This window comes from Bubalus kerabau, chromosome 5, assembly GCF_029407905.1.
Source record: "Bubalus kerabau isolate K-KA32 ecotype Philippines breed swamp buffalo chromosome 5, PCC_UOA_SB_1v2, whole genome shotgun sequence".
NCBI classification, from domain to species: domain Eukaryota; kingdom Metazoa; phylum Chordata; class Mammalia; order Artiodactyla; family Bovidae; genus Bubalus; species Bubalus kerabau.
In genome coordinates, this window is record NC_073628.1 from 63377791 (window position 1) to 63521969 (window position 144179).

Consider the following 144179-nt stretch of genomic DNA (forward strand, 5'->3'; position numbering starts at 1 on the left):
AATCGCTTCATGATGACATCATCTCCTCATAACTAGCAGAAAACCTCTTGTAAAGTAAGCACTTGAATGCATTGAACTCTCCATTCATCAAAATCTTATGTATTACGTTCTCCCACTACCTCTTTGGAGCAGTCTCTCAGATATCTAAGTATTTTCTCCCAGGCTGAAGTCCTCATTTTGCCCCAGATGAAATTTAACTTGCAACTCTCATGTTGTGCAACATTTTTTAGTCAACAAAGACTAACAGGAATTGGAGTTGTGGATTTCCCTTATCCTGAGGTCTGTAAGGCTCTGGTAAAACTCTAGTGTCTAAGGCTTTGGAAATATAATTTCCCATGAGACCATTATTGTTAAGAAGACAAGATGCTCTAGTGTATTTCAGAATGAAGAATGCCTTCTCCTTCCTGACAGAAGTGGAAACATGAAACATGAGGAAATTTTTCTGAGATCTTTCCTGTGAGAACCTGGTAGGGCTTCTGGAAGTAAAAAAAAATCACAAATGTGTGTGTGGAGCCGGGGGAGGGAGGGGGAGCATTTTGACTGACTTCTCCTTACAGGGTTTCACTCTCAAATCTGTCCACACTGAGGATCACACAGTTTCATTAGGTACAGTGTAAGTGTTCCCATCCTGGAGCTAGTTCCTGCAGAGGATTTTCCTCCTGGGCTTCTGCTCTGATAAACTGTTACTTCCATATCCAACTGTCTATCTCTCCAATTTGGGGTTAGCAGTTTTCTCTGCTGCCTAAATTTTCTGCTAAAAAAGGAAAAAATATATATTTTTACTTTGTTCTTTTGAGGATGAGAGTGATGGCTTCCAAACTTCTTACATTGTGGTTTGGAAGCTTCAAGTGCTTCCCCTTTGCTTTAAAACCAAATCAAAACAAAACCCAACAAACAGTAAATTTCTTTGGCTCCATATTCACTCCAAACGTGCAATTTTCTACTTACTTCTTCATTTTATTCATTTTCTTCTGCCTGTAGTTATCTGCAACCATATGGCTTCAATCCTCATCCTAAAGTTCAACTGTTATTGCCAAGGTCACATTTTCCTAATTGCTAAACCTCCTACTAAGGTATTTTAAGTCTTGAATTAGTCAACTCCTCATTCTCTCATCTCATCCTCTGCTGGTTCCTTTTCCTTTTGCCCTCAACCTTTCCCAGGATCAGGGTCTGTTCTAATGAGTCAGGTCTTCACATCAGGTACCTAAATATTGGAGTTCCAGCTTCAGATGGATAGATAGCATCACTGACTCAATGGACATGAGTTGGAGCAAATTGCAGGAAATAGTGAAGAACAGGGAAGCATGGTGTGCTACAGTCCATGGGGTCACAAAGAGTCAGACACAACTTAGCAACTAAATAACAACAACAAATCAGTCAACTTTCATATATAGCATTTCAAAATATGGACTATTTTCTTGAAATACACTTTCCTTGGTTTCCCAAATATTATTTATTTTACATTTTATTTGCCTTTTCTCAATCCCTCTTATCAGTTCTTGGTTTTAGTTTGGTTATCTCATAATTTGGCACCAGCACTGGATGTTTTGTTCTAAGATTTTTCTCTTTTTATTTTACACATTTGCTATAGGTGACCTCCACACCCTCCTAAAGAATTATTTACTAAAATTTCTTCATCAAAATCACAGATCAATTCCTCCACTTGTGTTTCTTAACTCAGAGAACCATTTGCCTTAGTTGAAAATATAAAATTTATTCATTCTTTTTAAGTGCCATAAAATTTGCATATATAAATAAAAGCAATGAAAATAGATATTTTATAAATATTTTATTTAAAATATATATTGTATATATATTCTATATTTTATTATATATATATCTCATAGGTGCAGTTTCTCATCATTGATGCAATACACATAAAATATACAAAAAGCTATCATATATTTTATTCAAATTGTTGATTGTTAAATTCACTTAAATACTTCAGATCCTCCAAATAATATGCATCTATGGGCATAAATGCCATTTCTTTCTGTATATGTATTATGTAACAGAATGTACTGTCAATAACTTACATTAGTAATAACCTATGGACACAAAGAATAGAACAGAAAAAGGTAAACTTTAGAGAAAAGTAATAAAAAAGCTATACAAATGAATCTTGCAACGGTAAGTCAAAGCTCTACTATAATAAATCATAAGCTATGCACATGCTCTTCATGATACAGACTTACAAGTAAAGCCCAAATTTGGCTTTGCAGAAACAACTGAAATATTAAAATCTAGTTTCTTTTTTCTACAGGGAAAAAATCCTTTTATACATCTGAAAGATGTTTTTACCCAGAATACAAAATGGGACCTGAGTGTAACATGAAACCTGATGGATTTGACAGACTTTTATCAACAAAATTTGCATTCTTTCTTAAAAAAAAAAAAGTGTGATAATATTTTCCTACAGGTTATCTTTGAATTCCTCCTAGTTTGAAATAATCTGACAGAGAGACTTAACAACAGAAACAAAGTCCCCAGTAAAATAAAATATTTCATCTTGAAAATATTTGTTGGAAGTGTAAATTATAAAAGTAATCATGTAATTACCTTTGTTTATCCTTCTAGCAAGCCTGATGGTTTAATTTTTCCTTGTATCATTATGTCTACCTGAATGTTTTTCTTTCCCCCTCTTCATTCTAACTCAATAAAAAGAAAATTTGAAGGTTTATAATAGGTTTTTTTTTTTCTAAAAGAGTTTATCAACACCAGATCCTGTGAGTCAAATCCTCCATATGATGATGCCATATTTTCTCAGGAAGCACACAAACTCTTTTAAACTATATTACAGTGTTTAATATTACCTTGAAGACATTTTGAGTAGAACAGTTGGGTTTTCATGGTGAATGGGGATAGAGAACATTGAAATCTTTCCTGCAGTAAATGCAGAATCCATTTTTAGAAGTCCACTGTCAGTGGTAGGGAAAATAGATTCAGGAAGAAGTTATTGAAATCAGGATGTTAGGAAGAGACTTTTGAAATCACAGCAGTTTAATTGGGAAACATTTAGAAATATTCTTAAAGGTCAAGAGGGAGGGGACATATGTACACCAATGGCTGATTCATGTTGATGTTTGACAGAAAACAAAATTCTGTAAAGAAATTATCCTTCAATTAAAAAAAATGACATGTGAAAAATTTTTTTTAAAAAATTCATAAAGGATAGTAATGTGGAGACTTTACAAAGTAGAATTTGGATGTGCAAGAAGGAAAGCAATCAAGAATAATACATGGCCTCTTTTCTAGCTGGAAACATAGAGTGAGTTAAAGAGACCTAAAGGAAGATTCGAGCTGTGCCAGTTTCAGTGAAGTTAAAAGCAATTTAATTTAACTTATGTGGCTTAATATAAAAAAAAAATTAAAAAACAGACAGAATATCTAAAAACACATTTCTCCAAAGAAGACATATAGATGGCCAAGAGGCACATGAAAAGATGCTCAATATTGCTAGCTGTTAGAGGAAAGCAAGGCAAAACTATAATGAGGTATCACCTCACAGCAATAAGAATAGCCATCATCAAAAAGCTACAAACAGTAAATACTGAAGAAGGTGTAGAGAAAAGGAAACTGCCCTACACTGTTGATGGAAATGTAAATTGGTACTGCCACTATAGAGAACAGCATGGAGATTCCTTAATAAACTAAACATAGAACTACCATATGATTCTGCAGCCCCACTCCTGTGCATATATCTGGAGAAAAACAGTTTTAAAGAATACATGTACCCCAAAGATCACTGCAGAAATATTTACAACAGCCAAGACATGGGAACAACCTAATGTCCATCAGCCTATGACTGGATAAAGAAGATGTGGTATATACATACAATGGAACATTACTTAGCCATTAAAAAGGATGAAATAATGCATTTTCAGCAACATGGATGTATCTGGAGATCATCATATTAAATGAAGTAAGTCAGACAGAGAAAGACAAATATCATATATGACTTACATGTAGAATCTAAAAAATGATACAAATGAATTTGTTTACAAAACATAAACAGACTCACAGACTTAGAAAACAAACTTATTGTTACCAGGAGGGATAGATTGGGAATTTGGACTTAACATGTACACAATGTGTGTTAGTCACTTAGTTGTGGCCGACTCTGCTTCCTCATGGACTGTAGCCTGCCAGGCTCCTCTGTCTATGGAATTCTCCAGGCAAGAATACTGGAGTGGGTTGCCACTTCCTTCTCCAGGGGATCTTCCTGACCCAGGGATTGAGCCCGGGTCTTCTGCACTGCAGGCATTTTCCTCATGATCTGAGCTATAGGGAAATTCCATGTACACAATGCTATATTTAAAATAGATAACCAACAAGGACCTATTGTATAGCACATGGAACTCTGCTCAATACTCTGTCATAACATTAAAGAATTTGTCATAACATATTAATATATATGTATAAATGAATCACTTTGCTATATACCTAAACCTAACACATTATTCATCAACTGCCCTTTAATATAAAATAAAATAAAAATTCTAAAAAAATCCTTAATTTTGTGCAACTGAAACCTGACCTAGTAGAAAATTTCTCAGAAGATATTTAAAAATCCAAGCAAACAAAATATAAAGGTGAATTCATGTGACAAAAAAATACCTATTTTGAGGAATATAGGTAAATGTTATGAAATGGATCAGATGGCTAGAATGGCAACTTATAAAACCTAGCAACTTTGGTGGACTTATGGAATACACCCCAGTATTTATCACAAGGATGTAGGTGTGTGTAGTGTGACCTGAGAGGTCTAAAAGTTGCTGTAACAGCTTGGTTTTCCCAAATATTCAGTGGCATGCTTCTAAGTTCAACAAAGCTTCATCTGGGCATTGTGAAATCGCAAATTTCATGGAGCTACCCAAAGCTGAAGTCAGCAAATTAACTGATTAATAAGTGTGGTTATGGGAAAATCATTTAAAATAAAATTACCCTGAAATTTATTTTGAGTAGGCCAACCAAGACTTTCTCAGTAGACCAATAGAAAACTCTGATTTATGTTTTATTTTATGTATATAATGAGCAATTTTTATTAGATATGATTATATGTTAATTAATATAATTATTTTATGTTATACTTCACTGATAGCCTAAGAAAATTAACTATTGTGTAACCATGGCTTCAATGAATTAATGAAACATTTTATTTCAAATGTATATTGTAAAAATTTTCATTACCATTTTCAAAAGATGTTATTTTTCCAAAACATTTGGCTACTAATATTTGAGTACTATCAAAATGGCATCCATAAATTATTTTATTTTTAATTAGATTTTTATATTTATTGGCCTTCCCTTGTGGCTCAGCCACTAAAGAATCTGCCTGCCATGCAGGAGACCTGGGTTTGATCCCTGTGTTGGGAAGATCCCCTGGAGAAGGGAAAGGCTACCCATTCAAGTATTCTGGCCTGAACTGTATAGTCCATGGACTGTATAATCCATGGGGTCATGAATAGTTGGACACGACTGAGTGTGTCTTTTAATTTTAATTAGATTTTTATATTTATTACCTAAGCTTTATAATGAAAGTATTTGTATCCTCTTTCCCTATGAATTAGTCTGTTTACAAAGAGATACTTCTCTTCCATAGATTGCTTTAATATATTTTTAAATCTGTGCCTTACCTTTAAAAAAAAAAGTGCTTATTAAAGAAAGACGTGAGACAGTATGTTTAACCACACAAATATAAAGTCCAAATCACTGAACATCAGCAAGCTGTCATTCCAGAGAATAATAAATAAACAAGTGAAACTCCTAAAGTAATAAAAATGTCACATGTCATTAAGTTTGATGGAAGTGTAAATAAGAAGTACACCCGATCAATTTCTATTCTAGTCTTAAACCTCATTATTGTTTATTAATGCATCAAATCAACTTGTTTGCATGCAACTCATGAGGTACTGACAATTTGAAAATACCTTAAAGGACTGGGCCTATAGGTCTGGGGCTGTTATTGAAATAATTTTCTTGTTATATATTAGCATAACTGATAAAATATTCAGAGGATTTTTGGTGATCTGACTCTATTGATATTTCAGCCTACTAAAGTTGAAGATGTGGCTTTTGTAGGACCAGGCCTGTGCTTCAGTAATTTATGTGCAGCAATCCAAATGGGATTTCACAAATCACTGGAAAGCCAGAAGGTTATTCCAGCCTTATACTGTGAATGGCTTAAGAATTTCACCTTTTCAAATAAGTAAAAAAAGCAAGGCTTGCCAACCCTTGAATATGTTTAATGGTCCAGAGTGAATAATCTATAAGAAGGATATTTCACACCTTTTCTTTTTTTTTTTTTTAAGTAAACTTTGAGGTTGTTGAGGGGGAAAAAAAAGAGGGACACAAATTTCTAGGAGAACATGCTGCTGATGATGCTGCTAAGTCACTTCAGTCGTGTCCGACTCTGTGTGACCCCATAAATGGCAGCCCACCAGGCTCCTCCATCTCTGGGATTCTCCAGGTAAGAATATTGGAGTGGGTTTCCATTTCCTTCTCTGCTAGGAGAACACAAGAGATCTCTTTTCCAAGAAAATGACATTTATACTGGATACTAAAATACAGCTGAACAGTTTATTTTAATTATAATTCAATATTTTCCCCTAATTGATTAATTTATATGTTTTTCATAGTATAAATGAGTTTATGAATTTCCATTTTTTATTACTCAGGAGATGGTCACTCATGGAGCATGAATGCAGATTCTGGGAGTGGATTAAATGTTTCTAAAATCTGGGCTTCACAGTGATGACACCCTGTTAGGGGCAGGAACTTCTGGAAAATAGTAAGAGAACAAAGGGGTTCTGCATAGGAGGAAAGACCAGATGTCAGAAAGGTGGCAAGAGTCACCTGTGGGTCATATTGAACAAATCCCTTCAATAAAAACTATAGCATACATCTTCAGCAAATTCATATCCAAAGTGGGGTTATATTTCCTAGCCAACAGAGGATAGAGTTTCATATCTGGATCTGTTGAGATGTAGACTCAAAAAGAGCCAAGTGATAAGCACATTTTTTCTGAAACTTTGGAAAGAGTAAAAGCCTCTTTATACTGAGAAATCATTGGCTTGGCACAAGTTTATCTAATTATGAGGGAGCATGAGACTTCTAAATCACATGTTACAAAATGATTTGCCTTCTTTGACATATGGGCTTCCTGATGGCTCAGACAGTAAAAAAAATCTGCCTGCAATGCAAAAGACCTAGGATCAATCCCTGGGTCAGGAAGATCCCCTGGAGAAGGGAGTGGTAACCCACTCCAGTATTCTTGCTTGGAGAATTTCATGGACAGAGCAGACTGGCAGGCTATAGGCCATGAGGTTGCAAAGAGTTGGACATAACTGAGAGACTAACACCTTCTTTCCTTTTCTTATCATATAAAGTTGTTATCACTGAAGTGATATCAGCAGTGAATCAACAGTGAATTTCTTCATGGACTTCCAAACCACTAGACTCAATCTAACCACAGCCTAAGAACTTGGGAGCAGATGATCAGATAGAAAGTCAATTTTAAACAGTGTAATGTGTCTTAATGAGAGAGAGCAAGTCTTTATAAAGTAAATTTTCTCTTGGAATTGCATTGTAGACAAAATTACTAAAGCTAGAACTTTAAGAAATTGTAATTCTTTCTGGAAGAGAAAAGAGGTAATAATATCATGAGTTAGTTAATTCAAAATACATCATTAAGCACTTGGTATGTGCCAGCTTCTCTTGCACATGCTAGGAATATATTGCTGAATGAAACTGACAAAAATCCCTATCTGTCTACATGGACCTAATATTAACATGGGAGGAAACAAATAAAAAGTGACACCCCCGAAGCTGAGTGATCTAGGTTTCTAATAAGAGCATCTTACATCTAACATGTTTCTAAGAAGAGCATCTAACATCTACCATGTTAAATGATGCTGTGGCTCAAGTAAGATTAAAAGAGTGACATCACCATTCTTAGCTTTACAATGGTCATGGTGACCACAGAAAGACAATTTTCAGAGGAGTATTTAAAAAATTCTCAAGACTTAAGAAAGAAGAAAAAAGTTGGGTGATGGATAGACTAGGCAAATCTTTAGGAGCATTGCTGCAAGAGAGAGCAGATAAATAAATCAAAAGCTTGAGGGTCAATGGGGGTTAAAAAAAGTATTTTTCTTGCAATAAGAGAGAAAATACATTATTTGTATTCTGATTCATATGGTCAAATAGAGAAGGAAAAATGGTAAAGGAAAAGGGGAGACCTACTTGAGAAATATACTTGACTTGGTATCACAGGATAATATACATTTATAAGTAAAAGGGTTTGTCATGCACATGAGCAGGAACAGTTCAACTATAGTAGTAAGAGGAAAGATAGGTGGGTAATTTGGAAAGATGGCTAAAGGAAATGCTCTTTTAGTTGTGTCTATCATCTCCTTGAAGTAGAAAGTCAGGTCATCCTTTGAGAGAGATGATTGGGGAGTGATGTCACAAAGTTTAGAAAAGAAGAGAACACTATGATAATCAATTAGAAGAGTGGCAGAGGCAATGGATTAGAGGAATAAACCCTGGTTGCCTTGCCATACCAGTGATCTTGTGATGTTCCCTTGAGCTCAGTTGCTCAGTCATTTCAGACTTTTTGAGAACCCATGGACTGCACCATGCCAGGTTTCCCTGTCCATCCCCAACTCCCAGAGCTTACTTAGACTCATGTCCATTGAGTCGGTGATGACATCCAACCATCTCATCCTCTGTCGTCCCCTTCTCCTCCTGCCTTCAATCTTTCCCAGCATCAGGGTCTTTTCCAATGAGTCAGTTCTTCGCATCAGGTGGCCAAGTATTGGAGTTTCAGCATCAGTCCTTCCAATGAATATTCAGGACTGATTTCTTTTAGGATGGAGTGGTTGAATCTCCTTGCAATCCAAGGGACTCTAAAGAGTCTTCTCCAACACCACAGTTCAAAAGCATCAATTCTTTGGGGCTCAGCTTTCTTTCTAGTCCAACTCTCATATCCATACATGACCACTGGAAAAACCATAGATATAAAGTAATGTCTCTGCTTTTTAATATGCTGTCTAGGTTGGTCATAGCTTTTCTTGCAAGGTGCAAGGGTCTTATAATTTCATGGCTGCAATCACAATCTGCAGTGATTTTGGAGCCCCCCAAAATAAAGTCTCTCACTGTTTCCATTGTTTCCCCATCTATTTGCTATGAAGTGATGCGACCAGATGCCATGATCTTAGCTTTCTGAATGTTGAGTTCTCAGCCAACTTTTTCACTTTCCTCTTTCACTTTCATCAAGATGCTCTTTAGTTCTTCTTTTCTTTCTGCCATAAGGGTGGTGCCATCTGCATATCTGAGGTTATTGAGATTTCTCCCGGCAATCTTGATTCCAGCTTGTGCTTCATCCAGCCCGGCATTTTGTATGATGTACTTGGCTATAAGTTAAATAAGCAGGATGACAATACACACCCTTGATGTACTCCTTTCCTGTTTTGGAATCAGTATGCTGTTCTATGTCCAGTTCTAACTGTTGCTTCCTGACCTTCATACAGATTTCTCAGGAGGCAGATCAGGTGGTCTGTTATTCCCATCTCTTGAAGAATTTTCCACAGTTTGTTGTGATCCACACAGTCAAAGGCTTTGGCAGAGTCTATAAAGCAGAAGTAGATGTTTTTCAGGAACTCTGTTGCTTTTTTTTTTTTTTTTTTTTTTGATCCATCAGATGTTTGCAATTTGATCTCTGGCTTACAAGATGTCAGAGTAGAAGGAAGTGAGCTCATCTCCTCCTGCGAGAACTCCAACATGACAACTTGGTGCTGCATAACCATCAACAGGAGAATGTTGGATCCCACCAAAAAAAGATACCCCATGTCCACAGGCAAAGGGGAAGCCCCAGCAAGATGGTAGGAAGGGTGAAATTGCATTTAGAACCATAGCCCATATCCGCCAGTGATGCTTGGAGGGCTAAAGCAAACCTTGTGTCCACTAGGACCCAGAAACTGAGCCAGAACTGTGCTTCATTGTCCTCTGGAGGTACAAGTCAGCAGTGACCTGCAGCAGGAGCAGGGGCTCAGGGTGCAGCAGACCTGGGTATGGCATAAGCCCTCTTGGAGGAGGTCACCATTAAGCCTACCATAGAGCCACCAGAACTTACACAAGACTGGGAAACAGACTCTTGGAGGGCACACACACACACACAAAACCTGTGCGCACCAGGACCCAGAAGAAAGGACAGGTGACCCCACAAGAGCCTGACCCAAACTTGCCTGTGAGTATCCAGGAGTCTCCAGTGAAGGTGTTGATCAGTTGTGGCCTGCTGCAGGGTCATGAGCACTGAGTACAGCAGTGCACATATGGGACCTTTTGAAGAAGGTCACCATTATCTTCATTACCTCCACTATACTTTGGCTTTCAGTCAAACAACAGGGAGGGAACACAGCTCTGCCTATCAGAACAAGATCCAGTTTTCCCCTCAGTCAGTCTATCCCATCAGGAAGATTCCATAAGCCTGTTATTCTTATATATCAGATGGAAGACAGAATGAAAACCACAATCACAAAAAACTAACCAAATTGATCACATGGACCACAGCCTTGTCTAACTCAGTGGAACTATGAGCCATGCTGTGTAGGGCCACCCAAGACAGATGGGTCATGGTGGAGAGTTCTGACAAAATGTGGTCCATTGGAGAAGGTAATGACAAACCACTTCAGTAGTCTTGCCTTGAGAACCCCATGAACAGTATGTTCATTGTGACGTATTTAAACAGAAAGAACTCTGATTTAAAAAAAAAAAAAAAAAAAAATATATATATATATATATATATATATTAGCCACACAGCTGCATGGACACAGTTTGTGGGTTAGGCAGAATACTGGATTTATCCAAATTTGCTATTTGGTTAAGGGCATGCACACTTGAATGGATTTTACTTAATGTGTGGCTATCCGTCAAGCAAGAGTTGAGTTTCTGTTAAGAGCAAAGAAACCAGAGACATTTGTGGGAAGTAGAGAAAGGATTTTGAGTAGTGGTTACTATACAATGCTGAAATGTTGCCAACTAACCAGGAACTGGAGGATGAGAAGTGAATGAGTTTAATGGTATGATAGGAATTATATATGATCTCAAATCTGTAAATTAGGGTAGAATTTGTGACAGCATCTAAGTGAGTATATGGTAATTTAGATAGAAGCCAATGTATCATTAGTCTTAGGATCTTTTGTTAACAGGAATATAAAAACATACTTATTCCATGGATCATAGAGGCAATATGTCAGTCATCCAAGCAATTTTCAAAACTGGCCTAGCTACAACTAGTCAATTCAGGAGTGGCTAATTATAAATATTTCTGGAAAAGCAACACAAAAGACATGATTCTGCCATCTAACCCTCATCTCTCCCTTCCCACAATGGTTGCCCTTAGTGAAGAAGAAATTTAAAGTAGAAGAAGAATTAATTTTCTCTACCCTTAGTTATCATGGCACATGCTTAAGGGGATATGTATGCTGGAAAAACAAGTTTAATATGATGACTAAAGGTGATGCAGGTGCCAGTGAGTCACATGAGGATAGAAATAGTCCAGATTCTCCTTTCAAGAAATGTCATCCAGACAAAATTTGGAATTCAGATTGAATAAGCTTTTTAATACATTATTTTTCATATAAGAATGTGAGTTACCATAAAAATAACTCAGTGTTATCACTTGTCCATGTCAAGAAGATCATATATATACAGGGTAGATTCCAGAAAAGATCAAGGGAATAATTGCAATTTACTGAGTATAGAATTTGGTTTTGCTGCAGCAAGAACAACAGCAATGCTTTTACAGGTGATGCCACTGACATCAAGAAAGAAAACAAATTTATAGGGTCACATAGTAAATAGATGAGTCTGAATTCAATCTCATCTTGTAGAGTTTGCCCTCTTGAGTTACTAAGGAAGGAAATATTAACCTGGTCCCTCAGAATGTACTGTCTAGTTAAGGAAGGATTGAAGTGCAGAGTGAATCTGACCTCTCGAGTATAAAGGTGCACGAGTATTGACTTCACTCCTTCAGAAGTCACAGGTTCTGGGGAGGGATGATAACAAGGTCAGGCTCCCACCTGAAGATGCTGCTGTGCAGCCAGATAGGAGTCTCAGACACTTTAAAGGGCCTATCTAGGAAGATGAAAGAATTACAACAGACATTTTAAACTCAGATTTCATTCTGATTGCCAAGCAACCTTTAATAATGATACTGCTTTGTGTATTTGACCCTGCACATTTCATACCTACTCAAATATTTCTAAATGCTTCTTGTGATGCAGAACAAGTACTTAGTTGTTTTGTTAATATATGAGATCAAATGATAGGCATCAGTGCTCCAGAAAAAGGGCTAGAGCATTTCAATTTATGAAAGATTCAAGGTCAAGACAAGACACGATCTCAAAGAAGGAAATGAGGGAAGAGAAAGTTTTTCCTAATTCTTAGAGGAAAATGATCCAATTTTTAGGGGGATAAAAGATAAGCAGGATGAATGAACTTTAACATTGAAGTGTTTGGATTATATTAATAAAAAAAATAGTGTAGATTTTTTTTCTTACTTCCTGCTCCTTGCATATGCAGTAGAGCACAATTCCTACTAAAATTCCAACAGTATTCTTTGTACATGTATCTAATTTAGTTATTTATTTAAAAAAAAATCAAGGAAACCAAAACAATTTTGAAAAAGTTGAAAGAATTATACTATCTAATTTTAAGACAAAAATCAATAACTTCAGATATGCAGATGACACCAACCTTATGGCAGAAAGTGAAGAGGAACTCAAAAGCCTCTTGATGAAAGTGAAGGTGGAGAGTGAAAAAGTTGGCTTAAAGCTCAACATTCAGAAAACGAAGATCATGGCATCAGGTCCCATCACTTCATGGGAAATAGATGGGGAAACAGGGGAAACAGTGTCAGACTTTATTTTTCTGGGCTCCAAAATCACGGCAGATGGTGACTGTAGCCATGAAATTAAAAGACGCTTACTCCTTGGAAGGAAAGTTATGACCAACCTAGATAGCATATTGAAAAGCAGAGACATTACTTTGCCAACAAAGGTTCGTCTAGTCAAGGCTATGGTTTTTCCTGTAGTCATGTATGGATATGAGAGTTGGACTGTGAAGAAGGCTGAGCGCCGGAGAATTGATGCTTTTGAACTGTGGTGTTGGAGAAGACTCTTGAGAGTCCCTTGGACTACAAGGAGATCCAACCAGTCCATTCTGAAGATCAGCCCTGGGATTTCTTTGGAAGGAATGATGCTAAAGTTGAAAGTCCAGTACTTTGGCCACCTCATGTGAAGAGTTGACTCATTGGGAAAGACCCTGATGCTGGGAGGGATTGGGGGCAGGAGGAGAAGGGGATGACAGAGGATGAGATGGCTGGATGGCATTGCTGACTTGATGGACATGAGTCTGAGTGAACTCCGTGAGTTGGTGATGGACAGGGAAGCCTGGCATGCTGTGATTCAAGGGGTCGCAAAGAGTCGGACACGACTGAGCGACTGATCTGATCTGATCTGATAGCTAAGTTAAAAAAAAAAAAAAAAAAAGAAAATGTACTATTGGTAGGGTTAAGGACACATGGATTAAAGGAACAGAATCAAGAAGCCAGAAACTGACCCACCCAGAAACAGTCAGCTAATTTTTCACAAGTGTGTCAAAGCAAAAAGTGGAATAGGAATGATCTTATCAACAAATGATATTGGATAATTACAAACTCAACCTAAATTTCACATCTTATTCAAAGCTTACTCAACAAAGACTGCAAGACTACACAGTATTAGAATGACAGTCTCTTCAACAAATGGTCCTGGGAAAACTGTATAGCTACATGTAAATGAAATTAGATCATTGTTTAACATGATACACAAAAATAAGCTCAAAATAAATCGAATACCCAAATGTGAGATGAGACACTGTAAACCTAGAGGAAAATATAGGCAGACCACTCTCTGCCATAAATCATACCAAGATCTTTTTCGTCTCCCAGAAAAAAATGGAAATAAAAACAAAAATAAACAAATGGGACCTTCTTAAACTTAAAATCTTGTGCACAGCAAAGGAAACAATAAACAAAACAAAAGGCACCTCCAGATTGGGAGAAAATATTTGCAAATGATGTGACCAACAAAGGATTAGTCTCCAAAATATACAAACAGCTCATGAAGCTCAATATCATCAAAACAAACAGCCCAATCCAAAAATGGGCAGAAGATCTAAACAGACATTTCTCCAAAGATGTACAGATGGCCAAAAGGCACATGATGAAAGGTGTTCAACATCACTAATCACTAACTATAAGAGAAATGCAAATCAAAACTACAGTGAGATATCACCTCATAGCAGTCAAAATGGCTATCATCAAAAAATCCACAAACAATAAATGTTAGAGAGGGTGGGAAGAGAACAGAACCTTCCTACATTGTTAATAGGAATGGAAATTGGTACAGCCACTGTGGAGAACAGTATGGAGACTCTTTAACAAACTAAAACTAGAACTACCATATTACCAAACAGTCCTGCTCCTGGGCATATAACTGAAAGAAAACATGGTCCCAAAGTAAGCATGCACCCCAACATTTATTGCAACACTGTTTACAATAGCCAAGACATGGAAAAACCTAAATTGATCAACAGAGGAATAGATAAAGATGTGGTACATATATTCAATGGAACATTACACAGTCATCAAAAAAGAATGAAATAATGTCATTTGCAGCAACATAGATGAAACTAGAGACTGTCATAATGAGTGAAGTAAGTCAGAGAAGGAGAACTATCTTATGACATCCTTTATATAGAGAATCTAAAAAGACATGATACAAATGAACTTATTTACAAAAGAGAAACAGACTCAGACTTAGAGAAAAGACTTCTGATTGCCAGGGGGGAAAAGGGGGGCAGAAGGGATAGTTAGGGAGTTTGGGATGGACAGGTACACACTGTTGTGTGTAAAATGGATACCAAACAAGGAACTACATATAGCACAGGGAACACTGCTCATTGTCATGTGGCAGCCTGGATGGGAGGGGAGTTTGGGGGAGAATGCATACATGTATGTGTATGACTGAGCTAATTTGCTTTCTATCTAAAACTATCACAACATTGCTAATAAGCTATTTGTTATTGTTATTGTTTAGTTGCTACATCATACCCAGGTTTTTGTGACCCTACGGACTGTAGCCCACCAGGCTCCTCTGTCCGTGCGGTTTCCCAGACAAGAGTATCCTAAAGTGGGTTGCCATTTCCTTCTCTAAGGAATCTTCCTGAACCAGGATCAAGCCCATGTCTCCTGCATTGGCAGGTGATTCTTTACCACTGAGTCACCCGGAAAGCCCATGCAAAATAAAAAGTCTAATAAAAAATAAGTTAAAAGAAAAGCAAAAAAAAAAAAAAAAAAAAAAGCTTAACCAAATGCATAGTAGACTTAAATGTAAAACAAAACAAAAATTTATAAGTGTAAGAAAAAAAAACATTGGTACCTAAGGTAAAATTAAAAAACAAACAAAAAGCACTTCTTACTCAAGACCCCAAAAGCATCACCCAAAAAATTTTAAAATATATAAACTAACTTGCTTAATAATAAAAGGTTTTGTTCTTCATAAAGAATATGTTAAGTAGATTAAAGACAATGCAAACTGAGGCAAATTATTTGCAAATCACATATGACCAATGATTTAGTTTCATAGTATGCAAGTAGCTTTGTATTAATAGGAATTGCTTAAAAATATAGATCAATCAATAGAGATCAATTTAAGGAGAGTTGACACTTACTAGTTTAATATTCCAATTCACAAACATGTTATATCTCTCCATTTACTTAGATTTTCTTGGATTTTTTTCACTAGGTATTAATATTTTTTAACATTCAGCTACTATAGATGTTTGGATATACTTATCCCTGCATACTTCATTTTTTAGGGTGAGTGATGACTAAAGTTGCTTTGTTTTCAAATTTGGTTTTCCCTTGTATATTTCAGTACATAGAAAAAAACTGCTTTTAGTTATTGACTATGTGTCCTGAAACCTTGCCTAACTTACTTATTTGTCAAGGATTCTAGAATTATTTTTGGTAGATTCCTTGGTATTTTCTATGTAAATAACTCTGTCTTCTGCAACTAGTAGAGCCTCTGGATAATGGTGAAAGGGTAGAGTGAAAAAGTTTGTTTGAAACTCAGCATTCAAAAAACTAAAATGGTGACAATGGGTCACATCAATGCATGGCAAATAGAAGGGGAAAAAGTAAAACCAGTGACAGATTTTCTCTTCTTGGGCTCTAAAATCACTGTGGATGGTGACTGAAGCCATTAAATTAAAAGATGCTTGCTTCTTGGAAGGAAAGTTATGGCAAAATAATATGCTAGATAGCATATTAAAAAGCAGAGATATCACTTTACTGACAAAAGTCCATATAGTCAAAGTGATGATTTTTCCAGTAGTCATGTACAGATGTGAGAAATGGATCATGAAAAAAGGCTGAGCACTGAAGAATTTATGTTTTTGAATTGTGGTGTTGGAGAAGACGATTCAGAGTCCTTTGGACTGCAAGGAGATCAAACCAGTCCGTCCTAAAGGAAATCAATCCTGAATATTCTTTGGAAGGACTGATGCTGAAGCTGAAACTCCAATACTTTGACCAACTGATGCAAAGAGCTGACTCATTAGAAAAGCCCCTGATGCTGGGAAAAATTGAAGGCAGGAGGAGAAGGGGATGACAGAGGATGAGATGGTTGTATGGCATCATTGACTCAAGGGATGTGAATTTGAACAAGCTCCAGAAGATGGTGAAAGGCAGGGAAGTCTGGAATGCTGCAGTCTATGGGGTCACAGGGTCAGATATGACTGAGTTACTGAACAACAATGCATACTTAGGAAGAGGAATCAAACTAAAGAGACTATATTAAATATTATCCTCATGATTACTCAAAATAGTAAGATAATAGCTACATTATCAAATTTTGGTTTTTAAATAAAGTTTTGCACAACCCTCCTAAAATTCTTAATTCTCATTTTAACATAGTATGTTGTCTTCCTTCTCTCTTTCAGTTCTTTTTTCTCTATATATCCAGAATGTTCAAGCTGCTCCCTCAACTCCTAGCACCATCATCCACTTGATAAAACAGGCTGAAACAGCACAATTCCCTAATGATAAATAAAGACCAGGTAAGGAGCAGTCTTTAATTTGTATGTAATCATTAAGATAATATAATAATAGAGGAACCAGGCTCTAAAGGAGGGCATATTTAAGTAAGAACATAAAATCATTTGGCTTTTTGTTTTTGCTGTTCATTCATGCTGCATGCTCAGTCGCCAAGTCATGTCTCACGTTTTGAGACCCCATGGACTGTAGCTCTCCAGGCTCCTCTGTCCATGGGATTTTCCAGGTAAGAACCCTGGAGTGGGTAGCCATCTCCTTCTCCACTGGTGTTCATTCACATCAGCTTTATTTTTAGCCAAGAAGTAGTCTGAAGTTAATTCTGTCATTTTTCCAGAAAAGCAGTTTCCCTTCCAAATTCAGTTTCTATAGTGCTTTAGGCAAAGGTCAGTGATTACATCTCTTCCAATCCATTGTAACATACAGTCTACTGTAATAATGTATTTCTAATGTAAATATCATTACCATTTAAATAATTATATACTTTTAATTTTCACAACAATTTTTGGTCATTGATGTTATGTTGAATTGGCAAAACTCAGCAGTTTTATCTGGGCAATATATACTGTATCTCAAAGATTAGGAAACATTAAGCTAGAAGAAAGCTCAACATATCACCTTAACCAGCTCTGGTATTTGAGGCAGCAGAAGAGAACATTGTAGATGATTACCTAAATTTACACCATCCTGTTGTTGTTGTCACTAAACATGTCTAACTCTTTGTAACCACATGGTCTACAGCAAGCCAGGCCTCCCTGTCCATTATTTCCCAGAGTTTGCTGAACTTCATATCCATTGAGTTGGTAATGCCATCCAACCATCTCATCCTCTGTTATTCCCTTCTACTCCTGCCTTCAATCTTTGCCAGTATCAGGGTCTTTTTCAATGAGTTGGCTCTTCACATCAGGTGTCTGAAGAATCTGTTTGGTCTTTGATGCTTAGGGACATTTATCCTTTGATAGGTCTTTCTTTTTATTTTCTTGTTTTTTGTTGTGTTTTTTATTTTGTGAAGAATGTGGGCCTAATATTATTCTTCAATAATATTCTTCAGTCAGCGGAGACTGGTCCATGAATAGATATAGTCCAACACAGTAAATGAGATATAAGAAACTTTTCTCCATACTAAAATAATAAATAGTGCTAGGGTCTGAATATTTATGTACCCCCAAAATTCACAGGCTAAAATCTTACCCTTTAAGGTCATAGAATTAGGAGGCAAAGTCTTTGGAAAATGATTAGCACATTTCGATGATGTCCTTATCAGAAAGCTCAGGAGAGCTTCAGTTCCCCTCTTTCCATGTCAAAACACAGCAGGAAGCTGCCATACTTGTATGAACCAGAAAGTTGATTTTATCAAATCTCTCCGTCTTTGTTCTTGGACTTCCAACTTCGAGAACTATGAGAAATAAGTTTCTGTTGTTTATAATTCACCCAGTTTACAATATTTTGTTACAGCAGTCTAAATGCACCAAGACAAACAGTCTTAAAAACCATGAATGAAAAACTTGGGCCTATCTCAACCCAATAAATATCCCATAATTATGAGTAGAATTAGAGCATAAAGCCAGTGTTGTAGATGACAACATAAAACTACGAGAAGAGCTCGAAAATGAAACACTGACCAGTCACAGCTTCAGTCATCACTCTAGACTGTTCCTCTTCTGAATCAAAGTAAACCTATTTTTTAAGATAATTTTTTGTTGTTTTTGGATCCATTTAGTTAACACAATTCTAACCGATACAGAAGCTAACAAATTTAGACAAGATACAGCATGGAATAACTTGAGAACACATGCCAGTACATAAAAATGTGACAGATTAGAACTACCAAATCTTCAAATTTATAGTATTATTGATATTTGTGAAATGCTGTCTCTAGGATAAAAAAAAGAGGAGGCTACACATGCTGAGGAATAACTGAAAATTTGAACATGACAGGATTTGGTGAAAAGCAGAAGACAATATTTGGATGAGAAATGAAGGGCTATAAGATTTTAGGAGTGGATGAAGAACATATCAAGTATTGAAAGAACAGTTGAAGAAAATGTAAAGACAGAAAATAATCATGAGGAATTTCTCCTCACACTAAGATTGTAGGTACTGATAGAATGTACTATATACTTTAGAATACATTGCATATTTTCCCCAAAATCATAAATAATGTGGATATAATCCAAATATTACAATCATATTTTATTTGTATTCCATGTTTATATGCAATATATTAATAGAATTGTCCTCAGGTCTTACTTTTGGATATATAAACTATGTATCCATTTTGTGCTCTCTGATTCAAACAAAAAATTTTGAGGTTGTTAAAATTTAATTCTGACATAATGAAAACCACAATCACAGAAAACTAATCAAACTGATCACAAGGCTGGACCTCAGCCTTGTCTAACTCAATGAAACTATGAGACATGCTCTGTAGGGCGACCCAAGACAGACAGGTCATGGTGGAGAGTTCTGAAATAACATGATCCACTGGAGAAGGGAATGGCAAACCACTTCAGTATTCTTTCCTTGAGAACCCCACGAAGTGTATGAAATGGCAAAAAGATAGGATACTGAAAGATGAACTCCCTAGGTCAGTAGGTGCCCAATATGCTACTAGAGATCAGTGGAGAAATAACTCCAGAAAGAATGAAGAGATGGAGCCAAAGCAAAACAACACCCAGTTGTGGATGTGACTGGTGATGGAAGTAAAGTCCAGTGCTGTAAAGAACAATATTGCATAGAAACCTGGAATGTTAGGTCCATGAATCAAGGTATGTTGAAAGTGGTCAAACAGGAGATGGCAAGAGTAGACATTGACATTTAAGGAACCAGTGAACTAAAATGGACTGGGATGGGTCAATTTAACTCAGGTGATCATTATATCTACTACTGTGGGCAAAAATCCCTTAGAAGAAATGAAGTAGCCCTCATAGTCAACAAAAGAGTCTGAAATGCAGTACTTGGATGCAGTCTCAGAAATGACAGAATGATCACTGTTTCTAAGGCAAACCATTCATATAACAGTAATCCAAGTCTATGCTCCAACCAGTAATGCTGAAAGAGCTGAATTTGAATGGTTCTATGAAGACCTACAAGACCTTCTAAAACTAACACACACACACACACACACACACAAATGTCTTGTTCATTATAGGGGACTCAAATGAAAAAGTAGGAAGTCAAGAGATACCTGGAGTAACAGACAAATTTGGCCTTGGAGAACAAAATGAAACAGGGCAAATACTAACAGAGTATTGCCAAGAGAATGATCTGGTTATAGTAAACATGCTCTTCCAACATCACGAGAGAAGATTCTACACATGGACATCACCTGAGGGTCAATACTGAAATCAGATTGATCATATTCTTTGCAGCCAAAGGTGGAGAAGCTCTATATAGTCAGCAAAAAAAAAAAAAAAAAAGACCAGGGGCTGACTGTGGCTCAGATCATGAACTCCTTATTGCAAAATACAGACTGCAATTGAAGAAAGTAGGGAAAACCACTAGACCATTAAGATATGACCTCATCAAATCCCTTATGATTATACAGTGGAAGTGACAGATTCAAAGGATTAGATCTCATAGACAGAGCGCCTGAAGAACTATGGATGGAGTTTCAGATATTGTACCAGATGCGGTGATCGAGACCATCTCCAAGGGAGTGAAAAATGTAAAAAGGCAAAATGGTTGTCTGAGGAGGCCTTAAAATAACTGAGAAAAGAAGAAAAGTGAAGGCAAGGAGAAAAGGAAAGACATACCTATTTGAGAGCAGAGTTCCAAAGAATAGCAAGGAGAGGTTACAAAAAAAAAAAAAAAAAAAAAAAGCCTTCCTCAGTGATCAATGCAAAGAAATAAAGAAAAAACTAGAATGGGAAAGACTAAAGATCTCTTCGAGAAAATTAGAGATAGCAAGGGAACATTTCATGCAAAGACGGGCACAATAAAGGACAGAAACAGTATGGAAATGACAGAAGCAGAAGATATTAAGAAATGGTGGCAAGAATAGAGAAGAACTATACAAAAAATATCTTAATGACCCAGACAACCATGATGGAGTGATCACTCATCTACAATCAGACATCCTGGAATGCAAAGTCAAGTGGGCCTTAGGAAGCATCAGTACAAACAAAGCTAGTGGAGGTGATGGAATTCCAGTTGAACTATTTCAAATCCTAAAAGATGATGTTGTGAAGAGTTCTGCACTCAATATGCCAGCAAATTTGGAAAACTCAGGAGTGGCCACAGAGCTGGAAAAGGTCAGTTTTCATTTCAGTCCTGAAGAAAGTAAATGCCAAAGAATGTGCCAAACTACCGCACAATTGCACTCATCTCACATGCTATCAAAGTAATGCTCAAAATTCTCTAAGTCAGGCTTCAACAGTACATGAACTGTGCACTTCCAGATGTTCAAGATGGATTTACAAAAGGCAGAAGAACCAGATGTCAAATTGCCAACATCTTCTGGATCACAGACAAAGCAAGAGAGTTCCAGAAAATCATCTATTTCTGCTTTATTGACTATACCAAAGCCTTTGTTGGGTAGATCACAACAAACTGTGGAAAATTCTCCAAGAAACGGGAATATCAGACCACCTTACCTGCCTCCTGAGAAATCTATATGCAGCTCAAGAAGCAACAGATAGAACTGATCATGGAACAACAGACTGGTTCCTAATCGGGAAAGGAGTATATCAAGGCTGTATATTGTCAACGTGCTTATCTAAATAATATGCAGATTATGTCATGTGAAGTGCCAGGCTAGAGGAAGTACAAGCTGGAATCAAGATTGCCAGGAGAAATATCAATAACCTCAGATATGCAGATGTCACCACTGTTATGACAGAAAGTGAAGAAGAACTAAAGAGCCTCTTGATGAAAGTGAAAGAGGAGAGTGAAAAAGTTGGTTTAAAACTCAGTATTTAGAAAACTAAATCATGGCATCTGGTCCCATCACTTCATGGCAAATAGATGGGGAAACAATGGAAACAGTGAAAGCCTTTATTTTATTTATTTATTTATTTGGCTCCAAAACCACTGCTAATGGTGACTGCAGCCATCAAATTAAAGACGCTTGCTCCTTGAAAGAAAAGTTATGACCAACCTCGACAACTTATTAAAAAGCAGAGACATTACTTTGCCAAGAAATGTCTGTCTAGTCGAAGCTATGGTTTTTACCATAGTCATGTATGGATGAGAGAGTTAGACCATAAAGAAGGCAAAAAAAATTGATGCTTTTGAACTGTGTTGTTGAAGACTTTTGGAAGTCTCTTGGACTGCAAGGACATCCAACCAGTCCATCCTAAAGGAAATCAGTCCTGAATATTCATTGGAAGGACTGATGCTGAAGCTGAAGTTCCAATTCTTTGGCCACCTGATGCAAAGAACTGACTCTTTGGAAAAGACACTGCTGCTGGGAAAGATTGAAGGCAGGAAGAGAAGCGGATAACAGAGGATAAGAATGTTGGATGGCATTACCAACTCAATGGACATGAGTCTGAGAAAGCTCCAGGAGTTGGTGATGGACAGGGAAACCTGTGCGCTGCCATCCATTATGATGCAAATAGTCAGACATGACTGAGTGAACTGAACTAAAATTTAATTATTTCTAATGAAAAGGACAGTCATGTATGTTTTTAAATAATTTTAACAGTTTTTAATGAAAGCTGTTGACAAGATGACTTTATTCCTGCATCTTCTCAATTGTTTCTTCCTTATATTTGTCCTTTTCTTTTCCTTCTTGGTCAGATTTAGCTTTCTCTTCCAGGATCTTTATGCAGTCTTTGTCTGGTTTTAGTCTAGTGTTAACCACCTTGCTGGGGTGAATGCCCACATAGAGAGTTGTACCATTAGCCTTCTCCTGCTGCATTTCTTCAGTGTAGTTGACACATTTCTTCCTGTAAACCTGGACTGCTTTGCTAATTTTCTGCCCTTTGTAGTGCCCTCCTACAACTTGTACTTTCTGAACTTCATTATCCTTTTAGATGGGCAAGAATTGAACCTTGTACTTCTGTATCAGCTCTTTAGAAAGAGGAGAAGACATAATTTTCCTGTGAATGTGGGAAGGCACATTGAAATGTGTTTTTTGGTTCTTGCTTAGGTCAGAAATCACAAAGGGATTTGACTCTTCTGACCATTTGAATCTATGAAATGGAGCATGAACAGAGTAAACCCCCTTCAAAATGAATGAAATCGGGCCCTATATCTAGAACCCAGAAAATGCACAGAACTTGGGTCCAAAAAATCTTCCAATGGCCAGTGAGGCCTGAAAGTTTTACCAAGAAAGTACCCCAAAACCATTCTTTAAGAAACTACTCTGCCCAGACTAGACTCCATTGCCACAGACTTCCCTCCCCTTCAGCTCAGCTCAGATTTCCAAGTGTCAAAACCCTCTTACCTCTGGCTGGTGGTGCTAGGAGAAAGGCCAAGACCATCCTGGCCCCTCCGTGGCTACCAAAACAGTACTGGGGAACTGGGGTCAAGAGGCAACATGGCCTGAATGGATGGCTGTGGATTGTATGCCTTGTCGCAGCAAATTCTTACCTGCTGGCCAGCCAGTCATGTACTTTTTTATTCTCACATACATGGTTCAAAATATAGAATATCCACAAGAAATAGAATGAAAATCACCAGGAATAATTATAAGATAAAGGTATTATTCTTAATTTTAAGTTATTATAAGAAATGTAGTGATAAAATGTTTTATTTTTCATTATATGTCTTTTTGTCCTCTTATACACATTCAATATTGTATTTTACTCCTGTGCTATCTTCAGTCATTTAAAGGGGAAATTTAACTGAAATTATACCAAAGATCTTAAAATGAAAATCCAAAAGTAAAAATGAATCATTTTTTTTCTTAAACAAATGGAAAGAAAGACAGAATCACACATATGATAACACACAGTAATGAGCTCTCATGCTCTCACTTTGTGTCAATGACCAAAGCTGCCACTCAATTGTGCCTCCTCAGACACATAATTGCAGTAATTCTCTAGCAAATCCTGATGAGGAAGTTATCTTTATCCAGAGCTCTAGTGAGCATGTCGTGTTAAAATTAAAGCAGACAATGACCTTTATGTCTCAGTTCTCATTTCTCCAATAATTACCATTCTGAATCTGCACTTCAAGTAACAGATAAACAAGGTTAATTTAGGAAAACATAAAGACTCTTTCTGAAGTATTCTTTTTTCTCTGATAATAACTGTCTAGAGGACAAGCATGCATGCTCAGTCACTCAGTTGTGTCTGACTCTTTGCAAATTCAGGGACTGTAGTCTCCCAGGAACCTCTGTCCATGGGATTATCCAGTCAAGAATACTGGAGTGGATTGCTATTTCCTCCTCCAGGGAATCTTCCCCATCCATGGATCGAACTTGAGTCTCCTGTGTCTCCTGTATTGGCAGGGAGATTCTTTACCACTGTGCTACCTGGGAAGCTCTACTATCTATACAATTCTCATTCTTTTTACACCCACTAGCAATGGTCCACTTTTGATTCTCTCTCAATGATAGTTTCTTTTAATATAAACTTAATTTTATTTGTACCTCTGTGCCTTTTCTCATGCCATTGCCTATAAGGACGTTTCAATAATCCAAGTTATCACCTTTAAAGTACTCTATTAATCAGTATTGCTTTAAATATCATGTTATGTAAAGTGTTGATCTGTGGTTCCATAGAATCCTGTACATATATCTATCTGTATTGCTCACAATATTATATGGAAATCAATCTCTTTGTGTGTTTTCCCCCTACATTTGAATTTCATAATAATAGACATTGCAAACTATTACATTCTGTATTTTTTATATTTTGTCCTCAACAGTCTGGCTACCTTAGGAAAATTGCAAGAAATAAATTGGTATATTTGAAAATAATCCTGGAAAGATAAACAAGAAAATAAAACTGGGACTTAGAATTTCAAATTATGGAATTCCTCAGATGTTAATAGCCAGGACATGGAAGCAACCTAGATGTCCATGAGCAGATGAATGGATAAGAAAGCTGTGGTACATATACACAATGGAGTATTACTCAGCCATTAAAAAGAATACATTTGAATCAGTTCTAATGAGGTGGATGAAACTGGAGCCTATTATACAGAGTGAAGTAAGCCAGAAAGAAAAACACCAATACAGTATACTAATGCATATATATGGAATTTAGAAAGATGGTAACAATAACCCTGTGTACGAGACAGCAAAAGAGACACAGATGTATAGAACAGTCTTTCAGACTCTGTGGGAGAGGGAGAGGGTGGGAAGATTTGGGAGAATGGCATTGAAACATGTATATTATCATATATGAAATGAGTCACCAGTCCAGGTTCGACGCACAATACTGGATGCTTGGGGCTGGTGCAGTGGGATGACCCAGAGGGATGGTATGGGGAGGGAGGAGGGAGGAGGGTTCAGGATGGGGAACACGTGTATACCTGTGGTGGATTCATGTTGATGTATGGCAAAACCAATACAATATTGTAAAGTTAAAAAATAAAATAAAATAAATTAAAAAAAAGTGAACATCCTCTTTTCTTATACCTATTTCTTTCTTTTAATTATCTAGACTTTGGTATAGAATGTGAAGCAAAGTAAACTTTATGAAAATTCAGTTATATGTTGAACAAACCTATGCTCAAGTGAAAATGTGAGATTATAAATATATTGTTCCAGAAACAATTTAAATGTACCCTAATTGTTCACTTAGGCACTGTTTACAATAACCAGAACATGAAAGCAGCAAAAATGGCCATTGACAGATGAATGGATAAAGATGTACATGTTATATATGATGGCATATTACTAAGCCATAAAAAAGAACAAAATAGTGTCATTTGCAGTGACATGGAGGGATCTAGAGATTATCCTACTGAGTGAAATAAGTCAGACAGAGAAAAGTAAATGTCATATGATATCACATATATGTAGAATCTAGAAATATGGTACAAATGAACTTATTTACAAAACAGAAAGAGATTCACAGGTGTAGAAAGCAAATATGATTACCAAGGGCTAAAGGAAGAAGGAGGGATAAACTGGGAGATTGGGATTGACATGCACACACTACTATATATAAAACTGACAACTAATAAGAACCTACTCTATAGTACAGGGAACTCTGTTCAATACTCGGTAATGATCTATATGGGAAAAGTTATCTTAAAAAGTGGATCTATATATATAGAGTTAGATCTATATATATAGACTTAAAAAGTGGATCTATATATATAGATTATATATATAGACATATATATATAGTCTATATATATAGACATATATAGAAATATGTCTAAGTAAAATAATTCTCTAGGAATACATTAGAAAATGAAGACTGCAAAATAAACCTGATAACACACATATACAAACACACACACACACACACACACACACACACACACACACCTCACATAAATATTAGAGAATGTATTAGAGCTTCATTCAAATAATATTAGATTTATTTCTAATGTAAAAATATGCTAGCAGTTTGTGTTTGATGTGAGTTAATATGGAGGAGTAGGTAGTTCCAAAGGGGTTGTCCGTCTACAAACACAATCAAAGTGAATGAAAACTGTCAGATTTACTTTTTTTTTAAAACTCTTAATGAAAAAAAAAAGAAGTCAAAGGCTTATTTTTGTTGTTTAGTCACTAAGTAATGTCTGACTCTTTTGCAACCCTGTGGACTATAGCTCACCAGGGTCCTCTGTCCATGAGATTTCCCAGGCAAGAATACTGGAATGGGTTGCCATTTCCTTCTCCAGGGGATCTTTCCGTCTGAAGGATCAAACCTGCCTCTCCAAATGGAGGCAGATTCTTTACCACTGAGCCACCAGGGAAGCAACAAAGACGTATAGCAGCCAAGTTGGGGAGTTTTGAAGTACTTGCCTTTGTCCTACCTCTCTCCTGTCTCCAAGATGGTCTTAAAATGACAACCAGTATTCCAGTTTGGCATTCTGGTCCCTTGCTCTGGAGGAAGGAAAGCTGATCTTGTTCTCAAATAGTTATTTTTATCTGTTTTAGTCTAACACTTACTTGTAGGAATGGTGAAAGCACTCGCCTCTGCTTCACCTGATCAAGAACTTTCTCAGGGCAGAAAAGTGGCTATACAGAGGGTATTTCTCAAAAACCATGGAAGGCAAGTAAAGAACCCACTGCTGCCTAGAGCACATGATTGCAATTTGAGGGACAATAAAAGGCTGCCAAAGCCTGAGAGGAAAATCTGTGGAGAAACGGTCTTTGAAGAATTATAGAATTGAAAATGTCACGTGAGTATTGGGGAATAGAGGAGGCCAAGTGCATAGGAAAGCCAAGTGCAAACCCAGGGGAAGGTTTTTGTTAAAAACAAAAACAAAAGAACCTGGGAAGACCCTAAACTTTTAGCTCAGGCTCTGCACAAACAGGAAATGAAGACTAAGCAAGGTCTGTAACTGGCCATCTAAGTGTTAAAGGAGTGTTGCAACACAGAGCCAATCTGCAAAGACTAAGAGAATTTGGGTGTTTTTTTTTTTGTTCTAAACATTCAAAGGCATCTGTCAAATCAGAAGATAAAAGAAGAGAGACTGCAGGCCACACATATCAATGAATAGATTCTTTACAATCATAGACTAGAACACTCACTAAAAATTCAACCAATTACAAAGCAGAAAAAGCAAGAACAAAAAATTTTAAGGTGGCAGAAGAATCTAATCTCCAGAATTCACAAGTCATACTATTTACAGTGTTCATGTTTCAACAACAAAAAAATAATGAAGCATGTAAAAAAAAAAAAAAAAAAGTATGCCCCACACATAGGAAATTTAACCAAAATTGTCTCTGTGGGAAGCATAGACATTGGATTTACTAGAAACGGACTCTAAGACTCTACTGTGTTACAGTCACAGACGTAAATGGAACTATGCACATAGCTAAAGGATATCATGCAATTAATGCCACAGGAATCATATGACATCAATAAAGACACAGAAACTATAAAAAACGAACTGAACCAAAATTCTGCAGCTGTAAAGAATAAAATGTACAAAATGGTGGCATAGGTTTTTCTCTCTACAAAGTAATAATAAACAAAAAGTATCAGAATTTTTTAACTCTTGAAAAAAGTCAAAGGCTTAGAGTAATCAAATAAATATCAAATCAAGAAGGAAACTTAAAAATAATTGGAGCACTTTGAAATATTATTTAGTAAAATAAATAAAAACCACTAGAGAATTTCAACAGGAGATTTAAGTAACACAAAAATTTTTATATAAGAGAGATCAATTGAAGCTATCCAGTCATAAGAGCAGAAACAAAAACTAAAAGAGATTTAAAAAAAAAGAAAGAAAGAAAAAGGTGAGATGTATGGAGAAAAACACACATACACACACATACACACAGAGCAATAAAAGGCCTGTAAGACATCATCAAATTTACTGATATATGAGAAGTAGGAGTCTCAGTGGGAGAGGAGAAACTGACAGAGTATGTGAAGATACAATAGCTGAAAACTTCCCAAATGTGATGGAAGACATGATTTTACACAAAAAGGATATGTGATGATTTCCAAGAAAAATGAATAAAACAGTATCCACAATGAGATACATGATAATTGAACTGTCTAAAGAAAAAGAGAGCACCCTGAAATCAAAAGAAGAGAAGCTAGTTATTATTAAAAAATTTGTTGCCAACATTAAGTGTAAATTTCTTAGCAAAAATTACGGAGCCAAGAAAGTTGTGGGGTGGCATTCCTAAACTGTGGAAAACTAACAATAACAACAAAATAACTGAATGAATTCCACATCTGATAAAAAAAATTTAAAAATCAACAAGAAATTAAAACAGTTTATAGCATATGGAACTATACTCAATATCTTGCAATAACTTGTGAAAAATAATCTGAAAAAGAATATATATAGGCTTCCTTGGTAGCTCAGACAGTAAAGCGTCTGCAGGAGCCCTGGGTTCGATCCCTGGGTCAGGAAGATCCTCTGGAGAAGGAAACAGCAATCCAATCCGGTAATCATGCCTGGAAAATCCCATGGACCGAGGAGCCTGGTGGGCTACAATCCATGGGGTCACAAATGAGTCAGACACAACTGAGCGACTTCACTTCACTTCATATATAATATATATATATATCAGTTCGATTCAGTCATTCAGTTATGTCTGACTCTGTGTGACTCCATGGACTGCAGCAGAGCAGGATTCCCTGTGCAACACCAACTCCCGGAGCTTGCTCAAACTCATGCCCATATAGTTGGTGATGCCATCCAATCATCTCATCCTCTGTCACTCCCTTCTCCTCCTGCCTTCAAACTTTCCCAGAATCAGGGTCTTTTCCAGAGTCAGCTCTTCTCATCAGGTAACCAAAGTATTGTAGATTCACCTTCAGCATCAATCCTTCCAAAGAATATTCAGGACTGATTTACTTTAGAATTAACTAACTTGATCTCTTTGCAGTCCAAGGGACTCTTAAGAGTCGTCTCCAACATCACAGTTCAAAGCATCAGTTCTTCGGTATTCAGCTTTTGTTATGGTCCAACTTGCACACCCATACGTGATTACTGGAAAAACCATAGCTTTGACTAGATGGACCTTTGTTGGCAAAGTAATGTCTCTATTTTTTAATAGGCTGTCTAGGTTGGTCATAGCTTTTCTTCCAAGGAGCAAGAAGGAATCTTTTTAATTTCATGGTTTTAGTCACCATCTGCAGTGATTTTGGAGCCCAAGAAAATAAAGTCTGTCACTGTTTCCCCATCTATTTGCCATAAAATGATGGGACTGGATGCTATAATTTTTGTTTTTTGACTGTTGAGTTTTAAGCCAGCTTTTCCACTCTCCTCTTTCACTTTCATCAAGGGGCTCTTTAGTTCTTCACTTTCTGTCATAAGGGTGGTGTCATATCTGCATATCTGAGGTTACTGATATTTCTCCCAGCAATCTTGATTTCAGCTTGTGCTACATCCAGCCCAGCATTTCACATGATGCACTCTGTGTATAGTTAAATATGTGGGGTGACATACTTTTTTCCCAATTTTGAACCAGTCTGCTGCTCTATGTCCAGTTCTAACTGTTGCTTCTTGACCTGGATACAGATTTCTTAGGAGGCAGGCAAGGTGGTCTGGTATTCCTATCTCTTGAAGAATTTTCCACAGTTTGTTGTGATCCATGCAGTCAAAGGCTTTGGCAGAGTCAATAAAGCAGAAATAAATGTTTTTCTGGAACTCTCTTGCTTTGTCTATGATCTAACAGATGTTGGCGATTTGATTTCTGGTTCCTCTGCCTTTTCTAAATCCAGCTTGAATATCTGGGATTTCTCAGTTCATGAACTGTTGAAGCCTTGATTGGAGAATTTTGAACACTAGTTTCCTAGCTTGTGAGATGAGTGCAATTGTGCAGTAGTTTGAACATTCTTTGGCATTGCCTGTCTTTGGGGTTGGAATGAAAACTGACCTTTTCCAGTCCTGTGGCCACTGCTGAGTTTTCCAAATTTGCTGGCATATTGAGTGCAGCCCTTTCACAGAATCATCTTTTAGGACTTCAAATGGCTCAGCTCAAATTCTATCACCTCCACTAGCCACTTCTTAAGGCCCAGCTAACTTCTGACTTCAGGATGTCTGGCTGTAGGTGAGTGATCACACCATCATGGTTATCTGGGTCATTAAGATCTTTTTGTATAGTCCTTCTATGTTCTTGCCACCTCTTCTTGATATTTTCTGCTTCTATTAGGTCCATACCGTTTCTGTCCTTTATTGTGCCCATCTTTGTATGAAATGTTCCCTTGGTATCTCTGATTTTCTTGAGAGATCTCTACTCTTTCCCATTCTATTTTTTCCCTCTATTTCTTTGCATTGATCACTGAGGAACTGATCTTTCTTCTCTCTCCTTGCTGTTCTTTGAAACTCCACATTCAGATGGGTATATCTTTTTATCCTTTACCTTTACCCTCTCTTCTTTTCTCCACTTTTTGTAAGCCCTCCTCAGACATCACTTCAATTAAAAAAAAAAAAAATTCCAGATAACAAAAGTTTAAAGAATTAGTTGTTTGTAGACCTATCATGGTGGGCTGCTGTCTATGGGGTTGCACAGAGTTGGACACGACTGAAGCGACTTAGCAGCAGCAGCAGCAGCAGCAGACCTATCATACAAGAATGCAAAAGGGAGCCTTTAGGGTATAAATACAAGTACACTTTATGGTAACTTGAAGCCATACAAAGAAGTAAAGAATACTGGCAGAGAAAATTACATAACTAAGTCAAAATCAATCATTATAATACTTCTTGTTTAAAATCTCTCCACTTGTACCTATATGATTTAAAGGACCAATGGATAAAATAGATATAAACTTATTTTAATGGGTATATAATGTATAAATATGTAATTCATGATGACAAAAAAAAGTCAAGAATCATGCATTTGTATAAGAGTTCAGTTTTCATATACCAGTGAAGCTAGGGTGCTATTAAACCCAATAATTTATTATAAATGTAAGAGGATAATTGTAATCTCTAACATAGCTGCTAGAAAATAATTTTAATATATATATGAAAGGAAATGAAAAACAAAATTGTACACTATACAAATAAACACAAAAGGAGAAAATAATTAAGGAATTGGAAAGCAACAAATTATATGATATATATAGAAAACCAATAGCAAAATGGCAGAAGCATTTCCATATCAGTGATTAAATGTAAAGGATAAAAATCTCCAATATAAGGCAGAGACTATTGAAATGGGTTAAAAAACAAAATAAGCATGGCCTGACTATTTTCTGTGTTCAAATGACCCATATTTTATTTAAAGACACAAAATAAATGGAAAGTGAAAGGTTGAAAAACAATATTACATACAAATAGTTACTAAATGAGAGCCAGACAGGCTATACCAGTATCATAAGAAGTAGAATTTAAGTCAAATAATATTACAAGGGACAAAGAAGGACATCATACATTTATAAAGGTGTCAATTTATCAAAAATATATGACAAGTGTATATGTATCTAATAACAAAAAGATACTCAAGAATTGCAACTTTTGAGTTTTGAATTTTGAAATTCCCTTCAGTCAATACTTTATATTTTATCCATATCAATTGTTTGAAAATATAAATATTTTTTGTGTGATAAAAATAAACATTTTTTTCTGTTACATTTCTTAGTATTTTAAATACAAGCAAACCAAATGAAATAAAAGTGCTGTGGCTGAACATTTTGTAGAGAGTGTGCCCAAAACAAAAATTTATATGCTGAAGCCCTGTCTCCCATTATGATTGTATTTGGACATAATGCCTTGAAGGTAGTAATTAAATGAAAGAGGTCAAAGGGTGGAGCTCCTAATCTAATAGCATTGGTGTCATATAAGAAGAGGGAAAGAGACATCACGAGCACACACTGAGCAAAGGCTATATGTCAATACAGTAAAAAGTGTCTTTAAGCCAAGGGGAGAAGTTGTATCAGAAATCAATATTGCCAGCACCTCGATCTTAGATTTCCAGCTTCCAGAATTATGAGAAAATACATTTCTCTTGTGTAAGTCAGTCTGTGGCATTTGTATGCATTTTTTCCTTAGTCCTGGTATGGATAATATGTATATCTTTATGGTTAATATGTATGCCATATATAAATTCCTTATTAATATAATTAAAAACTTTTAAGAGGTTGGTTGGTTGATTTAATCAAGTGAAATTTTGTGTAAATTTTTTTCATGAAAGTTTCAATCCAAATGTATAGCTTTAACTTATTGGAATTATGAACAGTATTAACATCAAATTTATTCTATTTTAAAGAAAACATGAATATAGGTCATAATTCTCTTATAGCCATCTGAAATTTGCTTGCTAATATTTTGTAAGACAATATCTATATTCATAAATATGACTTAGCTTAATTATTTTAGAGTTATTCAGCTTAGAATTAAGATTGTTTAAAATCAATGCTGCAAAGACCAACACGGCATAGGTACCTGAAATGTTAGGTCCATGAATCAAGGTATATTGGAAGTGGTCAAACTGGAGATGGTGAGAGTAATATCAACATTTTAGGAATCAGTGAAGTAAAATGCACTGGAAGGACAAATTTAGTTGAGATAACAATTATATCTATTACAGTGGGCAAGAATCCCTTAGAAGAAATGGAGTAGCCCTCATAGTCAACAAAAGAGTTCAAAGTGCAGAACTTGGGTGCAATCACAAAAATTACAGAATGATCTCTGTTCGGTTCCAAAGCAAACCATTAAATATCACACTAATCCAAGTCTATGGCAAAACCATAAATGCCAAAGAAGCTGAAGTTGAACGGTTCTATGATGACCTGCAAGATCTTCTATAACTAAAACCAAAAATAAGATGTCCTTTTCATCTTTGGGGCCTGGAATGCAAAAGTAGAAATATAAGGCATACCTGGTGTAACAGGCATGTTTGGCCTTGGAGTACAAAATGAAGCAGGTCAAAGGCTAACAGAATTTTGCCAAGACAATGCACTGGTCACAGCACACCCTCTTCACACAACATAAGAGACAACTCTACACATGGACATCACCAGATGGTCAATAACGAAATCAGATTGATTATATTCTTTGCAGTCAAAGATGGAGAAGCTCTATGCTGTCAGCAAAAACAAGACCAGGGGCTGACTCTGACTCAAATCATGAACTCCTTACTGCAAATTTCAGACTTAAATTGAAGAAAGTAGGGGAAAACACTAGATTATTCATGTATGACCTAAATCAAATCCCTTGGAGATAACACAGTGGAAGTGACAAACAGATTCAAGGGATTAGATCTGATAGACAGAGAGCCTGAAGACCTATGGATGGAGGTTCAGGACATTGTACAGGAGGCAGTGATTAAGACAATCCACAAGAAAAAGAAATGCAAAAAGGCAAAATGGTTGTCTGAGGAGGCCTTAAAAAATATCTGACAAAAGAGAATCTAAAGGCAAAGGAGAAAAGTAAAGATATACCCATCTGAATGAAGAGTTCCAAAGAATAAGGAGAGATAGGAAAGACTTCCTCAGTGATCAATGCAAAGAAATAGAGGGAAACAATAGAATGGGAAAGACTAGAGATCTTTTCAAGAAAATTAGAGTTACAAAGGGAACATTTCATGCAAAGATGGGCACAATAAAGGATAGAAACAGTATGGACCTAACAGAAGCAGAAGATATTAAGAAGAGGTGGCAAGAATGCACAGAAATACTATACAAAACATATCCTCTTGACCCAGATAACCATGATGATGTTATCACTCACCTAGAGCCAGACATCCTGGAATGCAAAGTCAAGTGGGCCTCCAGAAACATCACTATGAACAAAGCTAGTGGCGGTTATGGAATTCAAGCTAAGCTGTTTCAAATCCTAGAAGATGGTGCTGTTAAAGTGCTGCACTCAATATGCCAGAAAATTTGAAAAACTCAGCAGTGACAAGACTGGAAAAGGTGAGGTTTCATTCCAGTCCCAAAGAAAGGCAATGTCAAAGAATGTTCAAACTACCGCACAATCGCACTAATCTCACATGGTAGCAAAGTAATGTCAAAATTCTCCAAGCTAGGCTTTAATATTTCATAAACTGAGATTTTCCAAATGTTCAAGCTGGACTTAGAAAAGCAGAAAAACCAGAGATCAAATTTCTAACATCCACTGGACCATAGAGAAAGCAATAGAGTTCCAGAAAAACATCTACTTCTGCTTTATTGGCTACACCAAAGCCTTTGACTGCGTGGATCAAAACAAACTGTGGGAAACTCTTCAAGAGATGGGAAAATCAGACCACCTTACCTGCCTCCTGAGAAATCTGTATGCACGTCAAGAAGCAACAGGTAGAACCGAACATGGAAAAACAACCTGGTTCCAAATTGGGAAAGGAGTATGTCAATGATGTATATTGTCACCCTGCTCATTTAACTTATATGAAGATTACATCATGTGAAATGCCAGGCTGGATGAAGCACAAGCTGGAATCAAGATTGTCCGTAGAAATATCAATAACCTTAGATATGCAGATGACATCGCCCTTATGGCAGAAAGCAAAGAACTAAAGAATCTCTTGATGAAAGTGAAAAATGAGGGAAAAAGCTGGTTTAAAACTCAACATTCAAAAAAGAAGATCATGTCATCTGGTCCTATTACATCATGAAAAATAGATGGGGAAACATTGGAAACTGTGACAGACTTTATTTTCTTGGGCTCCGAAGTCACTACAGATGGTGACTAAAGCCATGAAATTAAAAGACGCTTGCTCCTTGGAAGAAAACCTATGGCCAACCTAGATAGCATATTAAAAAGCAGAGACATTACTTTGCCAACAAAGGTCCATCTAGTCAATGCTATGTTTTTTCTAGTAGTCAGGTATGGATGTGAGAGTTGGACCATTAAAAAAGCTGAGCACCAAAAAATTGATGCTTTTAAACTGTCATGTTGGAGAAGACTCTTGGGAGTCCCTTGGACTGCAAGGAGATCAAACGAGTCAACCCTAAAGAAAATTAGTCCAGAATATTCATTGGGACTGATGCTGAAGCTGAAACTCCAATACTTTGGCCACCTGATGCAAAGAACTGACTGTATGGAAAAGACCCTGATGTTGGGAAAGATTGAAGGCAGGAGGAGTAGGGGATGACAGAGGATGAAATGGTTGGATGACATCACTGACTCTATGGACATGAGTTTGAGCAAGCTCCAAGTGTTGGTAATGGACAGGAAAGCCTGGCATGCTGAAGTCCACTGGGTCCCAAAGGGTTGGACACAGCTGAGTGACTGAACTGAACTGAAACTTAATGCAGCCTATATTTTTCCATGATGTGTCTGCTTTATAAAATGAAAATTGTTATTTATCATAGAAATAAGGAAGAGTCCATAAACTTAATTTGAATTTTACTAACTTTTAGAAACCATTTTTTGGTGCTTTTATTTTATTAATTTTTGATTTGATGACTATTTACTCTGACTATTGAGTCATTAAGTTATCTGTACTTAATTGGATTAATTTTATGAAATTCTGGCTCTGCTTGAGTATAATTTCTTATAAGGCTTTCAAATTCATTGACTCACCATCACACATCTAGTCATACACATACAAACACATGCACACCCACAGTTGCACACATACATTTTAGCTATTCCATTTTAGTTATTCTTTTTCTCTTTTCAATGTTGTATAGATTTATCAGTAATCATTTCATCTTTTTTAAAGCTATTGGTTCCTGAATTATTTAATCCATTTTACAGATTTTATTTGCTTTCTTTTTGTGTATTAATTTCCATCTATAATTTAACTACATTTCTTTTATTTATATGAAGCAAATTATTAGTTAACTTAAAAAAATTTGTGGACTATTTAACAAACTAGGTCTCTTCATCTCTAACTGAGCATAGCTTTAGGTTTCAATTTTGATTTAAACATTATTTGTTATATATTTTGTACATTTCTTTTATTACCTTATTATTGTGTCTTATATTTTATACTTCTAGTATTAAATTGTTAGATTTTTATTTATGTATGTATGTTGTGTATTTGCTAGGCATTAATGTAACTGACAAGTGATATTACTTGAGCAATATATTTTATAGGAACTTTCTTCAAGTTTTCTCACTAACCCAAAATATAAAATTATTTAAACACACTCATAGATACTGACATTACCCACATGTATTTTATGTCTAGTATTGTTTGCTATTTTGGTAGCTAAATGTTGGAAATAGATGCCAGGGGCCCATTTATTTTCTGGAGACCGTTTCTAGGCATCACAGTAACAGAGGTTGAAACAATCTTAGGTGTTTAGGGTCTCTGGCACCTAGAGCTCTTGGTTTGTATGTATTATTTCCAAAAGTTAATGTGAATTAAAGAAAAGACCCTTTTTCTACATTAATGCTATGAACTCTTGGTACCAACCACAGGCACCAAAAAAAAAAAAAAAAAAAAGTCTTTATTTTCTATATCCTGGACTTCTTCCAAGTACATTTACACTTTCACAAAACTTCTAGAATACAATAAATATCAGTGAATATAGCAAATTTTTTAAAATGTGCCTCTAGAAACAATCTAGTATATGAACAGGTATTTCGACCTTAAAAGTCAACTCGCATCCCCCAAATCAGCTCAAAATCATATGATAAGTTATAAGAATTTAGGTTATATGAGACTTTAATCATCTCCTACTTTTTAGATTTTCCTATAGAGTTAAGTCTAATATCAGTCAATCAGTTTGAACTATGCAGAATCAGTCATTTTATCAAATCAGAAGAGTCTAGACTTGCAAGCTTAATTTTGTATATCACTGACCAAATGAGAGACCATAAAGTAACTTAGGGCCATACCATTTAAGATATTTACTACTATACCACAGTTACATATTTTCATGTTAAAGAATGAAAAGGGTTAAGTAAGTCCCAGGCATGTTCTCTGATGGGTAGTAAACTAAAATTAAGACCACCTTGAAAAGAGTCCAAGTCTTTAAACCACCATCTTTTAAAGTTTTTTTTTTTTAATTTTATTTTATTTTTAAACTTTACATAATTGTATTAGTTTTGCCAAATATCAAAATGAATCCACCACAGGTATACATGTGTTCCCCATCCTGAATCCTCCACCCTCCTCCCTCCCCATTCCATCCCTCTGGGTCATCCCAGTGCACCAGCCCCAAGCATCCAGTATCCTGCATCGAACCTGGACTGGCTACTCGTTTATCAACACCAAGGAGAAGACCGGATTGTGTCAGTTTTATGTTCTACAAGTAGAGTACATTCCAATATGTCTCACAGCAAATTTTGAGAAGGGCTGCACAGAGTTCAAGTTGTAAACCAAAATCTTACATCTGTATCTTTTAATAATCATGGATTAACTGTAATGAGGAAAGATTGCCTACTTAAACCACTAGATAGATTTTCTTAATCTTTGAATGTTAATCACATTTCAACCATTACCTTTTCTTTTACCCAGACTACATCCAAGATAACTTTGGCTAATTTTTTTCCTTTACTAGGTTTCAGTATTTTATAATAAACAGTCAAGGAAGGCTTAAATGAATACCTGAAATTAGCAGCAGGAACTAGAGAAGGGGTAGAATGCTTCCAAAGTCTACCATGTATCATCTTACACGACACCACTTGGTTAGGAACTTACACAAGAGCAAGATTTTCAATACTTTTAAAATATTGATGTATTTTACAAAAGGAGTTATTATAAAAAGTCAGTAATTGAGAAGGCATAACACTAGTTTCAGAATTAGGGAATAAAACAGTGGTCAAAACACTTAAATATGTCAACACATTAACCATTTAATATTTTGCATAATTTCATTTTTCTACATATTATCTAATTTTTGTTTTCTCATTGACAACAAGTCAAACTCATGTAGAGTTATGTAAAACATCCACATGCATTTCCTTCCCTTTACATAAAATTTTATTGTGATGTTGGCTTGTTCTATTTGGTACCTGGTGAGTCTAAATTACTTTTATTTTTAATTGCAGTTTTGGACTTTGGCGTCTTCTTTAAAATTTTGATCTAAATAACTTTTAAATAATTCTTTTCATTTCTTTTTTGATTTTTGTCACCTTGACAATATTTGAACCAAAGAAAAATCACAAAGCATGCAAAATAAAGAAATATCATCAGATATTAAATTAAGAATTATAGCAGATAATATAAAAAACTTTTAAAATGCTCTAATAAAAATAATGAAATACTTTATCTCAAAATGATAATACATTTACAGTGAAACTCTTTCAATTACAATACTAACAGAAGAAAAATAAGATGACTGTGTTGCTTTTTATTCTCAAGTACCATAATCACAAGTTGTGAGGAAAAAAAAGCTAATAGTTTAAACAGTCAACATACATTACACAAATGTGAAGTAAGAACTGAGTCTCAAGTGTGATGGGAATTCATAAAACCAAAATATAACACAACAAACTTCCAAACCAGAAGTTACATTTAGCACTGCAAACCTATACGTGTGTGCATTTGTTTGCAACAACATATATATTTTTCCTTAACACATTTCTGCATACTTTTCCTACTAGTAATAGAAAACTTTCCTAATATTATACAGAAGATGTGTGTCAAAGTCAACATATAGAATTTTTTCAATGAATTTTAAAAAAATATAGCTGAGTATATTTCAGCCTATTTCAGTCCCATGAAAAGACTTATAGTCATTTCAAGACAATGCATTCATTAATATTTTTGGCTTTTTAAGAAAATCTAAGTCATCTTCTAGAATACTGATTATACTATAATGTCCATACCATACTAAATCCCACACACAAATATGCACACATAACAATACAAGACTCCAAGACTTTGAAGGTCATTCCCTTACAAATATTAAATTTAATATCTTTATGTATCAGTTTTGAGGTTTTTTTAATTCTTGTTATCCTTATCATGATAAAGTAAAACACTATTTTACTATCCGTGTATAGATAAAAATGAAGGGATGCATGAGTCATTTTGGTAAACACTGACAATTTGATAGACTATAGGTCCAAAAATATGAAAATATTTGCCACTTTGAAAATAATAAATTTGCCAAATTATCCACTTACCAATTTGATTTCACAGGATGTTAGAGAACAACAGTATTTTTTTCATGAATTAGTCTGAAAAAAATGAAAGGAATATGTATAAACCAAAAAGAAAGATACTGGCCCACTGGGATTCTAAAAATAACATAGCAGGTATTTCCTGATGAACACCAGCAAACTGCTCCTGAAAATTCAGATTTATATATAAAAATATTAATTAGAATACTTTCTGTAAAGTAGGTAATTTTAACACTGACACCAAATCTCCAATCTGTTTCCCCAAAATACAACTAAAATAGCAAAGAGGCAAACAGACACACGTATATCCAAAAAGCAGTCTACAGTGCTTTCTCTAGTATCAATATGCTCTTAACAAGTGCTTTGTGTATTTATTACATTTTTCTCTTAATTTTTACCTTCTCCACAAGTTTATTCAGCACATTTGAGTCTTGTGATACTCACTATACACAGACAGAAGTATGGATTAAATATAGGAGGCAAGGTGGAGATACATTCTGATACACACAGTTGCAAAAATCATGACACAGAGTATGATACTGTGATGCTTTTCTTAAAGTCAACAACATCCAAGACAGACAAACCTTTGAGAATACACAATTAGTTTCTCAAATAGCTCCATACAATTATCGGTTGTTATCAACAGAATTTAGAATACGATTTTAGAGTTTTTGTCCATATATAGTTAATATTAATATGTCATTAATACAATGAGACAAAATATAAATGCTTTCATGTAAGCATTAGTCAGAAACACTGAACTGAGAGGCATGTATGGTTTATGATATACTGTTGGGGCTTCCTGGGTGGCTTAGCTGGTAAAGAATCCGCCTGCAATACAGGAGACCCCAGTTTGAATCCTGTGTTGGGAAGTTCCCATGGTGAAGGGATAGACTACCCACTCCAGTATTCTTGGGCTTCCCTAGTAGTTCAGAAAATAAAGAATGTGCCTGCAATGTGGGAGACCTGGGTTCAATCCCTGGATTGGGAAGATCCCTTGGAGGAAAACATGGCTACCCACTCCAATATTCTTGCCTGGAGAATCCCCATGGACAGTGGAGCCTGGTGGCTACAGTTCGTGGGTTACAAAGAGTTAGACATGCTTGCACGTGATATACTGTTACAAAAATTCAAACATTAGTCCACTGGATTAAATATTAAAACAGAAGGAAATTTTGGTCTACTGTTATATCTGCTCAAGAATTTGGAACTAACAGTGCATACATACACCACATCAAGAAAACAAAATAATAGAATAGAAAATTAAAGCCTTGCTAGAGGACAAAAAAGTCAACAAATATTAATTAATGCTTGGATCTCAAGCATATATTTGTCAATGATGTCAAAGATATATTTCATTTTGGATACAGTGATAGAAATACTGCTAGCTACCTGCCTCTATTCAGGCTTAACATCTTCTGAAATAATACTTACAAATATTTGTTTTGCAAAGTAATTATTAGGAGCATGTCTCATAAATATGTTTATATTTTGAAAGTTTCCCTTTTCAAATCAGATCATCTGGGATAAGATGCTGTATCACATTATATTAATAAACTGTGAATTTATCATGCCTTTGTTACATAGCCTATAATTCAAATAAAAGCATGCACTCTCAAGGTGTTTTGAATATTAAATTATTATTTTTTTAATTAGCTAAAGAGGGTCTGGTTTATAATCCAACAGGATAATAAGCTTCAAAAAATATTATCCCCAATACATTTTCCCTATTCCATTCTGGCTATGCTTGACTTAGAAGTTTACAGAAAATTTTATAATTTGTTCTACTGAAAGTAAATTCTCATTTATTATTATTCTTGTAAACTTGTTTGAAACACCATATCTATTTTTATGTCAATGTACATATGTCTTTTTAGTTTCCAATGTAAGAAATAAAAGCTTTTTTTGTTGTTGTTACAGACAGTTTTCTATGATAAATTAAGAAAAATACTTACTTTTCCCCAAACTCATTTGAAGTACACCGTTAATGGAATTAATTTTTCAGTTGTTGCAGATTTTTTTTTTTCAAGAACAACAGATGGACTTTCAGTTTCTAGTTCTGCTATAAATAGCTTGGAAGTCATCACACTACCCTAACAGGTAAAATACTGAACAGACTGGAAATCAACAACTCTTCTTGGATAAAAAGACAAACACAGGAAAAACTACTACCTTCAGGACAGGAGAGACAGACAGGCAAATGAACAGAGGCAGGCACGTCTTACTAGAGCAGAATCTAGGGAGATGAACCACTGCAGGAACCAGAGCCAACACATGAAAATCTGTACTATAATTGGTGAATTGCTGGAGGCTGACTGCAGACAAGTCTCAGAGCTACAAACTGCACAAGATGGTGAAATTTACCTCTAGGAGCTTAGCCAGGTTCTCATTGTAAATATCAGAGAAAAATCCTTTCCAGTTTCTGTCATGAAGCTGAGGAAAGGAACCATTTTGAGAGATGCCAGAACATTCTGTCTGGTTAATAAGGCCTGTTTGCAGGAGAAACTAGTTAACCAGAGCCTAATCCTCTGGGGGTTTGATCAGAGCTAAACTGATTTGGAGGGTCTTTCCTGGTGGTTCAGCAGTAAAGAATCCACCTGCCAATACTAGAGATATAGGTTCATTCCCTGGGTGGGGAAGATCCCCCCAGAGAAGGAAATGGCAACCCAGTCCAGTATTCTTCCCTAGGAAATCCCATGGATCAAGCAGCCTTGCAGGCTATAATCCATGGGGTCACAAAGAACTGGACATGACTTACTAACTAAACAACAAAGACAATCATAGGACTACAGGATGCTTTCTCTCCTTCATACCTCATTACCACTTTACTAAAGGTCTATTTACAGAAGTTTCTTTTGACCAGTACATCACATCTGGCTATAATGAAAAAAATACAATACATACTAAAAGGCAAAAAAAAAAAAAAAAATTAAATTAAAGAGACAGAGCAAGCATCAGAACCAGGCATGACAGGGGTACTGATATGATTAGACCGTGAATTGGAAAGGAATACAATTAATATGCTAAACACTCTACTGGATAGAGCAGATGCATGCAAAAACAGATAAAAATGCCTTATGATCCAGCAATCCCACTGCTGGGCATACACACTGAGGAAACCAGAAGGGAAAGAGACACGTGTACCCCAATGTTCATCGCAGCACTGTTTATAATAGCCAGGACATGGAAGCAACCTAGATGTCCATCAGCAGATGAATGGATAAGCAAGCTGTGGTACATATACACAATAGAGTATTACTCAGCCATTAAAAAGAATACATTTGAATCAGTTCTAATGAGGTGGATGAAACTGGAGCCTATTATACAGAGTGAAGTAAGCCAGAAAGAAAAACACCAATACAGTATACTAACGCATATATATGGAATTTAGAAAGATGGTAACAATAACCCTGTGTACGAGACAGCAAAAGAGACACTGATGTATAGAACAGTCTTATGGACTCTGTGAGAGAGGGAGAGGGTGGGAAGATTTGGGAGAATGGCATTGAAACATGTAAAATATCATGTATGAAACGAGTTGCCAGTCCAGGTTCGATGCACAACTGGATGCTTGGGGCTGGTGCACTGGGACGACCCAGAGGGATGGAATGGGGAGGGAGGAGGGAGGAGGGTTCAGGATGGGGAACACATGTATACCTGTGGCAGATTCATTCTGATATTTGGCAAAACTAATACAATTATGTAAAGTTTAAAAATAAAATAAAATTAAAAAATAAAAAAAAATATAAGCAGGGGAATGGAAATTATAAGAACAGACCCAAAATAAATGACAGAGATAGAAAAAAAGAGGGGAACAGAAATAAAGACTGTCTATGATGGGCTCGTTCGGTGACTGTGCATGGATGAGGATAGACTCTCTGAGCTTGAGAATGTATCACTAGAATTCTCAGAAACCGAACAGCAAAGAGAACAATGACTGACAAAACTGACAAGAGACTCCAAGGATTGTGGGACAACTACAACAGATATGCATGTAAACTCCAGGAAGAGAAGAAAAAGGGAGAACAAAAAGAAAAACAGAAGAAATATTTGAAAAAAAAATTGATAATTTCTCCAAATTAATATCTGACACAAGACCAAAGATCCAAGAAGCTCACAGTGTTGCCAGAACTTCTCCAATTATTTGTTTAAAACCTCTAACTCCCACCCTTCTCCAGAGTTTAACATAAATCTTTAAGTAAGGGGTACACAGACAAGAAAGGTATCTACAAAAAGCCCACACCATATAGGACCAGCTGAGACCAAGGTGGCAACAAATCAGACCTGCAACAGATCCTGAGTCTCTTTATACAGGGTGCTACTATATTTGCATATTAAATGACACACATACCAGTAGCCAGGACCAGACACTAAGTATCACAAAAAGGCAAAAATTGAGGGACACCCTGTCCCTAGAAAAAGCCCTGCCCCTTCCCCACAGACTAATTATCATGTCTCCCCATCATTAGCTTCACTCTTACTCTTCCACCCTTTGTCTCTACTCTTTGTAATTAAATTTCTCTCTCCAGGTGGGAGAAGTTTATCTGTGAACTTAGTTTCTACTTCTCCATTCTTTGACCACTGAATAAAGTTTGTGCTGTATCGATCTCAGTTTTGGTTTTGTTATTTACCTCCTCAAACTAGAATGAAAAAAGAACTTTCCCACTCAGAGGCTGGGCTAGACCTGAGAATAAGGTCCATTAGGCTCAATTCAGTAACAAGAGAATACTAAGAAGGATAAATTAAAAAAATAATAATAAAATAAATTACACCTCAGCACAGCACATATTTTTCAAATTATACAAAATCAAAAATAAACAAAAATCTTCTAAAACAAGGTAGAGGAAAAATGCATTTTCCCTAGAGAAGAACAAAGAATAACATACAACTTCTCTTTGGAAAACATGAAAACAAGAAGAGAATAAACAGAAATATTTACGGTGTTGGTAGACAACAACCACCAAATTAGATTCTGTATGCTAGGCAATTATCTTTCAAAGGTGAAGGAAAAATAGACTTTTTCTGACCAACAAAAATTGAAAGAATTTGTTCCTAGTGGACTTGCCTTGAGAGAAAAGTTAAAATAAGTTCAAAAGAAAGAAGGAAAATAAGTTACAACCCCAGATCTACATACAGGAAGAGCATGAAAGAGGAATATATATGAAGATAAAATTAAAAAAAAAAAAAAGACTTTCATTTTTCTTATTTTTAATTGATTTAATAGATAACAGTCTGTTGAAAATAAAAACAGCAATATGATATTCAACTATGTATGCTTATGTATATGTCATATATATGGTAATTTATCCTTATTATAAGTGAAATGATGACATCAATGGTATAAGGAATGAAAGGAAATTAGGGTTAGTCTCAAAAGATGTGCACATTACCTGGGAAGTTGTACAGTCCTAGTTGAAAGTAGATTAAGACGTCATAAATGTATACTGAAAACTCTAAAACAACCACTAAGAAAGTGAAAAAAGAAATATAACTGAAATGCTAAAAAGAGAAAATAGAATCATATTACATGCTCAAAAATACAGGTGACTAAGGAGAGAAAATTATGGTTTAATTTCAGGCAGGTTCTTTACCAACTGAGCTATCAGGGAAGCCCTAGGAGAGAAATGTAATCATATAAAATCACAAAAGGCCCAAAAGGAGTGACAGACAAAAGCAGTAACAAAGAACAAGGGAACAAAGGGAAAACAGGAACTAATACAGTAGGTACTAGTCCAGCTCTATTAATAATCACTTTGAATGTCAATGGCCTAACTGTACCAGTTAAGACAGATATTGCCACAAAGGATCAAAAACCATGACTCAACCATATGTCATCTATAGGAAACTCACTTTAAATACAGATATACATAGATTAGGAGCAAATGGATGGAGAAGATATACCATACTAAAACAAATGAAAGGAGATCAAACCAGTCAATCCTGAAGGAAATCAATTCTGAATATTTATTGGAAGGACTGATGCTGAAGCCCAATACTCTGATCATCTGCTGTGAAGAGCCACTCATTAGAAAAGATCCTGATGCTGGGAAAGATTGAAGGCAGAAGGAGAAGGGATGACAAAGGATGAGATGGTTGCATGGCAACACTGACTGAATGGACATGAGTTTGAGCAAACTCTGGGAGATGGTGAAGGGCAGGGAAGCCTGGCGTAATGCAGTCCATGGGGTCAGAGTCTGACACGACTGAGCGACAACACAAATAAAGAGAAAGCAAGAGTAGTTATACTAATTTCAGACAGAACTGACACCAAGGAAAGTTAGAGACACAGGACTTACATAATGATAAAGGGATTAATGTTTAAGACATGACAATTCTTAACATGCATATGCCTAACAACAGAGTATCAAACAATGTGAGTGAAAACCTGGTAGGAGTTACAGAGAAACAGACGAACCCACCATCATAGTTAGAAACTTTAACACCCCTCTGCCAGATGCACAGATCTAGCAGCCAGAAAATCAGTAAGATACAGCTGAAATCACCAAACACTATATATACACTGTTGATGCTGCTGCTGCTTAGGCGCCTCAGTTGTGTCCGACTCTGTGCAACCCCACAGATGGCAGCCCACCAGGCTCCCCCGTCCCTGGGATTCTCCAGGCAAGAACACTGGAGTGGGTTGCCATTTCCTTCTCCAATGCATGAAAGTGAAAAGTGAACGTGAAGTCACTCAGTTGTGTCCCACCCTCAGTGACCGCATGGACTGCAGCCCACCAGGCTCCTCCATCCATGGGATTCTCCAGGCAAGAGTACTGGAGTGGGGTGCCATTGCCTTAAAATAGATAACTAGTGAGAACCTATTGTATAGCATAGGGAATTATATTCAATACCCTGTGGTGACCTGAACGGGTTGGAAATCCAAAAAAAGAGGGGATATATGTATACATACAGCTGACTCACTTTGTTGTACAGCAAAAACTAACACAACATTGTAAAGCAACTATAGGGCAATTGCAAATTAAAAAAAAAATACCAACACTCTCAATTAAATGGATACAATTGATATCTAGAAAGCACTTCATCCAACTATAGCAAAACGCACATTTTTCTCAAGCACACATGAGACATTCACAAAGATAGACCACACTGTGAGCCATAGAACACAGCAAATTTAAAAGAATAGAATAATGCAATGTCTGCTGTCAAACTACAAGAAATTAAACCAAAAATAAATAGTTATATGAAGATAACTGGGAAAGTCTCAAATACAAGGAGATTAAACAACACACTTCCAAATGACACATGGGTCAAATAAAATTTCAAGAAAAATTAAAAAAAATATACTTTTGAATGAAAAAGTAAAAGCAGTTTATCAGAATTTGAGGAATACAGCAAAAGAAGTGCTAGAGGAACTTTTATGGCATTAAATGTACATAGTATAAAAGATGAAAGATCTAAACTCCTACAATAGAAGAATTTTCCACCATAAAAAAATGGCAAAATAAGAGCAAATTAAATGGGAAGGGAGGAGGGTTCAGGATGGGGAACATGTGTATACCTGTGGTGGATTCATGTTGATATATGGCAAAACCAATACAATATTGTAAAGTTAAAAAATAAAATAAAATTTAAAAAATAAATAAATTCAAAATAAGCATAAGTGGAAAACAAAAAATCAGTACAGAAAATCATCAGAACAAAAAGGTGATACTTTGAAAAAAACTGATAAAATTAATAATCTTTTAACCTGGAGAGGGAAATGGCAACCCATTTCGGTATTTTTGCTTAGAAAATCCCATGGACAGAGGGGCCTGGCAGGCTACTGCCCAAAGGGTTGCAGAGAGTCAGACACAACTGAAGCAACTTAGCTTTTAACTAGGATAACAAAGAAAAAAGAAATCAGACACAAACTGCTATTGATAATATCAAAAGTGAAAGAAGGAAATTTACTGCAGATACCATGGAAATGAAAAGGATAATAAAGAAATGAAATAACTATGCCCATATAGTTGATAATATGGATGAAATGGACTAATTCCTAGAAAGACAATCTGCCATAACACACCCAAGAATATGTAGATGTGTTGAATTAGGCCTAAATCATTTAAAATGAATCAGTAATTAACAACCTTACAAAACAGAGAGCACAAAAAACAATTGGATTCATTGATGAATTCTATTAAACACTTAAGGAAGAAATTATAGCAATGCTACCTTATTTTTTTCAGAGGATAGAAACATAAAAACTACTTTTAGCACATTCTATGAGGTCAGCATTACACTGAAATTACAAATTTTACCAGAGAAATACAGACCAATGTCTTTCATGAACATAGATGTAAAATTCTAAATACAACTGTCAGCAGATAGAATCTGTCGTTACTGTTGTTCCATTGCTCAGTTGTGTCCAACTCTTTGAGACCCCATGGACTGCAGCTCACCAGCCTTCCCTATCCTTCACCATCTTCTGGAGCTTGCTCAAACTCATGTCCATTGAGTTGGTGATGCCTTTCAATCATCTCATCCTCTGTCCTCCCCTTCTCCTCCTCCCTTCAGTCATTTCTAGCATCAGGGTCTTTTCAAACAAATCTGCTTTTCATATCAGGTGGCCAAAGTATTGGAGCTTCAGCTTTAGCATCAGTCCTTCCAATGAATATTCAGGACTGATTTCCTTTTGGATTGACTATTTTAATCTCCTTGCAGTCCAAGGGACTCTCAGGAGTCTTCTCCAACACCACAGTTCAAAAGTGTCAATTCTTGGTGCTCAGCTTTCTTTATAGTCCAACTCTCACATCTATACATGAGTACTAGAAAAACCATAGCTTTGACAATATGGACCTTTAATGGCAAAGTAATGTCTCTGCTTTTTAATATGCTGTTTAGGTTTGTCATGCCTTTTCTTCCAAGGAGCAAGCGTGTTTTAATTTCATGGCTGCAGTCACCATCTGCAGTGATTTTGGGGCCGAAGAAAATAAACTCTGTCACAGTTTCCATTGTTTCCCCATTGATTTGACGAGATGGGATTGGATGCCATAATCATACCTTTTTGAATGTTGAGTTTTAAACCAGCTTCTTCACTCTTCTCTTTCACTTTCATCAACAGGCTCTTTAGTTCCTGTTCACTTTCTGCCATAAGGGTGGTTTCATGTCAATGCTCTGTGTCAAATGTCCTATGTGGAATAGAGTCTATGCTATGCAATGCTAAGTCACTTCAGTCGTGTCCGACTCTGTGTGACCCCATAGACGGCAGCCACCAGGCTCCCCCGTCCCTGGGATTCTCCAGGCAAGAACACTGGAGTGGGTTGCCATTTCCTTCTCCAATGCATGAAAGTGAAAAGTGAAAGCGAAGTCACTTAGTCGTGTCCGACTCTTAGCGACCCCACGGACTGCAGCCTACCAGGCTCCTCCATCCATGGGATTTTCCAGGCAAAAGTACTGGAGTGGGGTGCCATTGCCTTCTACAGAAATAGAGTCTAATGATGTACAAAAATGATTATACACCATGACCAAGTGGGATTCATCCCAGGTATGAAAGGCTAAGTCCACTTTTAAATATTAATTAATATAACCTCTTATATCAATAAGCTGAGAAATAAAAATAAATTCTTATATAATAGATGAAGAAAAGAATTTGAAAAAAATTAGAACACCACTTATGATAAAAACATTCAGCAAGCTAGGAATGCAGGGATACTTTGTCAACTTGATAAAGACTATTTGCAAAAAAATCTATAGTTAATATGCTTAATCATGAGATACTTGAAGTTCTCTAATATGATCAAGTATAAAGATAAGCATTTACCTTCTCACCACTACTTTTTAACATCATATTGGAAGTCCTAGATAATATAATAAAACAAGAAGAAAAAATATTTTTGTGATTGGGAAGGAGGAAGTAAAACTGTCTTTGTTCACAAATGACATAATTGTCAATTTAGAATACCTGAAAGGATGACAGAAAATTTCAGAAACTAATAAGCAGTTATAGCAACATGGCAGAATAAAGATTAATATACAAAAGTCAATGGTTTCTATGTTTCATCAAGTGGAATTTTAAGTAAAAGTCCAATACCATTTATAGCACATATGTGCTCATGCTCAGTCATGTCTGACTGTTTGAGACCTCATGGACTGTAGCCTGCCAGTGTCCTCTGTCTGTGGAATTTTCTGGGCAAGAATACTGGAGTGGGTTGCCATTTTCTATTCCAGGGAATCTTCCTGGCCCAGGGATAGAGGCCTGCATTGGCAGGTGAGTTCTTTACCACTGCACCTCCAACATGTGTATGGAGAGGCAAAGGACCAAGATTAGCCAACACAATATTAAAGAAGAATAAGGTTGGAAGTGTGACACTAACCAATTTCAGGATTAATATAAAGCTACAGTAGTCAAGACAGTGTGGTACTGGCAATAGAAAGGACTAACAGGCAATGATACAGAATAGAAAGTACAGAAATAAACCCTGATAAATATAGACTACTGATCATTTACTGGTGGCTCAGATGGTAAAGAATCTGCCTGTAATATAGGAGACTGGGGTTCAATTCCTGTGTCAGGAAACTTCTGTGGAGAAGGGAATGGCTACCCACTCCAATATTCTTGCCTAGAGAATTCCATGGATAGAGGATCCTGGTGAGCTACAGTCCATGGGGTCTCTAAGAGTCAGTACTGAGTGAGTAACACTTTCACTTTCATTTCAAAGGCAATAAAATGGAGCAAAGAAAGTTTTTTTAAATTGGGACAACTTGATATCCACATGAAAAGCAATGAATTTAGAAACAGACCTTATACCTTTCACAAAAAATTAACTCAAAACGGGGGCTTCTCTGGTGTTCCAGTGGTTAAGACTTCCCTTTCCAATACAAGTGGTGTAGATTCTATCCCTGGTCAGGGAGCTAAGTCCCCACATGTTGCTGCTGTTGTTCAGTTGTGTCCCACACTTTGTAACCCCAAGAGCTGCAGCAAATCAGGCTTCCATGTCCTTCACTGACTCTCCCAGAATTTGCTCAAACTTCTGTGCATTAAATTGTTGATGCCATCCAACCATTTTATACTTTGTTGCCCCCTTTTCCTCCTGCCCTCCTCAATCTTTCCCAGCATCAGGGTATTTTCCAATGAGTCATGTCAGGTAGCCAAAGTATTGGAGCTTCAGTTTCAGCATCAGTCCTTTAAATGAACATGCAGGACTGATTTCCTTTAGCATTGACTGGTTTGATCTTCCTGCTGTTCAAGGGACTCTCAACCGTCTTTACCAGCACCACAGTTCCAAAGCATACATTCATCGGTGCTCAGGCTTTTTTATGGTCCAACTTTCACATCCATAATGACTACTGGAAAAACCATAGCTTTGACTAGATGGATCTTTGTTGGCAAAGTGATATCTCTGCTTTGCAATGCCCTGTCTAGGTTTGTCATAACTTTTTTCCCAAGGAGCAAGTGTCTTTTATTTTCATGGCTGCAGTCATCATCTATAGTGATTTTGGAGCCCAAGAAAATAAAGTTTGTCACAGTTTCCATAGTTTCCTCCTCTAATTGCAATGAAATGATGGGATTAGATGTCATGATCTTATTTTTTTGAATGTGGAGCTTTAAGCCAGATTTTTCACTCTCCTTTTTCACCTTCATCAAAAGGGTTCTTTACTGCCTCTTAGCTTTCTGTCATAAGGGTGGTGTCCTCTGCATATCTGAGCCTACTGATATATCTCCTAGCAATCTTGATTCCAGCTTGTGCTTCATCCAGCCCTGCATTTGGCATGATGTACTCTACATAGAAGTTAAGTAAGCCAGGATGACAATATACAGCCTTGACATACACCTTTCCCAATTTTGGACCAATCTGTTGATCCTTGTCTGGTACTAACTATTGCTTCTTGACCAGCATACAGTTTTCTCAGGAGGCAGGAAAGGTGGTCTGTTACTCCCATTTCTTGAAGAATTTTCGTTTGTTGTGATCCATACAGTCAAAGGCGTTAATGTAGTCAGTGAAGCAGAGTAGATGCTTTTTTCTGGAATTCTCTTGCTTTTTCTGTTATCTGACATTTGTTGGGAATTTGATCTCTGTTTCCCCTGCCTTTTCTAAATCTAGCTTGTACATCTGGAAGTTCTCAGTTCAAGTACATTGTAGGCTCCTCAGTCCACGGGATTTTCTACAGAAGAATACTGGAGTGGTTTGCCAGTTACTATTATTTGGGATCTTCCCAACCCAGAGATTGAACCCAACTCTCCTGCACTGGGAGGAGGGTTGTTTACCACTGAGCCAACAGGAAAGGTATTTATTAAATTGAGTTAGTTATTTTATCTTAATAATTATTTTTAAAACTTCTATCACTAATGTTGTATTTATAATATAGACTTTATTATAGTAAACAATTCTGAGTTTTAATTGAAATGTAATTAAACTTATAATGCAACTTCCATGAACTTTTATTCATGGAAGTTATATCTTTTGTATATCTAATTGCCAATTTAAAAAATGGTTCTTGAGCATATTTTCATGTGTTTGTTAGCCATCTGTATGCCTTCTTTGGAGAAATGTCTATTTAGTTCTTTGGCCCATTTTTTGATTGGGTCATTTATTTTTCTGGAGTTGAGCTGTAGGAGTTGCTTGTATATTCTCGAGATTAGTTGTTTGTCAGTTGCTTCATTTGCTATTATCTTCTCCCATTCTGAAGGCTGTCTTTTCACCTTGCTAATAGTTTCCTTTGATGTGCAGAAGCTTTTAAGGTTAATTAGGTCCCATTTGTTTGTTTTTGCTTTTATTTCCAATATTCTGGGAGGTGGGTCATAGAGGATCCTGCTGTGATGTATGTCAGAGAGTGTTTTGCCTATGTTCTCCTCTAGGAGTTTTATAGTTTCTGGTCTTACGTTTAGATCTTTAATCCATTTTGAGTTTATTTTTGTGTATGGTGTTAGAAAGTGTTCTAGTTTCATTCTTTTACAAGTTGTTGACCAGATTTCCCAGCACCACTTGTTAAAGAGATTGTCTTTAATCCATTGTATATTCTTGCCTCCTTTGTCAAAGATAAGGTGTCCATATGTGCATGGATTTATCTCTGGGCTTTCTATTTTGTTCCATTGATCTATATTTCTGTCTTTGTGCCAGTACCATACTGTCTTGATAACTGTGGCTTTGTAGTAGAGCCTGAAGTCAGGTAGGTTGATTCCTCCAGTTCCATTCATTATCAGAGAAATGCAAATCAAAACCATTATGAGGTACCATTTCACACCAGTCAGAATGGCTGCGATCCAAAAGTCTACAAGTAATAAATGCTGGAGAGGGTGTGGAGAAAAGGGAACCCTCTTACACTGTTGGTGGGAATGCAAACTAGTACAGCCACTATGGAGAACAGTGTGGAGATTCCTTAAAAAACTGGAAATAGAACTGCCTTATGATCCAGCAATCCCACTGCTGGGCATACACACTGAGGAAACCAGAAGGGAAAGAGACACGTGTACCCCAATGTTCATCGCAGCACTGTTTATAATAGCCAGGACATGGAAGCAACCTAGATGTCCATCAGCAGATGAATGGATAAGCAAGCTGTGGTACATATACACAATGGAGTATTACTCAGCCATTAAAAAGAATACATTTGAATCAGTTCTAATGAGGTGGATGAAACTGGAGCCTATTATACAGAGTGAAGTAAGCCAGAAAGAAAAACACCAATACAGTATACTAACGCATATATATGGAATTTAGAAAGATGGTAACAATAACCCTGTGTACGAGACAGCAAAAAAGACACTGATGTATAGAACAGTCTTATGGACTCTGTGGGAGAGGGAGAGGGTGGGAAGATTTGGAAGAATGGCATTGAAACATGTAAAATATCATGTATGAAACGAGTTGCCAGTCCAGGTTCGATGCATGATGCTGGATGCTTGGGGCTGGTGCACTGGGACGACCCAGAGGGATGGAATGGGGAGGGAGGAGGGTTCAGGGTGGGGAACACATGTATACCTGTTGTGGATTCATTTTGATATTTGGCAAAACTAATACAATTATGTAAAGTTTAAAAATAAAATAAAATTTAAAAAAATTTTTAAAAAATGGTTCTTAACTAACCAATGTTTGATGATTGTTTTAAAAGTAATTTTTAAAAATGGAAATATAAAATTTTACAATACTATCTATAATAATTAAATGAAATTACAACAAATGAGAGAGTAGTTATGGTGCCCTTTAAAGATGATTTTCCTCATTTAATACAATATTTTGGCATGTCAAGTGGTGGAACTCAATTCTTTTACTATAGAACAAATTTTGTTTAATATAAAACTAAATTCTTATGTTCAATAATATTCTCATCTCAGAGGGTAATGAAGAAAAATCCCACTAATTTTCAAACTAATGACACACTGACAAAATAACATAGGATAATATGAACTGCAAAATGTTAAGGCCTTAAAATCGATAATCAAGATAACACATTATTTAAAGCCAAAATTTCCCAAGTATGGCATTACCTGATACTCTAGCTTCATGGAATGTGTCAAGTAAAATGTGTCAATCATAGAAACTTCAGAGCAATATTTTAAACTTTGAGAGAAAATAGGTATCTTAGTAGTGTTTCATATTTATTTGGGGCTAAAATGAAATATGAGCAATTCAGGGCTAAAATAGAACTTCCTAAGCTTTTTTATTGTAATGTCCATGATGGTCTAGAGATTTACATGGAAAGATCAACATGATGAGGTGATTATGCACAGATGCAAAATTTCAATCACACCATCCATAGGTGGTCTCAATAATGAGATCCTGATTGCCTAAAGGGAATGAAAATCTGAAGGCTGATTTCTCACAAAATTAGAGGACATACTACAACTAAGATCGTTTCTCCTGTCATGAAATTAGTTTTTTAAATAATTTCTCTCAAATAACTGGCTCTTTTTAAACATGAAAATACTTTGAAGATAAAACTAGGGGGTTATTTTCAATGCCACTTACACATTACATGATTGAATATAATTATGTATCTGAAATTTTACAAATTATAAATAATTTTCACCTTTCAAATATAATTTTGATTTACACAAATCTTTACTAATAAACATGTTTTAAAAGTGGTATAGAGGAGATGGCACTCAGAGTGTCCACTCATCTTCCCTTTCTCCTATGTTACTCAGCCAACAGAATGACCTTGATTGACAGATCATTAGATTCTGCAGGGGAATAATCTTTTTAGGCTTGAAGTCCTTAGGAAGATGTTTTGTTAAGGATTATAATTTGAAGAAGGGAATGGCAACCCACTCCAATACTCTTGTCTGGAGAATCCCAGGGATAGAGGACTCTGGCAGGCTACAGTCCATGGGAGTCGGATGCGGCTGAGTGACTAACAAATAATTTGTGAGACCACAGTGAAGACTAAGAACTACAGCATCTTGCTAATAAATTTCCATCCTTGTGTTCATGCACAATGATCAAACAATGAAGTTGATATTCTTCCTGGATAAATGATAGGAGAGAAAACCAACAGAAACTACTCAAATGATTCAGAGTTTGCATGATAAAAACAAAATCATTAAAAAATATAATATTTGTCAAAGGTCAATAATATCCCCAAACACTTATCAAAATAAAATTCAAAAGTAATTTGGAGGAACATTTCCAAGCTTATGTAGTAAAAGAACAAACAGACAAACAAACAAAAAATCCTGTTGATTCTAAGTAGGTATTCCAATGAGTACAATATTATTCTAAATCATAAATAGAAACAATTGGTGATTATAGCACATGGAAAATATTAATAAAATGAATGACAGCAATGACTCAAAGAATGGGAGGGAAAGATTGGAAACATTCTGTTGTAAAGTATCTCAATTACACAGGAAATCATCTGTTACATTAGTTAAAAAATGAAAATGAATACTGTAAAGTCTAGGCAACTGATATGCTAGAAAGGAGATAAAATGGAATCCTATAAAAAGCTCAATTAAAACTAGATAAAAGAGAAAAAAATGCCTCTGTCAATAAATAAAAAAACAATTACAAACATGGTTTATGTTTATCCAACTTTAAATATGAATGGCCTAAAGATTGAATTTATATAAACAACTGTGTGAGGTCTATAAAAAAACTACTTTAAAATATAAAGACTCAAATAGACTAAAAGTAAAGAGATGAACTTCTACTTCTGAAAAGATGAAATGTCATACCTTTCTTCATAAGTACAATGAAAAGTCCTGAACAGTTATATAGAAATTAAGCATAAGACAACTCTAAAAGGTGCAAGAACTTGAGGATCTACAGAATAACGTGATGATGAGTTCTCTGAGTTTTCTTTTTACTTCATATATTCCAAATGAAAAGGAGAAAAAAGACAATAATAAAGGATTGTAAATAATAATGGAAGAAAACTTTCCAATTTGGGGGAAAAAAAATCTTATAAACCTACAAGTTTAAGAAGTTCAGTGAATTATATTATTCCAAACAGAATAAACCTAAAACATACTTAACAACATCCTTTATAATTAAGCTCCCAACAACTAAAAGAGAAAAAAAGTCTTGAATATAGTCAAATAAAAATGACATTTTACCTAAATGAGACCTAAATTAGAAGACAGTAGATTTCTCATCTCCAAACATTGAGGCCAGAAGAAAAGTATTTAAGTGCTAAAATAATAGAACTGTCAACAATCTCATGCATCGTGAAAATATCCTTTTGGACTAAAGGAGAAATCAAGATATTTTCAGATAAGGAAAACTAAGAGAATTAGTTACCAACAAACTTACCCTAAAAGAATGGCTGGAAGTTTTCTAACAGGAAAAGAATGATAAAAAAAGAAACTGGGATATCAGGAATGGAGAAAGACAGTTAGCAAAAGAGTAATGAATACAATAGAAAACTTTCTCATGAGTCTTCTAAATTATTTTTGGTGGCTGAAGTAAAAATTACAATACTGACTGGTGTGATTCTATGTATATACACAGGATACATTTAAGAAAATTATTTTTTTAAAAGGAGAGTAAAAGTCCATAAATGGAAGAAAGCCTTCAACTTTTCAAACATGCTGATGAAATGACAGCAATAGACTGTGAAAATTGAAGTATATAAATAGTGTAATACATAAAAATTCATCAATAAAGCTGTACAAAGAAAAACACTCAGAAGCACTATAGATAAATCAAAATAGAATTCTAAAAATTGGTTCAAAGTTAGTTCAAAGTTCAAGTAGTTCAAAGTTAGGAAAAAGAAAGCCTAGAGAGGAATAACAGAAGTTATTTTTTATATATATATGTAAAAAATGCAGAATTAAGTTCTAATTTATCAACAATCACATCAAATGGAAAATTATCTGAATGTATCAGATAGAAGACAGCTATTGATAAGGTGGATCAAAAAATATGACCCAATAATATGCCAGTGGCAAGTAACTCTCTTCAAATATAATTATATAGGAGGTTGAAGTAAGATAATGAAAAATTCTTATGCAAATATTAATCAAAGGAAAGCCAAAGTGACTATATTAATATCAAATAAATTCAACTTCAGAGCAAAGAAAGTCACTAGGTAGGGAGAGAGATTGCATCGTAACTGTCAATCCATCTTAAAAACAGAGAACACATATGTGGGCATGCACTTAGCCATAGAGATGAAAAATATACAAAGTAAAATCTAATCAAACTGAAGGAGAAATACAGATATCCATATTTGGTTAAAGTTAAAGACTTTGATTAACTTAAGATTAGATTTGATTTAGATTTGATTAACTTTAGATTAGAGATACCAAGGGAACATATCATACAAAGATGGGCTCAATAAAGGACAGAAATGGTATGGACCTAACAGAAGCAGAAGATATTAAGAAGAGGTGGCAAGAATATGCAGAAGAATGGTACAAAAAAAAAAAATTCTTAATGACCCAGATAATCTTGAAGGTGTGATCACTCACACTCACCTACAGCAGGATATCCTGGAATGTGAAGTCAGGTGGGCCTTAGGAAGCATCACTATGAGCAAAGCTAGTGGAGGTGATGGAATTCCAGTTGAGCTATTTCAAATTCTAAAAGATGATACTCTGAAACTGCTGCACTCAATACGTCAGCAAATTTGGAAAACTCAGGAGTGGCCACAGGAAAGTCAGTTTTCATTCCAATCCCAAAGAAAGGTAATGCCAAAGAATGCTCAGACTACCACACAATTGCACTCATCTCATAGGCTAGTAAAGTAATATTCAAAATTCTCTAACCCAGGCTTTAGCAATATGTGAAATTCCAAATGTTCAAGCTGGTTTTAGAAAAGGCAGAGGAACCAGAGATCAAATTGCCAACATCCGATGGATCATCAAAAAAGCAAGAGAGTTCCAGAAAAACATCTATTTCTGCTTTATTGACTATGCCAAAGCCTTTGACTGTGTGGATCACAATAAACTGTGGAAAATTCTGAAAGAGATGGGAATACCAGACCACCTGACCTTCCTCTTGAGAAACCTTTATGCAGGTCAGGAAGCAACAGTTAGAACTGGATATGGAACAACAAACTGGTTCCAAATAGGAAAAGGAGTATGTCAAGGCTGTATATTATCACCCTGCTTATTTAACTTATATGCAGAGTACATCATGAGAAATGCTGGACTGGAAGAAGCACAAGCTGGAATCAAGATTGCTGGGACAAATAGCAATAACCTCAGATATGCAGATGACACAGCCCTTATGTCAGAAAGTGAAGAAGAACTAAAGAGCCTCTTGGTGAGAGTGAAAGAGGAGAGTGAAAAAGTTGGCTTAAAACTCAACATTCAGAAAATGAAGATCATGGCATCCAGTCCCATCACTTCATGGCAAATAGATGAGGAAACAGTGTCAGACTTTATTTTTCTGGGCTCCAAAATCACTGCAGATGGTGATTGCAACCATGAAATTAAAAGACACTTACTCCTTGGAAGGAAAGTTATGACCAACCTAGACAGCATATTAAAAAGCAGAGACATTACTATGCCAACAAAGGTCCATATAGTCAAGGATATGGATTTTCCAGTAGTCATGTATGGATGTGAGAGTTGGACTATACAGAAATCTGAGTGCCAAAGAATTGATGCTTTTGAACTGTGGTGCTGGAGAAGACTCTTGAGAGTCTCTTGGACTGCAAGGAGATCCAACCAGTCCATCCTAAAGGAGATTAGTCTTGGGTGTTCATTGGAGGGACTGATGTTGAAGCTGAAACTCCAATACTTTGGCCACCTGATGTGGAGAGCTGACTCCTTTGAAAATACTCTGATGTTGGGAAAGATTGAGGGCAGGAGGAGAAGGGGACGACAGAGAATGAGATGGTTGGATGGCTTCACTGACACAATGGACATGGTTTTGGGTAGACTCGGGGAGTTGGTGATGGATAGGGAGGCCTGGCATGCTGAGATTCATGGGGTCGCAAAGAGTAGGACACGACTGAGCACCTGAACTGCACTGAACTGAAAGATTTTGATACTCATTTTAAAAAATTGGTACTACAATTAGAGAGAGATTCAGTAAGTACAGAAGAACTCAAGAAGAACATTTGTCTCCAGGATTCAGTCAAAATTCATACAACCCTCCATGAAAAGGAGCAGTAGATGTATTCAAGTGTTGACAAACTTAAAACAAGATATACACTGAATCCTGGGACATAACTTCCAAACATGTACAAAAATTGAAATCATACAAAATGTGTTCCCTACCTACAGTTGAATTAGTTACTAATCAATAACAAAAAGATAATAAGAAAATATCAAACACTAAACAACAGGCTTAATCCATTCATGTATCAAAGAGAAAATATTTAGGAAAGTATGTTAGGGGTTTCCCTGGTGGCTTAGATGATAAAGAATCCACCTGCAATTCAGGAGACTCAGGTTTGATCCCTGGATCAGGAAGATCCCCTGGAGGAGAGAATGGCTACCCACTCCAGTATTCTTGCCTGGAGAATCCTATGGACAGAGGAGCCTGGGAGGCTATAGTCCATGGGGTTGCAAAGATTCGGACATGACTGACCAACTAATTAATTACGCATGAAATGCTTTGAAATAAAAGGTAATGTAAATATATCAAAGAGACAAGGGTAAAGCAGCCTTGAGAGAAATATTATAACACAAAGTGTATACACTAAAAAGAATATCCCACCATGTACACAGAGCCTTTTTAATATTGAAAAATGAAAACCTTCCAAGCCCCTGCCTCCAGCCTCTGCTGTGGATGAACAAACTGTGTCCCCATCATGAGGGAGAAGATTCCAGCAGCAAAATGTAGAAATTCATGATCTCTGGGCTCCAGATCCCCTCTGGCTGCAGCAGCGAGACTGCTCCATCCTTGACAAGAGGAATGATGACATGTAAGAACCAGGTCCAGAAACTGAGAGCAGCTTGAGACAGTTTTCTGAGCATCTTTGGTGTAGAGGAGATAGCCAACTGGAAGAAGTGCAGTGAGGGAAAGATCCAGAAACCAGATGACCATTCAGGCAATACCGCCTGGACCCAGCTACCTACCCAGGTTAATATCATCCCCTGGAGCTCCACAGGCCTGTTGCTGGCAGACAGTGCCAAAGGGAAGATTGGCCCCAGCAAGCCTCTTGAAATCCCAACAGCCACCACCTTCATCTTCAGCTATCAACATTCCCAGCTCCACCACACCAATCATCTCAGTGCCTCAGCCACTTGTGGTGCTGGTGAATACTTTGAATACTACCTCTTTACCAAATGGGCATCTTGCAAATATTTTTACCTAGGTTGCGTCTTTCCTTTCTGTTAATGTGCTCTCTGATCGGTCACTCAATCATGTCCAGCTCTTTGCGAGCCCATAGGCTCCTCTGTCTATGGGATTTCTAGGCAAGCAAGAACACTGGAGTGGGTTGCCATTTCTTCTTCCAGGAGATCTTCCCAACCTAGGGGTTGAACCAATGTCACTTGCATCTTTCTCTTAATAGAGTCTTTCAAAATTTCACCATCATTTTTTTCCTATGGATTATGCCACACTTAAAATCTCATTGAAAGTGAAAATGTTAGTTGCTCAGTTGTGTCTCTTTGCGACCCCATGGACTGCAGTCCATTAGGCCCCTCTGTCCATGAAATTCTCCACGCAAGAATATTGGAGTGGGTTGCCATGCCCTTCTACAGGGGATCTTCCCAACCCAGGGATCAACCTGGGTTTCCTGCATTGCAGGCAGATTCTTTACCACCTGGGAAGCCCTAAAGTACAAAACTAAATTAATTATTTTGTTGAAGCTTCCACTATTTTTCTCCAACTACAAATATTCAGTGCTGTCTTATTTTGGAATGTCTGTTTTTCTTCCATCAAGTTAAATAGAAAAAAAAAAAAGGCAAATTCATTATTCATTTAAGAAACCAAGAAAACAAATTTTTTGTTGAAGTAACATCCCATACTTGAAGGTGAAAAAGATTCTGTGCTCCCACAGGTCTAGTTTTGCTCAACTGTCACAGAGTGCAAAATATCCTCATAAGCAGACAATGTCAACATTAACTTTTTCCAAAGGCTCAGGGGAAGTTTGGTCAATTTATAATGGTGTAAGGGGCCTTCTAGTGAAGACTGGGGATTCCCTGGTGGCTCAGCAGTGAAGAATCTGCCTGTAATGCAGGATACCCTGCATTGATCGCTGGATGGGAAGATCCCCTAGAGGAGGGAATGGCAACCCACTTTAGAACTCATGCCTAGAGAATCGCATAGATAGAGGAGCACGGTGGCCTACAGTCCGTAGGTTCACACAGAGTCAGACATGATGGAAGTAACTAAGCAGCAGCAGTGTCTAGTGAAGATTCCAGTGTTCTTGGTTGAATCTTCGGTTAAAAGACATAAAGGCAATACTGTTTCCAATGAACTTTGCCTCCAGAACAGTGGTGCCTATATAGAACTAAAACTCAGAATTGAAATTTATTACCATCAACTAGAAAATTAATAAGTGTAGATAGCAGATGAAATAATACTAGGAACAATCTTTCTAGTTATTTTTCTACTTTCCTATTTTTTAGATTAGGGTTACTTAGACATATGTATATATTAATATTAAGCCTCGTGCTCCTACAAAAAAAACAATGGATCTTAATTATTTGAAGATTACATATTTGCAAATTCATCTATTTGTTAAAATTTATTTGTAAAACCAAATCAACACTTGGAGTGTCTTCAGGGTTATTCTTGGACATGCACAGATGGACAAAATCTCTGAGCTGCCCTAAGTACACCTTACCAGCCAAGGCTGAAAATGATATATTTCTCCTTTATCCCTTATACTATAAGCAAACTTTCTTTCTTCAAACTTCTTAGTGCCAGTTCTTCACTTTTTTCTGTTGTTTTCTGTTGGTAATTTCAACAAAATTTGGTAATTTGTCTCATGTCTTCAGCACAAGAAGCCTGTTATTGTGTCAATGGATATATTTTTGATATTCACTGATAAAATCCACATCAATGACAGTGTGAATAAAGTGGAAACCCCATAGAATTTAAATAACTTGTTCAGGCTTCACAGCAGTAGTTGATATATAAATTCTCTTGCACTTTCAGCCACTGTGTTATAAAAAATATTAATAAACCCCTCTAGGAGAGAGACCGCCTTTATAGTGGTACAATATGACACCACCCTTATGGAAGAAAGCAAAGAAGAACTAAAGAGTCTCTTGATAGAAGTGAAAGAGGATAGTGAAGAAGCTGGCTTAAAACTCAACATTCAGAAAACTAAGATCATGGCATCCAGTCCCACCACTTCATGGCAAAAGATGGTGAAACAATGGAAACCGTGACAGACTTTATTTTGGGGGGCTCCAAAATCAATGCAGATGGTGACTGCAGCCATGAAATTAAAACATGCTTGTTCTTTGGAAGAAAAGCTATGACAAACCTAGACAGCATGTTAAAAAGCAGAGACATTACTTTGCCAACAAAGGTCCATCCACTCAAAGCTATGGTTTTTCCAGTAGTCATGAATGGATGTGAGAGTTGGACTGTGAAGAAGGCTGAACACCAAAGAACTGATGCTTTTGAACTGTGGTGTTGGAGAAAGCTCTTGAGAGTCCCTTGGATTGCAAGGAGATCAAACCAATCAGTTTTAAATGAAATCAATCCTGAATATTCATTGGAAGGACTGATGCTGAAGCTGAAACTCCAATATTTTGGCCACCTGATGCGAAGAATTGACATTTTGGAAAAGACCCCGATGCTGGGAAGATTGAAGGCAAGAGGAAAAGGGGATGAAAGAGGATGAGATGGTTGGATGACATCACCAACTCGAAGGACGTGAGTTTGAGCAAGCTGAGGGAGTGGTGATGGACAGGGAAGCCTGGCATGCTGCAGTCCGTGGGATCAGAGTCAGACATGACTGAGTGAATGAGCTGAGGTGAAAGACACCACTCTCTCAAGTAATGAGTTATGTTGGTCATTCTAAATAAAATGAATGGAAGCAGAAATTAGAAAAGAAAAAACATTTTATCTTTTTGCAATTCTTCATGTATGTATTGTCACAACATGAATTCATTTTAGGTGTGATGCATTTTTTTCTAGGAAAATAAGTAACTTCAGGCATTTTTTATATTTACAGGATTACTGAAATAATTTTTATTTATGTATTATTTTAGGTGGATTTTAGTTTAAATCAGCAATTATATAAATAGCTTTACTATTTTGTATTATTATATTTACATTGGATGTTTAACATGCAAATCAATTAAAGACATTTGAATTGAGGAAATTATTAAAGTATATTACTGTGTTTAACCACTAATTTGACTATTTCATCTTAAATATATTAAATGTAAATCTAACATATTGCATTCATTACTGTAAATCAAATACTTGCTAAGATATAAAATGATTAAAAAAACCAAGGTTATTCTGAGCATAAACAAATTTGGTTCCATATATCTGCTGCTGCTGCTGCTGCTGCTGCTAAATCACTTTAGTAGTGTCCGACTCTGTCTGACCCCATAGACAGCAGCCCACCAGGCTCCCTCGTCCCTGGGATTCTCTAGGCAAGAACACTGGAGTGGGTTACCATTTCCTTCTCCAATACCAAGCATACATAACAATCAGTAAAGTAGTTTACCAACAGAATACACTAGTTGTACAATTACCTCATTTATTTGAAGATAACTTTACTTTTAATGAAAGTACTTACATGGATATATACCTGTGAACCAGTATATTATATTATTTTCACAGTAGAATCACAAAGAGGCAACAAGATTCATGCAAACAATTCTGCTTTTAATTGTGCAAAAAAAAAAAAAAATCTTCCTTTCAGGAAATCACAACCTTTAGTTTCCATTATTAACAAGTTATATGTTGGGGATGAGTCAATTCTCTTTAGAAATTATATTTGACCTCTAAACATCTTTCTCTATAGGTTAAGTAAGATATTAATGGTGTATGACCTAAATTGTATTTTATGATCTCCTAGTTTATGAAAATAAGTTTTATTTTAAACATGCTAAGTTACTACTGCTGCTGGCACTGCTGCTAAGTCGCTTCAGTCGTGTCCGACTCTGTGAGACCCCACAGATGGCAGCCCACCAGGCTCCCCCATCCCTGGGATTCTCCAGGCAAGAACAACCTGGAGTGGTTGCCATTTCCTTCTCCTAGTCACTACTAAGAACCCTTAAATTACGAATATGAATCTCCAGTGGTGTAAAAATTCACTGTATGTGTAATTGTAAAATATTCTAAATTTTAGAGCAAAACCACGTCATAGTGCTCTGATTTTCTTTTGAAAAGATGAAGACATTGCACCGAACTGCTAATGTTCTACCAAATAGTTGGAGAAATTTTAATAGAATCCTAAATTCTTCTTATATCAAAATTTTAGTTATATATACATACATACATAGTAGTAAATTCACAGTCTCAGAAAATTAGAGGCACTTTAGGGTTACTTCTGGGGTGAAGGATCTTGGTGTGTGTGTGGAGAGAGCATGCAGGGAGAGTAAATAAAGCTTATGCATTATTTACAAAAATAAAGTTTCTCCTGAAAGTAACCTATATTTGACTTCACCTAAAATGTTGAAATAACCCCAAATTTCAAACTTAGAGTAAATTGAACACATGCAGAAGGAACAATTACACGTGAAAACCTATACTTAGGGGGATCTCCAGAAACCACTGATTATCTTGGGTATCTCATATCACCAGAAGCAGCTTCCTTTTTTTGATCGTGAAACCTGGAGGTGAATTGACAGACCTGAGGCTCTGATTAGGAACATTTTCTAGTAAAATGTGTTTACAGAACATAAGCAACCATCATGATTAGAAGAGAAGTAGATATTCTACAGCATAATGGACCTCAGCAGAAAACTGCCTTATAACAAACACTTCAGAAATTTATATAGATATTTTTGGGGGACATCTCTTGGTTTACTCATCTGTGTATAGGGAAGCTAGAAAATTTCCAAGCTCTGGAAACTCTCTCCAAATCAAAGATTTGTTGTAGTTCCCACATAATATTTAAATAACTGGCAACTACTCAGGGAACCTTCCAGACCAGTATAACAAAATGTTATTTTATGTGTAAGAACAAGACATTTTGGCACAGTTTTAACAGCCACTGAATTTGCAGGGATGCAAATGCAAATTACAAATTGCATTATGTAAATTGATGACAGATTTTTTTTTTTTTTTGCTACAGAGTACATAGCAGTAATTCATTACATATTTAAGCAATTGTTTGAATAAGATATAGAGAAAATAAACTAGAACACAGTTTTTTGTTAATAATAGGCTAAATAACATATTAAATATAACTCTACCTCATTGCAGTTTTGATTTTCATTTTTCTAGTAATTAGCAATGTTGAGCATCTTTTCATGTGCCAGTTGGCCATCTGTATGTCTTCTTTGGAGAAATGTCTATTTAGATCTGCCCATTTTTGTTTGGGCTGTCTGTTTTTATATTTAGTGGAATGAGTCATTATATATTTTGAAAATTAATCCTATATTTCTGAAACTATTCCAAAAATTGCTGAGTAAGGAACACTTCCTAGTCTATTCTATGAAGCCACCATCACACTGATAACAATACCAGGCAAAGGTAGCACAAAAATGCAAAGTACAGGAAAATATCATTGATGAGCAGAGATGCAAAAATCCTCAACAAAATTATAGCAAACAGAATCCAACAATACATTATAGGGTCATATACCATGGTCAAATGGGATTTATCTTAGTGAGGCATGGATTTTTCAAAACCTTCAAATCAATTAATGTGATACACTATACCAACAAATCAAGGAATAAGTCATATGGTAATCTCAGTAGATGCAGAAAAACTTGGCAAAATTTGACAAATATTTTAAATAAATAAATAATAATATGCTCTTCTCAAAATCCACAATTAAAAATAAAGTTGTAAAATAAAGATTATTTTGCCCTGTATCTTTTCATCCACGGAAAAATTACATAAGGATAGAGATAAATATCTGAAGGAGGCTTTCTTGATGATTTAGTGTAATTTCTACTCTGGCAAAGAATAGCATGTGTGTGCTCAGTCATGTCTGACTCTTGCAATCTCATGCAAACTCATACCCTACTAGGCTTCTATGCCCATAAGATTTCTCAGGGAAGAATACTGGAATGGGTATCCATTTCCTTCTCCAAGGGATCTTCCTGATCTGGGGATTGAACCTGCATCCTTTGTGTTTTCTGCATTATCAGGCAGATTCTTTACCACTGGGCCACCTGGGAAGCCCCATGGCAAAGTATAGGGAAGTATCATATATTTTTTGTGGATCCCAGAAGTGGTTCTTGCAGTATAACCAGTGAGTCTGTAAATACTGTGACATGACTATGTAGGCAAACAAGCTGGTAGAAGTTTCATTGGCCAATGGAACTCAGCTGTTTTCCCACTTCAAAATTCTGATCCACTTCTTCCATCCTAACAACAAACTATATTCCTAGAGAACTGTGCTTTGTTCTTTTCTTTATTATTTTCATATTAAATACTTTGATATAATATCTTGTATCGTGTGACAAATGATAATGACCCAATAAAACTGAATCAGTTGTTTCTATTTTCAAGCCACAGGGATGTCATTACTTTCAAGTGTATATATAGATTTGATGATATATATCCCACCAACCCAAACACACATTTTTCAAAAATCATTTCAGAAAATGTAAGCAAAGAGCTCACTAAAGCTGTTGTGCCAACACTTCAACCTGGTCAGACACCAGATTTTTGAGCCTTAGGAACAAGGACCCCTGTGACCTCTGTTTCAAAGATTTGAAATAAAAAATCACTAGGGCAAAGACTAATGCTAGACTGTCCATTGGAAGAAAGAACTATGTGTTTTTGAGACTTGCTTTCAAGCTCAAGTTGACCCAATTTGAGTAGTAACTACTAACAAGTGAGTAACTGATGGAAACAGGATAACAGATACACCATCTTTTTATTACCATCTTCCACTGGGATGTTTTCAAACCCAATGACTTGGAGACCGAGTATGGGTAATAATGGAATCTATCAGCTTCAAGTTGCATAGTCCTAGAGAAATCTTCATGGCTTCCTGTAGAACTTCATTTTGATTTACTTCTCTTTGACAGAGGTCCAGATCTCTCTCTCTCTCTCTCTCTCTCTCTCTCTCTCTCTCTCATCTCTGCATCTATCTCTACTTCCCTCCCTATATGAATTCTTGCTTTCATTTGGTATCTGAGGCTTCAGTAAAGATGCTTCTTTGCATGGTGGGCTTTTTATTTAAATATAAATTTATTTATTTTAATTGGAGGCTAAGTACTTTACAATATTGTAGTGGTTTTTGCCATACATTGACATAACTCCACCATGGGTGTACATGTGTTCCCCATCCTGAACCCCCCTCCTACCTCCCTCCCCATCTCATCCCTCTGGGTCATCCCATTGCACCTGCCCCAAGAACCCTGTATCATACATTGAAACTGGACTGGTGATTCATTTCACATATGATAATATACATGTTTCAATGCCATTCTCCCAGATCATCCCACCCTCTCCCTCTCCAACAGAGTCCAAAAGACTGTTTTATACATCTGTGTCTCTTTTGTTGTCTCGCATACAAGGTTATTGTTACCATCTTTCTAAATTCCATATATATGTGCTGTTATACTGTATTGGTGTTTTTTCCTTCTGGCTTACTTCACTCTGTATAATAGGCTCCACTTTCATCCACCTCATTAGAGCTGATTTAAATGTATTCTTTTTACTGGCTGAGTAATACTCCATTGTGTATATGTACCACTGCTTTCTTATCCATTCATCTGCTGATGGACATCTAGGTTGCTTCCATGTCCTGGCCATTATAAACAGTGCTGTGATGAACATTGGGGTACACGTGTCTCTTTCAATTCTGGTTTCCTCGGTGTGTATGCCCAGCAGTGGGATTGCTGGGTTACAAGGCAGTTCTATTTCCAGTTTTTTAAGAAATCTCCACACTGTTCTCCATAGTGGCTGTACTAGTTTGCATTCCCACCAACAGTATAATAAGGTTCCCTTTTCTCCACACCCTCTCCAACATTTATTGCTTGTAGATTTTTGGATAGCAGCCATCTGACTGGCGTGAAATGGTACCTCATTGTGGTTTTGATTTGCATTTCTATGATAATGAGTAATTTTGAGCATCTTTTCATGTGTTTGCATTTCTCTGATAATGAGTGATGTTGAGCATCTTTTCATGTGTGTGTTAGCCATCTGTATGTCTTCTTTGGAGAAATGTCTGTTTAGTTCTTTGGCCCATTTTGTGATTGAGTCGTTTATTTTTCTGGAATTGAGCTGCAGGAGTTGCTTGTATATGTATGAGATTAATTCTTTGTCAGTTGCTTCATTTGCTATTATTTTCTCCCATTCTGAAGGCTGTCTTTTCATCTTGCTTATAGTTTCCTTTATTGTGGAGAAGCTTTTAATTTTAATTAGGTCACATTTGTTTATTTTTGCTTTTATTTCCAATATTTTGGGAGGTGGGTCATAGAGGATCCTGCTGTGATGTATGTCAGAGAGTGTTTTGCCTATGTTCTCCTCTAGGTGTTTTATAGTTTCTGGTCTTACATTTAGATCTTTAATCCATTTTGAGTTTATTTTTGTGTATGGTGTTAGAAAGTGTTCTAGTTTCATTCTTTTACAAGTTGCTGACCAGTTTTCCCACCACCACTTGTTAAAGAGATTGTATTTTCTCCATTGTATATTCTTGCCTCCTTTGTGAAAGATAAGGTGTCCATAGGTGTGTGGATTTATCTCTGGGCTTTCTATTTTGTTCCATTGATCAATATTTCTGTCTTTGTGCCAGTACCATACTGTCTTGATAACTGTGGCTTTGTAGTAGAGCTTGAAGTCAGGCAGGTTGATTCCTCCAGTTCCATTCTTCTTTCTCAAGATTGCTTTGGCTATTCAAGGTTTTTTGTATTTCCATACAAATTGTGAAATTATTTGTTCTAGCTCTGTGAAAAATACCGTTGGTAGCTTGATAGAGATTGCATTGAATCTATAGATTGCTTTGGATAGTATACTCATTTTCACTATTCTTTGATTCTTCTGATCCATGAACATGGAATATTTCTCCATCTATTAGTGTCCTCTTTGGTTTCTTCACCAGTGTTTTATAGTTTTCTATATATAGGTCTTTAGTTTCTTTAGGTAGATATATTCCTAAGTATTTTATTCTTTCATTGCAATGGTGAATGGAATTGCTTCCTTAATTTCTCTATTTTCTCATTATTTACTATATTCATTGATTAGCTCTAGTAATTTTTTGGTGGAGTCTTCAGGGTTTTGTATGTAGAGGATCATGTCATCCGCAAACAGTGAGAGTTTTACTTCTTCATGGTAGACTTTTAAAACTGATGGAGACAGATTGAATGCAAACATCGTTTGAGCTCAGAGCGTCTCAAGTGGTGTTGACAATATGTCTGCAAGATTTGAAGGCTCTCAGTGTGCTAGGAGGAGGAATTCGAGTCCAGAGTGTGTCCTGCAGCCTGTCTGCCAGACAAGGCTTAAAAGAGTTCTGGCTACAGCACGGTGTCATGTGCTGGATCTGGTCACAGGCAGCCTTCTTGAGACACAGACGCCAGAGCAGAGATTGTCTATGAAGTGGCCAAGTGCCTCTATCCCAATACCCTATCACAGGGCGGACAGAGAGTCTTAAACTGAAAACAGTAGTAGGAAAGAAAGATCGCTTGATATTTTGTCTTACTGAGTTTAGTCAATTTAAACAGACCAGTTACTGGAGTAACACAAGAACAATAGACATGAATTATGCATGCATGTTCAGTTGTGTCCGACTCTGTGTAACCCCATGAACTGTAGTCTGCCTGGCTCCTTTGTCTATCGGATTCTCCAGACAAGAATACTGGAATGAGTTCCCATTCCCTTCTCCAGGAGATATTCCTGACCCAGGGATTGAACCTGGGTCTTTTGCATCTCAGGCAGATTCATTACCATCTGAGCTATAATGGAAGACAAATACTAAGTAAAAAATATATTATTTTGAATGCTTACTAGACAAATGTCTTCAATTTTTAAAATGTGTTATGTGCAAATGCTCTAGGTTCCCATTCCATTCATTTTGTTATCAGTTACATAGCCTTAAACAGATGGCTTTATATGTATAAATTCCTCAGCTTACTCTTCTCTAAATGAGAATATTAATAATGCTAATAGTTCAGTTCAGTTGTTCAGTCATGTCCGACTCTTTGGGACACCATGGACTGCGGCACACCAGGCGTCCCTGTCCATCACCAACTCCTGGAGTTTACTCAAACTCAAGTCCATTGAGGCGGTGATGACATCCCACCATCTCATCCTCTGACGTCCTCCTTCTCCTCCCACCTTCAATCTTTCATAGCATCAGGGTCTTTTCAAATGAGTCAATTCTTTGCATCTGGTGGTCAAAGGATTGGAGTTTCAGCTTCAGCATCAGTCCTTCAAATGAATATTCAGGATTGATTTCCTTTAGGAAGGACTGGCTGGATCTCCTTGTTGTCCAAGGGACTCGCAAGAGTCTTCTCCAATACTACAGTTAAAAAGCATGAATTCCTCAACACTCAGCTTTCTTTATGGTCCAACTTAAAATGTGTATGTGATTACTGGAAAAAACATAGATTTGACTAGATGGACTTTGTTGGCAATGTAATGTCTATGCCTTTTAATATGCTGTATAAAGGTTGGTCATAACTTTTTTTCTAAGGAGCAAGCATCTTTTAATTTCATGGCTGTAGTCACCACCTGCATTGATTTTGCTGCTGCTGCTGCTGCTGCTAAGTCGCTTCAGTAGTGTCCGACTCTGTGCGACCGCATAGACGGCAACCCACCAGGCTCCCCCGTCCCTGGGATTCTCCAGGCAAGAACACTGGAGTGGGTTGCCATTTCCTTCTCCAATGCATGAAAGGAAAAGTCAAAGTGAAGTCGCTCGGTCGTGTCCGACTCTGTGCGACCCCATGGACTGCAGCCCACCAGGCTCCTCTGTCCATGGGATTTTCCAGGTGAGAGTACTGGAGTGGGGTGCCATTGCCTTAGAGCCCCCCAAAAATAAAGTCCGCCACTGTTTCCCCATGTATTGCCATGAAGTGATGGGACTAGATGCCATGATCTTAGTTTTCTGAATGTTGAACTTAAAGCCAACTTCTTCACTCTCCTTTTTCACTTTCATCAAAAGGCTCTTTAGTGCTTCTTCACTTTCTGCCATAAGGGTGATGCCATCTGCATATCTAAGGTTATTGATATTTCTCCCTGCAATCTTGATTCCAGCTTGTGCTCCATCCAGACCAGCATTTCTCATAATGTAATCTACATATAAGTTAAATAAGTAGGGTGACAATATACAGCCTTGACGTACTCCTTTCCCAATTTGGAACCAGCCTGTTGTTCCATGTCCAGTTCTAACTGTTGCTTCTTGACCTGCATACAGATTTCTCAGGAGGCATGTCAGGTGGTCTGGTATTCCCATCTCTGGAAGAATTTTCTACAATTTGCCGTGATCTACACAGTCAAAAGTGTTGACAAAGTCAATAAAGCAGAAATAGATGTTTTTCTGGAACTCTCTTGCTTATTTGATAAACCGACGGATGTTGGCAATTTGATCTCTGGTTCCTCTGCCTTTTCTAAATCTAGTTTGACCATCTGGAAGTTCACAGTTCATATACTGTTGAAACCTGGCTTGAAGAATTTTGAGCATTACTTTGCTAGCTTGTGAGATGAGTGCAATTGTGTGGTAGTTTGAGCTTTCTTTGGCATTTCCTTTCTTTGGGATTGGAATGAAAACTGACCTTTTCCAGTCCTGTGGCCACTGCTGACTTTTCCAAATTTGCTGGCATATTGAGTGCAGCACTTTCACAGCATCATCTTTTAGGATTTGAAGTACCTCAACTGGAATTCCATCACTTTCACTAGCTTTGTTCGCAGTGATGCTTTCTAAGACCCACTTGACTTTGCATTCCAGGATGTCTGGCTCTAGGTGAGTGATCACACCATTGTGATTATCTGGGTCATGAAGATCTTTTGTGTACAGTTCTGTGTATTCTTGCCACCTCTTCTTAATATCTTCTGCTTCTATTAGGTCCATACCATTTATGTCTATTATTATGCCCATCTTTGCATGAAAATTTCCCTTGGTATCTCTATTTTTTAAAAATTTGTTTATTTTAATTGGAGGCTAATTACTTTACAATATTATAGTGGTTTTTGCCATACATTGACATGAATAAGCCATGGGTTTACATGTGTTCCTCATCCTGAACCTCCCTCCCACCTCCCTCCTCATCCCATCCCTCTGGGTCATCCCAATGCTTTCTTGAAGAGATCTCTAGTCATTCCCATTCTATTGTTTTCCGCTATTTCTTTGCACTGATCACTGAGGAAAGCTTTCTTATCTATCCTTGCCATTCTTTGGAACTCTGCATTCACGTGGGTATATCTTTCCTTTTCTCCTTTGCCTTTTGCTTCTCTTCTTTTCATAGCTATTTGTAAGGCCTCCTCAGACAATCATTTTGTCTTCTTGTATTTCTTTTTCTTGGGGTGGTCTTGATCACTACCTCTTTTACAGTGTCACGAACCTTCATCCATAGTTCTTCCAGCACTCGTCTATCAGATCTAATCCCTTGAATCTATTTGTCACCTTCACTGTTTAATTGTAAGGGTTTGATTTAGGCCATACATGAATGTCTAGTGTTTTTCCCTACTTTCTTCTATTTAAGTCTGAATTTGGCAATAAGGAGTTCATGATCTGAGCCACAGTCAGTTCCCTGTCTTTTTTTCTTTGCTGACTATATAGAACTTCTCCATCTTTGGCTGCAAAGAATATAATCAATCTGATTTTGGTATGACCACCTGTTGATATTCATGTGTAGAGTCTTCTTTTGTGTTATTGGAAAAGGGTGTTTGCAATGACCAGTGTGTTCTGTTGGCAAAACTCTAATAGTGCCAACTTCACATGATTAAAATGAAATTGAGATTCAATTAGTCCTCAATTAATATTAATCACCATTGTTAATAAAATACTAAGAAGAATATTGTTTTTACAAATAGGAAAATATTTACAGAAATATGTATCTTTCAAAAGGTTCTTCAGAGCTCAGTATTTGAACTCAATTTATGTTATGCCTGAGCCCAAGTTCTTAACCAGTGAACCATACCCCTTCTCCTATCAGGTCAGGTACTCCATGGATGTTAAACTACTAATCCTGATCAGAAGGGTACTTTCTAATGCTATTAAGTTATCATGTCAGAACGGGCAGGCTGAAACACCTAACATAATTCAGAGAGCAGTGTTTAGATCCGTTATTCAGAAACAGACCCCCCGATGGCATCTTTTTAAAAGTAAACTAATTTCTATCCAATCCTGTGTCAAATTCCAGCCACTCCAGTTAATCTTTCAAATTCCTCTCTTTCCAAATAGATAAGATGACTCTAGTTAGATATATTATCTTGAGACTGGTGTGAGAAATAATTCAGGGGAAGAGGTTGATTAAAATAGGAAAATATTCCTATAGACTTCGTTATCCAATATGATTAGAGCTTTATAACAGAAGTTGTTGCACAAATTTTTAATTTTTGAAGGATATTTATACGTATGAAACTTTATGCTGTCAGGATGAGTGGATCTAGAGTCAAACTGATTTAAGTCACAGTCAGGAATGCTCTCTTCCTACATTTTTAAGGTTAACTGTTTTACATAAAAAATTTAAAACTGCAACCAACTTTCAACAGATTAAGTAATTTTAAATAATGTGTACTACATTTAAAGGCATTATATTTTTAATTATGTTGTTTATTTATACTTTATAATTTATTAAAATTTTCTTTTATTTAATTATTTTTTGCTATTGTTTTGTTGCTAAGTTGTATCTGACTCTTTGCAATCTCATGGACTGTTATCTGTCAGAATACTCTGACCATGGGATTTCCCAGGCAAATATCCTGGAGCAGGTTGTCATTTCCTTCTCCAGGGAATCTTTCTGACCCAGGGATCAAACCTACATCTCCTACATTGGTAGGCAGATTCCTCACTTCTGATAATTCTCTTTACCATCATAAAAATCATATAGGTACAAATATGGTTAAAAAAAAACAAAACAAAACAAAACAAAAACAAAAACCCTCCAAACTTCCACCAAAATGTACAGAATTATATTCTGGCTCATGATGGTTGAATTTATAATTAGGAGATTTTCTATCATGTTTAATAATCCATTAATGAAATGACTAGTCAAATATTTAGGAAAAAGTTAAAATATGCCAAAAGCTCTACTAAGAATTAAGAGGACTAAGGCCAATTAGAAATCACTGTTGCCTGGAAGAGATCCTATTTGAGTTCTTGAGAAAGACACTTGAAGTACTAATTACAATTCATCATGTTAAAGGGCATGATTAATTAAAAAGAAAACATTCTATGGGAAGACAAAGAAGGAATTGCCTGACTCATTATGGATGCACTATCTTCTTAATATAATTAGATCTCTCTTAGGGAGACAAGAGGAGACAGAAGTCCAAATGAAGAGCAGGGAATTTAAATACACAGCATGATGGTTCTGCCTTTGCTGGGGAAGCTCAGGAGAGTTGGAGGAAGCCTCAGAGTGGTGCACCTGGACAAGACTTCAGTTCTGTGGGAATAAGAATATCAGGCAGGTTGAGGGCCCTCCTGGTTTTAAGATGTCAGATCCCTGGTGGACATTTTGAGATGACCTGCAGCATTCCAGGCTGAAGCCTTTGCTTTTGACTAACCTGGGACTGGTGTGGATGATCATTCACACTAGGATGATAGATGTGAATGTCCACAGGGTACAATGCACTCGTGATGGAGAATCAAGCTCCTGATGATGACCTCATGATGATGATCATGACCTGATGATGACCCTTATTAGGGTCATCCTCACACATCCTCACAGGGGCTAGTGAGCAGTGAGAATCCCTAAACACTCTCACAGGAATAGTCCAGGGAGCACAAAGTCCCTCCTGTCCAAGGTTTTAAGACTATGGGGTTGGGGGTTCTTATAAACACCCAATGGAGTTCTCATCCCCCTCAGGGTGTCTGTGGGCTGTGGAATGAATTTAAGGCAAAGGAAAATTTGCCTCCAACGAAGAATATACTGTGTCTACTGAACAATGTAACCATTTACCCATATAAATCACATTGCTTCTCAGTATTTTTCTTTTAGGAAATATAATTACTACCACCACCACCACTTCTACTACTACAAATAATACTGTGCAGAATGATTTTAAGATATAAATATCTTAATCATTAAAAATGCTTAGAACAGGAATTATGCAGACTAAACAAGATATGTTAGATATTACTACTGTTATCAATTATCAATATTATTACATTAAGGGAACTTTCACTTTCATGTATTATCTGCTGATGTCTTCTCGTCATTTTTCGTCAAAATTGTAGCCATCACTTGAGACATAAAAGTGGTCAGATCGAAATCATAATGTTTCTTTGGATTTTATCCTCTGTTAGTAGACACAGACAAGCTTTCATTTTAAGAAAATGACTCTAGGAGAGAGCCTGCAGATGGAGTTGTATGTAGAACCATAATGAGCAGATAGTCTAGTCAGAAGAAGTCTAGTAAGATAGTAATTGGAAACATGATGAGAACCTAACATGAAGTGGTAGAATAAAAGCTGCAGTGGTTAAAGCTGGTTTATCAAATACTGGGGAGAAAGGCCCAAACAAGGAGATGTAGCAGATGGAGGAGATGAAGCTATGAGGGGGTCTGGGCAGCAGGCAAGCTCTGTAACATTAAGGACCTTTCTTAACTTTATCAAGTATTTTTAGGACATATAATAATCATTTCCCAATTATTTTACACACTAATTATTAAATCATTAATTAAATGCAGACTGTGTATTTATGTCCCAATGATCAAATGTTTGAAATTACTTTTGAATAGTATTGTGTTGACTGTGAATTTTGATTTTATCCCACACAAAAGGCATTGAGTTAGCCTCTTGCTGTGTCATCGGTGGCAGCAGAAGACCCAAAACTTATGGGTGAGAGTCAGATGACTTTGTTACTAAGAGGAAAGGAAGCACCATGACTGTCACATCTGCATTGGTACCATTTGTGCCCTGTGCGGACATGATGGATGTCTGCACACCCAGTGGGCTATATTACATGAGAACATTGCTGAGCTTGGAATACTCTGTCTTTCATTGCTAAACAGCATGTGAACTGCTCTTTCCTCTAGAAATAGACATTACTTCCTTCCTCAAGGTTCTTTGCAAACTCCAAGAAATGGCTTGGGTAGAAAGCAGTCAAGGCCATATATTCTATCTGTGAGAGCCTAGTAGAGGACACTCTCCCCATGATAAAATACAGAGAATAAACAGGTATTTTTACTTGCTTTTACACTGTGATAAATTCTGTGCATGAAGCAGGTTAGTGTGTCATAGGTGTAGACAAGTGTATACAACCTAAAAGTTGGGTACATCAGGTTTGTGAAGGAACTGATTTCTAAGTGGAGACCATATTAATGAATAGAATCAAGTTAATCAGCTGACAGAACATTACAGAGAGAGATAGCAGAGATAAACATTTAAGATAGTGAAGAAAAGTGAAATGTTGTTTTATCTGGGAATTGGAGTACCAGAGTAAGGATGTGAGGGGGAAAGGTGAAAAATAAGTGCAGAATAATGTAAGATTTTGTAAGCTATATTCAGAAGTTTAGAGATGATCTTAAAAACCCTAGAAAGCCACTGAACATTTACATTTATTCATTTATTCTTCCATCCATCCATCCATTTGACCATCATTCATCTACATATTCAATATATTCACTTTAGAATTTTCCATATTTAGAAAGTGTGGTTTGGGCAGAGGGATAGGCACAAAACCTGTGGAACAGATTAGAGAGCCCAGAAAGAGAACCACACAAAAAGCCCATCTGATTTTCAACAAAGATGTAAAAGCAATTAAATGGATGAAGTGGAGTCTTCAGCAAATGGAGCTGGAATAAGTGGACATCCACAGATAAACAACAAATGTCAACCCCAACCTCATGATTTGCACAAGAAGTATCTTGAAATGGATAGTGGGCATAAAAGTAAAATTTAAACATCTAAAACAGTCAAGAAAAAAGTCTTGGGGATTTATGATTAGAAAAAGAATTCTTAGATATGATACCAAAAATATGACCCATAAAAGGAAAATTTGGTATATTGAATGCCATCAAAAATGAAGAAATCCTCCCTCATAAAAGACCCTTTTAAGAATGAAGGAAACAAGATCCAGAGTGTACAAAAATGTTTACAAGCCCCTTGTCCAACAAGGGACAAGTATCTAGAAAATATTTGAAAATTCTCAAAACTCAGCATTAAAAATAGATCATCAGCAAAAGACATTTACAGAACTTTAACTGAAGCTTCAACATTGCCAGAGCACTTGTGAAAGTATCTCTGAGAAACAATAACATATGGTCTCCTGTCATTCAGCACTTTTTTTAAGGACCATAGAATATTTTTTCTAAATTCCCACTGTCTATATCTACTTACAAAGTTTTAATTGTACAAGTTTGGTTATCATATTTGTTTACTTTTATTTCTACTTAAAACTCTTAGTCTGCGATGCTAGTACACCATTTGCAACATCCCCACCTAGTTAACATGAAATAAGTTTATATTTAATAAATGTGTTTATGTGTGTGCTCCTATCTTCTTCCTATGTCTTAGTGACAGTTTGGAGAAATAAGACAATGAATAACTGGTCCTACAATGATTTAATAGTAATTCTAAAATGCTGCCAAGGTCTTTGAATTGCAATGCAATCATGTGTGAATAAAACAATACAACTAATTTATTGCAGCCAGTAAAAAAAATGTATAAACACTAAGTATGGAAATCCATGATATATTGGCAAATAACCTATAGGCTGAGACTCTGAAGTAAAAGATATCAACAGGCTAATGATAAACATAGGCAATGGTCATTGAACTTGTATACTGAAAACTCATGAGATAATTCAGTATTCTCAGAAGCTATCAAATCAAGGGCATGGAAAATGGATTGATGGTATAGATTATTCTTCGTGTTTTGCAAATGATTTTCACTCATATAAGATTTAGAGAAGAGGCTCTTGCATACATTATTTGCTGTTTTCTTTGACTTTGAAGTTTAGCATGGACCCAAGAAGACCATGACCTTGCATACACTGCAGTACATATGTTACAGGAAAATACTAGCTTTAATGTTTATGAATCTATTTTAATTTCTCTCAGCATTGAGGAAGATGGATACCAAGTGACCAAGAGACCCTGAGATCATCACTTTTCAAAGCTACCTCAACAAAGTACTCTGGCAATGTTGAAGTCAGGAAGTGTGATCATTCTTTAGTAATTATTATTTTTTAATGCAAGAGCTGGAATGTTCATAATTTTAGTAAAATCTGTAGGATGATTACATTTGCTTTTATGAGCTTAAAAGAGAAAAAATGTTACTTCAAAGTAATGAAGGCATATACTGCATTCTTCCACACCAGAAAGCATTCTGTATTTCTTTGAGTCCAGTGATAGCCAGTACTGGGTATTTTGGTTCTGACTGCAGAAAATCAATCACTAAAAAGAACTGAGATTTGCCTGGGAGCTGGCAATGTCCATATACCATCCTCAGAAATGTCCATTCACTTTTATTCTTGTAATAAATTGCATACATTTAATGGCCATAGAAGTGGGATTATCAGAAGTGGGATTTGAACTAAGATGAGAAATACAGAATGTTAGGAATGAGGGCTACAGTCCATAGGGTCGCAAAGTGTCGGACATGACTAAAATGACTTAGCACACACGGAGGAATGAAGAGAGAGAGGATATATAAAGAAGAAATCCAAAGCTCAAAACATGAATGGGACTGTAAGTACAATTTGTGTCAAACTATTCCTATTCCTGTTCTAGTTTTGAGCTCTGTGCTCCTTCTTTATATATCCTCTTTCTCTTCATTCCTAACATTCTGTATTTCTCATCTTAGGTCAAACTCTATTTCTCTCTGTCAAATATTTTATTGTGTAATTTTGGACTCCTCTTTGTAATCAATACTATTCCTACATCATTAACACTATCTAAAAGCATTGCCTAATTGTTTCCTTCCCTTAACTGGATCATAGCCAGTTCTGGAAGAGACAATCTCCCTTAAGACTTTTTTGAGTCTTCTCTTACATTTCATTTACTTCAGTGTTGGAAGTCATGCTCCCTGACTTCTCCTTCTGTAGTGCTGATTAAAACCTATTATAACACTATCAACTTGGAAAAGTGCCCAGAACATTATGGCAGACTACATATGGCTAGTGTTTTGATCTAAACAGGAGAAGGCAATGGCAACCCACTCCAGTACTCTTGCCTGGAAAATCCCATGGACAGAGGAGCCTGGTAGGCCACAGTCCATGGGGTCTCTAAGAGTCGGGCACGACTGAGCGACTTCACTTTCACTTTTCACTTTCATGCATTGGAGAAGGAAATGGCAACCCTCTCCAGTATTCTTGCTTGGTGAATCCCAGGGACAGAGGAGCCTGGTGGGCGGTCATCTATGGGGTCGCACAGAGTCAGACATGACTGAAGTGACTTAGCAGCAGCAGCAGCACAATACAGTCTCTAGATAAATACCTATTGAATGGCACTCAGCTATAGAACTCCCTAAAAACTTACCACAATTGTCTGCAACTTATTTTTTTTAATATAAATTTATTTATTTTAATTGGGGGTTAATTACTTTACAATATTGTATTGGTTTTGCCATACATCAACATGAAACCTCCACAGGCAACTTCTAAAGTAGATCCCAAACTTAGCTTTCTTTCTTATCATCCTTATGACTTGAAACCTTGTCAAAACCATAAATAAAACAAAAACACAATCTACAGAATGTGTGAAAATATTTGCAAATGAAGTAACTGACATGAAATTAATATCTAAAATATACAAAGAGCTCAAGAAATTCTATATTAAAAAACAAACAACCCAATCAACAATGGGCAGAAGATCTAGACACTTCTCCATAAAAGACGTACAAATGGCTAAAAGGCACATGAAAATATGCTCAACATCATTAATTATCAGAGGAATGCAAATCAAAATTACAATGAGATATCTTACTCCTGTCAGAATGGCCATGATCAAAAAGTCTACAAACAGTATATGCTGGAGAGGGTGTGGAAAAAGGAAATCCTCTTACACTGTTGGTGTGAATGCAAATTGATACAACTACTCTGGAAAAAATATGGAGGTTCCTTAAAAAACTAAAAATAAAATTCATATTATCCAGTAGACCCATTCCTGGGCATGTATCTGGAGAAAACTGCAATTAGAAAAGATACATGAACCCCAATATTTATTACAGCAATATTTACAGTAGTCAGGACATGGAAGCAACCTAAATGTCCATTGACAGAGGAATGGATAAAGAAGATGTGCTGTATATATACAAAGGGATATTTTACTAATGAATGAAATAATGCCATTTGAAGTAACATGAATGAACCTAGAGATTGCCAGACTAAGTGAAGCAAGACAAAGAAAGACAAATATCACTCATATAATCAGATTGATTATATTATTTGCAGCCGAGATGGGGAAGCTCTATATAATCAGTGAAAACAAGACCTGGGGCTGACTGTGGCTCAGATCATTAGTTCCTTATGGCAAAATCCAGGCTCAAGTTGAAGAAAGTGTGGAAAACCACTAGGCCATTCAGGTATAACCTAAATCAAATTCCTTATAACTATATAGTGGAGGGATGAATAAATTAAAGGGACTAGATTTAGTAGATAGAGTGCTTGAAGAACTATGGATGGAGGTTCATAACATTGTACAGGATGTGGTGACCAAAGCCATCCCCAAGAAATAGGCAAAGTGGTTGTCTAAGAGGACTTACAAATAGCTCAGAAAAGAAGAGAAGCAAAAGGCAAAGGAGAAAGGGAAAGATATACCAAACTGAATGCAGAGCTCCAGAGAGTAGCAAGGAGCGATAAGGAAGCCTTCTTAAGTAAACAGTGCACAGAAATAGAGGAAAACAATAGAATGGGAAAGACTAGAAATCTTTTTAAGAAGATTGGAGATACCAAGGGAATATTTTGTGCAAAGATGGGTACAATAAAGCACAAAACAACAAGGACCTAACAGAATCAGAAGATATTAATAAGAGATGGCAAGAGTACACAGAGGACAGTACAAAAAAGTTCTTAATGACCCAGATAACAACGATGGTATGGTCACACACCTAGAGCCAGAAATCCTGGAATATGAATTGAAGGGGGCCATAGGAAACATTACAACAAACAAAGGTGGTGGAGGTGATGGAATTCCAGCTGAACTACTTCAAATCCTAAAAGATGATGCTCTGAAAGCACTGCACTCATTATGGCAGCAAATTTGGATAGCTCAACAGTGGCCACGAGACTGGAAAAGGTCGGTTTTCTTTCCAATCCCAATGAAAGACAATGCCAAAGAATGATAAAAGTACTGTACAATTGCATTCATTTCAAATGCCGGCAAGATAATGCTCAAAATCCTTCAAGCTAGACTTCAACCATACATAAACTGAGAACTTCCAGATGTACAAGCTGGATTTAGAAAATTCAGAGGAACCAGAGATCAAATTGACAACATATTATGAATCATAGAAAAAGCAAGAGGATTCAAAAAAATAAATAAAATCTACTACTGCTTCATTGATTACACTAAAGCCTTTGATTGTATGGATCACAGCAAAATGTGTAATATTCTTAAAGAGATGGGAATATGAGACCAAATTACCTGTCTCCTGAGAAACCTGTAAGCAGGACAAGAAGTAACAGTACCAGAAATGGAACAACAGACTGGTCCAAAATTGGGAAAGGAGTATATCAAGGCTGTATATTGACACCCTGCTTTTTAAAATTATATACAGAGTACATCATACAAAATGCTGGACTGAATGAATCAAAAGCTGGAATCAAGATTGCCAGGAAGAATATCAATAACCTCAGATATGCAGATGGTACCACTGTAATGGCAGAAGGTGAAGAGGAACTAAAGAACCTCTTGAAAGTGAAAGAAGAGAGTGAAAAAGGTGGCTTAAAAATCAACATTCAAAAAATGAAGATCATGGCATCTGGCCCTATCACTTCATGGCAAATAGATGGGGAAAAATTGGAAACAGCATCAGATTTCATTTTTCTTGGGCCCCAAAATCACTGTGGATGGTGACTGCAGTCATGAAATTAAAAGACACCTGTTCCTTGGAAGAAAAACTATGGCAAACCTAGACATTGCATTAAAAAGCAGAGATATCACTGCTGACAAAAGTCTGTATACTCAAAGCTATAATTTTTTCCAGTAGTCATGTATGTATGTGAGAGTTTGACCGTAAAGAATGCTGAGTGCCGGAGAATTGATGCTCTTTATCTGTGGAGCTGGAGAAGACTCCTGAGGGCCCCTTGGACAGCAAGGAGATCAAACCAGTCATTCCTAAAGGAATCAGCCCTGAATATTCATCATAAGGAGTGATGCTGAAGCCCAATACTTTGGCCACCTGACGAGAAGACCTGACTTTTTAGAAAAGACCTTGCTGCTAGGAAAGGGTGAGGGCAAGAGCAGAAGGGGGTGACAAGATGAGATGGTTGGATAGCATCACTGACTCACAGGACATGAGTTTGAGCAAGCTCAAGGAGATGGTGAAGGTTAGGAAATCCTGGTGTGTTGCAGTTCATGGGGTCGCAGAGTAAGGCACAATTTGGTGACTGAACAACAAAAATAACAATCACTTATATGTGGAATATAATTTACAAAAGGATACAAAAGAACTTATTTACAAGATGGAACACACAGATGTTGAAAACAAATGTATGGTTACCAAAGGGGAAATATGGGGTGGGGTGGCACAGATAAATCAGGAGCTCGGGATTAACACGCTACTACATATAACATACATAACCAACAAGGATCTACTGTATAGCCCAAGGAACTCTCCTCAATATTCTGTAAGAACCTATATGGGAAAAGAATCTGAGAAAGGGTCAATATATGTGCCTGTATAACTGAATCACTTTGCTGTATACCTGAAACTAACACAACACTGTAAACCAACTAACTCCAAAAAATTTTTTGAGAATCCTCCAAAATTTAAATTATAGCAAAAAAAATTAATTGGCTTTTCTTCCCTTTCTTTGCTAATAATATAGAGATTCACCAGATAGAAAAATATCAATCAGAATAATCAAACTCTAGAGAAGCTTAATTCCCTATCAAGGAAGGTAAGTTATGCTAGTGTGAAAACCAATACAAGGATGCCTAAGACAGTCCCTTGAACTGCAAGGAGACCCAACCAGTCCATTCTAAAGGACATAAGCCCTGGGTGTTCTTTGGAAGGAATGATGCTAAAGCTGAAACTCCAGTACTTTGGCCACCTCACGTGGAGTTGACTCATTGGAAAAGACTCTGATGCTGGGAGGGATTGGAGGCAGGAGGAAAAGGGGACGACAGAGGATGAGATGGCTGGATGGCATCACTGACTCGATGGACGTGAGTTTGAGTGAACTCTGGGAGTTGGTGATGGACAGGGAGGCCTTGCATGCTGCAATTCATGGGGTCACAAAGTCGGGCACGACTGAGGGACTGAACTGAACTGAACTGAACTGAAGAAATTTTGAAGCCCTTGAATCTTTAAAAGATGGCTCTTCTCTCCTTTTTAGGAGTAAGACTGTCTACAGATAATGTACAAAGGGACCTCTGTCCTCTGAGACAATATGTTTTCCCTCAGAATTGGCCCTTACCTTCTCTGCTGTGCACGCTAGGCATATAACTGATGTTAAGTTGTGGCATAACCCAGCTGGAAATTTGTTGATCCTCATAATAAAGGAAAGGAACAGGATCTTCAATGACCTAATCAGCATGTACCTTAAATAGCTGGGGAAATACAAGTAGGATTTAATTCTGAGAATTTTTTGATTCAGGGGGACATAATATAAGATTGAATATGGTAGAATTTATATATTTATGAGATATCATTGAATACACATTTTAATACTCTGTCAAGAACCCCAGGAGAAGGCAAAGGCTCCCCACTCCAGTACTCTTGCCTGGAAAGTCCCATGGACGGAGGAGCCTGGTGGGCTGCAGTCCATGCGGTCGCAAAGAGTTGGACAGGACTGAGCGACTTCCCTTTCACTTTTCACTTTCATGCATTGGAGAAGGAAATGGCAACCCACTCCAGTGTTCTTGCCTGGAGAATCCCAGGGATGGGGGAGCCTGGTGGGCTGCCATCTGCGGGGTCACATAGAGTCTGAAATGACTTAGCAGCAGCAGCAAGAACCCCAGGAATGGCATGAGCTGGCCAGCAAGATAGCTTCTGAAAGCTGAGAAAAGGATGAACATGTTAAGTCAAAACATCAGGGATGCAGGACTCCTGGAGGGGTTACAACAGAAGGGGCAGGAAATGTTACCGGGTGGTTCCATGCCATGGGGAAGAATGGGGGATTCAACACTCGCCATGGCCATAAGAAACATGCTGTGGGAGGGTACCAGCATTATTAAAATGCTCATCAGTTTCTCTCCTCAGTAAGCCAAGGCTAATTGTAGGAGAGGCTGTTACAGAATTAGGAACTATAATAGAAATGGAGATGATAGCACTCTGGAAAGGCCTAGTAAATATGTTCAACCACCAAAAGCCAGGAGGATGAAATTATTGCAATGAGCAACTCAGTCAGACTTGCTCAGTTAGACTAGACTAGGCTTGCTTAAGCCACAGATATTTGTAGGGATAGAAGGAGAATACAGTGCCTGTAAGTGCAAAGGAACAGGCAGCCTAATAGGGCTCTCAGTCAGTTCAGTTCCTCACTCATGTCCAACTCTTTATGACTCCATGGACTGCAGCACACCAGACTTCCCAGTCCATAACCAACTCCCAGAGCTTGCTCAAACTCATGTCCACCAAGTCAGTGATGCCATGCAACAATCTTGTTGTCTGCTATCCCCTTCTCCTCCTGCCTTCAATCTTTCCCAGCATCAGGGTTTTTTCCAACGAGTCAGTTCTTTGCATCAGGTGGCCAAAATATTTGACCTTCAGCTTAAGCATCAGTCCTTCCAGTGAATATTCAGGACTGATTTCATTTAGGATTGACTGGTTTGATCTCCTTTCAGTCCAAGAGACTCTCAAGAGTCTTCTCCAACACCACAGTTCAAAAGCATCTATTTTTTGGCAGTCAGCTTTTTTTACGGTCCAACTCCCACATCCATATATGACTACTGGAAAAATCATATCTTTGACTATACAGACCTTTGTCAGAAAAGTAATGTCTCTGCAGTTTAATATGCTATGTTTGTCATAGCTTTTCTTCCAAGGAGCAAGTGTCTTTTAATTTCATGGCTGCAGTCACCATCTGCAGTGATTTTGGAGCCCAAGAAAATAAAGTCTGTCACTATTTCTATCATTTCCCCATCTATTTGCCATGAAGTGATGGGACTGGATGCCATGATCTTAGTTTTTTTGAATGTTGACTTTTAAGCCAGCTTTTTCACTATCCTCTTTCACTTTCATCAAGAGGCTCCTTAGTTGCTCTTCGTTTTCTGCCATAAGGGATAGTGTACTATCTTACTTATAATATCAGGAGAAACCAGACCTAAGAATTTTGGTTATAATATTCTAAAAATTTTATAATTATCTGTCCAGATTCCAGACCTGAGCTCATTTTCAGATCCAGAACCCTTTTACTTAAAAGGAGGCCAGATCTCCAGAAAGAAGGACCCAGCAACATCACCCCAGAAACACACACAAATAGTACCTCCAGACTTCCTCTGAGAGGATCTCATGGCTATTTACTTGGGAAAAGAAGAGCATCCAGACTTTAGAGGATGATTTTTCAATGCCTGAATTACATGAATACCTGGAAATTTGAAACACCATCATGGTTCTCTGTTTGACTGGATGAGTAAAAGTCGCTCAGTTGTGTCCATCTCTTTGTGACCCGATGAACTATAAAGTCCATGGAATTCTCCAAGCCAGAATACTGGAGTGGGTAGCCATTGTCTTCTCCAGGGGATCTTCCTAACCCAGGGATCAGACCCAGGTCCCCCACATTATGGGCAGATTATGTACCAGATGAGCCACAAGAGAAGCCCAAGAATACTGGAAAGGGTATCCTATCCCTTCTATAGTGGATCTTCCTGACCCAGGAATAAAACTGGGGTCTCCTGAATTGCAGGCAGATTATTTACCAACTGAGCTATCAGGGAAGCCCAACCCTCAGATTGGATGAGACCAGGTAATAAATACATTTCTTCACATGTTTCAGCAAACAGTGGATAAACTGCATTCCTAGACCATCTTGTAATCATCTTCTGGGCTCAAGAGAGTATGATTGGGATTGATGTACATGGTAGTTGTTGAAGTTTCCATATCAGGCTGTGTGCTCATCAGAAAGAGTGATAACAAATGCAAGCTTCTGTAACACACTTTCAAGACAATAAATAGAAATTAATATCACATTATGGAGCAAGAGGGCAGATATCAGTGGATTCTCTGGGATCTAAAGAATATAGGGCAGTAGTCCCTCAACATTTCTGTATTAAATTCACCAGTTTGCCTCAGGAGACACCAGTTGAATCCTGAAGAGTAACAACAAACTATCCTGAATTCAATTAAGTTGTAGCATCAACTGCAGCTGCCATGTCATATACTGTATTTTTTTTCTAGATATGTTTTGCAAGTTTTCAAACATATCATACAATGTATTGGAATAATCGTTGGAAGGTCTTAGACTAAGTTTTGCTTGATATCAACAACACATTAATAGCTATTTTTCACTGCATAATTGCTGAGTTTAAGGCACTATAATGAACACTTTATAGTCATAATTAGAGGTAGGCAATATTAACACTAGCAATTTCATATGAGAAGCCAACAGAGGATAAATAATCAAAGTACATATTGAAAGTCAGAGTATCAGCCAAGGTTGAAGTCCACATAACTGTCTGATTAAAAACACATAGGCTTAATATGCAGAATGTCAAAATAGGCACATAAAAAGATGTTCAACGTCACTAATCATCAGGGAAAGGCAAGTCAAAGCCACAGTGAGATATCACCTCACACCTGTCAGAATGTCTATCTTCACTTCACCCAAAAACAAACAAACAAACAACAACAAAACACAAATAACAAATGATGGCAAGGATGCGGAGAAAAAGGAATCCTCCTAAATTGTTGGTGGGAATGGAAATTGGTGCAGCCACCATGGAAAACAACATGAAGTTTTCTGAAAAAGAAACGAAAAATAAAACAACCATAGGACTTGTAAATTCCACTCAAACAAATTTGAAAAAAAAAAAAACAAAAAAAAACCTAGTTCAAAAAGATACCTGCATTCCAATGTTCATAGCAGCATTATTTATAGTAGTCAAGATATGGGAGTAGCCTGTGTGTCCATTCCTGGGTAGCTCAAATGGTAAAGAATATGCCTGAAATGCAGGAGACCTGGGTTCAAACCCTGGGCCAGGAAGATCCACTGGAGAAGGTCATGGCAACCCACTTCAGTATTCTTACCTGGAGAATTCCAAGGACAGAGACTGGCAGGCTCCAGTCCATGGGTTTGCAAAGAGTCAGACTACTGAGAGACTACTACTTTCACTACTTTTTACTATGTGTCCGTCAACAGATGGAATGGATTAAAAACAACAACAACATAAAATGGAATATTAGTTCAGTTCAGTTCAGTTCAGTCGCTCAGTCATGTCCAACTCTTTGCGACCCCATGAATCGCAGAACGCCAGGCCTCCCTGTCCATCACCAACTCCCGGAGTTCACTCAGACTCATGTCCATCAAGTCAGTGATGCCATCCAGCCATCTCATCCTCTGTCGTCCCCTTCTCCTCCTGCCCCCAATCCCTCCTAGCATCAGAGTCTTTTCCAATGAGTCAACACTTTGCATGAGGTGGCCAAAGTACTGGAGTTTCAGCTTTAGCATCATGCCTTCCAAAGAAATGCCAGGGCTGATCTCCTTCAGAATGGACTGGTTGGATCTCCTTAGAATCCAAGGGACTCTCAAGAGTCTTCTCCAACACCACAGTTCAAAAGCATCAATTCTTTGGTGCTCAGCTTTCTTCACAGTCCAACTCTCACATCCATACATGACCACTGGAAAAACCATAGCCTTGACTAGATGGACATTTGTTGGCAAAGTAATGTCTCTGCTTTTCAATATTGCTCAGCCATAAAAAGAATGATCCTATGCCACTTGCACTGACCTGGGTAGACCTGGAGGGCATTATGTTAAATAAAATAAGTCAGAGAAAAACAGATACTCTATGATATCTCTTGCATGTGGAATATAAAACATACAACATATTGCGGCTGCTGCTGCTGCTGCTGCTGCTGCGTCGCTTCAGTCGTGTCCAACTCTGTGTGACCCCATAGACAGCAGCCCACCAGGCTCCCGCATCCCTGGGATTCTCCAGGCAAGAATACTGGAGTGGGTTGCCATTTCCTTCTCCAATGCATGAAAGTGAAAAGTGAAAGTGAAGTCCCTCAGTCGTGTCTGACTCTTAGTGACCCCATGGACTGCGGCCCACCAGGCTCCTCCATCCATGGGATTTTCCAGGCAAGAGTACTGGAGTGGGGTGCCATTGCCTTCTCCATACAACATATTAGTGAATATTAAAAAAAAAAAAAACACAAAAACAAACCAGAGTCACAGATATAGAAAACAAACTGGTGGCTAGCAGTGGGAAGTGAGGAGAGGGGTAATAAATGGGGTTTAAGATGTACAAATTATTGGGTGTAAAATAGGCTCAAGGGTATATTATATAACATGAGGAATATAATCAATATCTTATAATAACGGTAAATGGAAAGTAAACTTTACTATATTCATTTATTTTTATTGTAAAAGATAAAATAGAAAAGGATATATAGGTTTAGCCTTGAACAACAATGCACTTGTAAACAGATTATGCAGTGAAGTTAGAAAGATAAATATCCCACTCAGAAAAGATTTATGCCAGGCATAAATTATCTATATTTACAAAGTAAATACAGATTTGTACAATAATCAAATGATTATGGGAGTAACACTGATAATAACTGGAAGTGATAATTGATAATAATTAACTTTGCTATGAATAGTCAATGAAGTGTTAAAGAGCAGAGATATTTATCTGAGTCTTTAACAAAAGGTAGTTTGCTTAAGAATCTTCAAAAACAGAATAGACAGCTTTATTGATCAAATGTCTTTGACATTCTTAAAACTAGTCTCAGCTGAGGCACAATTTCATCTCTGTGGTTTCATGATTTTTGTTATTATACATCTCCTTATTTTCTTACAAAATTGTTTATTTGTCCTTGATAAACAAGAAACTTTATATAATCTTGCAAGCTATTTCTAATTAGGTGTAAGAAAAATAAATCTATTATCTCCATTTCTAGCTATTTTGTAAAATCCAAAATAACTAGAGACCTTTCCTAAACAGTAGATTACAATAACCATAATATACAACTTGCTATTAAATGCATTTATACAAGGTCACTGGTAAGCTATGTATACAAGGTCACTGATAAGCTGTGGCATTTAGTAATAAAATGATTAATTCTGATATTTTTGTGAGTCAGAGTGTTTTCAAAGTTGAATTTGCTTTCCTATGTCTTTATCTTCACAACTAGCTGACAGTTGATCTGTGAGTTTGTGTCACAGTTGGGCGGTGTGCACCCATCTAAGAAATAACAAACAGAGGGACCAGTTGGAACAGATGGAAGGCATTCACGGATGGGTTCGCCTACTTAGAGGACTGGCAAATTAATGGAGGAGTCTGGGTTCTAATACTGAGATACTTTCTTGCCAGCATAACTGCAGAAGTCATCAATGACAGCTGCTGTCTCTAAGTATTTTAAACTCTTAGTCAAGCCTCAGTTCTCCAGACTTCATTTTATATTTGGAACAGTAAGTCCCAGTAATAAATATTGGGTGGGGTTTCCTTGCATTTTAAAAAAATTTCCTTAGGAAGTATTCTTATACTAAAGAGGAAATAGGTTACAGATAGAAGTGAAAAGACTACATTACATAAGGAAAAGAGGGGGCTATTTATAAAATAAATGCCCAGTTTCAAGTTTTGCAATTTCACAGATTTCCCATGTAATGTTTTCATCATATATAATTATCTTTCATTAAAAAGTCACATTTGACTAAAAATATGACCCATATTCATAATTTTATGAAGTCCAGGGTATATAATTTGGGTTTCTGACTGATTAGTCATCAATGCACACATTTTTTAAAATTTCATAATGGTATGAATATATTCTGATTTTCCTTTTTGATTTTTTTGTTGTTGTTGCTTTTCTTGAAGACTAATTTACATCAGGGTGTATTTTTCCCCATTAATTAAAAGAAATTAACCCTTTGAAAGTTGAAAATATGATTTTAAGAGAAGTACTTCATTTTTTTTTTAATTATTGCTCTCATGAGCCATATTTATACTGATCCTTCATATGTATTTAGAACACATCTAAAAACTGATAGAGAAAATATTAGTCTTTTAGTTCTCTGCAGTCCCTTTTAAAAGTCCTTAATGAATTAGGGTGCTGAGAAGTTTAAGCATTTCTAATAGTTGTTCTGCCACAGTTGCTTCATTATTTACCATCCCAAGTAATAATATGTAAAGCTAAATTGCATACTAATTAAATTCATGGATAAACTGAACTGGCAACTGCAGTAAATTGAAGAAACAGCAGTCACACACAAGTGTTATAGTGATATAGAAATCTGAGAAGGGGAAAAAATAGGTTAAAAAATGTAAAATGAAGAAATGCTATTTCATTTTTTTAATTTAAAATTTTAATTGGAGGAAATTGCTTTACAGTATTATGTTGGTTTCTGACACCCAACAACAGTCATGGCTACACACATGTCCCCTCCCTCTTGAAACTTTCTCCCACCTCCCACTCCATCCCACCCCTCTAAGTTGTCACAGAGTACTGGTTTTGGGTTGCCTGCATCCTACAGCAAATTCCCACTGGTTATCTAATTTGGCATATGGTAATATATATGTTTCAATGCTACTCTGTCTGGGCACCTTAACTTGACAAAGGAGGCAAGAATATGCAGTAAAGAAAAGACGGTCTCTTTAATCAGTGATGCTGGGAAAAGTGCACAGCTACATATAAAAGAATGAAATTAGAACACTTCCTAACACACTATACACAAAAATAAATTCAAAATGTTTTAAAGACCAAAATGTAATTTCTTAGGTAGAGAAAGTTATTGGGCTTCTCAGCAATCTTTGCCTTTACTAAACATGTATGAAAAGTGAAAGTGAAAGTTGCTCAGTCATGTCCAACTCTTTGCAACCCCATGGACTATACAGTCCATAGAATTCTCCAGGCCAGAATACTGGAGTGGGTAGCCTTTCCCTTTTCCAGGGGATCTTCCCAACCCAGGGATTGAATGCAGGTCTCCTGCATTGTGGGCATGTTCTTTACCAGCTGAGTCACAAGGAAAGCCTATTAAACACGTAAGTGCTGGTGTAAATCTTGATTAGAACCCTAGCTAGTTACGAAGAGGTAATGATCCTTTATTTGAAGCCTTGGAAAATAGGAAACATTTGGTTGTCAGTACAAAATGCCTTATATGCATTGGACCATGTGGAGTAAATCATAACTCTCCTTCACTACACTGATGGTTTCCTTTTAGTTGCGTTTAACTTATAATTTATCTCTAAGCATAACTCTTTCCTTTTATTTGTGACAATGTGTAGATCTTCAAGACATGCTCTGCAGCTTATAGCTTTTTAAATTAAATTGACATGTTAATACTGGCCTTCCCTGGTTGTCAGTCTGTAAAGAATTTGCCTGCAATTCAGGAGACCCAATTTTGATCCCTAGATTGGGAAGACTGCCTGGAGAAAGGAATGATTATCCACTTTAGTATTCCTGTTTGAAGAATCCAATAGATAGAGGAGTTTGGCGGGCTACAGTCCATGGCATCGCAGAAGTAGGACACAACTAAGCAACTGACGCTTTCACTTCACTTTTATGTTAATAAAGATAATATTATTTTTGCCTAGACCTCAGTATGAAAGTTGATTTAAGGAAATACTAGGGGAATTCATGCTTTATTTACTAATTTCCCCATCATAGTTATTTCAACTAAAAACCTTATTAAACATATAAATGAGCAGTATTATTTTCTATGTTTATGGGGTGATTAAAATGAGTAATAATATCCGAATGTAATAAGTACTGATATATTAAGAAATTACATATGAGAGGAAAATGAATGTACACAATACACATAGAGCAAATATAAATACATATGCATTGGAATGATTAAGAATCATTATTCACTTAAAAGACAATAAAAGGTAAGTTTATATAATGAAATGAGAGTCATGGCATTTTACAAATTAAGTAGGTTATTTTTAAACTAAAGAAATTTGAGAGTTATAGGGATAATCTAGTTATAGTCTAATAAAATCTTGTATCAGTAAATAATCTGAGTTTTAGGCTAGGAGATTTGTGGCAAAGAAATAGGTGAATTATCATATACTAAAAGCATAACTAAAGTTAGAACTTATTTATTTTGATTTGAATTTTGGTGCTGCCATTACTGTGCTCTATGGCCAATATACTGCAGTTCTCAGGGTCAATATTATATCATGATATTAATAAGCTTTCACTACAAGATTTATTAAAAAAAAACAGACTATAACAGAGTTCAATCTATCAGCCATGAAAATATCAATGTTTTGCTCAGAAACTCCCTTCAGATTACAATTAGCATTATCCAGAGAATGAAGACATAAAAGATGGTATTTCTGTTTTGAGGAATTTACAACTGGACTTTACAGATTAAAAAAAAAAACAATACTTGCATTTGTTGGCCATCTATGTATCTTCTTTGGGGAAATGTCTGTTTAGGTCTTCTGTTCATTTTTTGATTGGGTTGTCTGTTTTTCTTGTATTGAGCTGTATGAGCTACTTGTGTATTTTGGAAATTAATCATTTGTCAGTTGTTTAGTTTGCAATTATTTTCTCCCATTCTGAGGGTTTCCTTTTTTAATCTTGTTTATCATCTCCTTTGCTGAGCAAAAGCTTTAAATTTTAATAAATCCCATTTGTTTACTTTTTTTTTATTTCCATTACTCTAGGAGGTGGGTCAAAGAGTATGGGGATTCTTTAAAAAATTAGGAATAGAACTACCATATGACCCAGAAATCCCACTACTAGACATACACCCTGAATAAACCATAATTGAAATAGACACATGTACCCTAATGTTCATTGCAGCACTTTTTACAATAGCTAGGACATAGAAGCAACCTAAATGCCCATTGACAGATGAATGGATACAGAAATTGTGGTGAAACTGAAAATGTTAGTCACTCAGTCGTGTCTGACTCTTTACAAACCAATGGAGCCTGCCAGGCTCCCCGTCCATGAAATTATACAGGCAGCAATACTGGGGTGGGTTGCTATTCCCTTCTCCAGGGGATCTTCCCAAAAGTACATATAGTACATATATGCAATGGAATATTACTCAGCTATAAAAAAGAATGCATTTGAGTCAGTCCTAATGACTCAAAAGGTGGATGAATCTAGAGCCTATCGTACAGAGTGAAGTAAGTCAGAAAGACAAAGACAAATATTGTATATTAATGTTTATATATGGAATCTAGGGACTTCCCTTGTGGCTCAGCTGATAAAGAATCCACCTGCAATGTGGGAGACCTGGGTTCATCCCTGGGTTGGGAAGATCCCCTGGAGACGGGAATAACTACCCACTCCAGTATTCTGGCCTGGAGAATTCCATGGACTACAGTTCAAGGAGTCACAAAGAGTTGGACACAACTGAATGACTTTCACTTTCACATGGAATCTAGAAAGATGCTACTAATGAACCTATTCTCAGGGTAGCAATGGAGACACAGACTTAGAGAACATACTCATGGACAGTGTGTGAAGGAAATAGTAGGACAGATTGAGAGAGTAGAATGGAAACATATATATTACCATAGGTAAAAGGAATAATGGGAATTTGCTATGGGACACAAAGAGCTCAATCCAGTGCTCTATGACAACCTGGAGGAGTGGTATATTGCTGATCCTGTTCAAACTGTCCACACTGTTTGCTGAACTCAGGGTAGGCAAGGTTCAAGCTCAAAGGCTGGAAGGAGACTTGAGGAGCCATAGGAATTACAGACACATTTATTCTCTCCAGCCATACCAGCAGCCATAACATAGCCATAATATAGCTGTAATTTAGTCAAAACACTGCCAAAACATAACCTCATATTCCATACCCATGATGTTGCTCCAACGTAGCCCCAGTGCAGCAGCGGTCAGAGCTTTCATGGTGCAGCTCAAACAGGCAGACTGCGCAAAGCAGCCCATGACCAAGCGAGCACTTCATGACGTGCATATGAAGTGGTATATGTGATCTCAGCTATTACATAAACCTCACGACACACATGCCCAGTGCTATGAGTGATCTCAGATGTTACATAATCATTATTCACAAAGTGTGGGACAAGAGCGAGAGGCCATGGGGTGAAAGAGCCTGACCATGCTCTCTTGGTTAATTTGTTCTTTCCCTACAGGAGGGATGGGGTGGGAGGTGGGAGGGAGTTTCAAGAAGTAGGGAACATATGCATACCTATGACTGATCTATGTTGATGTATGGCAGAGACCAGTACAATATTGTAAACCAATTAGCCTCCAATTAAAAAAAAAAAAAACAAAACTTAGAAAAAAAAAAGCACAAAAAGAGAAACACTGTTAAATGCTGTTGGAGTATTAAACAAAAGCTATCCTATTGCATTTTAGAAAAAAAAAATTTACTGAAATAGAATCATTGGTTAAAACTTAGATGAATGAGCTTCATATCATGAAAAACTGTAAATCAATTAAAAAAAAAAACAAAGAAAAACATTATATATGGAAGGACTCTCAATTAGAAAATGCTCAGAGGGACAGAATTAGTTCTTCAGCGTAGATAATTTTTATTGGATTATACATTGCTTTAGATACAGTATGAGGACAATTCAAAAGACATTTTTAAGTGTGAAATTATTTATTACCTTAAAGATTAAGATAACTTTTGAGGAAGTCTTTAATATTTATAAGGCAATGTTCTAAGGACTTAAAGGAACTTGAGAATTTCTTTGCAGGATGTACGTGAGAGTAAATTTTATACTTTAATCAAATATACTGCATGGTCCTTTAGAATTATGAATGATTTCAAAAGCTATGACTCTGAAATATACAACAGTTCATACAATTTAATAATGAAAAAACAAACAAAAAAACAATCAAAAATGGGTGAAGGACCTAAATAGGTATTTTCCAAAAAAGACATACAGATGGCCAACAGGCACATGAAAACATGAAAAGGCACATCACTAATTAGAGAACTGAAAATCAAAACTATAATTAGATACCATCTCAGTAGTCAAAATGCTCATCGTTAAAATGTCTACAAATAACAAACAATGGACAAGATGAGGAGGAAATGAAACTCTCCTACAGTGTTGGTATGAATGTAAATTAGTGCAGCCACTAGAAAAATGGTATGGAGTTTCCTCAAAAAGTTAAATATAAAGTTGACATATGATCTAGCAATCCTAGTCTTTAGCATATACCTAGAAAAACCTGTCATTCAACAACATACATGCACCCCCATATTTACTGAAGCACTATTCACAGTAGCTAAGACATGGAAGGAATCTAAATATCCCTCAACAGATGAATGGATAAAATAGATGTGGTACAGATTTACAATAGAATACTGCTCAACCATAAAACGCAGAAGGCAATGGCACCCCACTCCAGTACTCTTGCCTGGAAAATCCCACGGACGGAGGAGTCTGGTGGGCTGCAGTCCATGGGGTCGCTAAGAGTCAGACATGACTGAGCGACTTCACTTTCACTTTTCACTTTCATGCATTGGAGAAGGAAATGGCAACCCACTCCAGTGTTCTTGCCTGGAGAATCCCAGGGATGGGGGAGCCTGGTGGGCTGCCGTCTATGGGGTCGCACAGAGTCGGACATGACTAAGTCGTGACTTAGCAGCAGTAGCAGCAACCATAGGAGACACAACTGGACAGCATATCAAAAAGCAGAGACATCACTTTGCCAACAAAACTCCATATAGTCAAAGCTGTGGTTTTTCCAGTAGCCTTGTATGGATGTGAGAGTTAGACCATAAAGAAGGCTGAGCACCAAAGAACTGATGCTTTCAAATTGTGCTTGAGAAGACTCTTGAGAGTCCCCTGAACAGAAAGGAGTTCAAATTAGTCAATCCTAAAGGAAATCAAACCTGAATATTCATGGAAGGACTGATGCTGAAGCTCCAATACTTCGGCCACCTGATGGGAAGAGCTGACTCATTGGAGAAACCTGAGCTGGGAAAGACTGAAGGCAAAAGGAAAAGGGGGAAGTTTGGATGAGATAGTTAGATAGCATCACCAACTCAATGGACATAAATTTGAGCAAACTCCAGGAAATAGTGAAAGACAGGGAAGGCTGGTTTGCTGCAGTCCATGGGTCACAAAGGGTCAGACATGACTTAGCGGCTGAACAGCAATGTCATTTGCAGCAACATGGATAAACCTAGAGATTATCCTACTAAGTGAAGTAAGTCAGAAAGAGAAAGACAAATATACCACTTACATGTGGGATCTAAAATATAATACAAATAAACTTATTTTCAAAATAGAAACAGGCTAACAGAAATAGAAGGTAGACTTGTAGTTGCCAAGGAGTAGGGGGGGAGAGATGAATTGGGAACTTGGGATTAGCAGATGAAAAATATTATATATAGGTATAACTGAATCCCATCACTTCATGGTAAATAGATTGGGAAACAATGGAAATAGTGACACACTTTATCTTCTTGGGCTCCAAAATCACTGCAGATGGTGGCTGCAGCCATGAGATTAAAAAACACTTGCTCCTTGGAAGAAAAACTATGACAAACTTAGCATATTATAAAGCAGAGACATTACTTTGCCAAGAAAGATCCATATAGTCAAAGCTATGGATTTCCAGTAGTCATGCATGGATATGAGATTTGGACCATAAAGAAAGCTGAGAAACAAAGAATTGATGCTTTTGAACTGTGGTGTTGGAGAAGACTCTTGAGAATCCCTTGGACTGCAAGGAGATCCAACCAGTCCATCCTAAAGAAAATCAGTCCTGAATATTCATTGGAAAGACTGATGATGAAGCTGAGACGCCAATACTTTGGCCCCCTGTTGCAAAGAACTGACTCACTGGAAAAGATGATGAGTAAGATTGAAGGCATGAAGAGAAGGGCATGACAGAGGATGAGATGGGTGGATGGCATCACCGACTCAATGGACATGAGTCTGACAAGCTCCAGGAGTTGGTGATGGACAGGAAAGCCTGGCATGCTGCAGTCCATGGGATCACAGAGTCGGACACAACTGAGTGAACTGACAACTGAATCACTTTATTGTACAGCAGAAACCAACACAACATTGTAAATCAACTATGTCAATAAAATAAATTTATAAAAACAAAATTGAACTGTTGTTGCTTTGCATCCCACAGGCCTGAAAGCCTATAGTTTCCCAGCTTTAAGACCGAAGAAAAAGCCCAGAGTCAGTCTCGGAGACATCAATGGTTTAATGGATCGGGGATTGTACATGTATGCAGCAGGGTCCTGGAGCCACACCTCACTGTGTACTTTAGTACTTGGGTAGGACTTGATGACAGCCTTCCCTTCCAGAGAGGAGGAGGTTATCAGTTAAGGGGAACTGATGTCAGGCTAGCTTATTGGTTATCAGGGAAACCATAAGAGGACACACGGTTCATTGTCCCTTTGACAACCATAATAGAAAATCCTTATTTAAAGCTGAAATCATCATTTGATGGGACTTGTGACAAATATGTAGAAAGGTCAGTCGTGTGAGTAGGGTGCAAGTGAAGCAAGTACTGATCAAGCAGTAAATGGACAGAGAGCAAGAGAATAGCCATTTTGAGTGTTCTGACCATACACCTATGAAAGAAACCAAGTTCTTAATTAGTTAGTGGCATTGGCATAGAAAATCACTCTTATAGAGCTCAGTGAGTTAAGCAGATATATTATCTGAGCCTTTGTTATTTAACCTGATGAATTGCTACTCATTAAGGCCAGAGTTCCCTAAAATGAGATTCACAAAGGAATTCCATGTTGCTTTAACAAATTGTGACATTTAAGAGGAAGTCTTAATCAGTAAAACTCACTTTTGGGACTCACTTATACAAGAAGATATAAGACATTATTGCCTCTCTTCATAATTTAGCTAACTCCTCACATTCTAACTTTGTTCAGTATCATCCTTGACTTGGTTACCCCACTCCACTTATAGGACTTTTTTTTTTTTTTATTGACTTGTTTTGACTCCCTTCATCCTGAAGGGAACTTATTATACAACTGCTTTATGTATACTATTAAATTTCAAAATCCAGTCCCATAGGCCAAGACTGAAAATTTCATTTGACATATTTATTATTTACTTTCTTCAATCTACAGGTGCAAAAAGCTAAATCTACAACCATCACTCATTATTCAGCCACTAAATCTAATTTAATATTCTGGAGCTCTTTCTTATTTACAGCCCCAGCTTTCAGCTTCTATTAGTAAATTGTCCTAGTTTGAACCTTGACATTTAATATAGGCAAGAATATAGAACGAAAAAAGTGATTTTCTTAAGATTAGTGTATCTAAAACATGCAGAAGGGATTGGAGAAGAGGCGAAAAGGAACAAAGAAAGCAATTGCAGTAGTTCAAAACTGGGGTGACATTGGCTCAAGCTAGAGTAAATACAGTGACAATGCTAAGAGGGGTATATATTAGTATTATGTATATGTATGGCTGAGTTTCTCTGCTGTCCACCTGAAACTATCACAACATTGTTAATTGATTAAGATCAATATAAAATAAACATACACAAAAATAAATTCAAAATGGATTAAAGATCTAAACGTAAGACCAGAAACTATAAAACTCCTAGAGGAGAACATAGGCAAAACACTCTCTGACATACCGATGTATGTCAGCAGGATCCTCTATGACCCACCTCCCAGAATATTGGAAATAAAAGCAAAAATAAACAAATGGGACCTAATTAAACTTAAAAACTTCTGCACAACAAAGGAAACTATAAGCAAGGTGAAAAGACAGCCTTCAGAATGGGAGAAAATAATAGCAAATGAAGCAACTGATAAACAACTAATCTCAAAAATATACAAGCAACTCCTGCAGCTCAATTCCAGAAAAATAAATGACCCAATCAAAAAATGGGCCAAAGAACTAAATAGACATTTCTCCAAAGAAGACATACAGATGGCTAACAAACACATGAAAAAATGCTCAACATCACTCATTATCAGAGAAATGCAAATCAAAACCACTATGAGGTACCAGTTCATGCCAGTCAGAATGGCTGCAATCCAAATGTCTACAAGCAATAAATGCTGGAGAGGGTGTGGAGAAAAAGGAACTCTCTTACACTGTTGGTGGGAATGCAAACTAGTACAGCCACTATGGAGAATAATGTGGAGATGCCTTAAAAAACTGGAAATACAACTGCCTTATGACCCAGCAATCCCACTGCTGGGCATACTCACTGAGGAAACCAGAATTGAAAGAGACACGTGTACCCCAATGTTCATCACAGCACTGTTTACAATAGCCAGGACATGGAAGCAACCTAGATGTCCATCAGCAGATGAATGGATAAGAAAGCAGTGGTACATATACACAATGGAGTATTACTCAGCCATTAAAAAGAATGCATTTGAATCAGTTCTAATGAGGTGGATGAAACTGGAGCCTATTATACAGAGTGAAGTAAGCCAGAAAGAAAAACACCAATACAGTATACTAACACATATATATGGAATTTAGAAAGATGGTAACAATAACCCTGTGTACGAGACAGCAAAAGAGTCACTGATGTATAGAACAGTCTTTTGGACTCTGTGGGAGAGGGAGAGGGTGGGATGATTTGGGAGAATGGCATTAAAACATGTATAATATCATATATGAAATGAGTTGCCAGTCCAGGTTCAATGCACGATACTGGATGCTTGGGGCCGGTGCACTGGGACGACCCAGAGGGATGGTATGGGGAGGGAGGAGGGAGGAGGGCTCAGGATGGGGAACACATGTATACCTGTGGAGGATTCATGTTGATATATGGCAAAACCAATACAATATTGTAAAGTTGAAAAAAAAAAGTTTAAAAACAAAAACTATCTCAGTTTGCAAAAGAAAGATTTTGTTTTTTTAATATTGCAGATGTATAATAATGTGGAGAGAAAATCAATAGGACTAACTAAAGGAAGAAAGCAAAAAGAAAAATACTGAATTTTTCTAGAACCGGTCACCAAGAGTATCACTAAAAGAAACTGGAAAACATACAAAAGAATGGACTGTCATAAGACATGGGGCTGATGTAATGCTTGTTTAATTTGAGGCTAAAGCATCCAGGTGGAGACATTCTGCATGGAAACTCAAAATCATAATTTTGAATAAAAGTTCAGGATTAAATATTTACATTTGAAGGTTATAGATGTTGAAGCGATGCATGAATCTATTAGAAATCTAAACGTAATAGAATAGTGGAAGGAAGCTGAAATCTCAGGGTTTCACGGACATTACGAGTAAGAATTGAGCCAGGAAAACATACAGAGACGAGGTCAAAAACACAAGAAGAAAACAAAGATAGCATGATCTCAAAAAGAAAGTGTTTGAGAGAAAGGGGAAGTGGGTAAAAAGAAAGAGAGAGAAAGGTAGAGAGGGAGAATAGAGGAAAATAACAAGATTCATAAACAGCTGGGATGTTTTCAGGCAATGTGAGCTAAGGAAACCACTGTCTATCTAGACACCAAAAACATTAATAACACTGTAATTTTGAGTGTAACAGTTAGAGTTATATTATACCTCTGTGTTTGTGAGCGACTATATCTACCAAAAAACAAAACAAAACAAAACAAAACAAAAAAAACATTAAAACAAACTAAAATCACAAACACAAAACAGACAAACAAAAAAAGCCTTTATTGTGAGACATTATAAAAAATATCAGTAATTGCATCAGTAGGTTGTTGCCCAAACATCTATAGCTCTGCTTCTTTAAGAAGCTCAAAGATGTCTAGAAAAGACCAAACAACACTAGATTTATGTTAACAATATGCTTTTTTTTTTCTATCACTGCTTTCTTTTTCTTTAAAAAAAGTTACTTTCAATAATAAGACTGTACCTTGAAACTTTGAAATTAAATATATTACATTAGAATTTTAAAATAAGCACATGAGAATATGAAATATATTAAATAATAAAAGAATTTTCACCTGGAGAGTAGCTAACCAGTTTGATGTTAGGTTAAATCAGGACAGTTTCTGAAATATTTTGAAAGAGAGGAGGTCATTAATCTCTCAAAATTTTAAATAAAATATTATGCTATCTTTAGTGTTAGAAAATGTGCATTCAATATTTGAAAATTATATAGGATTATTTTTAAAAAATCAGTTCTAGGTTGAACAAAAGAAGCAAGTAAGAATAAGGAAAAGGTATTTTCCTTATGAGAATATTTTATGTACTCTAGCAAAGGCAGCTTACAAAGCCCTTGCGCTGTGCACTGTGCTTATTCACTCAGTTGTGTCTGACTCTTTGCCACTCCATGGACTGTAGCCCACCAGGCTCCTCTGTCCATGGGATTCTCCAGGGTAGAATACTAGAATGGGTAGCCATTCCCTTCTCCAGGGGATCTTCCCAACCCAGGAATCAAACCCAGGTGTCCTGCCTTGCAGGCAGATTTTTTATCATCTGAGCCACAAGAGAACCCCAAACTTCAGATACATGCCACAGGATATGTTAATCTCAAACACAAAATGGTAATTGAAAGAAGTTGAAACACAGAGGATGCATATGGCATGACTGCATTTATAGAACATCAGAGAAGAAAAATCTATGGGTATAATGAATAGAACAGTAATTTTCAAGTGATGAGTTTGGGGGAGAGTAATGATGTAAAATAGAGAACAGTGGAAGTTTCTGTGGTGATAATCATATTTTATGTTGATTTGGGTAGCAGCCATACAACTGAAAACATTTGTCAGAGTCCACCGACATTTCCTCTTAAAAAACAGTGAAGTTTATGGAATGTAAAACAGTTCAGTAAAGCTGATTTGAAATAGAAAATAAATATCACATGCTATCTAGCATGAACAAGAATGATTTATCTGAGTATTTATCCTCAGTGATGTTGTTCTCATTAACATTTTGATAATTATATAAAAAGATGAAGAAGAGATAAATATATACTGTTTTGTATATAAGATTTTAATTATTCTTTTAAGATTAGATGGTAAACTATATTTTATAATCATTTTTCTTAATGGCTAATATAGTGAAAGGAGCTAATCCTTAAATTACTGACCCTGTACCTTTGTATTCTCAGATATTAGCTATATTTCCTGGGTTAACACAAATGATTGGCCGTAAAGCTTAAGCCAAAATTCTGTTTCTTTTACAGACTATTTTTTACCTACATGCTCTGAAATTCCATTCATGCAATTTTCCTATAATGTCCCATCAGTAGGAAATTCTAATTTATTTTCTTTTAAAGATGAGTAATTTGATATTGAAAATAGATTTGCTATTTTCCAGGGATTGTTACATGGTTAAACATCATTAACATTATTACAATAGCTTCAAAAAGCAGATCAAGGCTGGGTTTATTATCATCCACATAATTATATCAAAGACACTTCATTTAGTGCCTTTTTCCACCATGGGAATTCTTTTCATATTGAGACAGTGTGGAAAAGGTTTTTTCCTAATTATTCCACGTTTTATTTTCAACATGAAGTGCTAAACCTATTGAACCGTAGACCTTTGGTGAATTGATCTCTTCACTCGCAGTATTAACCACTCCGGTAAATTAGGTGTACATAATAACCAGCTGTCGAACTCCAGATGCAATAGAGTCAAGCTGCATAAATGCCCAGCCTTCCAGACACACATATTTTGATGCCTTTTTCTGAGAACTTGGTCTACTGCTGCTGTAAATAATTTCATACTGTGGAACTAATTTCATGCCATCTTTGTTTTACTTATTTAAAAATATATAAAAACAGGGAATATTTGTAATAAAACTTAAACCATAGTGGTGATATTTCAAAGTTTTTTTAAAAGGACATTTTGTTCAACAGAAGTTCACATGTAAAATTATTTCCACATTTAAAATTATATATATAATAAGGATCACTTTTTCTAAATAAAATTAAATGTATCTTTCCATTAATTGAATCACAGCACCACTTATACATTAATTTCAACTTTGGCAATGAATAAATAACCAGAAGAGCTTTATTTTTTTAAAGTTGGAAATCTCAGTCCCTGAATAATACTCATTGGACAAATGGATAATATAAAAGAATCTCACAAGTAAACTCAATGACCAAGGAAAAAAATGTTTTCTAAAATGAAAAATCTTTAAAGTTCTTAGATATCTAGAAAAAAAAATGGATCACACACATGAAACACACATGCATCAAATAGTTTGGGGAGCCACTAAGGTACAAAGAGTTGAAATAAGAGTCAGTGCAGTTTGACTGAATCAAAATCTATCAGAAGATATACTCCCTTCCAAAAGGAGCCCCAAAAGACTGTTCTATACATCTGTGTCTCTTTTGCTGTCTCACATACAGGGTTATTGTTACCATCTTTCTAAATTCCATATATATGCGTTAGTATTCTGTATTGGTGTTTTTCTTTCTGGCTTACTTCACTCTGTATAATAGGCTCCAGTTTCATCCACTGAGGGAGAGGGTGGGATGATTTGGGAGAATGGCATTGAAACATGTATAATAGCATATATGAAACAAATCACCAGTCCAGGTTCGATGCATGATACAGGATGCTTGGGGCTGGTGCACTGGGATGACCAGAGGGATAGTACAGGGAGGGAGGTGGGAGGGAGTTTCAGGATGGGGAACATGTGTACATCCGTGGCGGATTCATGTTGATGTATGGCAAAACCAATATAATATTGTAAAGTAATTAGCCTCCAATTAAAATAAATTTATATTAAAAGAAAGAAGAAACCAGAATGAGATAAGATTGGAGAAATGGGCAGGAGAATAATACATGGCTTTGAATGCTATTAGGAGTTTAAATTTTATGGAAAAAAAAAAAAAAAAAGGAGCCCCACTGAATCTTCGGTGGCTCAGCTGAGAAAGAACCTACTTCAGCAAAATGTTCACCATTCCAAAGACAAAGGTCAGCAGAAAGGATTTAAGTAATTATTGAAAAGCCCAAACATGCCATTTTGGAGCTGTATATTAATTTGAAAAATTGATGATATTACAGTTATAAATAGATTAATCAATAAGAAACAAATCTGACTGAGACAGTTGGGGCCAGTTGGTCTTTGCTGGGTCAGGATGATAAATGGAGCACAAAACTCTATTGACAGTCTCTCCAGGAGGCTTTATGATTGACAAAGACTATGATGTGAAAGACAGTATTGTGGTATTCTTGATGGTTGTAGAAATATTGTTTAAAGTTATATTCATGCTAATAGTTTAGTGAAAATGGAATTATGACCCAGCTGTTAGTGGCAGAGTACAGGCAAAGCCACAAGCACATTAGTACTGACAGGCTGATCCCTTCTCACCTGTATGACACAGCCTCTCTGCTTCCATCTGGGATAAAGAGAAATCCCACTCTACATTCCAACAGAACAATAGATTGGTAAGGGTGGGTGGGATGGGGTGGGGTTAGCTATTCCTTTCAAACAGAGGTTGCAACAACAAAACAAGCCCAAACAAAATCAAACTCACCACAAAAAACCTAAAAGGATAATAACTTCCTGAATGTGCAAAGCTAATTTTTCTAGTTCAACCAAAATCTTCTCCCCAAGGAAAGGATAATTGTAAAGTTAGAGTGAAAGCTATAGACAGATTGACACAATAATAAACTCTGGTTAACAAAGTACTCTGAGTTAACCAGAGAAAGGTTAGTAGCCAATGATTAAGTTTTATGAAAATCAAATCACATGTTATATTACCATAAAAATTCCACTGTGCCCTGTTGTGCTTAAGTCCCTCAGTCTTGTCAGAATCTTTGCAACCCTGTATACTGTACCCTGCCAGGCTACTCTGTCCATAGGGATTCTCCAAGCAAGAATACTAGAGTGGGTTACCATGTCCTCCTCCAGATAAAAATCCACTATATTATCACAAGTAACAAACTGATCTTGCAAAGATATTGACCACAACATAACTTGTATGGATAGGGAATAATTACCTCTCCCCTCATTTATAGAACATCTATTTTTTAAAAATTAAATTAATAGCATATAAGATTGTCTAACAGACATCTCCATCAGCCTACACTTCTTAATCAAGAGGATCCTGAAGGTCGTGGATTAAGAATTTATATATTCTATAAAACACTATAAAAACACAAAGAATCATCTACCACTTCTATGCTCAGATCCTAGCTAGATACTTCTAAGATCTTGGTGAAATTCTGTAAGGACAGGAATGTCTATTCTCACTGGAAAAAAAAAAAAAAAAAAAAAAAAAAAGCTTTCCATTTAACTAAAAATATCATTTCTAAAATAGTTTGAATTTTTAAAATAATATACATCCATATTTTCTCACTCTAATTAATGATATGTAAGCAAGCACTGTGTGACTCAGTATTATTTTTTTTTCTATTTTATGAATAACTTTGTGTGTTCTGAGGGATAAGCTAAATAGTGAAACTGAGATTTTTTAGCCTAACAAAAATACATTGACTTTGATGAAAGTTATGTAGTTGGATGAATCCTTTACTCACTATGGGGTTCCCTGGTGGCTCAGCTGGTAAGGAATCCAACTGCAATGCAGGAGACCTGGACTCTATCCCTGGGTTAGGAAGATTACCTGGAGAAGGGAACGCTAACCACTCCAGTGTTCTTACCTGGAGCATTCCATAGACAGAGGAGCCTAGTAGGGTACAGTTCATGGGGTTGCAAAGAGTTGGACATGACTGAGCAAATTTCACTTACTTTTTATAGTACTCATGAAAAATAACTATTTTTTTCTTGTTTATAAAGAAACATTGGGGCCAATATTATTGGAAGGAAGATGCTGGAAAAAGAGGGTCAGATTGAAAAAAAAAATGGTTCTTAGAAATATACTACCATATACTGGGCTTCCCAGGTGGCTTAGTGGTAAATAATCCACCTGCCAATGAAGGAGACACAAAAGATATGAGTTTGATCCCTGGGTCAGAAAGATACCCTGGAGAAGGAAATGGTAACCCACTCCAATATTCCTGCCTGGGAAGTCCCATGGACAGAGAAGCCTAGCGGTATGTAGTCCATGGGGCTGCAAAGAGTCAGACATGACAGAGCATGCACGTACAGACACACACATCATGTATCAGTTCAGTTCAGTTGCTCAGTCATGTCCTACTCTTTGTGACACCATGAATCACAGCACGCCAGGCCTCCCTGTCCATCACCAACTTGCGGAGTTTATTCAAACTCATGTCATTGAGTTGGTGATGCCAGCCAGCCATCTCATCCTCTGTCATCCCCTTCTCCTCCTGCCCCCAATCCCTCCCAGCATCAGGGTCTTTTCCAATGAGTCAACTCTTCACATGAGGTGGCCAAAGTATTGGAGTTTCAGCCTCAGCATCAGTCCTTCCAATGAACACCCAGGACTGGTCTCTTTTAGGATGGACTGGTTGGATCTTCTTGTAGTCCAAGGGACTCTCAAAAGTCTTCTCCAGCACCACAGTTCAAAAGCATCAATTCTTCGGTGCTCAGCTGTCTTCACAGTCCAACTGTCACATCCATACATGACCACTGGAAAAACCATAGCCTTGACTAGACAGACCTTTGTTGGGGGAGATACCCCACATCATATATGAATTATACCAAATGTAAAATACCATATATATTATTTTGCATTGCTCTCAGGCACAGCTTTCTGAGTTTTGTTAGAGATTTTGACAAACATGTTTCTACTTCACACATCATAACATCAAAATGCATTTCAAATAAAACCTACCAGAATGATCATCTAATATAATCTAAATATGATCTCAACAACACCACCATCAAAATAATAAAGTGTAACTGACATTTATTCAGAAAAAAAAAAAAAAAAGAAATACCAGATCTGGGCAATGACTTTGCAGACAAATCAATGTGATCACCAACATTTCTTTCCCATTCCCTCGCCCCTGGGCTAAGTTCTCCCTGATTAAAGTAACTTTTCTCTAAAAAAAAAAAAAAAAAAACAAAACAAAACAAAAAAAAAAAACCAAAAACAAAATGCTGCCACAAGCCAGAAGAGCTTCATGATATGAAATCATGTTGTTTGTAGTCTGATACGACTACATATTGGTTGAATTTCAGAATTTTCCTGATTGTAACATGTGGATTTTTATGGGAAATTGTAAATGATGTCCTAAAATGGTTTTAGGATAGGTGGCTAGTTCACCTTGCCCTTATTAGATAACTAGTTAAATTCTACAGCCCCAGTTGAAGCCTGTGAGAGTGACTATTACAGAGAGATCCTAGCCTCCTGTAGTGCCACATGACCATCATTTAGAAATCAAAAGCATCTGCATCAATGATTGACACATGTTCTAAGGTGGCTCAGACTCCCTCAGCCTTGGTCTTGGGTTACAGACTCTTGACATAATTTTGTCCTTTCAGGTTCTCACTGTGGAATCAGACCACAGGAAAGATATGCTCCATTTGTCACCAGCTTCAATGTGGCGTGGACACTCAGGTCCAAGAATACATATGCTCCATTTTCTCAACATCTTTATAGTTTCCTTCTTTCTCATGCCATATTTTGTTACCAGATATGTAAAAGACACTGGTAAGGTCATAGTTGAGCAGAGACCTAATTAATACAAAGAAGAAGGGCAATGAAGCACTTGGGTGTCTGGAGAAAGAATGTTGAATGCAGGGAAAATTGTAGAGGAAGGTATAAAAATAAGAGCATGCTTAGTGTATTAGCAAAGATCTAATAACTCAGTGTTGATGGAGCACAGGAGATAGCATGAGGATGATAAAGCATCAAAATGTTCCATCAAAGCAGTACACTGCAGACCATTGTAGTACATAGGCTTTTATACTTTCTGAACTGTAAAATCAAAGTAGGATTTTGTGTAGAGAAATGATGAAATCTAAACTACGTTCTCAGAGGGTTACTGCTTGTGTGAAAATGTGCTGTAGGGGGTCAAGAACAGAAGATGATCAATTAAGAACTATTGAAACACTCCCATACTGGTAAAAGATGGTGTACTGGACCAAAATCCTAGCTGGAAAGTAGGTGAGATGTAATCAGGATCTGGATAGATGTTATACCTAACAAGATTTACTGATGAGTTAAACAGGGTGTGAGGACAGAAATAATTCAAAAATAATATAAGATTATTGGCCTGAAAAATCAGAGTGGACTTACTTAACAAGATATGGAAGACTGCAGTGAAAGCAAGATTACAATTTAGGAAGGGGACAGATGTAAAATTTAAAAAAAAAAAATTATTTGGGTATTAGAAATCTGAGGTAGAATTTTGAGGGGCCACTGAATATACAAGACAAGATTTCATAATAGAGACATTTATACATTTGGGGATTTTCAAAACATAGTATTATGATTTGATGTCAAAAAAGTAGATGAGTTTACCTAGCTTTAAAAGAGTATACAGAAATGAGAAATTCCAATATTAGAGAAAATGTACAAATGAGATAAATAAGAAGTAACATTTTAAAAGACTGATAAGTGATAAGGAGTTCACAATATGTCTAAATAAAGTGATAAGAAAATACTTCTAGAAGGCAGAGGTGATAAAATTTGCCAAATTTTTTATGCCCAGTAAGATGAGGCTTTGGGGGAGTAATGACTCTGAAAAGAGCTGCTGCATTTTTATGGTGGAGTTGAAAAACTGACTAGAATATGTTAAAGAAAATACATGAACACAGTAATTATAAACTGGATATGGACACGTCAAGGATTATTATTACCAATTTTTTTAAATAGAAAGAGTCAATAGAGTTTTCTTCTGTTTTAAAGCTTAGTTGTTTTATGATGGCCAATACTTCTTGTGTGTATAAGAGAATACATTTGGTAGAGAAGTAAATAACAGATGATATAACACTGGTGGGGGGAACTGTTGGAGCAATGTCCTTGGAAAGGAAATAGTGAAGAATTGATTTCAAACTGTAGTGTGAACATTTCGTTTTTATTCACAAAAGGGAATGCAGATTATGTGGGCACAAATGCAGGTGCATTGGCAGTTATGGTGGGTGGGAACACAATCATCAGTGGGATTTCCTATCAATTTATTTCCTTAATGGAGTCATAAACAAGGTCATTGATTGAGACCAAAAATTAGGAAAGCTGTTACTAGGGGGCTTATTTTTATTCAATATTTAAGCAGTGTCCTTTAAGTAGCTTCAAGAAGGAGTCAGTTTTGATGCCAAGAATGTAGCAGATCAGAGAAGACGTGGATTATGTAAAAGATCATGTAAAAGAGATGACAGACAGTGAGTCCTAAAAGCCTGTGGCTGATTCATGTCAGTGTATGGCAAAAACCACCACAGTGTTGTAAAGCAATTAGTGTCCAATTAAAATAAATAAACTAATTAATTAAAGAAAAGAAGTATAGGGATTGGGGAAGAGTATATTGAGTGGTCCTGGAGGCTCAGATGGGAAAGAATCTCTCTGCAATGCAGGAGACCCAGGTTCCATCCCTGAGTCAGGAAGATCCCCTGGAGAAGCAAATGGCTACACACTTCAATATTCTTGTCTGGAGAATTCCATGGATAGAGGAGCCTGGCAGGGTACAGTCCATGTGACCGTTAAAAAGTTGGACACAACTTAGTAACTAACATTTTCTTTTCACTTTATATAAAGTGGCCTCTTTAGGTTGGTAAGTTTTTGTAATAACAGACTACTGAAAAGTCTTAGATTCTGGTGGAGATGAGCACAAGTAGAGGTAAAAAGCATGATGTAAGATGCCACATACTTTCAGTGAGGTGATAAATATTGGGAGGAGATGGAAGCTGGTTCACCAAAAATGGGCAAAGATCCCTGGCCCTGGAACCCTGCTTCATTTCCACAGATGATGGTATAGAAGTGAAGTGAAGTAAAAATCACTCAGTTGTGTCTGACTCTTTGCAACCCCATGGACTATACAGTCCACGGAATTCTCCAGGCCAGAATACTGGAGTGGGTAGCCATTTCCTTCTTCAGCAGATCTTCCCAACCCAGGATTGAACCCAGGTCTCCTACATTGCAGGTGGATTCTTTACCAGCCGAGCCACAGGGGAAGCCCAAGAATACTGGAGTGGGTAGCCTATTCCTTCTCCAGAGGATTTCCCAACCCCGGAATGAACCGGGGTCTCCTGCATTGCAGATAGATTCTTTCCCAGCTGTGCTACCAGGGAAGACCTGATGGTGTAGAAGCCTAGTCTTATTTCCCACTGCTGAAGTGTGGAAATTCTCAGTATCACAATTTCCTTAGAATTTATAACTAAGTCTTATTTGCTTTGTCTATAGGTAGATCTTAAAATCTGAACATCAAAAAGAGAATATATGTCATTATGGTTACATATTGTTGATTGCAGGGCCATATTTGTTTTCATTTTTATTTATTTTTTAAACTTCTGTTGTAGTTGTTCAGTCTCTAAGTCATTCACTTGCAACCCAATAGACCTCAGTGTGCTAGGCTTCCGAGTCCTTCATTATCTTTTGGATATCTCAAACTGATGTTCATTGAGTTAGTGATGATATCCAACTATGTCATTCTCTGTCTCCCACTTCTCCTTCTGCCCTTAATCTGTCTCATCATCACGGTCTTTTCCAATGAGTTGGCTCTTCACATTAGGAGGCCAGTTTTGGTGCAAAACACAGGAAATTATCCAGTGCTTCTAGCATTGACATTAATGTTTTACATATTTCCTTCAGTTCAGTTCAGTCGCTCAGTCATGTCTGACTCTTTGCGACCCCATGAATAACAGCACGCCAGGCCTCCCTGTCCATCACCATCTCCTGGAGTTCACTCAGACTCACGTCCATCGAGTCGGTGATGCCATCCAGCCATCTCATCCTCTGTCGTCCCCTTTTCCTCCTGCCTCCAATCCCTCCCAGCATCAGAGTCTTTTCCAATGAGTCAACTCTTCGCATGAGGTGGCCAAAGTACTGGAGTTTCAGCTTTAGCATCATTCCTTCCCAGGGCTGATCTCCTTCAGAATGGACTGGTTGAATCCCCTTGCAGTCCAAGGGACTCGCAAGAGTATTCTCCAACACCACAGTTTAAAAACATCAATTCTTCGGTGCTCAGCTTTCTTCACAGTCCAACTTTCACATCCATACATGACCACAAGAAAAACCATAGCCTTGACTAGACAGACCTTTGTTGGCAAAGTAATGTCTCTGCTTTTGAACATGCTATCTAGGTTGGTCATAACTTTCCTTCCAAGGAGTAAGCGTCTTTTAATTTCATGGCTGCAGTCACCATCTGCAGTGATTTTGGAGCCCAGAAAAATAAAGTCTAACACTGTTTCCACTGTTTCCCCATCTATTTGCCATGAAGTGATGGGACCAGATGCCATGATCTTCGTTTTCTGAATGTTGAGCTTTAAGCCAACTTTTTCACTCTCCACTTTCACTTTCATCAAGAGGCTTTTGAGTTCCTCTTCACTTTCTGCCATAAGGGTGGTGTCATCTGCATATCTAAGGTTATTGATATATCTCCTGGCAATCTTGATTCCAGCTTGTGCTTCTTCCAGCCCAGCATTTCTCATGATGTACTCTGCATATAAGTTAAATAAGCAGGGTGAAAGTATACAGTCTTGACATACTCCTTTTCCTATTTAGAACCAGTCTGTTGTTCCATGTCCAGTTCTAATTGTTGTTTCCTGACCTGCATATAGGTTTCTCAAGAGTGTTTCTCAAGAAGCAGGTCAGGAGGTCTGGTATTCCCATTTCTTTCAGAATTTCCCACAGTTTATTGTGACCCACACAGTCAAAGGCTTTGGCATAGTCAATAAAGCAGAAATAGATGTTTTTCTGAAACTCTCTTGCTTTTTCCATGATCCAGCAGATGTTGGCAATTTGATCTCTGGTTCCTCTGCCTTTTCTAAAACCAGCTTGAACATCTGGAATTTCATGGTTGATGTATTTCTGAAGGCTGGCTTGGAGAATTTTGAGCATTACTTTACTAGCGTGTGAGATGAGTGCAATTGTGAGGTAGTTTGAGCATTCTTTGGCATTGCCTTTCTTTGGGATTGGAATGAAAACTGATCTTTTCCAGTCCTGTGGCCACTGCTGAGTTTTCCAAATTTGCTGGCTGCTTAAAATTATGCTACATTTTATGCAGCTGCATATTTAGACTATTGATTTGACTGTATACTGCCTTTTCCAGAAATTTCTGGCTACTTTTCTCCTTCATCAAATTAAAAGAAAATAAGTTGATTTCACATAACTGCATGTGACCCTGAGTCTCCTGACTGTTTTTTCCTTTCACCTCTTATCTTAGAACTTTGATTGTTCTTAAGAAAACAGTCCTACAGACATGTTTGTATTAATTCTACTGCACAAATCTTCAACTTGGATTATTTTTTTTTTTACTACTTTTCTGTGTTATGCTTACTTTTACTGCATGCTAAATCTTGCCACCACACTGTCATTAAGTGAATAATAATATATAGTAATTTAATATGAAAAGTCAATACAAGAAAATTATCTGCATAAATATTGCTGAAAATATTGCTAAAAATATTCTTGAATTTTCCATCAATAATATTTACATATTTTAAGTTTTAGATTCCAAATTATTTTTATTAAGTGTTTTAAAATAATTTCCCATTGTTTTATAATAAACAGGAGTTATGAGAACTCTGTGGCCAATTAAAATCTACTTTATTATGACATAATTTATGTGATTTTTGTGTGTGTGTTTGATGGTAATGTTTTTCTCTATCCATCTCCTTGGAATCTTTAAAAATTTCTACTTATTCTTGGGATTCTGAAATTCATTGTGGCTGTTTCTTGATTCAGGTCATATTTCATTTATCTTAATTGTTTTTCAAAGTTGTGAGGAAAGAGTAATGCCAATATTCCTTCAAAATAAAGTTGTATGTTGGATTTTAAGATATTTTGCTCTATAATATGAAATTTCTTTTCATATTTTTAAAATCTTCTAGAGCTTCCATTAGGGTCTTTGGCAATCTGTTTTGTGTTCAAACTCCAAGTATGTGTTCTTAGTCTGTTCAGGTTGCTACAACAAAATACCACCAACAACGTGTTAAATAACAGTTCTTATTTATCATAGTTTTAGAGGCTAAAAATTGAAGTTCAAGGTGACATGGTCATGTTCTGGTAAGGGACTTCTTCCTGGTTCATAGCTGTCTTTTTTGGCTCTTTTCTCACACAATTGTTTTTCAGTTACTCAGTCAAGTCCAACTCTTTGTGACCCCAAGGACTGCAACACACCAGGCTTCCTTATCCTTCACTATTTCCCAGTGTTTGCTCAAACTCATTTCCATTGAGTTGGTGATGCCATGCAACCATCTCATCCTCTGCCATTGCCTTCTCCTCCTGCTCTCAATCTTTCCCAGCATCAGGGTCTTTTCTAAAGAGTCAGTTATTTGCATCAGGTGGCCAAAGTACAGGAACTTCAGCTTAATCATCAGTCTTTCCAATGGATATTCAGGGTTGATTTCTTTAAGATTGACTGGTCTGATCTCCTTGCTGTCCAAAAGACTCTCAAGAGTCTTCTCCAGCAACACAATTTGAAACCATCAGTTCTTTGGTGTTCAGCCTTCTTTATGGTCTAACTCTCAGATCCACACATGACTACTGGAAAAACCATAGCTTTGAATAGAAGGACCTTTGTTGGCAAAGTGATATCTCTGCTTTTTAATATGTTGTCTAGGTTTGTCATAGTTTTTCTTCCAAGGAGCAAGTCTTTTAATTTTGTGGCTGCTGTCACTGCAGTGATTTTGGAGCCCAAGAAAATAATCTGTCACTGTTTCCATTGTTTTTCCATCTATTTGCCATGAAATTATGAGACTGAATGCCATAATCTGTTTTTTGAATACTGAGTTTTAAGTCAGCTTTTTCACTCTCCTCTTTCACATTCATCTAGAAGCTCTTCAGTTCCTCTTCATGTTCTACCATAAGAGTGGTGCCTGAGGTTGGTGTCTGCATATCTTAAGTTGTTGATATTTCTCCTAGAAACTTTGATTTCAGCTTGTGCTTCACCCAGCCTTGAATTTCACATGATGTCCTCTGCATAGAAGTTCAATAAGCAAGGTGACAGTATAAAGCCTTGGTGCTCTCTTTGCCCAGTTTAGAATCAGTCCATTGTTTCATGTCCAATCCTAACTGTTGCTTCTTGACCTGCATACAGATTTCTCAGGAGGCAGGTAAAGTTGTCTGGTATTCATATTTCTTTTAGAATTTTCCAGTTTGCCCCCTATTTGCCATAAAGTGATGGGAGTGGATGCCATAATATTTGGTTTAGGGTAAGAGGCAGGAATTTATTCTTGTTCTACAAGGCCTCTGAATATCAAATTGTACTAAGCTTTACTGTGGCCTACCTGTCTCCACAATGAGCCATTAACTTTCTCCCAAGATGATTACTTTCTGTGATGAAGATCTTCTGATATTTTATTTTGAAAAGTGATTTGTAAACATAACAATATCATAAATTAGGAGACATTTGGGAAACTTTTGGACATGTCTATGTTCTAGCACATTTTCCCCAAATATTAACATATGGAAATATTCTTTTATGATAAATCATTTTTGTCATTTCTTTTCTGTATTAGTTATACTTTTACATTTATGCTCAAAAATATACAAATGTGTTGGGGGATTATGTTGTCTATGCCTTTCATTTCACTTGTTCTAACTTGTTCACAAGTTCTAACTTGATCTGATATAGCTGATATAGTTGAGGACTGATGGCTGCAGATTCTCCCACTCTGTTCTCTCCATTAACATATTTATGCAATGCTTCACCAAGATGTTCCCTCCCTAACTTTACTTTAGTCTGAAGTTATTGTATTTGGCCCTTTTTTTTATCTCAGTTTGATTTCAGGAGGTATGGCAAATGATTCAAGATCACAGGAAGAGAAAACTGTAATTCAGAAAGATACATGCACCCCAGTGTTTTGTAGCAGCACCATTTACAATAGCCAAGACATAGAAGCCACCTAGATGTCATCTACAGATGAATGGATAAAGATGTGGTACATATATATAATGGAATATTAGTCATAGAAAAGAACAAAATAATGTCATTTGCAGCAACATGGATGAACCTAGAGATTATACTAGGTAAAGTAAGTCAGAAAGAGAAAGACAAATATATGATATCACATATATGGAATCTAAAATATCATGCAAATGAGTGTACTTACAAAACATAAATGGACTCACTCACAAACATAGAAAACGAATGCATGGGTACAAGAAGGGATGTGGAGGGATAAATTAGGAGTTTGGGATTAACAAATACACACTACTATAGATAAAATAGCTAACAAGGACCTACCATACAACAGAAGGAACTATACTCAACATTTTGTGATAATCAATAAGAAAAAAAGAATCTGAAAAAGAATACATATGCATATATTTACAATTTACAATTTATATATACATAATAATGAATCACTTTTCTCTATACCTGAAAACGAACACATTGTAAAAAAATTCTACTTCAATAAATTATTAAATAAATATTTTCAAAGAATTGAAAAATAAAATATAACTGCAAAAAAGTGATGGCACAATGAGAATGGTGAATTAAGAAGAGTTGACTGGAGGGTCTTTCTGCACAAGGTAAAATATTTCAACAAGGGAGATACAATACCCCAGGAGCAAGGTTAGGGAGTCATAACACCTGATCCTTATGCATGAACTCCTGACCTATGATGGGTGGGCTAGACTGAAGTGTTCAAGCTGATTTTTGTTGTTTTTTTCCCATTTATCTGATGCTTTGGTGGCTATATTAGTTTCCTAGCTCAGTTTAACAAAGGACTACAAACAGGGAAGCTTAAAATAACAGAAATATATTTTAAGAAGGCTAGGAGTCTGAAGTCAAGGTGTTGACAGGGCCATACTTTCTTTGAAACATGTAAAGGAGAATCCTTCTTTGCCTCTTATAGGTTCTGGTGCTTGCTGTCAATCATTGGCCTTCTTGGTGTGCCTATACATTATTCCAATCTCTGCCTCCTTTGTCACATGGATGCATGGATGTTTCCTCCTGTTTGTTCATATCACATTGTCTTCTTCTTTTTTTTTTTTTTTTATAAGGATAGCAGTCATATTGGAATAAGGGCCTACCTACTCCAGTAAGATCTTAACTATTTACATCTGCTGCTACTGCTAAGTCACTTCAGTCGTGTCCGACTCTGTGTGACCCCATAGAGGGCAGCCCACCAGGCTCCCCCGTCCCTGGGATTCTCCAGGCAAGAACACTGGAGTGGGTTGCCATTTCCTTCTCCAATGCATGAAAGTGAAAAGTGAAAGTGAAGATGCTCAGTCGTATCCGACTCTTAGCTACCTACTACACTGATCCTATTTTCACATAAGCTTGCATTCTGAGATGCTTAGAGTTAGAATTTCAACCTATCTTTTGGAGGAAGGACTCAATTTAATTCATAACTATGAGGATGGTTGGAAGCATGGTCTTAGTTTGGACTGTTTACATTTTTGGCACTCTCAGGGTGGCCAGACTTCTTATATCTGAGCTGGATTCCTCCAGAGTAAGTGTTCTAAGAGACAGGAGGTGGAACATGCCAGGCTCTCAAAATCTAAGTTCAGACTGGTGCTATATTTCACCCAGAGTCTATTGATCAAAGTTGTTAATTTCTCCAACTGATTCAAGGGAAAGGCAATTTCTAGTCAAAGGCATAAGTGAAAAATAATTTAAAGTCATCTTATTTTACTACAGACCTCAGTTAATCTAACCCAAATTTTCATTCCTGGGTCCAAGATCACAGTGGTCTTATTCTTAATGGGCTACCATATATTACATGGACCAGTATTACTGAGCAAGGGAACGTTAAGAAGTGCTGATGGGAAGTCCCTAGAAATTTCAGAGATAGAACTTATTATTCTATGAGGCATCAATTCAAATTACTCTTTATAAGTGGAATCAAGCAACCGATTGATGAGTCAACTCTTCTGACCACTGGGCAAGGTGAGTGAAGAATTCAGAATAACTTTGTGCAGTGTTAGCTTCTAAATTATTGCAGTCTTCACTGTGTTCTCTGGTATAATCATCCCCTGTTTTGATTCTAGGCCATCAAAACCTATTGATTCTAAGTTCATTCTAATGGAAAACATAATGTCCTTAAAGGAATCACTGGGCATGGTCATGAAAGTAGACACTACCTGCCTCTCCATTGCTCTCTAAGAAAGTCATGGAGAAGATTCCAGTCATATCAGTCAATGGTTAAGGGAAAATATATTCACATCCTATAGGAAATAACTCTAATCTCAAACACATTGCATCTCACCTGGCATGCTATTCCATTATTCCACCAAGTCAGTTACTTCTTGTTGACAGGCACATATTAATCTTTATAAATTCTGTATGATTATACTTTGTCATAAAAATGAGTTTGTTGGTCAGAGGTACTATTATGTAGAATATGAAACAAGCAAGGTAACAGTACAAGAAAATTGATATATAAAAATGTTCTTTGCCACTTGAATATATATTGCTTCTGATTACTTTTGGTGATATAAATGGAAAAGAATGCACTTACTAGCTTAAGAAGTACATACCAGATGTCTGGGTTTGTTGTGATTTGCTACTGCAAATATACCCCATATGGAACTATGGTTGGAATTAGAGTCAATTCCAGATTTACGATATAATAATACACAGTCATTTTCCACAACCTGTTTGACTTTTGCACAGGCAAAAGGTGAAGAGATATGAAGTAAAACTTGTTAATCCTGCATTTTTAAAATCATTGATTTTTGCATTAATTTCTGAACTCCCCTCAGAAATCTCTCAGGGATACTATAGTGCTTCCCTCACTTCCACCCTTTTGAATATAAGGGGATATAGATGAAAAGATTTCAATGAATATTAATTTGAGTAAACTCGGGGAGATAGTGAAGGACAGGAAAGCCTGGCGTGCTGCAGGGCATGGGGTCGCAAAAAGTCAGACTTGACTTAGGGGCTGAACAACAGCAACAGAGATGAGAGGCACTTCCAAGGACTTACTATTTGGTTCTTCCTTTCATAATATCACTCTATGGATCAGGGATCATTGTTGGAAATTTTCCAGTTTTTAAATTAGACCATTTTTGATTGTACAGGTTGGAACTAAAGAAACACTCTTAGTAGTAGTATGGGTCATGGTCCCCACTGGACCATCTGAGAAGCGGGCTCAGAACAACACTCCATAAATCATGAAACTTTACGTGTGACTGGTGTTACAGTTTTCAGGAACTGGCATCAAAGATACTTTTTAACTGAGTGGAAATTCAAAATATTTCCCTTGTCTTAATAACTAGTCACTGTATAAATCACTACAGGTCCTACTGTATGACACTTGAAAAGATTCATTGTGGTTACATTACAGAGTCCTTCAAAGAAATTTTCTAGCCCCTCAGTCAAGAGGATGCAGGTACAAATTGACTTCAATTTGGCAATGGAATAAGAAAATATGAAATGCCTGTGTAATCAACTGAATCAATTCACCCCAACAGATCTAGAATATTTTTCTGTTTATGTATGTGACATAGCACTTTAATATACCACCCTATGATATATGGACTCCACGACAAATCATACACAAGAGTCTATTAATAGTACCCACCCCATCAATGTCCCTTATTAGTAACCAAATTCACTCCTCTTATTCCCTCAGACACCCAGTGCTCACATTGACCAAACCAGCCAGAAGGTACCGAAATCAGCTTGATACAGAATAAAGAGACTTGTTTCTCAGGCTAAATAACATTGAATAATGAAATACAAAAATGCAAAAATAATAATAATAATGATAATACCCAGCTCAGATGTAAGAATTATCTTGACAACTACATTTTCCATTTTAATTAAAACAACCTTTCAGTGATTATTTTATATTTTATTCACAATGCTTTGACTATAGTATAAAAGGTTAAATTATATCATTTGTTTCATATTCTATACTGAGAAGTCTAATCAGGTAAAAATACATTTGTTTCATGCTCTATACTGAGAAGTATTATCAGATCTGTTTGATAGGAATGAATACCACACAAAATACCAATATCATAGTTAGATATCCTGTCCTGGATATGATTTTAAATTGCATAGGAGCAGCAAGATCTTTTTTGACTCAACTCCTAGAGTCATGAAAATAAAAACAAAAATAAAAAAATGGGACCTAACTAAACTTAAAACTTTTACACATCAAAGGGAACCATATGTGTTCATTTGTGTCCAACTCTTTACAGCCTCATGGACTACAGCCCACCAGGCTCCTCTGCCCATGGAATTCTCCAGGCATGAATACTTGAGTGGGGTGCCATTTCCTACTCGAGGGGGTCTTTCCAATCCAGGGACCGAAACTGAGTCTTTTACATCTCCTGCACTGGCAGGTAGATTCTTTACCACTAATGTCACCTGGGAAGCCCACAAGAAAACCATAGCTAAGATGAAAAGAAAATCTTAAGAATGGGAGAAAATGTCTGCAAATGAAACCACTAACAAAGAATTAACCTCCAAAATATACACAAAATAGACAAACAGCTCATGCAGCTCAGTATCAAAAAAAATAAAAGGGGACGGGCAGAAGTTGTAAATAGACATTTCTCCAAAGAATACATACAGATGACCAATAAACACATGAAAATATACTCAACATCACTAATTATTAGAGAAATGCAAATCAAAACTACAATGAGGTATCACCTCATACCTGTCAGAATGGCCATCATCAGAAAAATCTACAAAGAATAAATGCTGGAGAGTGTGTGTAGAATAGGGAGGGAATCCTCCTACACTGTTGGTGGGAATGTAAATTGATACAGAATTGACACATTCTGTATCAATGTAAATTGATACAGAACAATATGGAGTTTCCTTTCTTAAAAAAAAAAAAAAAAAAAAAACTAAAAATAGAATTACCAGCAATCCCACTCCTGGGCATATACCCAGAAAAAAACATAGTTCAAAAAGTTACATGCATCCCAGTGTGCATTCCAGCACTCTCACAGAGGCCAAGACATGAAAAAAACCTAAATATCCATCAACAAATAAAGATGTGGTAAATGTATACAATGGAATATTACTCAGCCAAAAAATATATGAACAAAATTGTGTCATTTACAGAGACATGGATCTACCTAGAGATTATCATACAGAGTGAACTAAGTCAGAAAGAGAAAAATATCATATATTAATGCATATATATATGGAATATAGAAAAATAGTCTGGATCATATTATATGCAAATCAAAAATAGAGCCACAGATGTAGAGAATAAGTGAACTGATACAAAGAGGGAAAGAAGGAATGAATTAAGAGCTTGGGATTGACAATATATATATACAACTGACACTAAATATAAAATAGATAATGAGAACCTAGCGTTTAGTGGGAACTCTACTCAATACTTTGCGGTGACCTAAGTGGCAAAGAAATCCAAAAGAGAGAGGATATATGTAAACATATAGCTGATTCACTTTTCTGTGTAGCAGAAACCCAACATTTTAGAGCAACTATACTCTAATAAAAATAAAAATATATAAATTGCATAGAGGATAATTGAACTTGACTATGTGGGACATTTTCAAAATTGAATTTGAGAAGGAAATAAATGCATGGGAATGCATGTTTCTATGCATAAATGTGTATATATCTGAATAAGCAAAGGGTGAACAGAGATATACATCTCTAATTTAATTTCTTTTTAAAAATTTAAATGTATACAAAACGGAAACTGCTGACCTAATGATAAAAACATGGAAATATGGGCCTAAGCACTACATAGTGAAAGTCACTCAGTCTTGTCCTACTCTTTGTGACCCCATGAAATATACAGTCCATGAAATATTTTAGGCCAGAATATTGGAGTGGGAAGCTTTTCCCTTCTCCAGGGGAAGTACTGTATGATTTCTACCATATTGAGATTATCAGTTGATGAAGTGAATGAAGCCACAATATAAATGGGGAAAATACAAAAGACGGAGATAATTTGTTTCTTTATTTTTCTCCCAAGTGCCTGCTTCCAGTAATCACTGTGGCCAAATTATCCCATGCAGTTGCCTGGAATAAATATTCATTCTAATTAAATCTCCTATTCAATTGAGCTCAATATGAACATGTGCCACTTACATATGGAGAGCAACAAGTAATTTTTAGGAGGTAATTTAATCAATATTCCTAATTGTAATTGCTCAACATTATTTCTACACTTCTAGAGAACTCACAAATATATTCTATTCTTTATAATAGATCTCCAAAGAGAAGTGACAATTAATAAGACTTTGCCTCTGATTCTTAAATAAGCATTTTTAATCTTTGACTTGGTGCATTTTGTTAACTGCTACTTCTAGTTAAAATGAAAGATTATAGCACTTTAAGTTACTACTGAGTAATCAAAATGTATTTACAGAGAAACTATTAGTCTCTACAGAACTGAGTTTCACAAAGAAGCCTTTTTTCTTTTCTTAAATTACATTAATATATGTTATATTAGTTTCAACAATCTTCACAATAGGAACACAGACATAGCAGGAGGAAAAGCACGACTTCTGGCACTTTTGTATGTAGAAAGTGATTTGTTTATCTCATTAGTAAAATCAACTGAGTGAAACCAAACTGGATATGCCTGAAAGATTCTGTGGGTGCAATGCTCGTGGAAAGTACATACATGGCAGTGCAGTAGACGAAACAATTAAATATTTCACTTGTATGAGACTTTCTTAACGTGCCTTAAGAATTGTATATAGATCTAAACTGTATCATTCATTTGGACCTCATGAAATCCTTCCTAAGCTGTAAAACTGTATTAAAATATATTATAGTTTCTACTGGGAAACAAAAAAGACTGTATCTGTGAAATAAAAAATAATATCTTCATTAAACAAAGTGTCATAGGAAGATAAATCTTGAATATTTATGCATTTTGCAAATTTTAACAATTTTATCTACTTTTCAAATAGTATTAGGTAACAGAATTGCTGTGTCTTCCATAATTAAATGGGGTTTAATGTTTATATATATATAGTCTTTATATTGATGAAATTGCTATAAATTAGGATAAAGGTACTTATGTATTTATATACACATGTTTACATGTTTATATTATACAGGTTGATATATGCATATGTGTTTGCTTATAGTAATTTAATTAATAATTATATAATTTAAATTGCTTTTGTAGCTTTTACTTCTAGATAGGAATATCTTGTATTACAAAACTTCTAATGAATACAAAAAAAAAAAAAAAAACTAATACCCTGATTGTTTTAATTTCTATAGGGACCATCCTCAGAGATAACTGTGAAATCAATTTGCCTAAAGTCCATAAGTTCTGTCCAGGGGGCAGGAGGTGGCTTGGATGTGGGAGGGGCCAGGATATGATGTCTGTCACAGTTATAACTATCATCATTATTAAATATCTATATATTATTTTTGAAATTGAATAATTAAATTCCAGCAAAGAAACACTAGTTATCCCTACCGAAAGTAGGACGGTGACAATGGATTCATGATTGTGAAACTTTGAGCATTTCTGACATAATTTAGAGACATGTTTTAAAAGGGGAGAAGATACTTAAAGACTTGGTAAGAAAACAGTTATTGGATTTTAGATGAAATATTGGTTATGAGGTGATGATGAGTCACATAGGGCTTAGGTGTATTCCAAAGCATGTATGTTGAAAATGCAGAACTAACAAAAAGGGGTCACATTTAGAAATGGTCATACATAATTTAAAAAAAAAATGCAGAGATTAACCACAGATTAAGAGTAAAGTAGAGGTCCATGGATAAATAAAGCCAAAGGAGAGAGATTCAAGGAGCACTGAAATAATATCAGCATTTCTGCTACTGCTAAGTCCCTTCAGTCATGTCCGACTCTGTGCGACCCCAGAGATGACAGCCCACCAGGCTCCCCCGTTCCTGGGATTCTCCAGGCAAGAACACTGGAGTAGGTTGCCATTTCCTTCTCCAATGCACGAAAGTGAAAAGTGAAAGTGAAGTCGCTCAGTCATGTACAACTCTTAGCGACCCCATGGAATGCAGCCCACCAGGCTCCTCCGTCCATGGGATTTTCCAGGCAAGAGTACTGGAGTGGGGTGCCATTGCCTTCTCCATAAACATTTCTAGAAAAATTAAAAAAAAATAGATATTACTTTTAGGAAGTGTCACATAAATTGGGAATTTGGACTTTTTCCCTGTAAAATTATAATGGTTGTGGTTATAACTCAGTACCTTGTGTAGTTTTGTGGCTGAAGTGTAGAGGCAACAGATATGTAGAACGAGGTACAAAAGAAAAGAAAGAGTCTATAGAAATCTTACACCAAAATCTTGCTTTAGAGATAACTCGGGGATACGCGATGCAGAGAACATATAGGTAATGTGGGGAAACTGAATGTAAGGAAAGAGGATTAAAAATGTGATCCTTGTCCCAGAGCACTAGAAAAGAAACAGAACATTAAGGAAGTTTACATAGGAGAAATCAGATTGTTCCAACTGATAACTGAAACATCAATGGGAAATGTGCTATTAGGTTATTTTCAGAATATAAGATGAGCATTAGGAAATTCACATAACAACAAGATTTTAGAAACAGGGCTAGATATCAGGGTTTTGATCTTAGGTCTCAGCATCTAGCAAAGACACAGTTCTGAAAAACTAATATTGTACACTAAATAATACTTATGTATACAAATAGACATCTAGTTACATAATGTCAGCTATAGAACACACATCCCCCCAAAAAAATAAACCTGTTTGTTAGAACGAAGTTGCCAGAACAAAACTGAAAGTTAAGGTTTTTCTCTTTCTAGCCCAAACTCTTCCTGTCTATAATCTATTTCCCCCAACATCTAAGTCTCACTCTCTGAAGACAGGATTAGGATAGGCTGAGCCTGGAGGCCCACAGGGAATGCTTTAGGATGAATAAGAGGGTAGCATCTGGTCTTCTATCAAGTTACAGAGCATGAACTTGCAGTGAGCCAGCTTTTAAAAGTTCTCTTTGTTCTTGTTATTTGTTTGTAACTTGAGATCTGGGGTGGCAGGCCAGATGCATGTTTATTTACTTACTTTGAAATTAGTTACTTCATTTTAATTGGAGAATAATCACTTTACAATATTGTGGTGGGTTTTGCCAAACATTGACATGAATCAGCCATAGGTACACATGTGTCCTCTCATCCTGAAACCCTCAGTTCCCTCCCCACCCTATCCCTCTGGATTGTCCCAGTGCACCAACTTTGAATGCACTGCTTCATGCATCAAACTTGCACTGGTAATCTATTTTATACATGGTAATATATATGTTTCAGTGTTATCCTCTCAAATCATCCTTCCCTCACCTTCTCCTACAGAGTTCAAAAGTCCGTTCTTTACATATGTGTCTCTTTTGGTGTCATGCATATAGGGTCATCACTACCATCTTTCCATATATACGCATTAATATACAGTATTGGTGTTTCTCTTTCTGACTTACTTCATGTTGTATAATAGGCTCTAGTTTCATCGACCTCATTAGAACTGACTCAAATGCATTCTTTTTTATTATAGCTGAGTAATATTCCATTGTGTAAACATACCACAATTTTCTTATCCATTCATCTGCTTATGGACATCTAGGTTGCTTCCATGCCCTAGCTGTTGTAAACAATACTGCAGTGAACACTGGGGTGCATGTGTCTCTTTCAATTCTGGTTTCCTTGGTGTGTACACCCAGCAGTGGGATTGCTGTGTCATCAGTTCAGTTCAGTTAGTCATGTCCTACTCTTTGCAACCCCATGAACCGCAGCACACTCGGCTTCCCTGTCCATCACCAACTCCCAGAGTTCACCCAAACCCATGTCCATTGAGTCGGTGATGCCATCCAACTACCTCATCCTCTGTCATCCCCTTCTCTTCCTGCCTGCAATCGTTCCCAGCATCAGGGTCTTTTCAAATGAGTCAGCTCTTCCCATCAGGTGGCCAAAGTATTGGAGTTTCAGCTTCAGCATCAGTCCTTCCAATGAATATTCAGGACTGATTTCCTTTAGGATGGACTGGTTGCATCTCCTTGCAGTCCAAGGGACTCTCAAGAGTCTTCTCCAACACCACAGTTCAAAAGCATCAATTCTTCAGCACTCAGCCTTCTTCACAGTCCAACTCTCACATCCATACATGACCACTGGAAAAACCATAGCATTGACTAGACGGACCTTTGTTGACAAAGTAATGTCTCTGTTTTTCAATATACTGTCTACGTTGGTCATAACTTTCCTTCCCAGGAGTAAGTGTCTTTTAATTTCATGGCTGCAATCACCATCTACAGTGACTTTGGAGCCCAGCAAAATAGTCAGCCACTGTTTCCACTGTTTTCCCATCTATTTGCCATGAAGTGATGGGACCAGATGCCATGATCTTCGTTTTCTAAATGTTGAGCTTTAAGCCAACTTTTTCACTCTCCTCTTTCACCTTCATCAAGAGGCTCAATAGTTCTTCACTTTCTGCCATAAGGGTGGTGTCATCTGCATATCTGAGGTTATTGATATTTCTCCCAGCAATCTTGATTCTAGCCTGTGCTTTCTCCAGCCCAACCTTTCTCATGATGTACTCTGTATATAAGTTAAATAAGCAGGGTGACAATATACAGCCTTGACATACTCCTTTTCCTATTTGGAACCAGTGTGTTGGTCCATGTCCAGTTCTAACTGCTTCCTGACCTGCATATGGCAGTTCTATTTCCAGATTTTTAAGGAATCTCCACACTCTTCTCCATAGTGGTTGTAACAGATTGCAATCCTACCAACAGGGCATGTTTAAAGAGCTAAGGTAGGGAGGTTTGTTGATCCAGTAGCTAAAACCCCACACTCTTGCTGGGGACCCAATTTGATCCCTGGTCAGGAAGCTAGATCCCACATACTTCAAGTAAAAGATCTCACATGACACATCTAAGAAACAAGACAGCCAAATAAATAAATATTTTAAAAAATAATAATAAACATTTAAGGGAGGGTATTTCTGGAAAAATGCAGCAGTCCTAGTAACAGTTTTAGGTTTTTCTGATTACCACATTAAAATAGGCAAACAATTAGGTAGCAAAATCAAAAGCTCCTAGACAGCATCTAAAATAACCATTAATCTCCAGGAGACCAGCATAATATTCATGTTGGTTTGGTGAAAGCAGACAGAAATGATGGGATATCTGATGAGAATTGTTGTTGTTATTCAGCCACTAAGTCATGTCTGACTCTTTCTGATCCCATGGACTGCAGCACACTGGGCTTCCCTGTCCTTCGCTATCTCCTGGAGTTTGTTCAAACTCATGTCCATTTAGTCAGTGTTGCCATTCAGCTCTTTTATGTTCTGTTGCCCCTTCTCTTGCTCTCAATCTTTCCTAGCATCAGGGCCTTTTCCAATGACTTGGCTCTTCACATCAGGTGGCCAAAGTATTGGAGCTTCAGCATCAGTCCTTCCAATGAATGTTTAGGGTTGATTTCCTGTAGGATTGACTGGTAGAATAGGCAAACAATAAAATAGCCTAAAGATAATCACAGGAAGGCACTATGGTCTCAAGGAAAATAGTCTGAAATCAGAAGGCACTTCGCCTGGTCTGATAGCAGAGTTTAGTGCACTTGCAGTGAGAACTCATGAGCTGGAATAGTCTAGCTATCATGAACTTCCAGGGCTCAGACCTCCCATCTGCAAGTGGGCCTCAGAGAAAAAAATTAAAGCTCCTGTGAGTGGAAATAAAATTGTGTCCCATAGAGGGATTTTTAAAAATAGTCCAGATAAAAGTGATAAAGAGATGCTTTCACATCTCAGAAAGAAATTTACCTAAGAATGACTGACTAAATTCATATAAAAATGAGAAACCTAAGAGCATCAAGGTCAAATCCTTTTTTTTTTTTTTTACTTTACAATATTGTATTGGTTTTGCCATACATCAACATGCATCTGCCACGGGTGTACACGTGTTCCCCATCCTGAACCCCCCTCCCACCTTCCTCCCCTTACCATCCCTCTGGGTCATCCCAGTGCACCAGCCCCAAGCTTCCTGTATCCTGCATCAAACCTGGACTGGCAATTTGTTTCTTATATGATATTATACATGTTTTAATGCCATTCTCCCAAATCATCCCCCCCTTCACAGAGTCCTAAAGACTGTTCTATATATCTGTATCTCTTTTTCTGTCTCTCATACAGGGTTGTCATTACCATCCTTCTAAGTTCCATATATATGTGTAAGTATACTGCATTGGTGTTTTTCTTTCTGGCTTACTTCACTCTGTATAATAGGCTCCAGTTTCATCCAGCTCAATAGAACTGATTCAAATGTATTCTTTTTAATGGCTGAGTAATATTCCATTGTGTATATGTACCATAGCTTTCTTATCCATTCATCTGCTGATGGAGATCTAGGTTGCTTCCATGTCCTGGCTATTATAAACAGTGCTGCGATGAACATTGGGGTACATGTGTCTCTTTCAATTCTGGTTTCCTTGGTGTGTATGCCCAGTAGTTGGATTGCTAGGTCATATGGCAGTTCTATTTCCAGTTTTTTAAGGAATCTCCACACTGTTCTCCATAGTGGCTGTACTAGTTTGCATTCCCACCAACAGTGTAAGAGGGTTCCCTTTTCTCCACACCCTCTCCAGCATTTATTACTTGTAGACTTTTGGATCGCAGCCATTCTGACTGGCATGAAATGGTACCTCATAGTGGTTTTGATTTGCATTTCTCTGATAATGAGTGATGTTGAGCATCTTTTTCATGTGTTTGTTAGCCATATGTATGTCTTCTTTGGAGAAATGTCTATTTAGTTCTTTGGCCCATTTTTTGATTGGTCATTTATTTTTCTGGAATTGAGCTGTAGGAGTTGCTTGTATATTTTTGAGATTAGTTATTTGTCAGTTGCTTCATATGGAAATACAAAAAACCTCGAATAGCCAAAGCAGTCTTGAGAAAGAAGAATGGAACTGGAGCAATCAACCTACCTGACTTCAGGCTCTACTACAAAGCCACAGTCATCAAGACAGTATGGTACTGGCACAAAGACAGAAATATAGATCAATGGAACAAAATAGAAAGCCCAGAGATAAACCCACGCACCTATGGACACCTTATCTTTGACAAAGGAGGCAAGAATATACAATGGATTAAAGACAATCTCTTTAACAAGTGGTGCTGGGAAAACTGATCAACCACTGATAAAAGAATGAAACTAGAACACTTTCTAACACCATACACAAAAATAAACTCAAAATGGATTAAAGATCTAAATGTAAGACCAGAAACTATAAAACTCCTAGAGTAGAACATAGGCAAAACACTCTACATACACTCAACATACATCACAGCAGGATCCTCTATGACCCACCTCCCAGAATATTGGAAATAAAAGCAAAAATAAACAAATGGGATCTAATTAAAAGTTTCTGCACAACAAAAGAAACTATAAGCAAGGTCAAATCCATTTGAAAAATTAGCAAAATAAAACATAGAGAACATAGGCAAAACACTCTACATACCCTCGACATACATCACAGCAGGATCCTCTATGACCCACCTCCCAGAATATTGGAAATAAAAGCAAAAATAAACAAATGGGGTCTAATTAAAATTAAAAGCTTCTGCACAACAAAAGAAACTGTAAGCAAGGTCAAATCCATTTGAAAAATTAGCAAAATAAAACAGGAATAAGAAAAATAACATCTCTACAAAGAACTTGTGTTTGAAAAACATACTCAGAGAGGACTAATTTTGAAATAAAATATTAAAGTACTCAAGATAGACCAAAGCTTTCTCAAAATTGTATCCTGTCAATTATATACTTTTATTTTGATTAAATGAATGAGATAATACTCAACATAAGTGAATAGTTTCAAACTTCTTTATATCTCTTTTTTTAAAAATACTGATAATTAGTGGGAAAGACTTAATATGCTAATCTCATTTTGTCTGCCTGCCATTTTTGTCAGTAGCTAAGAGTATGGAGATATTGAGTTAAATTTCCATATTACAGTGAGAATAGTAGATACTTCCTTTTCTGTGTTTGATGTTAATTTTAATTTTGTATATGACACAGAGACATGACAACCTTATAGTATGTTCAAACAACATTTAAATTATTTGTTATATTACAGAAGTACAAAGGCAGTTAAATGCCCCAAAGTTAAAAATCAAGAAGGAAAATGAACAGGAAATTATTTCACTTTTTTTTTTTAATTACACAAGCAGCATTTCTGTATGAGCCTGAAGTATTTCTGATTATTAGCAAGTGACAGCTCATCTTTAAAGAGGAAGATTTACACTAAGCTAGAAATCTTTTTCTTGTAATAAAAGCTGCAATTGCTTAAATAAGTTACAAAATGCAATTCTAAGCCTTACATGGTATCAGACCATTGTGCTGGCTTGAAAATATTTGTCATAGATTTAGGTTTTGGAAATAGACTTGATATGATGATGTCTATCACATTTAAAAGTATCCTGTATCTTCTGTCCTCAAAAATAAATATTTTTAATTGCATTGTCATTGTATTTTCTCACCACTAAAATAAAGCTCTTCACTTTTATGAGGATTTTCCCTCTCTCATTAGTAAGCACTTTGTATATCTCTTAAGATAATAAACAAATATGCATCATTTTCTCTATCTTTGAAACGTTTTAATGACAAAGTTAGTGCACACTGCAGAAGTCATATATATATAATTTCATATGTGCATGGATTATATATATATATATATACACACACATATATATATATGCCATGACTACAATTGCAAGGTTTATTTTGACTTTAATTTTGTGTGATTTAAGAATGACTTCATAAAGATGATTCACCTAAACACACAGGAATGCATCACTAAATTTGATATCTGAATATCACTAAAAATTAATTAGGATTATTTATCATGTGAATATAGTAATATCCCTAAAGAGTGGGACATAGTTTGAATAGTTTTCCATGCTCCCAAAATTCTCCAGAGTGGTTGCAGAAAGTATATCTTTGAAGAATAGAGGAAATACGCCTTGTCTCATAGAATGACAAAGGAAAGAAAAATCACTGCCTAGCCTGCTGATTTTCTCATTCTGGCTCTGGAGCAAACAATCACAGGAACAAAGAATTTGCATGGTTTGACAATTTAGCAGGGCTGATTCATCAATAAACACCTTGACAAAAGGATAACTGCAGATTTTTTTTAACTCAGTCATGGGCAGTGATTTTCTTCCCTTCAGAAAATCTGAGATATCAAAGAAAGCAGCATCTGTCTCCTTTTAGAAAACACTGCTGTGATCGTCTCTCTCAATGAATCCACAGGACAAAAATATTCCAAAAAGCATTTGGTTAAAACTAATGCAAACATATTTTGTAAAGTTTTTTGAAAATGGGTAAATTATCTAAATGACATAGGAGATGGTTAAATTATTACTTTTGCCAAATAATATATATTCATATTTCTAAGTATGTTCAAGGTATAAATTCATGATAGTTTTGTCTTTCTGAGTATTTCCTTCATGATAACTTTCACAATATACTTCATGATAACTTTTGGATACATTAGTGCTAACCAACGGCTTTTTGGAATATGTTTGTCCTGTAAGTTCATTTGGAGAGAAAATCATAGCAGTGTTTTCCAAATTGCTTTTTAATTTGTCTTCTCTTTTCAGTTCTCTTGTAGATTCTCCTGATCCAATTGCTCATCATGTCTAAGCTGTTGAGAACTTCATTGTGACTTCAAAGCATACACTTTCTCATTTGCAATCCATATATTTCAATAAAAATTATCGGTTATATACAATTTGGGTATAAATCCTCATTTACAGGTTCACACCTCTTGCTTAGGTACAATTACTAATAGTGCCATATTTCATTCGGAAATTATCCCAGTTTTATGGGTAAATTATATGGTCACCCTCATTCAAAATCAAGTATATCACTCCCAGACTAAATTTCTGAAATTCCACCACATTTTTTCCAAGTGCAAAATCTGCAATTATATTCACTAGTTTGAGTGGGTTTTTCTTTTGTATATTGCATTATATATAAGAGAAATATTTAAATCATTCTGATTTTAAAGTATCTTCCCATTCTCCAGTATTTGTTGGTAGTAACTCAATAAAACTAGACTAAGCTTCCACATATTTAAAGGACTATTTATTCACTAAATAATCCTTAAATCTTTCCTCATTTGTAGCTTTGATTCTCTGAAGCAGACATACAACAATATGGTTGTCAGGAATTCATCTGAAATCTTTATACCACTTTCCACCATCGTAGTGATTTCATTTAAGCCTGTGCCACTATGATGTTTATATCTGTGCTTCTGATTTCTTTTAGAGTATTTATTTTCTCTTAAATCTTATTTAGACAAAAAATTTTAAATATAAGAAACGAATCGCCAGTCCAGGTTTGATGCAGGATACAGGATGTGTGGGGCTGGTGTACTGGGATGACCCAGAGGGATGCTACAGGGAGGGAGGTGGGAGGGGGGTTCAGGATGGGGAACACGTGTACACCCGTGGCGGATTCATGTTGATGTATGCAAAACCAGTACAATATTGTAAAGTAAAAAAAAAAAAAGAAAAGAAAAGAGGATACCAAATAGAAATAACCATATTCCTATCATCCAGAATTGAAAAGCTTAATAATACTTGTTTCCTTCAAGTAACTATTTAAGTTCATACGGTAGAATATTATAGAAACATTTGAAGTAAACTTTGACCAATTTTTAATTATTTTTACTTCACTTCATCCTCAAATGATCTTTAATATTCTTCTCAAAAAAAAAAAAACTAAAATAAATCTGGGGTATAAACTCATTTTTAATATACATATATCTAGATAGAATATATAACATTATGTGACTGAGATTTTTTAAGATTTTTTTTTAGGACATTTTTAAACTCTTTTTGAATTTGTTACAATATCGTTTCTGTTTTATGTTTTGGTTTCTTGGCCAGGAGACATGTGGGATCCTGGCTTCTCAAAAAGGGGTCAAATCTGCACTCCCTACATTGGAAGATGAACTGAGCTTTTATGACTGTTTCCAAAATACAGTTGAGGAAATGTTCCCTTTCTACTCACAATGTACTTTTGAGCTGTATCTTTAGTTGATGGATGCTGGAGCTGGCTAGTGTTGGCTTGAAAAAGCTCATTGATTCATTTTCACATCAGTAGCCTGAAATCAGCCACAGCTTATTTACAACGTGGTAATGGCAAAACACTACGAACCAGGACTTTATTTTTTTATGAACTGACTATATTTCTCATGTATCTCATTTTTCATTTGACTATTATGCTTTTTATAAACTTGCTAAGTTCAATGAGCTGCTGCTTTATACATGGAATTGTTTTCCTTTCTTTCATCTCTCTCTTGCTCTCCCTCTCTCACTTGGCATCATACATAATGTCACCTTGTGTATACTCCTGGAAACTTGAACAGGAAGTGAAACTGCTGAATTCCTGAGTGTGCTTCTTGGGTTTCAACCTGACTGCAGCTAAAGCAGCATAGGTACACAGGTTCTCATTTCTCCCCTCCTTGACAAAGCCTGACATTTTTCAGCTTCCTGTATTCTGATAATCTTATGGGTGAAATAGTATATCATTTTTGTTCCTTTCTATTTCTTTTATAAGTTTGATCTCTTCATTCAGTTATTTTAAATGTTTTTCTTCTGTTGCATGGAAGAAAAAAACGTTCCTAGTGCAAGAATGGAGAAGGCAATGGCAACCCACTCCAGTACTCTTGCCTGGAAAATCCCATGGGCGGAGGAGCCTGGTGGGCTGCAGTCCATGGGGTCGTGAAGAGTCGGACACGACTGAGCGACTTCACTTTCACTTTTCACTTTCCTGCATTGGAAAAGGAAATGGCAACCCACTCCAGTGTTCTTGCCTGTAGAATCCCAGGGACAGGGGAGCCTGGTGGGCTGCCGTCTATGGGGTCGCACAGAGTTGGACACGACTGAAGTGACTTAGCAGCAGCAGCAGTGTGAGAATTGTTTCATTTTCTTTAAGTGTATAAACCTTAGCTGTTCCCTTCCAGGATTAAAACAATTGCTTGCAATCAAGAAACATGCTTTTAGTTTAGCTTTGATTTTCATCAAGAGATGGTGCTAGTACGTGAATTTCATTTCTCTTATTCACTCTCTGTGTCAGTGATTTATCCCTTCATCATCTACTCATTCATTCAATGAACATATAATGAGAACTTTCTATGTCAGGCACTATTCTAGATTCCAGGGATTTAACTAAGAATGACAAAAAAAGCAAAAATAGACTGAATGAAGCTTCCAGTTTTGTAGTGGAAATCTATCTAGAAGTAAGATGTATCAGAAAAAATGCTTTTATTATAATGGTGAGGATTTTAAGAGGAACATCAAGTGGGAACAAAGTCACTAAGGGAGGGCTATAATTTTAAGTTGAGTGGCCCAAGGAAGGTCTCACAACAAAGGTTACATTTGGGCAAAGCCTGGAAGGATACAAGTGAGCAAATCATACAACTGATTTAGTACGTGCTAAAAGGCAATGGCACCCCACTCCAGTACTCTTGCCTGGAAAATCCCATGGACGGAGGAGCCTGGTAGGCTGCAGACCATGGGGTCGCGAAGAGTCGGACACGACAGAGCGACTTCAATTTCACTTTTCCCTATCATGCATTGGAGAAGGAAATGGCAAACCACTCCAGTGTTCTTGCCTGGAGAATCCCAGGGACGGGGGAGCCTGGTGGGCCGCCGTCTATGGGGTCGCACAGAGTCAGACATGACTGAAGCGACTTAGCAGCAGCAATATAAGAATTAGAATTCTTGGAGAAGGAAATGGCAACCCACTCCAGTATCCTTGCCTGGAGAATCCCCAGGGACAGAGAAGCCTGATGGGCTACAGTCCATAGGGTCACAAGAGTGACACGACTTAGCAACTAAACCACCACCACCACAATATAAGAATGATCAGCTAAAGTTCAAAGGCATTGTTTGCAAAATCTAGTAGAATTTTCAGCAGTGATAGTACAATAGCTCCCTTTTAAGATGAAAGGGAAAAATAAGTCATAAAAAACAAAATTACTTCAAAGAGACCAAAAACCTATCCCTAAGGAGACTTATTCATCATTACTATGGACATATTTAGAAAAAACAAAAATCCCTTTGTGCCCAAGCCCACCTTTCTACTTCATATTGTTTTACCAATAGATGATTCCTTTAGATGGATGCAGCTATTATGATAAAACTAGTGTAAAATTAAAATATAATTTTAGTCCATGCTGGTTAAAGTCAAATGGAATATAAACCATTATTCTTTCAGAAAGTATTACTGCAGGCATTTTCACCCATGCCAACCAATCTTCTGATTTGCCATTAATAGACATTTATTAGGGACATTTATATACAAATAAAAATATGAGAAATTAAACTCCTCAAACTGTTGTTACAATAAGGGAAAAGGAAAATTCCTTTCTCTCTGCTTATCTCCATGTTCCTCTCATTTCTGATCACTTAGTGAAGTTGCTCAGTCTTGTCTGACTCTATGTGACCCCGTGGACTCTAGCCTTCCAGGCTTCTCCATCCATGGGATTTTCCAGGCAAAAATACTGGAGTGGGTTGCCATTTACTTCTGCAGGAGATCTTCCTGACCCAGGGATCAAACCCGGGTCTCCTGCTTTGCAGGCAGACTCTTTACCATCTTAGCCATCAGGGAAGCACCTATCTAAATGTTTGGACCTTGTTTTTCCCAAATCTCTGAGAATAATTGTCCAAAGGTAAGGATGTCAAGGAAATGAGGATTCTCTGATTTGACCTTATACTCAGAAGTCCCAGAAGCCAAATATCCTTGCCCATAATTCTGTTCTGAATGCATAACTTCATTTGGTGAAAATGACCTTCCCCTAAGTGCATCTAGTCATTGGGTCTGTGTCTGAAAAACCTAATTTGTACTAGAGTTTTCTGGGTTCTTAGTGCTCTTCTTGCTGCTGCTTCTTTAGTTGTATGGCTCCATTCTTACCAACAAAATGTGACAAAGGTCTGTCTAGTCAGAGCTATGATTTTTCCAGTAGTCATGTATGGATGTGAGAGTCGGACCATAGAGAAACCTGAGCACTGAAGAATTGATGCTTTTGACTTGTGGTGTTGGAGAAGACTCTAGAGAGTCCCTTGGACTGCAAGGGGATCCAACCAGTCCATTCTAAAGGAAATCAGTCCTGAATATTCACTGGAAGGCCTGATGCTGAAGCTGAAATTCCAATACTTTGGCCACCTGATGTGAAGAACTGATTCATTTGAAAAGACCCAGGGCCAGTGCACTGGGATGACCCAGAGGGATGGTATGGGGAGGGAGGTGGGAGGGGGGTTCAGGATGGGGAACACGTGTACACCCATGGCGGATGCATGTTGATGTATGGTGAAACCAATACAATATTGTAAAGTAAAAAAAATAATAATAAAAAAAAAAGAAAAATTTAAGGTGGGAGTAGAAGGGGACAGCAGAGGATGAGATAGTTGGATGGCATCACCAACTCTACAGATATGAGTTTGAATAAGCTCCAGGAGTTGGCAATGGACAGGAAGGCTTGGTGTGCTGCAGTCCATTGGGTTGCAAAGAATTGGACACAACTGAGGGACTGAACTGAACTGACTGAACTGAAGGTACTCCTGTTGGTTGCATGGGCTTCCCTGATGGCTTAGTGGTGAAGAATCCACATGCTACTTCAACAGATGCTGATTCAATCCCTGGGTCAGGAAGATCTCCTGGAGAGGTAAAAGGCAACCCACTCCAGTATTCTTGCTTGGGAAATCCCATAAACAGAGGAGCCTGGTGGGCTACAGTCCAAGGGGTTGCAAGAGTCAGACACAACATAGCAACTAAAAAACAACTGGTTGCTTGAGGTTTTACCTGCTGGCCAGCCTTCACCTCTACTGTAATACCTACAGATAAACAAAATAACTACTAGCAAGTTCTACTGTCTGGTGTCTTACTTTCCAACAGATGGTCTTGACCCTAAACATATTATTTTCCCATACCCTGAGACTCATCTAATTTTCAGGACATGGAGCTATTTTTGCCCTCTTTAGATCACATACAAGATATTATACCATCAGTGGTACAAATGAACATATTTACAAAACAGAAATAGAGCCACAGATGTAGAAAACCAACATGGTTACTAGAGGGGAAGTGGAGAGAGGGATAAATTGAGAGACTGGAATTGACATATACACACTACTAAATATAAGAGAGATAGATAATAAATATGCCCTACTGTATAGTACAGGGACATTTACTCAATACTCTGTAATAATCTACATGGAAGTGTGAAGTGTTAGTCATTCAGTAGTGCCCGACTCTTTGTGACTCCATGGACTGCAGCCTACCAGGCTCCTCTGTCCATGAGATTTTCCAAGCAAGGATACTGGACTGGGTTGCCATTTCCTTCTCCAGGGAATCTTCCCGAACCAGGGATCAAACCCAGGTCTCCTGCACTACAGGCAGATTCTTTACCAATTAAAATCTACATGTAAAAATGAATCTATAAAAGAGTGTGTATGTATATATATATATATATATATATAGGTATGACTGATTAACTTCGCTGTACTGCAGAAAATAACATTGTAAATCGACTATATCCCAATAAAAATTTCTTAAAATATTATACTGTCATCCTATAAATACAGTATATATAAATTTAAAGGATATAGTAAAATTAAACATGATTCATAAGGTTTATTCTTATATTTACCTTTACAAATAAAAATATTATATTAGTTAATATATAGGTCTTTTTTTGAGTGTATACAGCACTGGTGGGTTCTATATGAGACTGTAGCCCATTTTAGATTGCAAATAATATGGTTTATGAAATAAAGCATATACACTAGAGATAATGAAAGAACAATATAAATAAGCATATAATTTTGCAATTATGAATACATTAATTGACTCCTTATTATGTATTCAATATTCTTCTGAGTTTTGAGGTGACTACAAATAAAAGAATTATTCATCAAGGAGCTTAGGAGAAAGATAGCAATCAAACAGGTTCAGAATGGTGAGTAAATTGATGTGCCTAGATGTACTCATATACCTAGAAGACTTTGAGCAGGGCAAGGTTAGGAAGCCATCCCTGGGTAAGAGTATCAAAGCTAATACAGAAAGATTTAAGGCAAAGAGGATTTCAGGCAGAGAATGTGCAAAAAACTGATGGTGCTAAGTTCATGTATAAATTCTACAAATACTGAAGACATGATGCTCATTCAATCTTACCTTCTAGATCAGTTCAGACATTAATCAGTTACACAACCTTGGGAAAGTTGGTTGAACATTTTGAAACTGACGTTATTCAACCACATAAAGAAGTGATTAGACTCAGCTGTCTCTTCAATTCTTTCCAGTCCTCTGTGGTTCACTTTTCCATAAACAAGGAGAGAAAAACAGATATTAATGAAATGGAGCAGCACCCTATGGTCCTTGCCCCCCATGCCCTCCATCTGTCTTCTGTCTGTGGAAAAACTTAAGCCAAAGACTAAGTTTAATCAGAGAAATGAGAACATGCAGAAACAAAGGAAACTAGTCAAATAATAATAATAATCAAATAATAATAGCTTAGTCATTAAGCAAAGGACATTTAGTTTCTTCTCAAGGGCTACAGATAATATTCTGAGCCATATCGTGTAACTATCTTCTAGATACTAAAACCCCCACCAGGTGGAATGAGTTAACTACACAATGACCAGACTGTAGCCATGGCATAAGCTGCCACATTTACAGGAATTGGCCTTGGAGAAATGGAAACAAACCAGCTCTGGGACTGAGAATTAACTGTACCTAAAACAATGAAGATGATGCTGGTCAGATTACTAGTTTCAAGATGACTATCAGAGTTGCCTGTGCTCTTTCTGCACATAGCTCTCTCCCTCTATCTGTAAACACTCTTGCCCACTGACTGTCCAGGGCAGAGGGTGGAGGAGTCAGCCTTTGGATGGGCATTCTCCTTCCCACACTGGTTGGCAGCATTCAGAATAAAGAAACTTTTCTTTGCCACCAACCTGGCCTCTTTACTGGCCTTTGAGTGACAAGCAGCCAGACTTGGTTTGGTTACATTGGGCTAATGAAATTAATTTTAGCCTCTATCTTGACCTTAGATAACCAGACACAACTATAATGAAAGTCTCCTGGTTCTGCATTCACCTCTTAGCTTCTGAAAAATAAAAAATAAAAATATAAATATAAAAAAGAAAGAAAAGAAAGCTTTCTTCATGATACTCTCCATGATCCCAAAGTCTGCTATAAACTTTCCACCCTCGAGTCTGTGTGGGTTTCATTCCCACTCTCTGTAAGACATTTCTCACACTCTCCCTTGCATTAAAGTCATTTTCAAACAGGTCTTTATTTTCCTAGAGAAGATTAGACACTTCCCTTGAATACATTACTAAGGGCCTGACTCACCTTACACCTTGTTTGAAAAAAAAAAAAAAAAGTCCTAAACAGTGCTTTTAGAATAATGGCAAACTGTTACCAGACCAAACCTATGCACAGCAAAGCCACTCTAATGACACTGGGTTGCAGTGAAGGAGAGTGCAGGTCTATTTTGTGGCACCAAGCAAGAAGTACAAGGCAGCTAGCACCAGAAAAAACAAACTTTTCTAAGCAGCTCAGCAAAGCATTTATAAAGGCCACGTAGGGGAGGGATGTCCCAGAGCACATGATCAGCTCATGCACAGTTCTCTGATTGGTTGATGGTGAGGAGATAAGGTTGTTGCATAGGTGTTAACTGTATCAGTACTTAGGAGGTGCCACTAGGTCTGGGGGCTTATGATCAAGTAGTTAATTTCTTCCATCTGGTGATAGTCTTAACCACTGTAACACAACTCTGAAAGTATGTATCACATGCCATAATCTGGGTACTTGAGAGAGAAACTAAAGCAGAGAATATGGGGCAGGGTCTGTCTCCAGAAGCACCCAGAGGGTCCTGCTTATATACACTACTTCATAATACATTTATAATTAATCATTTAACAAAAAGTGAATTATAATATATACTCAATATAAAATGTATCTTTAAAAAAGCAAAATAACACTTGTTTAATTGATGATTTAATAAGATTTGTTAGTGCTATTTTGAGAAATGTTTTTACTATAGATTTTTAAATTATCAAAACAACTCTCTGTAAACAGGTTCAAACAGTGTAATTAGTTAACTTACATTAGACGGAGTACATATTCAATAGCGTTTCTGCAGTACTTCTTCAGATTAATTTTTTTCACATGAAGCATGATGATAATTTAAATCAGTTGTTTTATTGCTGCCTTATTTGCAATAAAATTCTAGGGGTCATATGAATATAGATTGGATAAATATAATTTTAAACCATTATGTGTATTCATACTAAAAGGCAGGGGATAAGAAGGAAATTTTTAATAATTATACTCTACCCATTACAAAATTTAAATTGATTTGACTTCAGGATGAAGGCTAAAAGCATATTCAATGTATTAAAAAGCACAAATCTACATTCTATTGTTCAACACACTGTTATTACTACTAGTACATCATTTTCTCTTCAGACTTTCACTGCAGAAAGTTTTAAGAAAATGATTGCAATCAATCTTTTAATAACCTGATTGCAGTTCTTCTAAAGTTCTATTATCTACGGCTAAGGGAGTTTTAGTCCTTTGCCTCAGTTTTCTTATGCAAATAGATAAAGATCTTAACTAAATCACAAATTCAAAGTCTTTTTTTTTCCCCCCTCAGAGTTGTTCTCTGGCCCTCAAAATAACACTAGTAGAGAAGAAAGAGGGGCCAAAATGGTAGTAACTTACTAACCTTCTGGCTTGAACATTTTAAACTCAGATGTTTTGATACTTTTATTTCAGTTGTAAGTCTAGGTAGTGTTTATTGTAAGTACTGGTTTCTGTGAAAAGAAAGACAAAGAGGAAAGAGGAAAAAAAGAGGAAAATAACTTAAACCACTAAAATGAATCATATCTTACATTTAAGATTGTTGTTTAATTATTAACTAATTAGCAGTTTTAGTTTTACTTCTATTTCTCAAAAGAATGTGTTAGTTGACAAATTACTCATTTTTTTCTTTTTAAACCATTATTAAAAAAATTGACATATAGTTAATTACAATATTGTGTTAGTTTCAGGTATACAATAAAGTGAGTAGATATATATGCATAGATATCTGAATACAGATATTTATTTTCTGATTTTTTAATTATATGTTATAACAAGATAACAAATTCCTTGCATTCCTATACATAAACAATGAGAAGACAGAAAGAGAAATTAAGGAAACAGTCCCATTCACCACTGCAACAAAAAGAAAAAATACAAAGAAAGAGAAAAAAACAACAAAAGAAAGAAAAAATAGGAATTAATTTACCTAAAGAAAGAGAAGACCTATATATAGAAAACTATAAAACACTGATGAAAGAAATCAAAGATGGTACAAATTAATGGAGAAATATAACATGTTAATAGAACAGAAGAATCAGTATAGTGAAAATGAGTATACTACCCAAAGCAATCTATAGGTTCAATGCAATCCCTGTTAAGCAACCAATGGTATTTTTCACAGAACTAGAACAAATCACTTCAAAATTTGTATGGCAATACAAAAAACCTTGAATAGCCAAAGCAATCTTAAGAAAGAAGAAATGGAGGAATCAACCTGCCTGACTTCAGACTGTACTACAAAGCTACAGTCATCAAGACAGTATAGTACTGGCAAAAAGACAGAAATATAGATCAATGGAACAAAATAGAAAGCCCAGAGATAAATCCATACACCTATGGACACCTTAACATTGGCAAAGGAAGCAAAAATATAGAATGGAAAAAAGACAATCCCTTTAGCAAGTGGTGCTGGGAAAACTGGTGAATCACCTTTTGTAACACCATACACAAAAATAAACTCAAAATGGATTAATGATCTAAATGTAAGATAAGAAACTATAAAACTCCTAGAGGAAAACATAGGCAGAACACATGCTGACATAAATCACAGCAAGATCTTCTATGACTCTCTTCCCAGAGTAATGAAAATAAAAGCAAAAATTAAAAATTGGGACCTAATTAAAATTAAAAGCTTTTGCACAGTGAAGGAAACTATAAGCAAGGTGAAAAGACAGGGTTCAGAATAGGAGAAAATAATAGCAAATGAAGCAACTGGCAAATAATTAATCCCAAAAATATATAACCAGCTTATTTAGCTCCATACCAGAAAAATAAATAATCCAATCAAAAAATGAGCCAAAGAACTAAACAGACATTTCTCCAAAGAAGACATACAGATGGCTAACAAATACATGAAAAGATGCTCAACATCACTCATTGTCAGAAAAATGCAAATCAAAACCACAACGAGGTACTATCTCACACCGGTCAGAATGGCTACTGTCAAAAAGTCTACAAACAATAAGTGTTTGTTGGAGAGGGTGTGGAGAAAAGGGAACCCTCTTACATTGTTGGTGGGAATGCAAACTAGCACAACCACTATGGAGAACAGTGTGGGGATTCCTTAAAAAACTGGAAATAGAATAGGCAAACGACCTAGCAATCCCACTGCTGGACATACACACTGAGGAAACCAGAACTGAAAGAGACACATGTACCCCAATGTTCATCACAGCACTGTTTATAATAGCCAGAACATGGAAGCAACCTAGATGTCCATCAGCAGACGAATGGATAAGAAAGCTGTAATACATATACACAATGGAATATTACTCAGCTATTAAAAAGAACACATTTTAGGCAGTTCTGATGAGGTGGTTGAAACTGGAGCCTATTACACAGAGTGAAATAAGTCAGAAAGAAAAACACCAATAGAGTATTTTAACATATATATATATATAATTTAGAAAGACGGTAACGATGACCCTACATGCAAGAGAGCAAAAGAAACAAAGATATAAGAACAGACTTTTGGACTGTGGGAGAAGGTGAGGGTCAGATGATTTGAGAGAACAGCATTGAAATATGTTATTACCATATGTAAAATACATCACCAGTCCAAGTCTGATGCATGAAACAGGGCACTCAAAGCTGGTGCACTGGGACAATCCAGAGGGATGAGATGGGGAGGGAGGCAGGAGGGGAGTTAGGGACAGGGGGACACATATATACCTGTGACTGATTCATATCAATGTATGTAAAAAACCACAACAATATTGTAAAGTAATTAACCTCCACTTAAATAAATTTTAAAACATTGACACATAGTTAATTTATAGTATTGTGTTAGTTTCAGGTATACAATAAAGAGATTAGATATATGTGCATAGATACCTGAATATAGATGTTTCTTTTCAGATTATTTTCCATTATGTTATAGCAAGATACTGAATATAGTTCCATGTGCTATACAGTAGGTCCTTTCTTTTTTTTTTTTCTTTTTTTTTAAATAAATGATATAATAGTACATTTTTTTGAGACCTAATTTATTTTATTTTCACTTTAATCCAAAATTATTTTGCAGATATCTGTTATGGTGCTATTATGGTGATATTTTAACCTATCTATAAAGCAGTCTTTCTTTGTCTCATAAAGTAGTGTTCTCCCCACAAATTCTACTTTATCTAAAATTAATATTGATGAGTAAGTGTTAATATTTCTGTATATGCATTGATTTATTTCAATATCTATTCAGCCCCATGTTATTTTTTCTAATATGTTATTGTTGATTCTGTTCTATTATTTAAGCTTTTTTTTTAATCTTGTGAAGAATGACAGCTTTTATGTTTGTTCTCTTTTAATATTTTTCCTCCTATCTTCTCTCACTCTTTATTGAATCTTGGAGAATTTTAATGACTAAGCATTTCACTGGTCTGATTTTCAACTCAATTCTTTTTCTATTCACTCCAAAGTGAATTTTAATTTTGTTTTGAAATTTGGGTTTTCCTATTGCACTATATTTTTATCAAGTCTCTTCTTTTGTGTCTTTACTTTCATCTTAGATTTTCCTTTCATAAATGTCTGCATTTTTTATAAGCCACATCTTGTTGCCCTCAATTGAATATAAATGATAAAAGAAAAGCAAGTTTATTTTAATCCATTCCTACTTTTTTTTTTTTTTTACTTTACAATATTGTTTTGGTTTTGCCATACATCAACATGAATCTGCCACAGGTATACACGTGTTCCCAATCCTGAACCCCCTCCCACCTCCTTCCCCATACCATCCTTTTGGGTCATCCCAGTGCACCAGCCCCAAGAATCCTGTATCATGCATTGAACCTGGACTGGCAATTCGTTTCATATATGATATTATACATGTTTCAATTCCATTCTCCCAAATCATCCCACCCTCTCCCTCTTCACAGAGTCCAAAAGACTGTTCTATACATCTGTGTCTCTTTTGCTGTCTTGCATACAGGGTTATAGTTACCACCTTTATAAATTCCATATATATGCATTGGTATACTGTATTGGTGTTTTTCTTTCTGGCTTACTTCACTCTGTGTAATAGTCTCCAGTTTCATCTACCTCATTAGAACTGATTCAAATGTATTCTTTTTAATGGCTGAGTAATACTTCATTGTCTATATGTACTACAGCTTTCTTATCCATTCATCTGCTGATGGACATATACCATTCTGGAACTTGCCTTTTTTGTTGTTGTTTTGGCTATACTACACACCCTTGCAGGATCTTAGCTTTCTGGACCAGGGATTGAACCCATGCCCTCTGCATTGGAAGCACAGATTCTTAACCACTGGGCCATCAGGGGAGTCCCTGTTTATGTATTTTATTTAGAGTAGTGTGTATCTGTCAATCCAAAACTCCTAATTTATCCCCCTGTCTGGGCTATCCCCTTTGATAGCCATAAATTTGTTTCCTGTGTCTGTGAGTCTATTTTTGTTTGTAAGCAAGTTCATTTGTATCATTATTTTAGATTCCACATATAAGTGATAGCATATAATATTTGACAATATCACATCATATATCTGACATAA

At 36.6% G+C, this 144179-nt stretch overlaps 1 long non-coding RNA gene and 1 pseudogene across 1 annotated transcript; both read right to left on the reverse strand.

The window, feature by feature from the left end:
• Positions 1–22833: 22833 nt before the first annotated feature.
• LOC129654241 (60S ribosomal protein L26-like) lies at positions 22834–60229 on the reverse strand (annotated as a pseudogene).
• A 46306-nt stretch (positions 60230–106535) lies between these two features.
• LOC129652813 (uncharacterized) lies at positions 106536–138844 on the reverse strand. The gene is made up of 3 exons (XR_008714754.1): positions 138664–138844; positions 137482–137623; positions 106536–106872 (listed from the first exon to the last, which is right to left on the reverse strand). It is a non-coding gene; the product is annotated as an uncharacterized LOC129652813 (long non-coding RNA).
• Between the last annotated feature and the right edge of the window lie 5335 nt (positions 138845–144179).